General features: G+C 37.2%; 2 protein-coding genes and 1 long non-coding RNA gene across 10 annotated transcripts in view; all 3 read left to right on the top strand.

The window, feature by feature from the left end:
* Positions 1-11,441: 11,441 nt before the first annotated feature.
* mtss1lb (MTSS I-BAR domain containing 2b) lies at positions 11,442-79,278 on the top strand. Of its 6 annotated transcripts, none has more exons than XM_026267916.1 (16): positions 11,442-11,970; positions 24,053-24,114; positions 24,217-24,290; positions 59,893-59,977; positions 61,483-61,574; positions 61,797-61,871; positions 62,639-62,647; positions 63,375-63,532; positions 64,659-64,766; positions 64,865-64,962; positions 68,159-68,378; positions 70,742-70,816; positions 71,088-71,237; positions 71,653-71,829; positions 72,780-72,945; positions 73,833-79,278. In XM_026267916.1, exons 1-16 carry the CDS (start codon positions 11,887-11,889, stop codon positions 74,609-74,611), a joined length of 2,412 nt encoding a protein of 803 aa, XP_026123701.1. In that variant the 5' UTR covers positions 11,442-11,886; the 3' UTR covers positions 74,612-79,278. The 6 variants fall into 6 exon arrangements, with proteins under 6 accessions (XP_026123701.1, XP_026123702.1, XP_026123703.1 ...); XM_026267918.1 differs by having other exon boundaries at positions 11,443-11,970; positions 68,246-68,378; XM_026267917.1 differs by lacking the exon at positions 62,639-62,647.
* Positions 79,279-79,557: 279 nt separating this feature from the next.
* Positions 79,558-98,374, top strand: LOC113105308 (uncharacterized). 2 transcript variants are annotated; one of them, XR_003292343.1, is made up of 3 exons: positions 79,558-80,524; positions 96,218-96,267; positions 97,643-98,374. It is a non-coding gene; the product is annotated as an uncharacterized LOC113105308 (long non-coding RNA). The 2 variants fall into 2 exon arrangements; XR_003292342.1 differs by having other exon boundaries at positions 97,590-98,374.
* Positions 98,375-110,371: 11,997 nt separating this feature from the next.
* The window catches only part of LOC113106222 (neural-cadherin), a 300,806-nt gene continuing 283,759 nt past the window's right edge, over positions 110,372-127,418 (top strand). The window contains exons 1-2 of one of the 2 annotated variants that reach the window (XM_026267913.1): positions 110,372-110,519; positions 111,056-111,219. The gene's annotated coding sequence lies outside the window, so the exon portion shown is untranslated. Of the gene's footprint in view, positions 110,520-111,039; positions 111,220-127,418 lie in introns of those variants that run through there. The other variant, XM_026267914.1, reaches the window with a different exon arrangement.

Below are 127,418 nucleotides of genomic sequence, written 5' to 3'. Positions count from 1 at the left end.
CCAGTAGGATTTGTGTGAAATATATTCAGCAGTGCAGTAGAGTAAATGATGAAATAATTGTTCCCAACGTGCACATATGAAATAAAATGATTTTTAATAAAATTATGCCGCGGTAGTCGGTATGAAAATCCACCAGGGCATCAACAATCAGGTGAACTACTGAACAAGTACTAATATATAAGAGGAGCTGTTTCTGTAATGCACAAGTTAAAAGGGCACGCACTATTGTATATATTGTATCACACTTTTATGAGGTCATAAGATAGTATTGTGCATGGAACAGCACAAAAATCTTTAGTCTGTATTAATGGTCATCTGCCCCTTAAATAGTAATTAGTGTGTAAAGGAATAATTGACCTCTGTAATTATTAAATGGAAAGTTTGAAGTTTGAAAGTTTGAAGTAACCAAGACTCTTCCTACAGTTGGCCGACTGGCCAAACTGGGCAAATGGTGGAGAAGGGCTTTAATAATAGAAGTGAGGAACACGATGCTCACTCTGGCTAAGCTCCAGAGATCATGTGTGGGATGGACAACCAGCACTGCAACTCCAACAGTCTGACTTCTATTGACAGATTGGCCAGAAGGAAGTCTCTACTTAATGCATGACATGAAAATACATCTAAACAACATTCTGGTCTGATAAACCTCAGTTCCAAGCATTAAGTGAAGTGAAGTGACATACAGCCAAGTATGGTGACCCATACTCAGAATTCATGCTCTGCATTTAACCCACCCAGAGTACACACACACAGCAGTGAACACACACACACTGTGAACACACACCCAGAGCAGTGGGCAGCCATTTATGCTGCGGCGCCCAGGGAGCAGTTGGGAGATTCGGTGCCTTGCTCAAGGACACCTCAGCCCGAGACTCGAACCGACTAGGAGTCAACCTCCTTAACCATTAGACTTCCCCAAAAAAATTCAGTCTGAAGCATCTTCTGCACAATACCATCCCAACAGTGAAGCATGGTGATGGTAGCATCATGATCTCGGGGGGTTTTGAGGGTGTACATTCATGCCGACAAATATTGGCACCTTGGCAAATATGATCAAAAAAGGCTGTGTAAATTCATCTGCATTGTTAATCCTTTTGATTTTTTATAAAAAAAAATTCACAAGAATGTATCCTTTCATTGGATAATAAGAATTTAAGACGGAGGGGAAATATCATTATGAAATTAATGTTTTTCTCAAATACTCGGACACAATTATTGGCACCCCTAGAAATTCTTATGAGTAAAATATCTCTGAAGTATATTCCCATTCATATTCACAATTTTGAGCACTCCAGCATGATTATGAACATGAAATTATCCAGCCATTGCTTCCTGTTTCACAGAAATATAAAGTGGAGGGAAAACAAAACCCAAATGCCCTCAATCATCCATCACAATCAGAAAAAACAAAGAATATATTTCTGATGTGCAGCAAAAGATGATTGAGCTTCACAAATGAGTGAAGTGGCTTTAAGAAAAGAGCTAGAGCAGTGACAATTCCCATTTCCACCAGCAGGACAATAATTTAGAATTTCCAATCAACAGAAAATGTTAGAAAACTGCCTGGAAGAGGTCGTGTGTCTATATCGTCCTAATGCATGGTGAGGAGGTCAGTTTGAGTGGCTAAAGACTCTCCAAGGATCACAGCAGGAGAATTGCAGAAAATAGTTGAGTTTCTGGTTCAGAAAACCTTTTAAAAAAAATTGTCAAACAGAACCTACATCAACACATGTTGTTTGGGAGGGTTTCAAGAAATATTCTCCTAGCTCATCCAAAATCAAACTAAAGCATATTCAGTTATCAGACACGACTGGAACTTCAAATGGGACTGGCTTCTATGATCAGATGAAACTAAAAATGAGCTTTTCAGCAGTAAACACTCAAGATGGGTTTGGTGGAAACAGGGATAAAAAGTACCCCATGTGTACAATGAAATAATCAGCTGTATTTTTGATGTTGTGGGCCTATATTTCTGCTGGAGGTCCTGGACATCTTGTTTCGACACATGGCATCATGGATTCTATCAAATACCAACAGATAAAAAATCAAAAAGTGACTGACTCTGTTAGAAATCTTATAATGGGCCATGTTTGGATCATTCAACCGTACAATAATCCAATCACAAACCTCAAAAACAACACCGAAATGGGTCACTGAGCTCAAAACCAAGCTTCTGCTATAGCCATTCCAGTCCTCTGACCTGAACCCTACAGAAAATGAGAGGAGTGAACTGAAGAGGAGAAGCTGGGAATCTGAAGGGTCTGGAGTGATTCTGGATGAAGGAATGGTCTCTGATCTCTTGTCAGGTGTTCTCTAACCTCATCAGGCATTATAGGAGACAGTTTTGAGCTGTTAAACTGGCAAATGGAAGTTTAAAAAATAATTCAATAAAAGGGTGTCCTTAATTGTGGCCAATGTGTATTAGAGAAAAACATTTATTTCATAATGATATTTCCCCCCATTTTACATTCTTATCATCCAATGAAAGGATACATTTTTCAAATAAAACATCAAAAGGATTAACAATGCAGATTAATTTTCACAGCCTTATTTGATCATATTTGCCAAGGGTGCCAATATTTGTGGGCATGACTGTAGGTGAATGCAACAAAATACCCTTAAGATACCCTTAGTAAAAACAACAAAAAACCTGATCCAGAGCACTCAGACTGGGAGGAAGGTTTAACTGATTAACCATCGGGACAATCCTCCTATGTACACACCCAAGACAATACAAGAGTGGCTTGAAGCCTCTGTAAGTGACCTTTAGCAGCATGCCAGACCCAGACTTCAACCACCAACTTCAACCAACTACTTGACAGAGCTTGAAAAGATCTACAGAGTAGAACAGCAGGAAACACTGAATACAGGAGTGCAACACTACCCATAATACCCTAAAAGACACTTGAGGCTGTAATTGCTGCCAAGGGTACAGAGTTAAGGCTCTGAATACTTATGCAATGTGGGATTCAGTTTTTTTCTTTTTCAGAGAAAGTCTTATTTGAAAAAGGCACTCGTTATATAAATATGCATCTCAATTTAACTCAAAATATCAAAATGTTGAACCTCCTGCCAAACTAGTGCCTGAACCCATTCCTTCAGACCTCATAGTGAAATATTACAGTCCTCAAAATGAAGACAAATATCTACATATACACTGCATGATCTTGCAGCACATGAGGACATAAGAAAAAATGTTTCATTTTGGCAATGCATGCATTTTCAAGGTCTGAAAATGATCAAGGAAACATTACATAATGCAAACATTCAGTTTCATAGCTCTTCTAAGTAGGATTAACACTCTATAATCCCCACACTCTGCCTTCTGCAGAGGAGACCAATAATTAAGCATGACACCAGGATACAGCACCATTTCCAGCATCATAGCAGCATCATTCAATGCATGTGTGGCAGAATTATACAGATTTTCATAGATAATCACCTACCCAAAATAACTCAACAATTTTCTAAACATGACTCATTTCCACACAAACTTAACCACTGGAGCGTAATACATATCCCCTCAGTGAGCCAGTTTTGAGTCACACTAATCCTGCAGAGGATACCAGCATAACTCATTTTCAGATCTAATTAAACATAGGAACCAACTGAATCATTCCCCAAACAAACTAAATGATAAATTGGATGCTGAAATCCAAACTTGCAACAAAACGGAGTCACATGGAAAACATGGTGTCAGAAAGACAGGAGAGGGTGAATCTAAACTGTACATTCAGCATTCATTAAACATGTCTAGCAATAAAATAGCCACACAGATATCAAAATGTTTTAACATCTATCATTTGATTAATATGCATTGATCTATGAGAATGAAGATTAGTTCATTATTTCCTCATTAGAAGCACATATGGATGTCATGCAAATGAGATGTTCAAGGATGTGTGTTGTATGCACACTGAGGGGATCCCTGTCCATGATTTATTTAACAGAGGGGGACGATGGTTATAGATGGATACACATGTGATGTGATAGATGTGTCCCTCACATGATGCCTGTGTAATGAGCATGTGTGTGAGAGAGAAAGAGAGAGACCCTGCCATCTCCTTTAATTTGTCCCGTGGGAGATGGTTAAGGACCAGGCTGAGCGAGAGGGCAAACTCCCGAGGTTCCCCTTCTCCATCCTTACATTGATCCCTCACCTCCGGGGTTCACTCTCTCCATCTCTGACACCCCTCAGAGGGAGTAAAGATAAGGTCATGTCATCAAAAGGTGGAAAGCTCTTGTACCGAAAACACAAGCCATGGAAAGAGAGAAAGTCTGTCTCTTAGCTATTTGGCATAGATATGTAGCCTACATATATTTCCCAAGATACAAATTATCCTATTTAAAACTTGATGTACTCTTGGTTCTTAACCTTTTGTTGTGCAAAACTTATTTGACAAAAAGCATCTAGGTCATATTAGTTCTTCAGCTTCCCAGCATGGTCTGCACATTTACATTTTTCCCACATGGCTATACACAGTTTTGCCACTCAAGGACACTTGAGGGATTCATACACGTCCCAAAGGCATAAACAGACATTGATGCTCAAGGAGAAAACACACAAAATTAAGAACCAAGTCTACATATTTTTTTTTAATGCAATTTATTGTAATTTTATTGTAATTTTATTGTAATTTTATTTTATTTTATTTTATTTATAAGCACAATATATAAGAATACAGCTCCTAAAATGCATTTTCACAATAGACAAAAATAATTTAATTAATTTCTATGTAACATAGGTGAACTCAAACAAGCAAATTTAGTTGGAAGATGTTTTGGATGGATGGTGCAGTTGTCTGTGTGGATTCATGAGTGTGCATGAATCTATGTTCTGCATGTAGATGCTGTATGTTGTGAATGTGTGCTTATGTGACGCCTCAGTAACTGGGGCAGAACTGATTGCTGCTGATGGCTGTAGGCACGTGGAGACCTACATTCAGAACACAGACACAGGAAGGAGTCAGAGAGAAAGAGGAAGGCGGGAATGCTGGAGACGGAGTGTCTGCTGTCTTGGTTTCATTCGGTTTCATTCTTCTCCACTAGATGTCCACCGAACAGTTGACTAATAATAGTATTAAATAGTAAATAAATAAGAAAAATAAGCAAGATAAAACAATTATTTAAAAAAACCTGTGCGAAAACCACTCCAGAGAGAAGTGAAATGACGAATGAATAACAGATGAAAGAGAAGGAGTGTTAGAAAAAAAACTCAACGCTTAGATAGGTCAATCAACAGGGACAGGATCTGGCCCATCTGCTCAGCTGATATAACAGGGAATTATGCATGCAGATTGGCACTGCATCTCCACACTCACCCCCAAACACGCTTCATGACGCATTTATGCCATCTCAAAGATGTAAGGATGTGAGAAGATGAAAAGAGGAATGTGTTACTGGGGTTAACAGAAGTGAAAGGAGGGTGGGTGCATTGGCGAGCTTATGAGGAAAAAGATCATTTCAAAAGGAAAGGAAAATGCTGCTGCTGTACTCCGAGGGAGTATAAAGGATGAAGGTGACTTTTCTTCCTGTTTCCTTGTGTCCTTTCACAGGTGTGTGTGTGTGTGTGTGTCTGTGTGTGTGTGAGAGAGAGAGAGAACCCCTGTGTGGAGGAAATCTGTTCTTCCTTCTAAGAATCATAATGCATGAGCTGACGTCAACTTTGACATCATTTCCTTATTAAACAGTGTAACCAATGAAAATGAAGGCAACTGAATTATGATCAGTTAATCATACATTTTATATAATCCACTGTATTACACTACTGTTCAAAAGTTTTATATCTGTACATAAAAAATAATAATAAAAAAATAAATGTGTGTGTATGTATATATATCTATATATATATATATATATATATATATATATATGTATATATATATATATATACACATATACATATATATACATATATATACATATATATATATATACATATATATATATATATATATATATATATATATATATATATATATATATATATATATATATATATACACATATATATATATATATATATATATATATATATATATATATATATATATATAATTTGATTGAAAATGCAGTTAAACAATCATTTTGTGAAATATAATATTACAATTTAAAATAAATAATTTTGTATTTAAAAAATGTTGTTGATTCCTGTGATGGCAAAGCTGAATTTTCAGCATTAATTTTCCAAGTCACATAATAATTATTTTTACAGGATTGTTTTATAAATGGAAAGTTCAAAAGAACAGCATTCATTTGAAATATAATTTTTTTATTGTCACTTATGATTGATGTTATGTCTTCTTGCTGAATAAAAGTATTTATTAGCAAAAGTAAAAGTATAATTTCTTTAAAAACTAATCTTACTGACCCCAAACTTTTGAACATTAGTGCATATTTGCAGAATATATGCAGAATAACTGATCCTAAATTTAATTCCAAGCTGATTTTAACTCCAAAGTAACACAAACTACATGAACTATAAATAGAAGCCAGAATACTGTAGGCTGCTCAGATTTACAAATGTGCAGAATTATTAAATGAGAAATGGGATATGAGCTCCATGACCTCTGTGATGAGGTTTGTGAAATTTTACTGAAATGTGAAATGATATAAGAAAGTCTTCTAATGCCAGAGGGCAGAGGACATTTCTCAGGACAGCGATGAGGCCAGTGGATGGACCTCAGAGTACAGATTTCATTCTAAATGTAATGCAGTGTGCCTACTGCTTTGGTATCTGCAATTCAATATTTTCTCATTTTAAGCATCGTAATTGTTGCAAAATTTACTGTACTTATAAATAAGCAGTTTGCAGAATGAACATTCACATAAATAAGTCATACAAGCTTACCTGGCTATTTCCACTGGTGTTGTTGCGTCTGATGATGTGGATGTATGTGAGCTGTGACTGTTGTCAGTATTTACTCAGTGGTTTTTATTGGGTTGACCACCTGTCAATCAATCAAGCCCCTCATTCTACCTTTTTCCTGGTTTGACACTTAAAAAAAAAAAAATTAATTGAATAAAAATACAGCACATGCAACAACGGCCAAAATGCACTACAGCATTATATCTACATTCTGCTTTTCAGTTATTCCACAAAAATGTATAATAAGGGTTTCGTGTTTTTGTTAGGAAAGTATAACGTGCTTACTCCTGCAAAAACGCTGTTTCTTGAGTAAATTAGCCAAGTATAAAGGCCCTCTATGTTTTCAGAAAAACTGTTGCCAGATTATTTTTATTTTGTTCTTATGAGGTTTGCAGTGAATCCAGAGGGTGAGAAACCGATTCAAAAACCCTTTGATTTGTTCTTGAGGACTGGCGTGCTAGATTTGTTACCAGAAACCCAAGGGTCTAATGATCCTTATTCAAGAGACCTCTCAGTTACCAACAACACCACACTTTATTGAAATCTCCATCTGCCGCTGTGCTGAGATGTGGCCTTTTAGAAAGATCATATAAACCAAAATAGATTAAATGTATAGGGAGAGATGGATGATGGAAAACACAACTATGCTGCGTTTAGTGGTCTGCACAGTGAAATGAAAGAAGTCTTTATGTCTGTATATAGATTGATGTGTCCATATTATGATTCACATGGATATTAACGTTTGCCAACAGAGATGCTGAAGAATTAGAAGATTGACGTCAAACTGCCCAGAGGGGCATCGCTGGTTTACTGTTGGCTGTTGGCCAGATCCCCTCTGGAAAATCATCCATTTAGTCAAAGGAGTGTGATAGACTTTAAACATGAGAAAGAGAACTATAGGCGGTTCTGTACTGTCTAGCAAGAGCTAAAGAGAGGATGGAGATAGAGAAGGGGGTTATGCAGAGTGAGAGTGGGATGTATGACTCATTCTGACCTAGTTTATGGGCTAAGATGGGATAATGCAGAAACATGCTAATAAATTATTATTATTATTTTTGTCTCCGGCATTTAAATCAAAGTATATTCTAAAAGAACCACAAAACATATTAAATCAGGAGGGGAATCTGATTATAGGTGTGCAGTCAAAGAACTTTTGAAATGAAAATATGATAGTAATTCTGTGAATTTAATTCGAAAAGTACCATTCCAAGAGCACTGATATACAGTCAACAGCACTGGAGCTCTTGCTGTATCACTCCGCTGGCCTGTGCTTGTTATTTGTCTTTAAGAGTGAATACTTAAAGGTTTCAGTCAACTGATTTGTTCTACAAACAAATCCTCAACTGTGTCTGAAGTAAATAATAATAATAATAATAATAATAATAACAATAATAATCATCATCATCATAATAATAATAACAATATATGACCCTGGAGCACAAAACCAATCTTAAGTCACTGGGGTATATTTCCAGCAATAGCCAAAAAAACATTGTATGGGTAAAAAAATTTTCTTTTATGCCAAAAATCATTATGGTATTAAGTAAGATCATGTTCACTGAAGATATTTAGTAAATTTCCTACCTTAAATATATCAAACCTACATTTTTGATTAGTAACAGCATTAGTAAGAATTCATTTGGACAAATTCAAAGGCTATTTTCTCAGTATTTACATTTTTTTTGCACCCTCAGATTTCAGATTTTAAAAAAGTTATCCAAAAGTATCCAAATATTGTCCTTTCCTTATAAACCATACATCAGTGGAAAGCTTATTTATTCAGCTCTCAGATGATGCCTTGCACACTTCAGCCATGTCACACCCACAGTCTGTCATCAGATGCTTTCTTTATATATGGCTCTAGTATCCACACATACTGGTTTATTTTTGGAAAAAGTATCTCTGGCCCAGTTCCATCTTGCCCTAAAACTTGATAACTTTAATAGAGCCTCTGTGAACTGCCATAAACCAAAAATTCAAATGTAAAACACAGCTCATCGTGAGTGGAAAAGAGAGGAAAAACATTATTTGCCACAATGCCCTGTGGTCATGCCCAAGATGTTTGTGGTAATGCCTGGCTAGTGCACAAAATAACAATGGTGCTGTGAGGTTGACGTTTCCCTAAATATGGGATATTGCTTACATATTATTGTGTTCCGTGGCTCTGAAGAAGTGATTAACCTGTATTCGGATGACTAGACTGCATAAAAGACCCCAAAAATGAGACAGCGGTTTTCTTTGGCTTTGAAAATTTGAACGTTTTCCCAGAAATAGTTTGACGAATTGAATTATTATTTTTTTTCTTGTTATTCTCTCTCTCCATTTTAAGTAGTAATAGCGTAAAAACCCAAAGGGTTTATGTTCCACTTGAAATGAATCTGATGTAATGTACTTGGAATTCGGTTAAGGCTATATTAAAGCTTTGTGTTACTGGAAGAAAAAGAACAGTTGCATCTGAATGTGTGTCTGGATGTGCTACATGCAGCAGAAGGTTAAACAATATCCATTAAAGTAGTGCTCTTTTTTTTCTGAACAACACAAACCATACAAGCATGTAAAATCAAGCAAGCATAAAAAAGCTTTTGAGATTTCAGTAGATTATATAACTATTTACAGTTATAAATGACATTATTTGTTCTGAGGAACACAAAAGATGTACTTTAATGAATTAGGAATAAAAACTTAATACACGTTGATAGGTATCTGAAAAAAAAAAAAACATTTACATGACTAATTACATAACACAAGTAACACATTTCGAGAAGAATCTCCTCTAGAGGAAAAAACTAATTTTCACCAACTGTAATTTACTTTTGATTAAATTTCTGTACCTACTTATTACTTTTTCCTCTCCCAGGTAAAGTTTTAATTCACACTCTGTAGATCTCTGGAGATTTGCGTCATCACTAGCTCACATGTAAAACAAGTTCCAACAACCACAGCAGCAGCAGCACTGCTGAGTCCCTGAGAGTCAGACTCTGAGCTCATTTGGTGCCAAGTATATTTCAGTTTCTATGGACGTTAGATCACTGTCAGATATATGAGAAACTGAATCCTATAAACTTCTATACACGGCTTTCTAAAAAATAAAGAAAGAAAATGTTCAAGATCGATGATAATATATGTATTTTAATAAGAGTGGAGATGAAGGATGGGTGAAGCAGGTGTCTCGGCTCAGTGGTGGTTGGCAGGACAATTTGATGCTGATGCAGGCAGTCTAGCTGTCTTGCTGAGCAATGTATGAAATGGAGGGGAACCTTGTTAGGCGCAGACAGTGAAGATCAGCAAAGACAGGGAGCAAGAGAGGGCAAAAGAGAAAAGTTTTAGAGTGTGGGAAATTTATGATCCAGATAGATCTTTTCTCACCAAAGTGACTTACAGTAATGCAAAGTTGAAATATAAAGGCAACAAATACAAAACAGTTTACATCTCTCCGTCCACTATACACTGGCAGCATAGTGTTTTGGCTTTAATTCTTGCAAAAAATCAGAGCAGAGCAGAGATACAATGTGAGACAATTCCCAAGAGAGTTATAAGGGAGAGACCTTGAAACTATTTCTGTAAATATGACACATGGTTTTGGAGACAAAGGCCATTCAGACACTGTGACCTTGGACTTGGAACTTTGCGAGATGGCATCATTCTCTCCGTTCCACTGTGACAGGAGAACAAGACTGGGTCTTTATCACAGCAGTAAGACATAATTATGAAATCTCATTTCAGCTTCATTATCATTTATCACAGAATAACTTTGGCATTAATGAAGTCTCTGAATATGCAGATTGAATTCCACCCTTTACAGCCAAACTGATATGGGTTTCTTTAAAGGGATGGTTCACTCAAAAATGAAACTTCTGTCATCATTTACTCACCCTCATGTCGTTCCAAACCTCTACTGGTTTTTGGCATTTCGGGAACATAAAAGAAGGTATTTAGAGATTATTATTATTATTATTATTATTATTATTATTATTAAACCAATGGTCACCCAAATGGTTTGGTTACCAACATTCATTAAGATAAAAAATAGTATCAGTCTTTGATACCCAGCAGGATACACACAACAATAATAATACAAATAATAACAATAATAATCATAATTTTGGTAATGCTTTATTTTAAGGTAACCTTCTTGCGTGTACTTCCTGTTGTAATAATTAATTTAGCAAAATTACATGCATGTAACCCTTAAGCCAAACCATAATCCTAACCCTAACCATCTAGTAACTACATGTATGTTAATTATTATTATTCAGTATATATGTGCTGTGGACTTGACATTTATACCAGATGTCGGCAACAACCCAAGTAATCCATACATACAAAGAAAACAAAGCAAAATAAGTTCAATGGAATGAATATATATATATATATATATATATATATATATATATATATATATATATATATATATATATATATATATATATATATATTATTATTATTATTATTATTATTATTATGTCAGATTCAGACAGTATACAGACTAAATAACTCCCACCGGTCTGTGTGTTTGTGTCTCATCTCTCCTCCCTCTGGCCTCCATGTGACAAGAGAAAGTGTTCTGCATGGCTCGAGTTACTGGCGTCTCGCGCGCCGCTGCTGCTCACTTCACTCACTCAGCAGTCTCTGCCGCGCGAGTGGCGCACCGACCCACCGCTCCACGCACACACTCCGCTCCTCACATCCATTCAGCTCGATTCCGCATCGTTGTCCGAAGATGACCGTGAATATTACCACGAGCCTAACCTCGTATATCTCCACCAACCGCGGAGAGTAGAACCGGAGCCGAGGAGAGAGAGAGAGAAACCCACCTACCTCTCTCTCGTCTCTCCCCATCATCTGCTTCAATCCTCTGGGCAGCAAACCGACAGCTGAAGACACAGCGATATCTGCTGAAACCTAGCCCTCACCCACAAACACTCTTCTGCTTTTAGCTCTCAAGCCGCGTCTCGTCGGGGTATTGTGGAAGAAATTACACACAAGGATTTTTTTTTCCTGATCTGTATTCACATAAGATGGATAATATAAACGTGGAGTCGGTGGAGAAGGAGTGCGGGGCGCTCGGTGGATTATTCCAGGCGATTGTCAATGATATGAAGGTAAGAGGTTTGACACGACGCTTTAAACACATGTAACCGTATATTCTGCACGCGCGTGACCAGCATGCAGATGACGAAGCTCTCAAACCCGTTATCACTGAAGTGGCTTTGAGCAAATAACCATAATGCAAATATGCAATCCGCAATTCATGTTAGACTTAAATGACGAGAGAGAGCTGTATGACGTTCACTATCCTCCAGAAGATAAGAGATAGATAGATAGATAGATAGATAGATAGATAGATAGATAGATAGATAGATAGATAGATAGATAGATATATAAATAGATAGATAGATATATGCATGCATACATGCATACTGTACAAACAGGCCTATATAGGCTACATCCAAAGATGAAGGCATGTTGTGGATCATTGAACTCGATAAGGTTCGCCCTAATGCTGGTGCGACTAAATACACTATATTCTCACGAGAATGTTTTGCATGTAGAGAGGAAATGGAGGGGGATTCACTCTCACAATGGGAAACAGACTGAACTGCTGCTGATTAAGCAGATGCGGCCGCGCGCCATTCCGTGTCACACACCGTGAGATTTGTTGCGTCTGTCTGACGGATTGCAGTATTCCGTCATATCATTGGGTCTATGAGCGTACAAGAGCGGCCGTGCTCGTGTGAAAACACAATATTGATCTTCTGTCGGGTTTAATATTTCAACCACATCGTGAAAAGGACGCACAGTCGTTCTGAATGTCTGTTGACCGGGTTTCGGGACTCGTTTCCATGCATTAGTTTCTGACGCTCTGGCAAACATTCAGCCAGTGAAACCCAATAGCGCGAGCACATGACTCCTCTCCCAGACGCCTCCAAGCAGCTTGTTATTATCACAGTGATTTTACTAGATTGACAGAAAGAGTGATTTCCATAAGGTGTAACAGCTCTGTTCCCTCTGCTCTGCTTACACAGATATTATCTTCTCATTCAAAATGTAACTCTTACTTCTCCAGTTCCGCTCATGGTCCCATTTGCTTCCATGCTGTTAAATGGGGATTGCAAAATATGGGTCAGCTATTATGCCAACTTGTCTGTGGGAGGATATTGAGCAGACAGTGGCACATGGTGTTGATGATGTTTGCCTCAGACCTCTTTATTTTTGTGTCTGGCACAGTTCAGTCATGAACGAGCGCTGCCTGAGAGACCTAGATCCAGGCTTCACCTTTAAGATGTAGGTTGTTCCAGGTGCTGCGCTGTTCCTGGTCACATTCAACCTCGCTCTGTGATTGGATTCTATTGCCACGTGGATTCAATGCAGACATGCGGTTTCCCCTCTTCATCCTCTAATGTTGCTATACTGAGATAGGAAGATTCCTCAAAAGGATTTATTCCTCAAAAAAAAAAAAAAAAATGCAATCATTTCATTCATTAATGAATCAAAAAATGAAGTTTTTGTTCAAAAGCCAAGATTTGAGAAGCTTCCACTGTTTTCTCTCTGCTTCTGCCTTTGCGTGTCTTTGTTTGTGGGATGTGGGTAGCCTGTGGGTATTGCCAGCTCACTTGTCATATGCCTCTCATCACTAGAATGTCAGCTGGATCTGCTTTGTTCCTTCTCTGAGATCCGAACAGTACTGGAATAAACAACCAAATTCCCCACCGGAATCAATAAAGTATAGATTCAGCTTACGGTTCTTCTAGCGCTCTTCATCACCCAGCAGATCTGAAGGATGCTGTTTGGAAATTACCCTGTGGGAAAAATTGAACTGTATGTGATTGATAACTTGTTTCCTGCCAAATAGGAACAGGAAGGAATAATACGCCATATATGACTCTATTTAACTCCACAGGGGAATGTGAACATCAATTCGATTTCAAAATATATGTGGCTATGATTTTGCTATACAACTGTACTGTCTGTGTGTTTTTGGGTCCTGCTCTTGGGAGGGCATTGTTGTAAAAGGGATGTTATGAGTATGACTCTGGATCATGGGGGGAGGATGATCGGATTTAAAGGGAGGGGGAAGGAGAAATGAAATGAGGAGTGGGGCGGGCTGTCATATTTAGGCCCACATTCTTACCCCCATTCTTTAGGTGAAAGGGCCCGAGCAAGCGAGAGAGGGACACCAGCATTAGACGTGATGATGACACAAGCACACAGTTGTCTGTTTGCCAGCTGGACCTGTTGTATATCACTGCTGTTTACATTCTCATGCCTCACGCTGAGTTGTGCATACTAGCTTGTAGAGCAGAGTCACTCACAAACACTCACACACTCAGTCTAGATCTCATTGTGCCTGGCTGCTGAATCTCAGCTATGCCTTTAGTAATCCTTTGAATGTTTGTCAGGAGAGTTTTTCTTTGGCTTTAGGTGCTTTTGTGTTGCTAGGGTTGATTTTTATTAAAATTACATTTAAATGAAAAAAAAAAAAAACAATTTGATTTCAACCTTGTCTTTTGGTTATATTTATATCACATTAATTTTTAAACAAAAATACAAATCATTGTTTTATTTGAATTGTCATGAATTGTAGCATATAATGCATGCTTGAGAATATAAAGGTAAATGTTACACAGTAATAATGAGCCTTATTCTATTCTGTCAATCCAGGCAAAGTATGATCATTTTATTTATAATTTAATACAAATATAAATTAATGTGTGCATTTAAAATACATAAAATGTTATAGCAAATTGGCTGATATTTTAATGTAAATGTTTAAAATGTCAATCCCACCATAGAATGGTATTAAACAGTATCATTTGACATGTGGCAGACAATGGGAGAGCAGTTTGAATCTTCATTATTTTCTTTCAGAAAAAAATAATAATAATTCCTGGTATGCATATATGTCCACTGCTGGCCATTATTAGTGGATACATAACAAACTAGAAGAATCCACACAGATGGAATTGCCTATAATTAAAGAAACAGCTTTAAATGTTTCTTGCTAGTAACCACATTTAGGATAACAAAAATCATTTTCCTGTCCTGTCCTAAGGCTTATTCACACCAAGTACAAAAACTTTAACTGTAAAGTTTTTCTAAATTATTTTTCTGATTTTTTGAGAGTAGGAAAGTCCTCACCACAACTATGACAGTAACGGCAACGAGGAACAAAATTGAAACCACATTAAAAATGACTTTTCTAGGTAATGAATGATAAAATAATTGACTGCCGTTTAGAACCCACCCCATTTAAAGAGCTTGATCGTTTAAAATGGAAGATGACATTTTATTGTGCGTTGGTGTGGATGCTAATGTAGTTATAGTAATTGTGCTTGGTGTGAATGGGGATTTACTGTTTTGGTCAAGCAGTGAAGCTGAGAATCCTCATGACCACTCAACTCATGTCAACTCATTATTTACCTCTTTATTCCTTAATTTGGGAAAGCCCTGAGATGAGCATGTGTTTTCAGCAGCCTCTTGTTAAGCTTGTTAAAGATAAGTCAAGTTGCTTTGGTGGAGGAATTTTCTTGGCAATGTTCCAGGAATACTCAGTGCGTCTTTGTTTGGCCTGTCAAACTCATCTCTTCTCTCATGTCTGCTGACTTGAGAAACATCTCCCAAAGCTTGATGATGGGTAAGCACTGAAATATGTGTCAAATGAACATTTTACTGCTCAGGTTCAAAGCGGGGAGCTTTGATGTTGGGAATACTGTCATATGAGCCCAGTGGCCTCTTGGTAGGGCATCAGATTTGGAGCTGAGGATTGTGGGGTTGAGCCCCATCTGGGTTGCCTTATAAGCTCAGCTGATCCTGCAGCTGAATGTGTATCAATCTAAACTGCATTTCATTTTTAAAGCCCCTTCTTTCACACATGGCGCTGCCTAATGGATAAGGATCAGGGGTGTTAACAGAAATGTTTAAATGCAGTGTCAATTAAGGGACAGGAGAGGCACATGTTGATCTTGAGACTGTTCTTGACATCAAAAATACATTTAAATTGCTCTGAACAGAGAGTGGCCATTAAAACAATGTGTTCAAGGATCCTCACAGATGGTTCTCTGTAAGTATTTAGCATGGATGCATTAAATGATCAAAAGTGAAAGTAAAAACATTTATAATGTAACAGAAATATTATTATTATTTTTTTGAAAGGACCAAAGGAGCATAGCATAATGATTTCAGTGGCACTGAATTTGTACATGAACGAGAACTGTACATGAACTCCCCCCACCCACAACTCCTGCTGGCCCGGGACTCGAACTCACAACCTTTCAATTGGGAGTCCGACCCTCTAACCATTAGGCCACGACTTCTCAATAGTGGAGTAATGGCTGCTGCTGCAAATATTCTACTTTGCCATCACAAGAACACATTACATTTAAAATATATGAAAATAGAAGACAATCTTTGTGATCAAAGAAATGCAGCTTTGCTCATAAGAAATTTCTTTCAAATATATTATAAATGCAATAAATTCTGGATTCCTTGGTCCTTGATGTTTAAAAGTTTGAAAACCATTGTTTTTAAATGAAAGTTAGTACATTTGCTTGAAAGAATCTAGATACACTTCATTGTGTTTCTCACTAGATCTAACCCGAGCTAGAGACAGATATTGTTGCACACAAAGACACCTGTTCCTTTCAGCTTGATGACACCCCTGTCATTAAAGTAGCACCATTTCTCTTGCAGTAACCTCCCTTCCTTTTAAATTACACACAGCTTCAGGATATACAACATCTAGTATCTAGAGTGGTTTCTGTTATATAGCTTTCAATCAGACTAAGTACCCTTACTGGCTGTGAGGAAGGAAAACAACAAACAGATTTGAGTTGGGCTGGTTAAACTAGTTGTATGCATTGCTCAGATGTGATTTTACTATAAACTATACTGTACACTCAAAATATGATATACTGTACACTCAAATCAGTCTCTGTCAGTGCCTAACAGCTTTCAACCTTATGTTCTGTTATTATCAGGAAACAAAAAAAGAATGGAAATTACAGATGGTTGCACATTAGAAAAGAATTTGTGGAACCAAATGGAAGGAAAGGGAAATGAAAATGAGCAGTTCAAGGAAAGACACATTTATTTTAGAGAATAGATGAGAAAGGGAGATAGAGAGAGAAAATAAGAGCTTGCATAGAGCTCATGTTAAGCGATTCCCATTATTCATTAGCGCATGGCTTCAGGCTGCTGTGGTAAATGTCAGAAATAGAGATGATTTGCCTCAATCTTTCATTCATTCGTTCATTCGCACCAAAGACTCATGTGTACTGTAGTGAGGGTCTGACAGCTTTGAACACACTGGCAGTTTCTGTCCTCTGCCCACAAAGGCACAAAGCCAATCAGTGCCGCTTCAAAGGAGCCCAGCGGAAGCAGGACAGCCAATCACGTTTCACAGCTTCCACTAGCCCCTTGATGTCCGTTCTCCAAATACGTGCATTCCTCCATTCCCCCATTCATCCCTTTATCTGCTGGTTGTAGAGGTGACAGCGGAGCAGAGATTGTCTTATCAAGAGCATATCAAGGTCTCCGAGGTTCTGTCACAGACCCTTCATTAGTTATAGCTGAAGAAAAAAACCTAGTTCAAATAGAGCATATCCCGTTCAGCTGAAAAGCCGTTCAAGTGTTATAATATGTTTGTATTAGTATGTTAGCAGAAGTAAGCTGCTTTGCTCATAAATTATGAAGCATACAATCTCACTGTTCAATCTGACAACAATTTACTGCCTGTCTGCCAGTGTATTTCAACCTTGGTGATTTGCCAGAGAGTCAGAGACATGATGCTCAACAGACAATTTGTTAGCAATATCATTTCATTTTGGGCAACTCTTTAACCCCATCTTTGTTATTATTAACTTTGCAGTGCTTCGTGAATCTGTGAGAAACTCAACATCCACATCGAGAGTGGGGAATATTAATATAGAAAAAATTAAATATTCATCGCCTACATTTAACCTTCACAACTCACATTGTGATAATGAAAATAGTAACAACGAGGCCCTCTTAAGAACTTCTTAATGAGCTACTGATCCTCATTGTTCACTTATTACAGTCATGTGACTCTTCCCGGTATGAATCTCTGATTTAATTAAAGTTATATGGCTCTTATCTTTTAGACTCTGTAGCTCTCAACAAAAGTCTTTAGTTTTTCCCTGTTGTAAGAAGTGAGCTACTCCTCTAGAGTAATGTTTGTGTTAAAACACAGTTCTAGTAATAAAATCTTAAGAACAAATTAAGCTGCAAGAGAAATTAATCATACAGTACCAAACACATGAGCTTGGACATAGCAGAGAAATGAAAAGGCTGACAACAGACTTCAGATGCAAAAGTGATACTCTAGATAAGTATATGAATTATAATCCATTATTGTTTAATGGCTGGAGCTATTGTCCGCCATTTGAAGTGATTCGCTTGTAGAAATGGAATTAGTCTAATGCAGCGCTGCTTTTGTCTTCCGCAATCACCAGTGAAAGCAGTGGGGAAGAAAAGAGGAATTAAACCAGCAGTGAGCTATTCATTTTCAGAGCAAAAATGAAAACGAGTCAGTTGAACTTTGACAGAATTTGTCTTTAAGCTCTGAAGCAGTGGCTCCTCGTGGGATTTCATTAACAAGAACGATGCCAGAGAGGGCTTCTGTTGTTAAGCCAGATCAATAGCAGGGAAATCAGTCTTCTCTGGTGATTTCATAGACATGCATTGGTCTCTAGATCTAAACTCTTTTTTAGTTTCATGTGTCACTTCTGTAGTCTGGTTTAGAGATACTGCATAGCAGACATATAATGCAGTTTTGAAGTTGAGGAGTCAGTGGATTTGCTTAAGGACCACTGACAATGATGGAGCTCAAATTGAGCAAGGAGTATTTCTCTGAACACGTTGAGCTGACCTTTGAAAGGGCCATCATCATAATCAACTGAATTTAATCCTCACCTCATTATCAAGGCTCGGGGTTGTTTGCCTTGTACAGCTCTACAACAGACTCAGGGATAATGGCTGAGACAGTGTATTGAAGGCCAGCAAGGGTAAACAATGCAGTGGCTGAGCAATACAGATGTTCATCCTACTCTACATCTGCAGCTGATTTATCTGCCATGAGAAATATGATTCTCTAGAATCATAATTTGATTTCATTGAATCAAAGCATCCAAGGACCTGTTCTACCCTAGTGAAAAAATACATATACTAAAATGTATTTGAAATACATTTATTTTTATATTATATGTATATATTACAAACACATTTACAATTTATGTACTTAATAAGAATGCCCTGCAATTGTGCTTATGGTATACTAAACTGGTATACTTAAAGGGGGGGTAAAATGCTCTTTTCACTCAATATCCTGTTAATCTTGAGTACCTATAGAGTAGTACTGCATCCTTCATAACTCCAAAAAGTCTTTAGTTTTATTATATTCAAAAGAGAAAGATAGTCTGTACCGATTTTTCCTGGAAAAACACGACCGACTGGAGGCGTGACGTGTGGGCGGAGCTAAAGAATCACGAGCGAGAGTAGGCTTTTGCGTTGAGAGCGTTTGGAAGCTGTGACATTACCATGAGAAAAAAAAACATCCAAAACAAACCATGGCTAACAGTCAGATTCAGCGTATATTTATGATCCAGAATCAGATCCAGAAGATGAAATTTAACAAGAGCAGCATCAGCAACGATGTCTCTATGTGGTATGTACTGAAACTGTATATATTTGCTTAGCGGTTTTGGAAATTGACAAAGTTCCACTTTATGTCGTCTTTTTTTTTTTTAAGCTGTACATGTGGAAAGTGCAGTTTGATGACAACATCATATGTTGTTTATTTGATGTGCTTAAATGCCGATAGCTAATTTAACAACACAGAGATATTTGAAGCAGTTTTACTCACCGCATGCGGTTCCAGCACACGATCGTGACCCTTTTTCGTTGGGACTGCATTATCCTTAAGAAATAAACGATGTGCAAATCCGGCGTCAAACTGGGCCTTGTTTGTAAAACAAGCATCTTCGAAATGCAGGGAACAAACAAAAACACTTGCACAACACTTTCACAACTCCATCCACTGGTCCCTTAATTCAGTTTTTTTTTTGGTAATCTGTGCAGGGTTGTCTTGCCCTGGCAACTAAAAACACACTTCTTTTGTGACATTTCACGACGCTCTCGCTCTGATCAGTGAAGTCTGTTGTGCTCTCAGTGCTCTGCTATACGGGAGCGCGCGCTCTTCCGGCAGACGTGCCTTAGGACCCATATAAGGAAATTCCGCTCCATCTAACGTCACACAGAGCCATACTCGAAAAAAACTTTCCGAAACTTGTGACAAACCAACCAGAAGTTTTTTTGTTCCAAAAATACTCCTTCAAACATACAACTTAACTTTTGAAACTTTGTCCATGTTTAGCATGGGAATCCAACTCTTTAACAGTGTAAAAAACTCAGTATGCATGAAAATAGCATTTCACCCCCCTTTAAAGCCTGCTGAATTGGAACAACACATACTTGACTTAAGATATACTGACGAATATTTGATTGTGCTAAAGTGGAACTATTGCAAGTATACTACAGATAGACTCTTGCATTTATAAACTGATATTTTTCAAAGATCATACAGTCCTCAACAATAGTGACGTTAAAACACATTTTAGGCGTAATGTTAAGAAATCTTCATTGCACACAAGTAGCACTACAAAAAAAGTTTAATTTAAATTTTTGTATCAGTAAGTCTCGAGCGATATGTTGGTAAATATGTTCACTTATTTGAACTACTGGTATGTAATGCATTTTTTTGTTTTGTTCTTGAGTACATGCACAGCCATGGTGTTTTGGAAAGTGTGCTACAGTACTTTTTGTGTTGTCAAACTGTGAAATTTTGTTTTTGAACATGTATTAATCACGTTTATTAACCTTTATGAATTAACAATTCACGATAAATCTGTTATGCTTAAAAATATATCTAAAAAATATGAATACTTTTTTTTAAGGTTACTGGATGCTTTACTTTGTATATATATATATATATATATATATATATTGTTAAACTTTTTTGCTGAAAATAATGTTGTAAAGGTTTTTAAAAACTATACAGTGTAGTATGTATCCGAAACGAATATTACCTAATAACCTAATACTTGGCACATGCATTAGATTTTTCTTCTTGACTTTATCTCAGATTCTCTTGTATAATTGTCATTGACCCAAATGCTAAATCCTTCAGCAGCTGCCAGCTGTGGTGATGTTGGCAGATTTTGTAGTATCACTATATTGCACTGGTACTTATGGAATGCATAAAATGGCTTAAGCTTTTATCATCTGCCAGGATTCTGGCTGCTTTTTTGGCCTTATTAAAATTCACCTTTAATGCAGTTTTTCCACTTGGTTTGGCAAAACCGAAAATAGCCTGCTTCCTTTCCAGGGCCCATCTGAGCATGTTTCATCTCAAATGGTGGGGAGAGGTACTTATCCAATTGTTTGTGGATCACTTGGCAAGTCAAGAAAGAGATTGAATAAAGAAAGGGATAGAAAGATGGGAAATAACTTCAGTGGAAATGAGCCAGCCAACAATATTTGCATAACTGGAATCGTTGCTGCACTGCTATTGGATTAGCCTAGTGAATATGCTAATGTCCACGGATGGAGGATGTAGGCGGGTCTTGTGGCTTATCACTCTCCTACATGCCCCCCGAAGATGATGAACCTCGGTCCCGTGAAGCAGATTAGGGCACTTCAAACAGTGCAGGGGTCCCCAGGGAGTAACGTGTTCAGATTTCAGAGCAAATTAGCAGACATCAAACATCAGGACGAGATGCTGGATCAAAGGAGAGACGCTCACCATCTTTGTCAGCGTAGCAGCTTTTGTAGTGTCACCAGTGACTTTGCCCCTCTGTGCTTGTCCTACACTGTTCTTTCTTTCTTTCTTTCTTTCTTTCTTTCTTTCTTTCCTTCCTTCGCTTCACAGACAGTTTTGTATTTTAATTCTATCTAAAACAAACATATCTGCTTTTTAACACACAACTTTTAATCCAATTGAATTTAAGCTAATTCAAAAAAAGAGTTATTGTGGTTACAGTAGCAACATTTTAGGTTTTATGGATTAAACTTAAATATACAGTAAAGAAATATGAATATTTGGAAGTGCACATAGTGTGATATACACAATTACAAAGCACCATCATAATAACAACTTAACAAAAAAAAATAAAAACATATATAACAAGATATAAAATAAAAAAGTTAGGCAAACACTTTCATTTAGAATTGAGTCATAAACTAATCCAAAACCATCATATAGGGAAATGTCAATTATGTATTTTTTTGGGGGGGTAAATATAATTTACACGTACCATATGAATTTTGCCAAGATCTTTTGGCCAACCTTTTGGGTAAAATAACATCCCATTCTATGAAAAAAAAAAAAAGAAAATCATAATAAAGAGAGGCTGCTTGTTTATTTCAGTGGGGTTTCTACAACCTTGCATTTCTTTATTCCTCATCCAGATAACAGACACTCCCACCTTTGTACAATTTTTGACATCTTGATTCTGTCCAATTGAGTAAGTAAAATAACAGTCATTCTGCATTAAAAACAGTAACTCTGACATCATGGATGAAATGAATCCCATCCAAACAGCACTTTAAGCTACGCATTTTGCGGGTCCCCATGTGTGTGTCAGTCCCTTTTCTCTGTATCTCAGAATCATTCTTGCTTCTATTGACTGTGGGGCAAGGTGAGAGATGGCACAGGGGGGTACTTGGGTAATGTGTGTGTAAGAGGAAAGGGAGGGCTCTTTTTCCAGTTGCTGAGCACAATCCTGACCTCCAGCTATGCTCTGAAGTGTAGACACACAGCAGTCTGGATCTGCCCTGCTCAAAGCTCAACTGAGCTTAGCGGTCTTAAGACGCTAACAAAGACAGCTGTGGCCAGAAGCTGCTTCACCAGCAGTGGCACAGGTACATGGAGATACTGTAAACAGAGCTGGAAGAGCAGATGCCACAGTGATAGTGAGATCGCAATATGACGGTTAAATCAAATTACTACATTTCCGTCTGCAACTGAACAATTTAAGAGGAAAATTGAATGGCAGAAAAAATAAATCTAAAATAAATTTTTGAAGTGAGATTATTACTGAAGTGATTTTGAGAGAGAAAACAGCATTATGGCTTAGGATGACAGTCACAAGATTGTGTGTACTAGTGGTCATGCTTGTTAGTTTCTGCTCGGCTACTGTGATATTGCATTAAGCCCGTGGCCTGTTATAAAGCAGACTTCACACAGAATACTTCGTCTGCTGCGTTTCCGTGGCAACTGGGCAGAAATGTACATGGCTCGCCCTCTTATCACCGGACGACACTCCTATTCCTGCCCCAGGACAAACCACATCCCCCCAAATTATTATATTCATATAGACACACACATTATGCATTTTTTTAAATTAATCTCTAGCTAACATCCTGCTGCATTGACTACACATACTTGATTAAATCAACATTAACCTTTATTTTTATTCTTACTGATGGCAGGTTTTTACATACATTTGCTTTTATTGAGATATTGATATCATCATATATATATATATATATATATATATATATATATATATATATATATATATATATATATATATTAACATTAAAGACATTTATCAAGTTACAAAAGGTCTCTATTTAAAATGCTTTCTGTTCATCAAATAATATATCAAAATGTATCATAGTTTTAACAAAGAAAAAAAAAACCAAGCAGCACTGGTTTCAAAATGGTTTCAATACTAATGATTAAAAAAAAAAATGTTTAGCAAATCATTATATTAAAATGATTTCTGAAGGATCATTAATGTAATGACCCTAGTAAAAAAGTAATGTATTTATTTAAAATTATAATTAAACTTACTTAATTAAACTATTTGGAGAACTACTTTTTTTTTTTCACTAGGGGATTCTGATTTTTTTTCAGCTTTGTCATTACAGAAATTAAATACATTTGAAGATATATTAAAATAGGAAATGGTTATTTTAATTTGCAATGATATTACTGTTTTTCATACCATGAAAAAATCGTACTGCCTCTAAATTTTGGAACATTAGTTGATGAACAATGCACTGAACCTAAAATAAATATCCCATTTAGTGCTTTGTACATTGAATTCATACTTACACAAAGTGCACATTCACAGCTCACCTTGTGTCTTTGTTCTTTTGCAGTGTTCATATCCTGTCTGGGAAGACTTCAGTGCCAAGGCCACCAAGCTGCACTCTCAACTCCGGTAAGTTCAGTCTCCGGCTCACATCCGCACCTGTCATGTGCGGAGGCTTTTATTGAATGCTGAGAAAAGACATCGTCATCAATTTACCTCATTGCTTTTCAGAACCACGGTTTTAGCAGCCGTGGCATTTCTGGATGCCTTTCAGAAGGTGGCAGACATGGCGACCAACACAAGAGGTAGGCATGTGTGAGAGCGTGTGTGTGTGATTGAGTGGGTTCGCTTTCTGTCCAGCATGCAGGGATATGTATATCTCATTATGAAGGACATGCATTGGATAAAACACTACTGGAGAGAGAAAGATTACTGTAGATGCTGAATGTCCGAAACCAATCTCGATTTAATGCTCTCATGTGTGTGAGGATGTCTTTGTGTTAATGCTCTTTTTTGTTATTTTTATGAATGTATAAGTTCTGTTGTATCTGTGTATGTATCTGTTCAGGAAATAATGAAACAGCTATATTATTCCTCTACATCTCTGGTGAGTTTTGAGCAGTCTGTTCACAGTGCAGAAGTAAGCGGATGTTGTAAATCCTTCACAAAAATGGATAAATGAGAGGGAACAAAGACGTGCCTCATAGCTGTCGAGAGGCTTGCTGGGGTTTTTTGGTTATTTATGGCATGGCGCTTTAGTAATGATTTGACAGAGTCAAGATCTTCAAGGAGAATCGACTGACGAAAATAATGTTGTTTGGCAATAAACCAGCAGTCTCATTATGATTATATTACTGTATTGGGCTTTTTCTCTTTGTCTGGGGATTTCAATTTTTTTTCTTCATTTCATCTCATCTTGTGGCCTGCCTGAGGTAAAGAGTGTGTTTGAAGGAGTATGATGATCTGTGTAATTATGGATTCATGTGGGCATGTTGTGTTTTTAATGAGCTGACGGAGCTGGGAGCCTTCCTCTGTGCATTGTAAAAGCAGTGAAGATCTCACCTGACCCCAACTGTGTCTCATAGGGGGCTGTGTTAGATGAAGATTTTCGGGGTATAAAAAAACAGAGAGTGAGAACTATTAAAAAAAGGAACATGAAAAGTCAAGGCTATAAGAAAATTTGACAGCATATTTTATTACTTTTTTTTTTTTTTTTATGTGTACAACCATGACTTGTGTGATACTGTTTTGCAATAATTTATTCATTATATTTCAGTAATCGATATATACAAATGTTATGTATTTATTTTTTATTTATTATTGTTGTTAATGACAATTATTCGACTTAGAATTGAGTCCTTAAAGAACAAACATAGATTAGTTTCTTTTTCTTTGTCTCATACAGTCGTCAAAATTGTCCATTTTTCTCCAGCTTTTAATTTTCTCTTAGTGTGAATTAAATTTATACGCTGAAAAAATTCTTGCAGTTTTCTCTTTTCAATCTATTTTCTTAAAATAAGAGTCATAAATGATTCAAATACCTCTTGAATATAAATTTAATATAAATTTGACACATTTTAAGCATTAATTCCACAAAATGTAAAATTGTATTTCTTAAATATTTATTAAATTATATATCTGGTCAATTCACGACACGTCCCTGTTGTTCACTGTTGTCTCATTGCTCTGACCAGTTAATTTCTCTGTGTATAAATTATAGATGACATGTATTTATGTAGTTCTGAGCTGGCATTTTGGATGTACTGTAGGTCAGATGCTGGAGCACACTCCGTTTTTTTCTTTATTACTGTTTTAGTGATTTGATATGCAAGTCTTTGGGTCAAATTTGATTTCATATGTTGTGATTTAGACATGCATCTGCCATTGCCCACATCCAGCCTTTCAGAATAGACTGAGACTGACTGTAGCTGAAAGAATGACAACAGCTTTCTCAGGTTTACATTTCAGAATGATATGAGCAAAATGTTATGTTTCAGCAGCCAAGACATGGAGTAGATAAAAGTGGAGTAGATAACCTGGGGCTTGAGCTCGTGGCACAGGTCAGGGCTCTGAAGCACAGGTCTCTCTGGGGAAGGAGGGGTCATATACTGCTCAGTGATCATGTGACCTGATTGATCTGAATTTGCTCGATGGCAAAGGGAGAGCGGCCGCCAAGGTTTGACACACCTCACAGACGTGCCCTGGAACAACTTCAAAGAGAGAGAGAGAGAGAGAGAGAAGACATAGTCTATGGATCAAACAGTGTGTGGACTACAGGGCTGCTGGAAGAGAAAAATTGAGAGATGGAGATATTATATAAGACAGAAAAAGAAGCAAAAGGAGTGAATATGAGGGCATGGTTGGGGTGCTGTGTAGCATAATAGAAGTCAACTGAACTCAGATAGGACAATGTATCATAATGTATTCAACGAGCATTTCATTCACAACCAAGGCTGACGTAAGGCTTCTTCTGGCAGAATCTTTGGAATTTGCAGGATCTGAGCTTTACAGAGGATGCAGACAGTGATCGCATCTATTCCACACACAAATCAGTCTTTTTGCCTTGGAAGACTTTGAGTATTAATATTTTTTTTAAATAAATGATGACTGTAGCTGTGTATGCCTGTTATATTTTGTGTTTTTTTTTGACAAATGGTAGGTTTAGGGGCAGGGGTTGGGTTATGTGCTCATAAATATGTAAATAGTTTAATGCCTGATTCAGACTAAACGATTTTAGCCTGATTTTGCCACCATTTTTTTGTCGTGGGGATTTGTAAACGACAATGGGCGTTTGTATGCAAGATTCCATCGTTTCAGCTTGTGTAGAGTGTCATAGTGGAAGATAACCGATTCCGTGTCTGCTATGCTTCACAACATCATGACAGAAAGACTAGCATGTTGAATTTTTTTCCTGTCATTCACGGTGAGTTCCATCTCATTGGTGGCATTGACCAATAGCAGCAAAGAAGCTCTTTCATTCACAGTTTTCAAAAATAGTGAAACGAAAGAGAGATGATGGTGCTGCTAGGTGGAATTATGTGATGGAGGTAAGGTTCGTGGAGCTGCCTGTACGATGTGTCATCGAGGGACTATCACGACAGAACAACAAAAGAAAAATGCTGGCAACCGATAGCAGCAGTGCTTCAGCAATATTTATGCTCTTTTTTCTTTGGAAGTCAGTTGCTAGTTCCACCTTCTTGATGACATCACATGCATCATTAAAGATGGCACGCAACGAATGGTTGGGAAGCAACTTGTAATCTGACATGTTTCTTGTCCACGACACGACAAGATTTTATTAGTCAAAATCTTGTAATCTGACACAGTGACCATCATGAAAAATCACACCCCAACATATGCAATAATGGCAATATTATGACCCAATATATAATTTAATCATGGTGATACAATTTTATAAGCCAAGGGTTTCTTATCGAAAGTGGTGGAGGACCCTGCACGTCGAAAAATGGTGCTAAAGGGGTACCCTGTGTGTCAAAAAGTGACGGCAAATGGTCCTGACCAAGCGTCAATTTGTGACGAGTTGGTAGTAGTGAGAATGTGTTGATTCAACACATACATTTTTTGGAAACTCCCATTTTAGCAGACAACCAGGAACATTGTGAGTGAAGAAAAACAGTAAGGTTCTAATTGGGGCCCTGAAATTAGAGTAGTGAAATTAGTCCTTTAGTTTTTCGTTCCTCTGTCCATTATAAAAATACTAGTTGTGGGTTAGTGTATCTTATATTCAAAAACTAAAGATCCCTCTTGAATAATTAATATAATAATAATAATGATATTAATTATTCATAATAATTAATTAATAACAAAACTTGAATAATGCACCTTTAAATATAATTAACTTCAATTTACAGTTAAAATTAAAACTAGTGGCAGTAAATATAAAATAACTTTTATTCCTTTTTGCACAAATTATGACTACTTTAGTGAATGATTTGTAAACTTTAATATTTTGATGTTTGCTTCACATAACCAGCTCCATATGTATTGGTTTTCTGATGTAAACTTGCTCAGTCGCTTACCTGGTAGTTTCACACTTGTGATGTGGAGTCCTGTGAAACAGAAGTCATGAGAAAATAACTCAAAGACTTCAGCAGATTTCTTCTTGCTTCAGCAGATTGTATTTGTTTAGTCTTATGTTTGTTTTTTTGTTAAGTCTATCTGATAAGTTTCACCGCCTCCTCATCCCAGCAGCACAGACTGCCACGAAGAAAAGAGGAGGGGACGGCACTGCACCGCAATAAAACAGAAGCAAACACAACTGCACACACTCCAGGCCTTCATCTTCTTGATGGGGGTCCACCACTATAGCAAGAGAGGAAACTGATGCTTCCTGCCAGTAACTAACTATAATCTGCTTCTCATTTACTGTCTTTACTGCTCTTCATCCTTAAGTTCATCCTCCTCCTCCTTTTCTAGTCCTGACTGAGTCTAGCTAGCTCTCTTTATCACCAGCATTTTTTTTCTTGTGGTCTTTCATGGCTATAGATTTACATAAAGAGATTCTCTCATAATTTTCTCACACTCATGTCGTTCCAAGCCTGATGTCTTGTGGAACCCAAAAGAAGATGTTACTAGCATCCTGAGTTTTGTTTTGGACTCCTTTTTAGTAACTGTACAGACAAAAAAATCTTCTTTTTTAATCTTCCACAGAAAAAAAAAAAAAGACCATACAGTTTTGGATAACTAAAGTATTATAGTCAAAATCAAAACTAAAAGTACTTTGGCTTGTCTTCTCTACCTCTCACTCTCTCTTTTTCCTCTTGCTGAGTCTCTCACTTTAGATTGTGATAATATTTCACAATATTACTGTTCTGACTATATGTTTCCTTAAATAGAACATACTATAAGAGACGTATTTCAAAAACATTAACAAACACAGCAAAAATCCTACCAAGCCTAAACTTTGAAACAGTAGTGCATCTGGCAGTTCTAGGGTAATGTAAAAACAATCAATTATAATAAAAGATAAAAATATCTTGAATAATTAATGTATAGTCTTATTTTTATGTAATATCTGTATTCTCAATGTAAAAGTGAGTAAATAATGACAGGATTAACATTATGGTCTCCGACTGTCTCCCTCAAGGAAAATCGAGGCTTTAGCCAAGTTTTTGGCTTTTTCACATGTGTACAATAAGTGGCAGGGGAAAAGAACACAGCGTCGGGAGTCCTAGATAATAATCTTGTTCTGTATGGACGGATTCAGTGGAGGGAGTCTGGCTGTGTGTGTGAAAACCCCAATTCATGAGCCAGAATCTAAACAAAAAGTGCTTTGGCTTGTCCTCTCGATCTTCCTCTCGGCCTCTTGCTCTCTCTTTCTCCTCTCGCTCAGTCTCTCACACAGAGACTCTCTTTCCCACTCTGTTTTGGGCTGTGGTGGGAATGAATGTTGATAGATCGCAGTCTGTTCTGGAAGCCTGGCACGGGGGCTCGTAAAAAAGGCAGTCTGCAGATGTGTGCGCGGTGCGGAAGGCTCGTCCGGCGCTTCATAGGGGTGTTTTACTGCCCTGCCTGCATGAGTCGAATAGTATCAACCATAATGAAGATCATAAATCTGATTCATACACCAGGGGGCAAAATGGCTGCCCCTCATATTCAAAGAGAACATGAAAAAAATGTCTGCCAGCTCAGCAGCCGGGGAGCTGTTTGTGTGTCTGAGTGTGTTTGTGTGTGTGATGGGGGTTAGTATTTCCCCAGATGTTTGAAGTAGACTGGTATAGCCAGCAGGGTGTTACCATTCACACAGCCGTGTAAGCAAACACCAGCCAAACCGTCTGAGAGGAACATTCTCAGTCACCTTAACACGTCTATTTCTGATAGGGCCTAGTGTAGACACACTCTGGAACATCAACAAGAGATAGCACATGCTGCTTGAAGTGCTGCACAAATGTAGGGAGTACAAATAATACGTAATGAAATTTTCAGGAGCAGCACAGCTATCGTTTATGTGACAGTATGAAGTTTTGTTGTACATACTGTATGAAGGGTGGGGGGAGTTATAAAATAATAATAATAATTAGTAAAACAGAAAAAAGTGTTACTTTAATATTTAGCCAATCACTTCTGAACTGTAATTGTCTTTAACAATTATAATATAATATTTCACATCAATCCACATCAATCTTCATCCATTTGGTGATAAATTCAGGATGTATTTATTTAGTATGTAAACATGACTTAATAAAGCAAATGTTTTAAGTCATTACATTTTTTGGAAAGAAAATAATACTTTTATGCAACACCACATACATTTGTGAACGTTTCAATTTCAGTTTTAATTCACTATAATTCATTACAGTCCTTTTTGTAAAAAGTAACTACTTTTAGAAATAATAAAGTAACTGTAAGTGCTTTACATTGCTTTGTAACAAGGAAAGAATAGTCTGACACTGCATTTAAATGACAGAGGATCAAGAGAAGTCCATCTGTGTGTCTCGCAGTCAGTCTCTCTTCAGCCAAGTATTTGACAGTCAGTGACCTTGAATGATCCCATTTCTGTACAGTACAGCCGGACATTATTATGTCTTCTCCTTATAGAGCTGCTATTCTTTTCTCATTAAAAGATGCATTAACTAAAGAGAACGAGTGTTTTGATTACTTTGAAAATAAAATATAATGGACATAAGAGGGCTTGTGTGATTACAAAGAAACGTGAAAATACACAACACACTACATAGCCTTGTGACATTTGTAGCAATGGCTGCCAAAATAGTATTAAAAAAAGACAAGAAGAAAGAATCTCTTCTTACAAACCATCACTGGCTAAGTGCTTCCCATCAACACTCTCTTATTACAGGAAAATTACTGCTGCTCTTTAATTCTACAGGGCGGTTCGATGGTGCAGGACCTCCCGCTAAGATGGTGAGCCTGACTCAGCTTTCCCCATATACCTCCCCAAACACACACGCACACTCCTGACCTCCTCTTGGGAACACCTGTTCTCACTGAGAGACTTGTACAGCTCAGCACTCCCAAACTATACTATCATTAAGACCTTATAATCAAGAAACACTTAACTAAAGACAGGATACTTGGAATGAGCTCCGCAACATAAGCCAGAAACAAAGATCTCCATTAACACCTTTTTTGAAGAGAAACATTTTTTACATTGTGCAATAAAGACAAACAAGATAAAAGGACCCACTTTTCCCCTGTTATTATTCACTCATTGAACTAATAATACAAAATTTAAAACAAATCTGATATGAAAAAAAGGCCTCTGCTGGTTTTTGCTGAGTGTCAGAGATGATTCTGCATTGGCTTTGGAACTCAGTTTCATTAGACCTTTTGCAAACCCGCCCACTTAGTTACTGTTGTTATATTCGACAAGCCATGCCAGTGTCACACCACACATCATGTTCTCACACAGCGGATAATACATTGCAGAGCAGAGAGGAAACTGACAACATGCCAACAGACAAGACAGAGCAGGTTACTTTTGATATGAATCAAAGTCTCAGCTTTCAAATTTTGAAATTATTTTGAGAAATGCAAACATTAAATACTGTTTTGTGTCTCTTTAATGTATCGAGAGAGATCACTGTAGTGCCTCAAGTGGCACATGAACAGATCATCATTTCATATTTTCTTAAAGCACGAAATAAACATGAATGAACATCAGAAGGTATTTGATTTCAACCATAGAAAGACATTAAAACACACCATTTTACAAATGTAATCCTCCAAAGTTGATCTATTCTCCTGTCTGATTTATTTGTCTGACACAATGGTGGATTCGATGTTGTGATTGGTCAGATCGCCTGTCAATCAAACTCCCCATAAAAGTAAAACTTGACAGTCATTGAGTAAAATAAGGTGTGTCAAATTAACTGCGACTAAAAAGTTCCTCAGTATTAACTTAATGTTTACTGAACTATTGTGTAAAATCAACACATTTGTGAACTTGATGTTGGCTTTAAAGGGGTCATATGAAGCTTTTTTAAAGATCATTATTTTCCTTATTTGGTGTAACAGAATATGTTGACATGATTTAATGTTAAAAAAACACATTATTTATCAAATACTATACATTATTTCATGTCCTCTATGCCCTGCCTCTCTCAAACGCGTCGTTTTCTCCAAAGTCCCTCCTTTCGACAAGCACAGTCTGCTCTAATTGGTCAATTGACACAGTGCATTGTGATTGGCCGAACAACGCAAACACTCGTTGGAAATTTAACGCCCCTTTCCATAATCGCGAGCTTCATCTTTCAATAAATGTAAAGACAGTTAATAATGTTCTTAGTTTTACAATCAGTTCAAGCATGAAAGGGGAACAGTCACGTGACAGACTCAGTGATGAAGCTTGTATGTGTTTGCAGTTCACAAACCACTGACGCTTAAGACAGCTGACCCCACTGTGTGACCCTGTCTCTCTCTCTTTCTCGCTCTCTCTCTCTCTCACACACACACACACACACACACACACACACGCGTGCGATGTGCAAAACTCTGCATTGAACAGTCAATTGAAAATACTTATACTTATTACAAAACATACTTCCATTAGCTGATTCAGAAGCGCCAGATTGTCGTAGCAAGGTCAGAATTACCTCCTCTCCTAGATTCACGAAACAGTTGTCTATAAAATGCGTTGTTGCTCTGTTGTAAGTAATCGTAAAGATTCTTAAATGTCTAAAAAAATCTACATTCGGAAGGCTGAATAATTTTCATAGCTGATTCAACACTAACTTTGGTTACTGAAACCACGCCTTCTTTCTTTGCGTTAACATTTGGGCGGCATTACATAAATATTTCCACAAGGTGACGTAAACATGTGGGGGCGTGCTTGAATGAGCTATTTTAGGGGAGTGTGGCAGAGTCTTAACTTTGATAAAGAATATATTTTTGGATTTGAGACTTTAGTCTTTGGAACTTTACAGATCTTCTTTTTGCACCAAGAGCTTATAACACTCTACAGAGAAAGGACAAATTTAAATCGCATCATGTGACCCCTTTAAGAACATCCTAATATTCCATATTCCATTATTCTGCATTTGGATCCAGCTCTCCCGTGTTTTTGAGTTCAGAGCGTGATGTTACATTTCCATCAGTATATGAACATGCTCTGAAACAGCATGTACAATATGGAAATTCTGAGGCTCGATTTTGAATTAATGGCAATTAAATATTAACAGTGGTTTGAGTTATAGACCTAATTAAGATAGCATCCTGTGTAGACCCTCCAGCTCAGTCCCCCTGAGATGATTCACAAAGCTGCTCAGAAGCTTAAGGAGATGTCAAAAACTGATTGAAAGACCCTCATTTTTCTTGGAAGACTGCTTTGTGGTGTGTATGGATTATTTTAATCATATTATAAGGTCCTGATGGAATCGTCCTTTTACATTTACATTTACATTATTTTTACACACACACACACACACACAGACACAAATTATATAACCGTCTGAAGGGTCATAGAACATATAACACAGAATGATAAATTAGAAAGTCTACTATAAATTACAGCTTCTAAGGAGATATTTTATGCTCTTTTCCTGCTTGGCCCTAATTCCTATCTTCTGATTGGCTGTGATGGCTCACTATAGCCAGACTCTCATAATAATAGACTAATCTATGCGGGCGAGTGCATGTGTTTCGTGGGGCTCTTGGCATTTGATGTTGACTGTTTTTCCTCAAGGTAATGTGAAGCGCTGGATGCGGCGCAGTGGCACATGACACACAGGTAGACTCTGTACCCTACTGCCAGCCTGCTCATCGCAAGGGGAGGGCAATCGCTGCAGTGTTGCCTAGAAACAGAGACAGAGGTGCCCCTGTTGCTTGTAGTGTTGCTAAGAAACTGGAAAAAAATGTTGCAGTCATTTACGGTGTTTGCGGAGTGGCAAAGAGTAACATGGTAGGCTACAAGCAGAGCTGATGATGTCTGTGTCTTTGTACAGTGTTGAATGAACCAAAGGGTTCAATAGAGGATACAAACTTACAAACCTTGAGGCTGTAGGTGAAAACCATATTCACCGAATCTGAACCAGAACTTAAAGTGTGGGCGAACAGAGGGGAGGATGTATCTCTTGTCATTAGTAACAGAATCTCTGTCTCGCACATAGATACTCCCATGCACGCAAACACACACTCTGCCACTCTCATTAAGAGGATGGGAGACTTGCCTTGGCAGAGGAGTCTGGTTTCTGCTGCTTCCCACGTACATGCTGCTGGCTGCAGGCACAAAGAGAGCCTGTGACACAAGGAAGTGTCCTCACAGAGCGGCTAAAGAGAGGGAGAGGGATGCAGAGGGAAGAAGAGAAGCAAATAGATGAGCATTGTGAGTGCAGCTTAATTAAAGACAATAATGTTGTTTTTGTAGCACATTCTCAAAAACAAATGGCTGACTCAGGGAGGTGGAGATGGCCTAGTTTCCCACTCAAGAGGAACTCGAGCTTTAAAGAGAGTTTAGATAAAGTGGGCTTTAAATGTAGATTATTATTTTTTTAGGTGTAAGAATAAACTGTTTATTTTATATATGCATTCCTATGTTTGATTTGGTGACCTATGACCTGTCCACCAAACAAAGATTGGACAACTGACCATCTTGTGATGTTCCTGACAACCTATCATCACCATAAGCTGTGTGACAATAGGTCACACAAATGGAGATTTCACTAAAAAACAACATTCTGTCATCATTTACTCACCCTCGTGTCACTGCATGACATTATTTCTTCTACGGAACACAAAATAAGATATTTTGAAGAACCAAACCCTTTGAGCTACTATTGACTTCAATTGCATCGACGAATCAGACAGTTCTTTTCTTTTGTGTTTGACAGAACAACACGAAGGCGAGTATGATGGCAAACTTTCAATTTCTGGGTGATCTATCCCTTTAAGCAAGGGTGAGAACTCAGTTCAGGTGTATGGAAACATTGGATCATACTTCATTTACATTTTAAATGGTCATATTTTAAATGGAATTCTCCGTGATCTTTTGAGATAAAAGAGTTCATTGCATTGTAAAATATATTGTAACTTACAGAACTCTAAACTTCCTGCTCTCCAACCTAAAAACAGCTTTTAAATAAAAGCACAGTACTCATGCAGATCACTCACATGGTCAAGACAAGTGAATACATTGAAACACAAACACATACATGTCCACATCAACAGGAAGAGGACCATAAGCACAGTCACACACAGTACTAGATTTAGTTTGGATACGCATCCCACGTTAGGAAGTTTGTATGAGCATGGCCTTGTCTCATGTGTTTGTTTCTCTCTCGGCAAGAACATGCCTAAATTGAATGTTGCCAAGTTATATAAGAAATGCTACTGTACTTGCACTTGTAATGTTCAGTTAAACATTTGTTTTCAAAGACTCAAGATCTGGCAGCAATGAGAAGTGAAAAGAAATTTCATTTATTTTTACCAGTTTGATCCATTCAGGCCCATTTATGGATGTTTGTGAACATTATATACGGCCATAACCATCTCTTACAAGATTGTTTTTTGCCTATATTTTGTCATGCTCTCTTCACATTCACGCTTTTAAACCATTATGAACAACTATTCACACCAAGACAAACGTTTGGTGCAGTAAACACGTTTGTCATTTTTCAGTGACAGTGATATTTGTTTCTGTGCCTTTCGTGGGATGTTGCTTTTGAAAACACAGGGTCAGACTGCCTAGAACAACCAAATGCACAAAGGTCAACACTGTACGAGTCCACTGATAACGACGGATGATGGCGATATGGGTTGTGTTTAAAATGCATGAATGGATGTATGTGTTTTCATCTGTGTGTACGTGGAGTATGAGTGTTGGAGGGAGATCAGTGAGTGAGCCTGGGTCGGACTGAGCATAATCCCTGCTATTAAGAATCAGTAATCAGGCGTGATCTACCTCTACAAGCACTACTGCTGCCTCAGCTGGTGCTATCATCACACATTTCATTAACCCTACACTGGCATTCTCTCTCTGTCTGTCTTGTCTTTGTGTCTCCTTCTCTGCCATTCTCAGACTGAATATGTCAATCAGGGGGCTTTTGATCTACCCGTGTTTTGTCTGCACTGCACCCTTTGTGTTCCCCTCACGTACATGTGCATGTCAGTCCAGCACAATAAGTATGCCATATACTTCAACACCCCAGAACTTTTCGACATGGCCCATAAATGACTTGAAATGATATAAAATATCCAAAGTCTAAACATCAAATTAGCAGTGTTGCACTGTTGGACTGAAAGACGACATAGATCAAGACGACATATCAACATAGATCTGTATGATAAGGTTATTAGAGCATGAATGAAGTTAAAATGAATAGACATTGACAGGTTTATTGATGGAAATGCGAAGTGGCTGTACCCTCATCCCATGTTCTGCTCTTGAAATCTCTAACCTTCCTCATCTTTTACTATTATAGTCTCATTCCTGCCCTCTTTCTCTTGTTCCCAGTGGAAGAAGCACATTTATAGTGCCTCTATCTTCGTCTTTGGGTGACTACTTTCTCTTTTTAATGTGTCTGCTGTTATTTTTTACATTCTTATGTTGTTTTTCCCTCTGATTTTACCTGTATCTCTCTGTCTCTTGCTGTATTTTACTTCTATTACTATTACTTCCTCTACAGTTCCCAATCCTGGTTTAGGCTTTGTTGTTTTATATGCCCTCATATGTTTGTTTTACTTTGCTCCTTTTTCTGCATGTGTCCATGTTTAAAAGTAGATATGTCTAATGCACAGACACTGCTGGGATACTAGAAGCTTCAAGTACAGTACACACATCAGAATCATAAATACTTATTATTCATTTCCTTATCTTGTACAGTGTATGTACAGATTTACATCCTAGATTTTCAATGTGGACTTTTGGAGCCCGCTGTATGTAGGTGGAGGAAATAACTTATGTGTAAATGAAAGCATACCGATTAGGCCCAGAGAGAGTGGGAGAGGTTGGAGTTTGGCAGCTCTTTTTACTTTGTAGGGTTTGTGGGGAATCTTTCAGTCTCCCCTGGAGGTACATGGAGCGCACTAGGGCACAAATTCTGTCCCCCTTAGGTTTTCGGTGAATGGCCATCTTGGCCATTGGTGTGTTTGTCTGGTTTGTTACTATTGTCTTGTCATGGTTGAAACTCTGGACACGGAAAAGGTCAGCAAGGGCTATGGGTTTTCAGTCCTGGTGAAATGATTACAGAGCTCTGCAGTGCTGAACACTTTTTCCCACAGCCTGTAGAATAAGGAGGGCTGGAGCTCGGCCAGATGGGATTGCTTTTAGCAAGGCCATTCTCAGGAAGCCCCTCCACCCAGTGCAAGAGGGAAATCTGGACCCATGACAGAGGGAAAAGTGTTATAATGTTCATGTTATGCTGCATTGATGCTAAATTTAAACAAAACGACAGCATTTGGCAACACATTGGTGTCTTATTATTTTCCCAGACTGAATTCATGATGCATGTCTTGTCTTTGCCAGGCTTCTACTTATTTATCAACTGTTCTGTGATATTTTACATAAAATCTCTCATGCATGTTAGTCACTAACCAATTTTTCTTTTTTCAATATCCAAATTTTACCCCATGTTCTTAGATCCTCAACTCTATTCCCCTTGTAACACAATTGCAAAGATTCCTACAAACTTTCCTTTGCAAACTTCAAGGGTTTTCCAAAATTTTAAGGAGTTGCAAGAATCCCATTAACTCTGAGGAGTGTTTGGAATGTCTGAAATACCCAGAATTCTGTTCTGCTCCTTATAATGAACTCGCTGACAGCTACTTTTTGTTTACTTGAGTAGTTGAGTGTATTTGTTATTTAACATTACTGCCCTAACAGAATCTGATTCCATCCTTCTGAATAATCAAACTCATTCCCAGAATCTTCTTATCTGCATGTATGAAACAACATTCCATCATAATTGGAATATTTTGTGTGCATCTGAGGACAAGAAGTTTGAGAACATTAGGTTGGATAGTCCCTTCTGCTCAGATTTTGCAGCTCTATCTGAAAACATATATTATTCATCTTCATCTGTCACAATACAACACATTTTTATCAGAACAAACTGTATTAAATATAAAATATATTTTTGGGTTGTCCATCTTACAAGGGTTGTTATGTGTTTGTTTTTTACCTTGTAAATTGGATTGTATTAAGTGTTTGTATTTATTCAGTGTTGAATTTTCAGGTGCTGTGATTTGGCAATAAAAGTAATTACAACAACTACAGCTTTATGTGTATGTGTGAGAGACAGAAAATTAATCCGTGTATTTCATTGGCGTATTTATAGTTACACTGTTATGGGGAATTTTCTGAATGGAATACATTTTTCATGAAGACACTGACAATCTGGCTAGTGAAGCTTGCACCAGCATGTTGTTTGCCTGTGTTTAATGTGCCACAGGGTTAGTGGTTATATCATCACAGTCAGTTTCAGTGGGATTATAGCAGGGCTAGTAGTTAGTGGATATTACAGCAACATTGCAAGAGTGTGTGTGTGTGTGTGTGTGTGTGTGTGTAGGCATGTGCTACTGTATGTCTGTGGTCGTATGTAATCCTCTTTGCCAGTGACACACAGGCCGAGTGTTTAGAAGACCTGGCATGCCTCTGCTTATATACGCCTGTGTGTTGGGGCAAAGCTCAGCAGATGGTACGGCAATCATTGCAGCCATCGGGTTTAGAGGTGGATGGCATGTGTGTGGTATGGGGAAGATACACGCATGCATACCCTTTTACACACCGAACAAACAGAGCTGTAAACAGTTGCAGTATTGTCTAGTGTTATATTAGGAGCTCCTCTGTGGGCTTTTATTGATTATTTGATTGTTCTGCACTTGAACTACATATTGTCTAATCTGTCTGAAATCTCCATTGTGGACAGAATAATACATAATAAGAGATTCAGTAGCCTTGCTGAAATGCATGCTGATTTAGGGCTCCGTTTCTGTTTCAGCACATAGAATACGTTTGAGTAAAATGAATGATTATAACCCATACATGTATGAACTGAAACTTATTACTGTTATCTACCATTATCAGGTTTGAATACCTCATGTGTAACTATGCAAAAGATGCTTGCTTTCACCCTCAACCACCTCCAGCCTTTTCTTTTATCTGTCTGTTCATCATGTGTCTTTAGTTAAAGGGGTGGTTCAGTTTTTTTTCTTCTAAGCTTTATTGTGTTTATGGGGTGCAGTCTTTAAAAGTTAAAAAAACATTATTTTTCACATAATTTACCTTTATTCCACACTGCTTTGTCCCTTCTCTGAGAAAAACACTGATCAGTTCCTTATTTTATGAAGCCCATCCTGCAGAAATAGGCAAAGCTCTGATTGGTCAGCTAGCCCAGTGTGTTGAGATTGGCTAAACCGGCTCTAGCATGTGTCTAAATGTCCCGCCCCTCACCTTAGGACATGTGCTCTGGTTGTATTGTAAACAATGGCATCATTAATATCGCTTAACAATTTGAGCCCGATTGAGAAGCAGAGGATATTATTGAAGAGAACCCGGGAAGTAACTTGTTAAAATTTTTGTAGGCATTAAACTGCCAGAATTTAAAAAGACTAGGACTAGAATTTTAAACTTTGCAGATATTGTAACACAGCAACATTACACACTAAGTAAAATTTTTAAATGAGAAATCGCAATGAACCACCCCTTTAAAGGAAGAGTACAACAGTTTTTGACTTGTTTTTCTTGCTGTCCATGTGTGTAGTCTGGAGCTTCTTCCAAGGGAGTTCTAATATATTTTGGGGAAAGCTTTCCATTAGTGTCCCATTCATCCTAATGGCAGTTGCTTGGCTGGTGTTTTCAGCCCCAGAAATATGTGATTTGGATTCTGTTTTTTGGAAACAGCATTTTGAGTCTTTTGAAATGATGTCATGTTCCTGCACGACTACGGACACAAAAAAACAGTCAACATGTCATACTGTAAAAAGCCCTCCATTAAAATGTTTCACTTCGCTAATAAAATGAATGTTATACCTTTTAAAGTTAAGATTTTAATGTTATTTTTCCTATTTATTTATTGTTATTATTATTTATTTTGAATGTACTGTTTCTTTAAATGGAGAAACAAGTTTTTTATTGGAGATTCTGGAGTTGACCATCCAAACCTTGACCCCTGGTTCATCCTCTCTTGGCCTGGAGAGTGTCTGAGGGCCTTCCTCTTTCCATCCCGTCAGCACTTCTCCTGTCCTGACAGATGCAGAAACACACTTCCTCTTCTCTCGTTTGCATGCATACAACATGAACACATTCTCTCAATCACATCTCAGTGCCATTCCCCATTATCTGTGCATCAGGAAGTGAGCTGCCTAACATGAAACATCAATGGGTCACATCCTTTTAAGTGTCCCCAGAGATTGGGTGAGATTTCCAACAAATTCTTTATCTCTAAAGTGCACATCATGAACAGTTGTATGGGGAAGTTTGTCGTTTCTGGAATGAAAATGCTATTAACATACACACAAAAAAAAAAAAAAACTACATCGCATCCAAGAGTGCATTCATGACTGTAGATGTTTCAGGTGGTGTAACCCTACAGAATACATTATAATGGTGAATTCAGTTTATGTCTAAGAGTGCAAGTATATACAAAGATGTTTTGTCTTTACTGCGAACCAGTGTTCACATTTGGTAAACTGTGACCTATGAATTCCTAAAGCAAACATAAATGTTTGACCAGATGTCACTTTTTTGTCACATAGCTTTGTAATTTGCATTGTAAAGGGAAATTAGAGTATGTTTCACATTTAATGTATTGCTATTTCTGTTTTTTATTTATAAAAATCAGAAGCTCCAAAATGTGGCTTTCTTATTTCTCATCATATTCTGTTTCCTATATTAATAGCAGAATCTAACATTACTTACTTTCATTTATACATAATAATACATGGTCAGACACTCCCATTAAAAAGTATCCCCAAATGATGATACCTCTTGTTTGAGACAGATATATGAATATAAATTGCTTTACAAAAATCAACCACGGGTTTATTATAGTAAAATTGTGGTAACCATGTTTTTTTGGCATAAAAACTACCATTTTGTATAACCTCAGTTCTACTACTAATACCATGGTTAAACTTTGCTTAGTGTTGCAAAACCATGGTCAATTTGTGGTTACCATGGTTTAACTATAGTAACCATGTTTTTTGCTTTTATTTGTAGTAAAACCATTGTTAATTTTTTAAGGGGTTGTATTGACCTGCAGAGTCATTTATAAGTCATTGCTGACAATGGAGCGCAAAACCAGTCTTAAGTCCCTGGGGTATATTTGTAGCATTACATTGTAAGGGTCAAAACAATAAATTTTCTTTTATGCCAAAAATAATTAGGATATTAATTAAAAATTATATTCCATGAAGATATTTTGTACATTTCCTACTGTAAATATTTCATACCTTAATTTTTGTGACTAGTAATGTGCATTGCTAAGAACTTCATTGGGACAACTTTAAAGACGATTTTCTCAATTTTTGATTTCTTGCACCCTCTGATTCCTGATCTTCAGATAGCCAAACATTTTTCTATCCTAACAAACCATACATCTATGGAAAGCTTATTAATTAAACTTGAAAAAGTCCATTATGACTGGTTTGGTGGTCCAGAGTCACATATATGTATGTCCTTTTTTCTTTTTTCTTTTTTACTGGGACACACTGATTTTTTACTGGGGCTTGTACAGTAGTAAAAAGGGTCATGTCATCATCTAAGGTATTTCACATTTATCCATATTAACTAAACATTACGCTCCCATATCTCCTAAGAGTGTGGGAAGGGTTGAAGAAAAGAGAAAGTCTGGACTATGCACTATGGCAACAGCTCAAATGAGTGATCATTTGTATTGTTTAGTGCTGGTGAGCTCATGTCCTCCGAGTGCTGTTTTTACCGCCTGCTGTACATGGATCCATCAGCCATGAGGTCATCGTGTTTCCTGAAATACTTTGGCAACTCTCTGTAAGAGCCCGGACGGAAAAAGAAAGAGTGAGCAAGATTGGGTAGATTGATCCAAGAGCAGATTGAAGAAAAGTTCAACTGTGAAAGGGTTACGATGATGCCAAAGTGCGAGAGAAAAACAGAAATAGACAAGGGTGAGGTTGTGCTATATAATGCTTGTTTGGCAAAAACTTCTAGCACATTTTCCCCCACACTTTTTATATTTACTGAAAAAGACATCTGGTGTCTGCAGTGGCGTTGGTGTATTTTTAGCCACAGCACTGTTCCTTTGCCACAAACTTCCTTTTAGAGTAAAAATGTCTTGCCCTCTGTCTGTTTCATTCTCCCTTCAGCCTCAGGAGGGCTGGGTAAGCGCTTGCTAATCAAACCCAGTCCCTGTCATGGCCTGCAGCCCAGCTGATTCCAATCATCCTCCATTATACCGCCATAGTTAACAGCTGCACTGATTGGCCCGCTGGCTTTTGTCTTGCACCTCGGGGCCAATCGTCTGTTTCGGTTCACGTTAAAGCAGGTGATCACTGGCTTTGAAGTGCTCTCCATAAACTAAGCCAACATTCCCGATTATCTGCGCTCATCATAGCATCATAGCTCATAATGCTGCTATCCTCGCTAATGAAAAGGTTCACCCAGCATTCACCTTAAAACCAATCCAATAATGCCTTTAAACTCCCGCTGACTTTGTTCATGGATGCCTTGATCTTTGCATTGAGTTTCCATCTGGAAAGCATCAAATTCATAGACGTGCGATGGTTTAGAGTTTGAAATTCTTTCTGACATTGAAGACAGTGATAAGACGTGACTGGAAGGTTAATGTGTTAATATGAGTTCTCCGTGGAGTGTTAAAACGTAAAATCAATGCTAATGATTCAATCTCACACACTCAACTGAGTAAACTGAGAAGTCTTGTTTGGTTTTGTTCATCTTTCAGGTCACTGGATAACCAGGTTGATTGTTTGAAAGTGTTAAATTAAGGATTTTTGGGGCCTGGGATGATGGTGGCGGTTTGCGTTGAGCTTCTGCAATATAAAGGGATTCTGGGAGAGACAATGAATGATGCTTCTTCATGTCTACAACAGGCCTGGTCAGGGAGATCAGAAGGCTGTGAGACGAGCACATTGACCTAATGTTGTTTGGTAATGAATGACCAGAGGGCCTGGCTGATCTGGATCTATGCTTCTAACTTTGGTGATGGAAAGTTTCATGTCTGGATTAGAATGGCACATGATTGGTGCTTCAGTGTCTCTGAGGGTTTGTTGGCCTCAATCAGAGGGACATTGAGGCCTGCAGACCTAGTTTCTTTTCCTATTAATTAGACTTTTTTAAACTGCTGATGTGTGTTAATGGACAGTATATGGCTTGATGGAAGATTGGAGGCACTTAGCTCCTCTCAGATATGAACTGACCTCACTCTTTAGACTAAGATGTCCTCCTGGGCCCGAAAGAATATAGACTGTTGATATTTTTGGAATCTCACTGACATTTGGGATTTTCAACAGAGTATATCCATGCAAACGATGATTAAGCTCTTTGCATTAAATACACATAAGTTATGTAAATATAAAGATGCTTTATGGACTGTTCAAGGGTTAGTTTAACCCAGCTGTAGCCTAGCTGAAGCATAAATGACACTAAAAAACCATATTCACTTCAAAATGTTTCTGTGTTGCACCATTTAAGATTTCATTTAGGGATTTACCAAGGTTGCAATTACTTGATAAAAAAATACAATACGGTGAAAAATGTTACAATGTAAGATGAATTTTCTCTTTAAATGTATTTTAAAATAGGTTTTATTGAGTTATTGCAATTTAAGTAATTGTAATTTAGTGAGTTTTCAGCCATTACTCCAGTCTTCAGTGTCACATGATTGTCTCAGTGTGACTATGTTGAACTAACTGTTCAAAAGATCAGCTTTTATTTATTTATTTTAAAAATAGAATCTAGAAATATATATTTTTTTTAACATTATAAATATATTTACAATGACTTCTGATTAATTTAAAAAAGTAACAAAGTTAGCAAATTAAATAGTAGTTTGTATGACCCTAGTGTGAACTTAATGCCCCAGTTTAAGTAATATCTTATAAATAGCTGGTGCAACCCTAAACTGGACTGTATCAGTGTTCTGTAAGGATGAGTATGAGCTCTTCCAGATGTCTCAGATGTTGGTCTCAAGCCAATAAAAGATGAGGACAGTGTTCTTGCATGTTAGCATATACTGTATATATATATATATATAAATATATACTTTACTTAACTTTAAGTAGCTAAGCAACTACATGTCAAATAATTGTCATTAATTTGCAACTACATGTCTACTAACTCTCAGAGTGGACTGTAAGGTTAGGGTTAGGGTTAGTTGAATAAGTTGTTATATACTTGCAAAGATACTTATAGTCATTATGTTGTATGTTGTGGGCCCATCAAAGTAAACTGTTAGAAGATATTAAGCAGACAGTCTACTTATACTTTAATGACTGCTAGTTGACATGTAGTTGCAAAATTGCTTACTGTTACTAGAATGTCAAAAAAAAAAAAGAATAATCATTTTGCAAGCCGGAGTTGAATGACTTTACATTTTTCTTTTATGTAATGAAAGTTGAGTCGAAGTTGACTAGTCACTGATGACATCATTAATGAACAAATAAGTCTGAAGTTGTGACCGACACCTTGTGCACAGCTATGGCATATGACGCAGTGCTGCCCACATGGCTATTGCTCCTATAACAGCTCATTTTATCAGTTCTTTTATCTTTGGGTGGTTATATTTCTCACAGATTTCTGCTCGTTCTAAATCAGATACAGATGAAGTAGCACAGTAAAGATTACATTTAAATGAATGTAATAGTAAAAGCAATTGCATGTGTGAATTAATTCTACCTGGCAGCGTTTCTCTACTAGTAGTGAAGCTGTGGGTTTAAGTTATTAAGACATATATGTTTGAACTTTTCAGTTTCTAAGCTATTTTATTGAGAAATCACTGAACAGTGTTGACAGTATATTTCAATGCTGAATGATTCTGTGTGCTCAAGATCTGTGCGTGATCTTCTGTCTATAGCCTATGTGTGTGCGTTACAGTGAAGCAGCGCATTAGATTAGAACAGCGATTAATTTACCTGTACAATAAGCTGTTTAAAACATCCTTTCTTCTTTTCAATTTTGACCGTCCATTAATATATCAAACATGTCTTGTAGAGTGCTTTCAGAGTATGCATTTATTTGTCATTCTAACTGTTTGGAAATGGAAAGTAAATGTGCAAGTCCTTCAAATATTTCTTATCCTGTTGCACCCTCAACACCAGCGATTTGTCAACATCAAGCTTAAAGCATCATGGCAGATCATTGAAGTCGACTAGTCGGTGAAACCCCTAATTGCAAGCGACCATTTCAAATCAATGTGTAAAAGTTGCCATGCATAATCCCAGAATGACATGAGTGGTGAGATCTGAGAGAGTGTAACCTGGTGTTGATTATGACGTCAGGTACGGTTCTCCACTGTAGTCAGCTCTGTTACTGTAATGCAAAGTGACACACATACACTCTGGACCCTATCTTGCACCCAGCGCAATTGACTTTGTACACCGACGCATGTGTCATTCCTATTTTGCACCCGCGCAAAGCGCGCTTTTCCCTCCACAGAAGCACGTCGCTAAACTAGTGAATGAACTTGCGCTCCCTGGGCGGTTCAGCGCAAAAAAGGAGGCGTGTTCCGGCGCAAACAATCCCTGGTGCTATTTTGCTGTTCCATTAAACAATTGCGCCACTGACCAGAAAAAACCTAGTCTAAAGTCAGTGGCGCGTTGCGCGTTGTTCATTATGCTATTTTAAGGGCGCATGCTTGACCATAATGTATAGCGTGCACAACGCGCATACACTTTGCTCATGTAATCTACACAGATGCAACAGTTATTTTTGCAAATCATAAACTGTTACACTAAAAAAAAATATTAACACATGAGATGACGGAAATCATTGTGGTGTGCCACGAAGATGTGAAAAAATAGGCATAAATCTAGCTTACAAATTATTCAGGCTAATTGTAGTAATTAAGGATCAGACCTGTTTGCCCAATAGTGGCAAGACATATAGGCTATGTAAGGACATCTGACAAATATGTTTGTCCGTCAAGAACCAGGAAAAAAATCGATGAAACAATTGTGGCTATTTCCTCCCACGCCTGTTTGACCGACACAATTTTGGGTGGGTTTCTCCCATCCCCATACAACACAACTTCTCTGTCTTTCACTGCTCTTACAAGAACATCAGTCTCCTCGGCTGTGAACCGCTCCTAGCGTGCGCCTGGTAAATACGCCATAATAATAGCAATCCATAATGGAACTTGCGCACCTGCTTTTAAAGGGAATGTTGGATGACGCTCTGATTGGTTTATTTCACGTTACGCCCAAACCACACCTATGAATAATGAAGCTACTTCAGACCAACCCATTTTAGATTTGCGCCGGGCGCAAGAGCCATTTATCCCGCCGGGAAAATAGCAACAGCGCAGAGACCCGCCCACAAAGTTACTTGCGCTTCGCGCTTTGACACTTGCGTTTCAGATCGTTAAAATAGGGCCCTCTGACTCAAAGCAGCACCTCACCTGACCTCACGAGTCACTCTCCAGGAACTGACCTCAGCCAGTGAACAATGTGCTGTCATGCATTATATGAATGCATGCTTTATGTGCAAAAGTAAAATATATAGTATGTCACTAACTTACATATTGATTAGTATTATTAGTAGCATTAGAGTTCCTGTATTCTTAAATGTAAAACTAGGCGGTGGTAATAATAATAATAATAATAATAATAACAAAAGCAATCATCATCACCACTGTATAGCTTATTATGTATTACTAAAATCACAACCTTTTGCATTTGTGAAATGTTTTAATTATCAAGGATTAAGAAGCCAACAGTATAAATTAACCTGTGAATATGTGAGCGAGAAAAGTGCAGAAAAGAAAATCAACCGTTTTAGAGCGTATACAGTTAAATGAAATTGCTTTTTAAAAGTTGAATAACTAGTTATCTCATTTATGAAAATAGTTCCACTGTGGCCAAATTCTCAGGCTTCGAGTGGCGCCAAGAAACACACCGACTAAAAGCCTATAATAAATGCTGAAAGTCAGGAATAAAATGTGTATTATAGCAAATCGACATGATGAAAGTGTTTTTAATCACTCCTCTCAAGAGCCATTTTGTCTTTTTCAGTTCATGCCAGTTCACTAGACACCAGTCACTATACCTGAGTGATTTTGGTGTGAAAGAAAATACTCCAACAAAAAAGAACACACTCCTCGCTGCAGTCAGTTTCAAATTCTATTTTCTCTCTGCTTCAATTAAATGTATTTTATTTTTCACAAATATTCCTTTCATGAGTTCTGCAATCACAGATACAGGAGGTGGCACTCAGAGAATGGTTGGACCTCGCATGATTTGCATCCTATTTTTCATGTCCACATTTTCAGCCCAGCACTGTTGGATTAATGATAATGAATGATTATCAACCTAAGTTGGGTCAGATCAACCCTGATTGCCCAAAAGTCGCAACCCAGAATTTGGGTTAAAAAAATAAAATAAAATAATAATAACTCAGCACTTTTTGCGGTATATTAACATTTATTTTCTGTTCATGTTTTTATTCATGTATTCGCCTTTTTATTTATTTGATGAAATTCACGCAGTGTCAGGTCTGATGCAGATTTCAGTGTTAGAAATTTTCTGTGATTCTTTATGCTGTGCTTTCTGAGCATCTCAGTCTAATCAGAAGCAGTTTTTGGGGGCAGAAGCTCTGAGGTATAGAAGCATGCTGAGAGGGGAATCAAGTCTTGCATGAATTATGCTATTTCATGTGCTGCTGCAGTCAGCGTTTGTTGTCTCAGTCTTTCTCTTTCACCCTGTTAGCTCTGCTTTGCCTCAGCCTGCACATTTAAACAGCAGAGTACTGTTGTAGTATACTACAGTATAGTGAATTTATGCCTTTCACACTTTCACTTTTCACTTTCATCAAGACTATACAGTGATACTGTATGGAAATTATATTTTGTTCCTTCATAGCTTTTCTTGTGTAAGGCATAAATCTAACATGGAGATTTATGCTTAAAGTTGCAATATAACAGAAGTGGCGATGGATCTTTTCTTCTGTATTGTGACATGTATCCAAGTGAAATGGATTATCAAAAAAAGATAAGAAAAAAAGTGGTAAGGGGACATGAGTCTTTTGGTTATTGTTTGCAGGAAGGCTGATCTGAATGCAAGCTTAAGGTCAAGTGTAAGAAAGTTACTGGATTTAAGTGAACTAGATTATTGGAACAACCCAAAAATGACACAACCTAAGAGAAGTCGTTTTCACCAGTTGTGATGTTTAATAAAAAAAAACGAAAACAAAAAAGTGTGACTCAAGACAGGATGAAACCTTGAAACATTAAAATCACTGCATAACTTCATTGTCATCTTGTCAGTTTTGTTTTTTGTTCTGCAAAAGCTATTTATTTAAAGTTGGCATTTAATGAAAATTCACCCTGTTTATCAGTAAAATGCCTTTAGATCATAAATACAGTGTATTTTCGCTTTATGCTTACTTTAGTAAAGTAATTTGAGTAAAAATTTAAACAATCCAATAAATATTTATGACATGCTGCGTCTCATATTGTATTTCCCTGCTTTGAGAATATCAAGATTTAAAAAAAAAAAAAAAGATCACAATGAAGTTTGCAGTGATTTTAATGTTTCATGGTTTCACCCTGTCTTCAGTCTCAGACTAATGTTAACACCCCCATCTGGCGCACTGGATCCTCTGAAATGAATCTTTTGTCATCAGACTGATTTTGGCAGAGCTGTTTAAGGATATTAATTTGCTTCAGTTATGGACTATAAACAGATTTAAGAAAGGTTTTAAAATGAAATTCAGTTGACATTTGTCAGAGTAGTGTGTGAAAATCAGTCCTTAACCACAACCTCTGATCTACGGGACGACCTACACTGAGGCATCAAATCTTTACTTGCCAGTTATGTTATGTTATATTACATTTACTTAAATACATTTTTAAGTATAAGAATCTTTCTCTGTTTTTGTATTGTATTTTTGTAGTGATGTGTAATCATGGCACTCCAGATGTCCATGAATGCCTGATGCTAGGAGACACAGACCATCCTGGTAACTAGGCCACCTTGTGTGGTTTACACTACTGGGACTTAGACATACAGTAAAAACAAACAAACAAGCAACCACTATAACCAGTCTGACCCTTAGGACCCAGTTCTTCATAGTCTCTTGTTCTTAATTGTTGCCTGTATTTGAGCCTTGGTGTCTTTTATGCTGTCTGTAAATGTTCCATTATTGTGACGCTTCTGATCATTGTCTGTGCTCCATGTTAAGTGATAATAGATTTTATTCTTGTGTATGTGCTATGAATACATAAAGTATTACCATGTTCATGCAGTTGTATTACAAGGAAATGTTAAGTATGTGTGTTTGTTTGTGCAAGTGCATGTCTGCTTTATATGAATGGTGCAGTGAGAAATAAGAGGGCGGGCACAAATCCTTCGGTGGATTTCATGTCTTCTGTTGCTATGGCAAAATAAGAGCTGGAAGGGCATAAAGCCATAGGAGCAAAGCAAAGGAAACAATTTTGTGTGATTTAGAGAGAGAGAGGAAATGATGATAACACCATTACCTTACTGAGGTTAACCTATAGCTTAAAAAAAAGGCTCTATAATAATAATCATTTTAAATAGTGGTCATTCTTTCTTACCCGGGTCTGTATGTGTGTGGAAATGTGTGGAGTGTGTGGGTTTATTCATGTGTGGGAAAGACAACTCTTGTTTGACAGCTGCCTCTTTCTCGTCAGTGATTGTTGACCTGTTCTGTCAGTTCTATTCTGTTTATTCAAGAGTGTATGGATGTGGGCTCGATCTTATATGATTGTTGTGGTTTAGGACAACTATACTCCTACAACTCAGACTATGATGTATATTTATACTTCCGTACTTCTGGAGACCATATTATCACATATGCTATTCTAGTAAAGTGTCAATATGAAGTAAACATGGTACAGTGAACAGAAATTTTATGACAGGAACCAATGAGCATAACAGCACTGTTCAGACACAGACAATTAGTATTCATCCATGTTTTCATCTCAGTTAAACAGCCAGAAAGAATAGTGTTTATCAGTTTTTGAATGTATATAAATCTGCATAGACAATGATAACAGATGCCAAACGATCTCAAGAGACTGCCAAGCATTGACAGACATATATTAAAAAGGAACGGGCCCAAGACTGACCCCTGAGATACACCAATTAAAATCTAGGTTAATCTGAGATACACATATCAAAGCACCTGTAACAGTAGTAATTTATTAGTGTATATCAAATGTTAGGTCTGTAAGGTCTGGTGAAATGAGAGCAGGAATGTTGTGGAAAGGTGGAGGCTGGTCTATGTGGGGCTTTGAGGCCCTGCAGGCTGAAGACTCTCTGACAGACTTTCATGTTCAGCAGCTCAACAGGGAGTCATGAGGCAACATGCGCCACACATCATCAGGTCTCGTGATGGAGAAAAAAGGGATGTCTGAATTACTTCTAGGAAAGGGGTGGTGAGGGGTTCGACATGAAGTGAGGAGATATAAAGGAATGGTGGGGGAGGGGAAGAATGATGCAGGTGGAGAAAGATATGATAATATTGAATTTTAATGCATATTATAATATTTGATTTCTTTCTGGAATATTTCCATGTACAGTGATAGCATTTCATTACATGATTTTCATGCTAAGAAACAAAACTTTAAAACAGGTCTAGTTCTTACTATTAACTAACTACTAACTATGACTTTTGCCTCAATAATCTCCTAAATTGCTGCTTATTAATAGTTAGTAAAGTAAACCTAAACCTAAAAGTAAGTAAAGTTGTTAAGTGTGGGGTAGGATTAAGGGATCTTAAATATAGTGTTGTAGAATAAGACATTAATATGTGCTTTATAAGTACTAAAAAAGGCAATAAGATAATGATATGCATGCTAGTTAATAGTGAGAATTAGTCCTTAAAATAAAGTAATAAAGTGTTCATGTGGTTTACATTGGCCAAAATAATATGTATTTGCCAGAATTTTAATATTTTATTTTTTTATCCCTAACTTGATCTCATGAAAAAACACGTTTTGATGAATTGCTGGCAGATCTGTATGATTTGTTACAGAAAAAAGTAATATTTCTGGGTTTGGAAAGTTAAGCATGAAGGCCCACCTCTAAACTCAAACCTGTGTGTAAGCAGATTGTACGACAATCTTCAGCTAAAATGAAAAATAATTAATCATAAGTTGCCTTAAGATTGTGCTCTCTCTTTTGTTTATTATTATAATATATTTTTTATCAATTAAAGTATGTCATTATATCTAGTGAAAATGCTTAAACTTTTAAAAATGTCAAATGATTTCAGCATCATTTAAAAGAAGGCCGCTATAGTAATAGATGATTCCTGGAAAGCAGCGCAGCGTCCTGTCATGGTGGCATCTGTCCCATCATTCTGCACAGACTGATTGATTTTTGCACCACTCACTGGCCTGTCTGTCCTGAGACCTGCACTGCTCTACATGTCTCACCCACCATCTGTTGCCCTGGAAACAGCAGAGAGGCTGGACTGTAGAAACTGCCCATACAGGGAGTGAAAACACTCATAATTCATGTCTTACTTGAACATTGCAGAGTTATTGCATGTTTCTGTTTTCATTTCTTTAATGTATATGCCTTAGTACATCTTCTGACTTATATGACCTATTCTGTACCACTGTTGCTCAACTGCTACTGATGACCTAGAGTTTACATTGAATATCAAGTGATGAACCATTGCAATAATGATACTGTTTATTGTACAGGGGTTGACCCCACGTAGTTGAAAATTTGATGCTTTGATTCGAAGAGCCTGATTCGACTACCGATCTCACAGTCGAATATTCACGGGCTGTTATAATATATATATATATATATATCATGGATATATTATTTACCTGATATAAGATGCGTTTGGTTTTGAGTCAAGCACTTCATTGTAGTACTACGGTGATATCTTTTCAGCGCACAGCATGAGCAGGACAAACAACAAAGAATATGAATAACTATGACTGGACTGTCACATCCATACTATTATAATGAGAACACCATTATACTAAAACGCTGTGACTTTTTTAAGTTTAGCTGCTGTGTTTCTGCACATTGTTTCGTGAGTTCATTCAGAGCCATGCAGACACGTTCATTTGCTTTCGGGCTAGCCTTTAACTCCTAACATTAACGTTATGTTTTATAAATAACAAAGCATATTCTACATGTAATTATGATTTGAATCCCATTGATAAAAATTGTGAATTGTTAGGGTTTCTCTGACGTTTAGTGTTAACTATCTTTTAATCAAAACATAAAAACATTATTTACCCCGTTTGTATCTGCGAGGCATTTGTTCCCTGTGTGTTAACATTAGTAGTTATGGCTGTCGACTGTCTGACTTGACTCAATATATTTTGCGCCGCCCCTAAACATATGATTCGACCATTTGTCGAATATCAGCAAGATTCAAAAATTCCAATTCGACTACGAAAATCCTCAGCCCAATTATTGTACAAAGAAAAAAATGACATGCGCAATTATTAACATGACATAAGTTGAATGTGTTTTTGTGAATTGTTTTATGATTCATGAGGGCAAAGTCTGTGTTGGCCTAATTTTGCTATTTTAGAACTATCAAGTGACAGAATCATCTGGATTGGATTGGAATACTTATTTATATTTAGCATTGTTTCAATTAGGAACTACTGTTCCATGGCTGTCTTAATGCTAAAAGTCGGTTGGTGTTTCTGTCCACCGTCATCATCTTCAGATTTGCTTTGTTTACAATGAGACAGCAAGTCAAGATTAACGATGATGATGAGGTTGAGTAAATGCACCTGTACATCAGCTATTTGTGAAACCTCAGCTAAACATTATAGACCTGCCACTGTCTCTCTCTTGTATACTGTAAGTGCTCTGCATGTCTTTCTGCTGGTCGTCAGCCAAGTAAATGGCCTTGTTTATCCAGTTACTCTATTCAATTAAGTTTTGAAGCCACAGAAGGAATTCCCAACAGACTGATCTCATCCATTTTTGTCTCAGATAGAAAATGATGGAAAATGATCATACAGTACATACTGACAGTGAAACACAAGCAGATATTCTGCTGTGAATATGTATGTAGGTGTATATGGAGCACACAGCTGGTGACTTTGATGGGCAATATGGATTTTGATGCATGATGGAAGGGATGTATTAGCATCAGCCATAAATTGAAGTCAATAATTATTTAAACATTAATGTTATGACTAATAACCAGTAAATGGACAATATTTAAAATCTTTACTATTTTGTCTAAATGAATAAAAAATAAAACACAAAAAAATGAAATTGCTCATGTTATTTAATTTTGAGATTTGTTAAAGAAAAACGCAAACGTTTTACCATATTCCACTACCTTCTTCCCTTAACTTAGATGAGTCGATAAATAGGCTACCTCTCCCGTCTCCCGGATAAAAATGATGACTATAATGTATGGTTGAAGAGCACTTCACTGCACTTCGACCTCGGCACAGTTATATCATCACTCCTGAAAACTCCCCCTCCCCCTCTCCCTCTAATTTAAGTCAATACGAAGTGCTCTTCTGCTATACATTATAGTTATCATTTTTTATCAGCTAAGAAAATCGCCACGTTTTATTTTGTGTCACTATATTTTCTCGTGTAACTACTCATGTAGCCGTCTTTAAATAGGGAAAACATGGAAGTGTTTCCCCTGTTTGGATCCTAAGGATTTATGGTGCTAAGCTAAACTCTAGCACAGTGGCGCCGCAAGCTATGGCAATTGAGTGCACGCACTGAGACGGGAGAGGTACATTAGTGTTTTAAAGGATTAAACAAGATGTAAATCAGAATCAGAAAGAGCTTTATGTAAAAATAAGAAAATGAGCGTGAACACTTAAAGGGGTAATATGATGCAATTTAATTTTTTCCTTTCTCTTTGGAGAGTTACAATCGCTTGGTGCATAAAGAAGATCAGTGTAGTTGAGACTAAAGTCTCAAATCCAAGAGATATTCTTTATAAAAGTTAAAGGGATACTTCACCCCAAAATGAAATTCATTGAAACTTCATCCCAAAATTCAAAATGTCATTAATCACTTACCACCATGTTGTTTCAAACATATAAAATGTTTGTTCATCTTGGGAACATAATTTAAGAGATTTTGGAAAAAAAACCAAGAGGCTTGTGATTGTCCCATTCTGGAGAACATGAGCTGATGAAGTGATGAATGACAACATTTTCATTTCGGGGTTTCATTTTTCATTTCATTTCCCTTTAAGAGTCAACCACGGGAATATAAAATGGCTCGTTCTAACACGCCCCCACATGTTTACATCAAGATGTGTAAAGATTTGCATAACGCCACCCAAAAGTTCATGCAAAGAAAGAAGGCATAACTTTTATTCTCACTGTTTTTGTCTCCATCCCACTGTTAAAATGCAACTAAGTAATTTTTACTCTGAGTAATTTTTAAATGAGCTACTTTTTACTTTTACTTGAGTAGATTTTTAGACTGGTACTTTTACTTGTACTTAAGTAAAATTTCATTAATGTAATGGTACTTTTACTTGAGTAGAATATTTTTGTACTCTTTCCACCTCTGCCTTTTAGGCAAGTCATGCCACTTGGCCGCCATCTTGGCAACCCCTCCGGGCAGCTGTTGCAGACTAACAAGACCAGGCTCCTATCTAAATGAATGGGCAGAGAGTCTGAACTGCACTTTCACTGGTCACAGGGACATAAAAACTGCATGTATAGAAACAGCAGAAAAATCGCTGAAAAAAGATTGATGACTTAGCCCCAAAATAAGGTTTAAAATGCCTTTTTCCCCACAGGTTATACTTTTACTACGCATGCGCAAGGGTTCACGACACAAACTTCATTTACGTCTCTATCCAGAATGCCAGTGTTGTGCCATGCACATAAACAAATGCATATTTGTGGTCGATATAAAAGCTTTAACTACCTTGGTAGTCCGGTGCCTTCGCATTGTTATCACCCTCTTCTATGTGGATTCCATCTGATCTTGCACACACCACAACTCGCTGTTGCCAAATCATCTCCGCTGTCGCAAAACCTCAACTGTGCATATGCGTCAGTGGAACCAGACTATAGGCTCAAATGTTTAACGGTTTGACTGTTAAAAGCAGATGATTGGCTTTCCAGCATGAGGGGTGGGCCATCTTTGCCATTATGGGTTTTCCTTATATAGTTGTATGGAGGATTGAGGAAGTGGCATGTCTTTTATAAATTGTCTCTGGCGATACGCAACAAAACACATAAAAAGACAGTATAAGTCATTATAATCAGTAATTATGTCCCCATTGGATGCAACAAATGCCTCGTTTATAATAAGTTTTATTGTTTTTGTCTCATCGTGCCGGGAGACGGCATTTCATAACATTTCCGTCACATGCTTGAGGCATTCGGCCAATCACAATGCACTTGATAGCTGGCAAATCAGCATTTACTTCACTTTTCAGCCCGATCAGCTTTGTAAAAATTTACGCATCTCAGAAAGTCGGGGCATAGAGGATCAACAATAACGTACAGTATGTGGAAGATAATGTGTTTTTTTAACCTTAATCCACATACGTAAACACATTCCATTACACCAAATACACAAACTAATGGTTTTTTAGCAAACTCATATGACCCCTTTAAGTATACAATACTGGAAAATTATAGTGCTCAAGTTTGGTATCAAAAAACAGTTATGCTGCCTAATATTTTTAGAAACTTAGATTAAGTATTTTAGGATTCTTTTATGTATAGAAAGTAAATAAACTGAACAATATTTATAAAAAAATAAAAATAAAAAAATCAATCAATCAAATCATTAAAATTGTACTGGACCTGAACATTTGAATGGTAATGTGCATCAACATATAATTGTAAAATTATATATAATAATATTGGAGTAGTAATTCTCAAAATTATTAACCGCAGATAACGTATATGTTATATACCCCATATGTTATGCATGCCTAGATATCAGACATTAAACTTTATTTGATATATTCATTGTACTGAAATTTCTTAGACTTTGTTTGGGCATTAAGAAATTGATTAGACAAATACAATCATTTATGAGGAAGGTGGTGAATCTGTTTACTTTTTTTACATCATTCCAAGTGTTGGTCAACTTTTGCTCTTTCTTTCCACTCTTCTTTTCTCAGAATGGTCATTTTCACATGGTGGTGACTAAATTTCGTGAGAAAAATCAATATGTGGGGGCTGGTGTGGCAGTGCGGGTCTTGATGATGAGGCTAACAGTAAACACAGACTGCTGTAACAGATGGAGGTGACAGCACTCTGTGAATACTGCTACTCTGTACAGATTACTGCGGTAACAACAGTACACTGCTTCATAGCACACGCTGATCCGGACATTGTCAAGTGGCCATCAGAGACATTTCAATCTGATATTTTCTCAGAAATGGTTTGCGACAGACACGCAGTGGGAGAACTGAGCATGCGCATGGAGAACATGTAACATTAGCCAGATGTTAGCTGTCTTAATTTACATTAAAGTTGCAATAAAACAGAAGTAGCAAGAGATCATCTCTTGTATATTTTGATGTACATTCAACTGAAATGGATTAATGAAAAAGAAAAAAAAAATGTTGGAGGATCTGGTTTTGTTCATTGGTTGAGAAGCAATTAAAATGTGTGAAGAACACCTCGCTTGCACCTTTTCCATTCTCACACTTTTTTCCTCCCTGTTTTTGTCTGTTGTAATTTTCTCTCACTATCTTAAGGTACGGGGGCACTTTGACATTAGGCACTGTATCATCTCACTCTGTGTGTGTGTTTGTGGGATGGATTAATGAATGGTTGCTGGGTAGAACAAGAGGCATGATGTAGGAATGTGTTAATTGTGAATGGAGCTTCTCTCATGCCTTAACTGGAGTCTCATTGGAGAAACACTCTGTTTGTATGCGTGTCTGCCCTTCTCTCTCTCTGTGTGTGTGTGTGTGTGTGTGTGTGTGTCGACATGCATGCATGTTTAACTCATTGCACTCAGAGCAGCCATGCAGAAAATCTGTTTTAGTGAACACATTACTGTTGTAAAAGGCAAAATGGCAATGGATAATAGACAGTCAATGGCTTGACAATTGTTTGTCCCATGCACTGACTATATGTCTTATACGTGTTTATATTAATGAAGAATTCAGCTGAAAAAGCCATATGACATTTTCATCTAAAACGAGCATTTTTACCAGGCTCTCTCTCTCTCATACACAGCTATCCTTGTGGGGACTCTACATACGCGTAATGGTTTTTGTACTGTACAGACCGTATTTTCTATCGCCCTACACCAACCCTACACCTAAACTTAACCCTCACAGGAAACTTTCTGCATTTTTAGATTTTCAAGAAACTTCATTCTGTGTAATTTATTAGCTTATTTACCCGTGGGGACCTCAATTTAGGTATATGTGACAGGAGTCCCCATGAGTCTGTGTGTATTCAGGTTTAAGTCCCCACCAGAATGGAAAAACAAGTACACACTCACACACACACACACACACACACACATATATGTATATATGAATAGTGTTTGGTATTTTTCTTTGTTCTGATTCTTTAAAAGTTAATTAGCTTTAATGTTATTGCTTCACTGACTTATTTGCTCTCTGAGAGTGATGTGTATGACTTTCAGAATTGATTTGTGTGTGTATACAATATGTGCTTTTTGTTTGTGTGCAAGTCATTCAGTGTTAAAGTAACTATGTTACTAGCAAAGCTAATTTTTAGTAGAGAAAATGTCAAATGAGATCTTTTAAATCTTAGTTGTTTCTTATAGACAGCAATGAGATTACATTTACATTACATTTATTCATTTAGCAGACGCTTTTATCCAAAGCGACTTACAGATGAAGACAGTGGAAGCAATCAAAAACAACAAAAAGAGCAATGATATATAAGTGCTATAACAAGTCTCAGTTAGGTTAACACAGTACACGTAGCATGGGATTTTAACTAATATAATAAATAAAAAGAAAACAGATAGAATAAAAAAAAGAATAGAGCAAGCTAGTTAGAGGTCTTTACACATACACACACACATACATATAAAATTGCATAATAAATGAAAAGAAAATAGAATACAAAAAGATTAGAAAGGTAGTTAGATTTTTTTAAAGAATAAAATTAGAATAGTGAGTGTTAAAGTTAGAGGGTCAAATAAAGATGGAAGAGATTTGTTTTAAGGCGATACTTGAAGATGGCTAAGGACTCAGCTGCTCGGATTGAGTTGGGGAGTTCATTCCACCAGAAGGGAACATTTAATTTAAAAGTCCGTAAAAGTGACTTTGTGCTTCTTTGGGATGGCAATGGAAGCCAGTGCAAATTGATAAACAGAGGTGTGACGTGTATTCTTTTTGGCTCATTAAAAATTAATCTTGCTGCCACGTTCTGAATTAATTGTAAAGGTTTGATAGAATTGGCTGGAAGACCTGCCAAGAGGGCATTTCAATAGTCCAGCCTGGACAGAACAAGAGCTTGAACAAGGAGTTGTGCAGCATGTTCCCAAAGAAAGGGCTTGATCTTCTTGATGTTGAATAAAGCAAATCTGCAGGATCAGACAGTTTTAGCAATGTGGTCTGAGAAAGTCAGCTGATCATCAGTCATAACTCCAAGGCTTCTAGCTGTTTTTGAAGGAGTTATGGTTGATGTACCTAACTTGATGGTGAAATTGTGATGGAACGATGGGTTTGCTGGAATCACAAGCAGTTCTGTCTTGGCAAGGTTGAGTTGAAGGTGATGAGTTGAATGTCTCAAACTATTCTGTTTTTCAAGACACGAACATCTGTAATAAAAGTCAAAACTCAAATGTTTCAGTGTTTCAACATCAAATTCTTCCATTCTGTACTATGGTATTACATTCATATTAAAATCCTTTATTCTCAGTTTTGAACAATTCAATTTAAGCCTTGTTTAGGTCTTTTCCTCTCCTCAGAAAATGTTGGAGAAACATCTATACTGTATAATTTTTCATACATGGTCAAAATTTGGTCTTCAGGCCAATGTTTAAAAATCTTACCTTTTGAGCCTCAGAATTGATTGTTTAGGGTTTGTGCCTCTTTGACAAGGGCCTAGATTACTGGTTTGGAGATCTGAGATCTACTGGAAATCTGAGGTCAGCAAATTGTGTATAAGCTGAAAGTACTAATGCAGAGAAGAGATGGGTAAATCATTCCTTGCAGCCATTTTGGTGATAGAGATGCATACAGCTTTAAGGTTTATTGATGAAATGACTCTTTTATACAGGACATTGAGGTAGTTTGCCAGTCAAATTTTCACATTTTCACAGTCATATGTGAGACAGTGTTTTGACATTGTAAAAAATACTTTGTTTCTTATATTGAATGTCATGGTACAGTTAAATTAAAGGGCTAGTGCAGTTCCAGGCAACACTTTCAGACTTCTCAGTTTAACAATTCAGTTTGACATATAAACACTTAAGGGACATAATGGATGTCCAGGCCACCTTCTTTGGAAGAAAACAAACTCCTTCTTATAAATACTGGGGTCAGGATTTTCCAAAGGTTTTTTTTTTCAACCTGCAACTAAAAATAGCCTAATTTATACTGTGGCTACAGGTTTCACAAACACTTTGGATAGTCTTTCAAATGAAACCACTTTTATTTAGACTGCAGCAAGTGTAAACTACTGATCCATGTTAGTGATAAATATTTGAATTACTGGAAGTTGTACAATTGAAGGTCTTTAAAATGCTAGTGATTAAAGTGAAGCTCATAACATTCTGGACTGCAGCCACTGTTTGTACCATGCTGGTTTTGGTCATTGAACTACAAAGTGTCCTATGTGTAATTTCCGTAATAATCTGACAGTTTTTTGTCTCTTGTGTCTCCTGTAGGTGCCACCAGAGACATCGGATCAGCGCTGACCCGCATGTGTATGAGACATCGCAGCATTGAGGCTAAACTACGCCATTTTACTAAGTGCGAGAACATTTCTCCTGTCATCTGCTTACTGTGTGTCATAGTTTAAAAGTCTATTTACAACACGAGTACATGTATGCATATACGTATCACAAAAAACATATCAGAGCACAAATATGGGCAAAACATTGTTATGAATTTTTAACACAGAGATCATATATGAAATAGGGCTGTGCAAAAAATTGAATGCGATTTTCATGCACATCTCATCAGTAAAGACGCTCCTGTAATTAGAAGTATATCCCCAGCACGTGCGTTCAAGATCATGGTTGCCAGGTTTTCACAACACAATTGCTTCTCAACACTAGTCCAAACTAGCCCAATCGCGTTCCCAGGAGGTTCCCCGAATAAAAAAATTGCTTTCCGGGGTTAAAATTAAAGTTTTATGGCATGGTTGCCTCGGTAAAATTTGCATTTTATGGGCTAAATATCACTTTATTGGTATTGTCGCTTCGACCCACGGACATGAAAAACAACCACAGACTTGGCAACACTGGTTGGCATTTACTACACAGAGCCGTAATTCACTGACAATCTACACAAAATCGATGTTAAAATCGCAGGCAATTCTTTACTGATTTTGAAAGCGATTTTGTGTTAGTTGTCGGTAGACTACGGCTCTGTGGAGTAACTGCCGCACCACCTGAACCAGTGTTGCCAAGTCTGCGGTTGTTTTTCATGTCCGCGGTTCGAGGCAACCCCATACCAATAACGAGACATTTAGCCCCTAAAATGCGAATTTTACCAAGACAACCATGCCAAAAAAACTTATATTTTAACCCCGGGAAGCATTTTTTTTTTTTTTAATCTGGGAACCTCCTGGAATCGCGATTAGCGCATGAAAATAGCATTCGATTTTTTGCACAGCCCTAATATGAAACTTCAAAAGTTGGTCAACAGTTTCTTTTTCTTCTTCTAACAAATCAGCTTAGTATTCTAATCAGTCAATAGTTAATGTTTTGTTTTGTTTTGCTGTGCTTTGTTGTTTTGATAATGAGCAGACTGTTTAGTCAAGTTAAGTTAAGTTAAGTTTAGTTTAGTTTTTTTTTTTTTTTTTTTTTTGACCAGGCTGACTTTTTAAGTCCTTATCAGGAATATTTATCTTCACACACTCGTTTATCGAAATTTCATATGTGTGGGTGCACGTATATTTGTTTGTTCTGAAGTGCAGGACACTGAGCTATTTCACATGCACAAATGTGAACATCCCAACACACTTTATTCACAGACTCATTCTCAAAGTCTGATGACACTGGCAAGACAAGAGAACACAAATACACACACTTTTCACACGTCATTAAAGGACATCTGCTGACAGCTCCCTCTGACAGGCTAATGAATGGATGCCTCAGACTGTAAACCAAAGTCTTCATTTCTCATGCTCTGAACCGCCACAGGGTTGATGAGATTTCCTTGCGAATGTTCATATTGCTCTGTAATTGAATGAGAACCTCTGACTCAGCTGTGAACGGTTGAGAACATGATCCTCTCTTCATTGCTCTCAGTGCTTTGATGGAGAGCCTGATCACTCCGCTACAGGACCGTATTGAAGACTGGAAGAAGACAGCCAACCAACTGGACAAGGACCATGCCAAAGGTGACTTAGCAGCTTTACACTTTTAGCTGGTTACACTTTATTTTACAGTCCATGTACTTACCCAAGAATGCACTGGATAGTATACAATAACCACATGGATTAATGTTAAGTTTAAAGATAGGTTTAGGGTTAGTATAATTATCACCCAGTTACCAGTTATTGTAATTGCTATAATAAGAAGCATAAAATAAAGTGCATAATATATATATATTTTTTTTTCAGAGTATAAACGGTCTCGTCATGAAATAAAGAAGAAATCGTCAGACACCATGAAATTACAGAAAAAAGCCAGGAAAGGTAATACATCTTTTTTTTCTATCTATTACAAAGCAGAAATGTGTTGGGAATAAGCCAAGGACATTTCCCCAAGGTCAAAACTGGCTGTTTTATTTGATGTTCAGAACAACCTGCTGTTCATATGCCATTAGTGTTGAACGCGTTTAGTGGCTCCTATGGTTGGTGATGGGCAGTTGAATCTCGGAAGTGTTGTTAAAGCCTCATAGAGACTGTGTAGAGTGCTTTTCAGAGAAGTGTTTTTCAATGAAATGACTGACCCTTCATATCTGGGAATCAATCCTCTGCAATGTAAGCACCCCCCTCTGCTGGCTGAAGCGCAGAAGTGCAACTCTCACCTCATTTGCTGAGCAGTTGGTGTTTATATCCCAGCAGCCAATAATTTCTCCTTTTGAAGATAGGATGACAACCCTGTGTGTTACTAGGAAGACTCCAGTGTTAAAGGAAAAGCTCCCTATTTATGTTGTTTAGTCAGGCATCTCATTCCTTCTAAGACCATTCAGTATGATATGATTATGTATTTGATTTGATTTTTTGCATCATGCATTTTGGCTGATTTTTGAATTTGGTTTTGGTTTAATCTGCTTTGGTGGTTTGGCTTTTCTGAAACAATTTGGCCTTGAAATGAGTTGAATTGCTTCCTAATACTAACCCTAACACAGTGCTCTCCCTCCTCTCTCTCTCTCTCTCTCTCTCTGTATCTCTTTCTCTCTGTTCCTTACCCTCTCTTGGATTCTTCTCTCTCTCTTTCATCTACTCTCTCTCTATAGAGCTACAGGGTAAGTATGTTTTTCTACACCAAGCTGTGGCTCACTTAGATTCTTCTCACTCGTCACTCTGCATGGCCCTTTAACCTGGCCTCAACTCGAAAAAGACCCAAACACGTCTTTAGACAGATCTTTGCCCATCGGGTTTAACCCCCACCTTACATTTCGGCTTGCCAGCTGATTTAAGATCACAGCCTTTCTCTTTTCTCCATTATAACACCTGAGGGTTTGCTTTGTGCATGATTTTGCTGATGCCCTCCTACCATGCATGCCACTTGTGTTCCTGGAAGCAGTTCTACTGCAGATAGCTGACTTTGCTTCTTCAGCAAATGTCACGACCATCTCTAACAATATAGTCTGCATGAGTTAACCTTTTAACTTCCTCTGGGAGGTTCCATGTGTTTCATTAAGAGTAGAAGATGTTCGACCGCTGAGTTCAGAAGCGTCTGTCTACATTGGTTGTGTAGGTGCTAGTCGGAGTAGTTCATTTTGTTCTGTGTTCACATTGCGTTCGTGTTGCTGGAGACTGAAGAGAGAATGATTCTCATCTAATGCTGTGTATTCTTTTGTGTTCTGACTCCTTTTCACTTTTTTCTTTTGATTGTCCTTTACATTCTTTCATTCGTCCTGCCTTTCTGTCCGATTCTCTGGCCATTTTTTCATTCCGTCTCTTCTTCACTGTTTCATCTTCCTCCCTTTCCCCCTTCTTTTCTGTTATGCTCTCTGTCACCCCCTTTAGGCCGGGGGGACCTTCAGCCACAGCTGGACAGTGCAATGCAGGATGTGAATGACATGTACCTGCTGATGGAGGAGACGGAGAAACAGGCGGTGCGGCGTGCTCTAGTGGAGGAGAGAGGACGCTTTTGTACCTTCATCAGCTTCCTGCAGCCAGTAGTGGTACTGCCCACCTCATTTAAGGATCTTATTTTTTGTTCTTAATATTGAATGAGGCACTGTTTTTTAAAAAGCCTTAACAGTCGTTCCCAAGTACATAGCTGTTCAAAAACTTGGGGTTGGTAAAATCTTTTTTTTAAAAAAAAGAAACCTCTTGAAGAACATTTATTTTACAGTGTCCAATGTGTTACATATACTTACTATAGTAATAACAGTAAACGGTACATACTTACAGGCAAATAACCCTAAACCAAACCCTAATTCTAATCTATAGTATTGTTAATTAATATTACTCAAACGCAAATGCACATGAATAATACTGTAAAATAAAGTGTAACTCTCTTATGCCCATCTAGGCTGAATTATTTGATAAAAATACAAGAATAAAACAGTAATATTGTGAAATATTATTAAAATATAAAATAACTGTGTATTTAATATATTTGATTTAATAATAATAATTTATTCAAACCATTACTCCAGTCTCCAGTCACATATTTTTTAAGATATCCTGATTTGATGCTCAAGAAAAATTTCTTATTATGGTCACACTTTATTTTAAGGTCCAACTCTTGCTATTAACAAACCATTAACTATGACTTTTGTCTCAATAAACTCCCAATTTGCTGCATATAAGTATATAGTATTAGGGATGTAGAAGTTGGTCATGCAAAATATGTGCTTTATAAGCACTAATAAACAGCCAATTTGTTAATAATATGCATGCTAATAAACAACTAGTTAATAATGAGAACTGCTCCATATAGTAATGTTAATAATAATAATAATTTGTTCTGTGAAATAATTGCTATGCACTACTTACTAGTTATTATTTTTAGTATTATATTTATCTACACATTTCTTTTAACATTAAATCATTAAAAAAACATTTTTGTTTTGAAATTAAAAGAGGAAATGCCTCATCAAAGTTATACTGTATATGATTATTATAATGAAGAGCCTGTCTTAAGACTTCATTTAAGCACAGTAAATAAACAAACAAAATAAATGGGACATAAATACATAAAGCTCTTAGAATGTGTTACTGTCTGTCGTTTGAATGGCATTATGTGATGTTCAATTAGGTTTTGATCTATGAACTTGTGGTTGTGTCCTTGTGTGATGTTAGAATGGAGAGATTGCAATGTTGGGAGAGATCACTCATCTTCAGGCCATTATTGATGACCTCACTGTGTTAACCTCAGAGCCCCACAAACTGCCCCCGGCCAGTGAACAGGTGCACATGCTTAGATACACCAGTCACCATGTAGCGTGTACTGTACAGTGCTTTACAGTAAGACCATTAATACGACTGTCTCTCTCCCTTTCCTGCAGGTAATAAAAGACCTTAAGGGTTCTGATTACTCTTGGTCCTACCAGACTCCCCCCTCTTCTCCCAGCAGCTCCGGCTCCAGGAAAAGCAGCATGTGCAGGTGAGATAGTGATAAAGAAATAGAGACATTATGCTGCCAGTAATGTTAGCACACTTATTAAATCTTTATTTCTGGCTATTAGCCTTTTTCTGCTAGAAAGACTTGTTGCTTGCGCTGTGTGTACTATGTTCCTTGACTTTTCGTTGTTGGAATTGCTTTGTTGCAAAACGACGGTACAATTTACTTAATATATATATATATATATATATATATATATATATATATATATATATATATATATATATATATATATTGCCAAATGGTAGCTTGTGCTTGTTCTGTAACTAACTGCCCTGCTGGGGAAACAAGCTTATGCTGTGTCTCGGGAATGGTATCTGGTATTTCATTGGTTTAAGCTGGTCCAAGCCTGTAGACCATCCTAGATAATAATTAAAAAACAAAAAGATGCCAACTGTTCATTCAGTGTTAAAGGGATAGTTCACCAAAAGATGAAAATCTCTGTTATCATTTACTCACCCTTTTAAACCTTTCCAAAAGTATTTTGTTCATCATCAAAACAGTACAACCTGAGTGATTTCTGTCCCTCCACTGAAAGTCCATTTCACTCAAACAATAAATGCTAAAAGAAAATCTTCATATAAGTAATCCATATGAACCAAGCACTTTAATCCAAGTTATCTGAAAAGACAGAATCACTTTATGTGATGGACAGATTTAATCTAGGCTTTTATTGTCATGTTAACATTGATCAACACAAATCAGATTTGGTCAACAGACGTAAAATCTCTTAATGCGTCACAATTCACTGGAGCGAGGGAACGAGGAGACGTAGAATAAGCTTCAACAATCTTTAATGATAATCTAAAATAAGAACAACTTCAGGAGCACTGGAGAACAGACAAGGAATAGTGTTTAACAGTGGACGAAAAAACTCTGAACAGAACTATCCTTTCAAATACACAACTCAAACAGGGAAAAACAAGAAGCACCTGGGGTGCTTATTACTTCTGAGATGATATCATCACTCTAATCAGGATCTGGCTGTTGTTGATGATAAGTATGGGTGGATTGAGTTATCTGAAATAATTGCTCATTCATGGGTTGGTTTAAAGGGGGCTATGTATCGATACTCAAAACCATGATCAGCAATGCAGTGATTGGCTTGCGGCAAGGCAGCAACAAAATGACATCATATAATTAAAAAAAGACACCTGACGAAAAACTTGACAAATATCTGTCCTTTTAAAGGAAACAGCCAAGCGAACAAAACTACATAAATGGCATAATCGCTAAATGAAATGTGCCCTGTTTTTATTTTATTTATATTTTTTACATGATTCTCAATTATTTAGATTTGCAATGTATAATATTTGTAGTCTTTACAGTTTTATTCAATGTAGCAATTAGCTATTCATTTAATTTTATATTTGGACAAGTTTGTTACATGACAGCATTAATGAAAATGTCTTAAAGGAAAACTCCACCATTTTTCTATATTCCACTATGTTCTTCCCTCAGCTTAGTCAAGTTGATACGTACCTCTCCCGACTCAATCACTGTAGCTCGCGGCGTCACTATGCTAACATTTAGATTAGCACCATACAATCCTTAGGATCCAAACAGGGATGAATTTAGAAGCCACCAAACACTTCCATGTTTTCCCTATTTAAAGACAGTTACATGAGTAGTTACACAAGTAAGTATGTTAACACAAAATAAAATGTTTATTTTCTAAGATGATAAAAAATGATAACTATAATGTACAGTATGGTGGAAGGAGAAATTCGCAGCACTTCAATCTCGCTGCAGTAATAACATCACTCCTGAAAACTCCTCACTCTGTTGGAAGTCAGAGGGAGATTTGGAGGGAGAGTTTTCATGGGGGGAACAGCTGGAACAGGAAAACCAAATATGGGCATAGGAAAACATGAGGGAAACTAGATCAGTAGGTACATGGGACACGAGGGAAGCAAAACAAAACACAAGTGACGTGACATTATGCACTTTTTAAAGAGTTTTAGTGGAATGGACTAGAAATCTTAATGGGTTTGGAATGACATGAGAGTGAGTAAATGAGACAGAATCAAAATGAGTAATTTTTTGGTAAACTATGCTTTTAAAGAGAAGGCTAATTCCAGCAACCATCTCGAATGGACTAAATGACTAGCTAGAACCTAGATACTATCCTGAGTTGTTTTTCCAGCCAGGTTATATTTTATGAGTGTGTGTATATTTTGAATGCAAGTGTGTGTGTATGTGTGTGTGTGCTGAGAAAGAGGGGGCTGCTGATGCTACTGCTGCTGTGCTACACAATCTCACTGTATGCTGACATCACATGTAACCCCAACAACATATTAGAGACAGAGCACTGCGGTCATGAAAATGTTGCTTTGTATATCACTGTAAGAGCTTTGCTTTCAACAGGCACAGTTTAACGTTTATTGATTCATGTCATTCATCCATTGATTCCTCTTGATGAAGTCAAGGATGAAGCATAGCAGTCAGCGACAATTATCACAATTATACTAAAGTACCCTGTTTAATGAGGTCATTACTTTTATAATTTGCTAGTAATAAGTGTGTCTGATTTATGTAACTTAAATGAATATTTCAGGTTAAAACCCATTTAAAGAACCTCAACACCAGAATCTGTCTAATATTCCAGGGCTGTTTTTAACCTGGAATATGCAATAATTACTTCAAAACAAATCAAAAGCATTTCGAGATCACTGTTACATAACCAGTCCCTGTAGAGTTTTTGATTAGACCATTAGTGTTTTGCTTTGGCTCCAGGGCCAATTAAGGCTTCCTTTTTAACAGTGTCATTTAGTACCTGTCTGTGTGTGTGCCGCCTCGCATGGAGTCCTGGGGGTTGATTCAAGTGCGTTGGCTGCACAAGGCCGACACAACTGAACACAACCTTCAATCTCCATACTAGGCCCCCTGTGTCACACCTGTCAAACTTTGTCTTACATATGTTCTCCCTTTGCCCCCCACCCTGACCTCCATCCTTACCCATCAACCCCATCACTGCTTGAGACCCTTGTTTGTCCATCTTTTTTCCCCCTCCTTTAATATTTGTGAATCATTATCATGTAATTGTTTTCTTAACTTCATCTGTCAATCATGTTCCTTTCATCTTGTAAAACCCTCTCCTGGTGGTATAACCTGCCCTCTGTACCCCACCCTTGCACCCTGGTCCTCTGCCCTGTCGCACTTCCCCTTGCCCCTGCAGCAGTGTAAACAGCGCCCATAGTAGCGCCTCTCGATCCTCTGGTGGCTCTCAGACTCACTCACCCAGTTCGTCCTGTCGCTACCGCAGCCTGGCCCAACCGCTAACCACCGCTGCACACCGCCTCAGCAGCGTCTCCTCCCACGACTCCGGCTTCATCTCACAGGACGCCAACGTCTACTCCAAACCTCCATCACCCATGCCCTCCGATATAACCAGCCAGGTATTTATGTCAAAGTATTTGTTTCATGCTGGCTAAATGGTACCGTAGAAATGTTGGTAACCTGGAAAGTAGAGACCTTTTTTTTGACAGGAATGAAAACAAGGCTGTGAGGGATAGAAGCACTGTGTTCAGTGTATTATTGTTGAAAAACATAGCGAAGGTTCAGCTGACAAAACATCTTTCTGAGAAAAAACAAAAACCCAAAAACCAGATATGAGACTTAAATAAAAGTGATTTTCTCTGGAGTGAATTGTGAGTCTTAAGTGTCAGTTTGTCGAAATTGAGATTTACAGATCATCTGAAATCATCATCTGAAATCATTCCAAGATCTGGAATCTGACAGTGCAAAAAAAAAAAATAAAAAAAAAAATAATAATAATAATCAAAATATTGAGAAAATTACTTTTTAAAGCTGTCCAAATGAAGTTCTTAGCAATGCATATCCTCAGTGTCCTCATTAGTAAGTTGCTTTAGATAAAAGCATCTGCTAAATGACTAAATGTAAATCCAAATGCATAATATTAATAAAAAAATAAGTTTTGATATAATTACGGTAGGAAATTTACTAAATATCTTTTATAAAATATCTTTTTTTTTTTTTTTTTTTTGGCCTAAAAGGAAAATCTATAATTTCGACCCATACAGTGTTTTTTTGGCTAATGCTAAAAGTACACCCCAGCGACTAAAGACTGGTTTTGTGCTCCAGGGTCACAATTGATTTGTCAGTCAAACTAGCCAATGTAAAATAATAGCGCTATAATATTTATTATTGAAATAGACGGTAAACATTTATTTTTTATATTTATTTACAGTACTGCTGGAATATTTTTTGAAAGAATCTCTTATACTCAACAAGCCTGCATTTCTTTTATCATAAATACAGGAAAACAGGAATATTGTGAACAGTGATTCCAATTTAAAATAGCTGTTTCATATTTTAATATATTTGAAGAATAAATATAATCCTGTGATGGAAAAACTTCAAAATATCACTGCAAAAGTGTCACATGATCCTTTAGAAATCATTTTAAACCCCAAAAGATAATGAAGTTGTAATTGTGAGCCCCACCAAATTATAGAGCTAATTATTTTCCTGCTGGCATTGCAATAACTCCCCCAAAGAATGTCATTTCCTTAGCAAACCACAGTGTTCAAACATGCAACAACATTCCCTGTCTGCAAGGTAAGAGTGACCTCTTGTGGACAAGGCTATGAACCACCGTATATCAAACATTTTTTTTACTAATGGTCAGAGAGTGAGTGAAGCAGAATTTTACACTCTCTGGAAAACTGTGACAGATAACAGTTCAGAGCTTGAAATGTGCTTGTAAAGCATTGTATATGGAACATATGCTTTACAGTATGCACAGAAAAAGTGAATTCTTATGTGAGTAAAGCAAGAGAAATGCACTCGTCTCGGGGCTCACATGCTACTTTCTCTCACTGTGGAAAGAAAAGGGGATTTTGCCTGGCTGTGAATCTACCAAACCTCTGGCTGAGGTGTGACACGTGAAGGATAAGCATATTGAGGGTTAGATAGCATAAATAATTCACGCCAGGCGATGTTCATGAGTCATGCATATCATTTTTAAATGGTGATGTGCACACAGGAAAGAATGAACCTTTAAATCTTTTTAGTTTGGCTTTTAACTTATATGCGTTGGAAATGACAATATCACTGCCAGAATGAGGGAAAATGTTCAAACATAAAGTAAAAAAATAAATACAAATAAAACAAAAAAGATCAAATACAGAAATACATATAAAACTAAATTTAATAAAGTCAAGAATTTTGGGCTGAATTAGTTACAGTATTATTATTATTATTATTATTATTATTATTATTATTATTAAATCACTAACCAAAAAAAGCATACTTTTTCAATTATATAGTATTAGTAATAGTTATGAAAACAACCAGCAGATGGCAACAACAGAAAAGAAAAGAAAAGAACTTAACCGTCTTTAATATTTTTTTCTTTCTTTCTGTCTTTTTTTTCTTTCCCCTATTTTGTGCTTGATTGTGTTTCAAGATTTGTATGGTCACACAAGCTGCATTTAATTAAATTACAGTTAAAACTGTTATATTATTAAATATTTTAACAATTTAAACTGTAATTTATCAATCAATCAATATCAATTACTTTTAGTGAGCCCAAACTCTTCTCTGAACCTTCTCTCTCATGGTCATTTACTTGGCGTTTAAGTTGAAGGACTTGAAGTCCTTTGTTTAAAAACTGTTAGTAATTTAAAATGTGATTTTTCTGTCAACGAAGTGTCCATTGATTGCAAGCAGTACCATAAAATATCCAAAGAATTCAAACAAAGCCCTTCTAAATGTTTCCCTGTTTCTCTCTCTTCAGAAGTCCTCAAGCTCAGCGTCCTCAGAAGCATCTGAGACCTGCCAGTCAGTTAGTGAGTGTGGCTCTCCGACCACAGTAAGTATCAAGTACTCTGTCCAGAAGTCATACGTGTGCTGAAGCTCTCAGTGATATTTTGGATTGTCTGTGGGACCCGTGAGGTTCGTGCTGCTGATTGGCAGGTTGGGGTCTGCTCTTGCCGGTTTCGTCTTTGTGCTGTCATCAGATCTGATCTTTCCTGCCACTGTATCTGCAAAGCCACACACACAAAGGCTCCCATGCCCATGAGTAAAGGGAAGGGGGTCTCTTGCTACTCTGACGGTCTCGCTCTTATCTCTCCATTCCGCAGTTTGGCTCGTCCTTCGCTACCTTCCGCCCTGCTCTTTCTCACACTGGCTCCATCAGGCCTTTCTCTGTCATACTTCCTGCGTCCCCACCCTATAACCGCTCCCCCGGATCCAACACACCCTCTCCCACATCCAAGGTTCCTTGCTGGAAGGTTTGTCTCCATTGGCAATTCTCATTGCAGTGTTGTTCATCTCCTCTTCTTTTTGTGTGCGTTAAATATGTGGCTCCTGAATAGCGCTTACTGACAGTGTTTTGGTTTTGATTTCCTTCTGCTTCACTTCATTCATTACCTCATTTTGCTTTTTAACACGCACCTTTTCTGTTGGCTGTTTGATCCTGGTTTCAAATCTCCGGCTGTGAGATTTGCTAAACCGAGCAGACCACGGAAGGTACCTATCAAACAGTAAAGCAAACACTGAGATTGGGCTTTTTCGAAAACAAATAAGACCGTATCTGTTGAAAGGACACTCAAACTGCTGGATCGTGGGCCAGTGTTCTCTCTCGCCCCGAGACCGTTGCATTTGTTGCTATACACTGACCTGAATTAATCGCGTCTGCTTCCTCAGGACTGGTCCAAGGTAGGTTCCAGTGAGCTGCCGCTGGCCAGCACACTTCAGAGGAGGAAGGAGCCTCTGGATAGGCTGAGGGAGGCAGAAACCTCTCCTCAGTCACAGGGGTATTCTGGGATGCATTCAGAAGACCACCAGAGGCCAAGGATGAACCCAGCCACTACAACTGCCAAGGTAACTTTCACCATATATGAAACATTCATCATTTGGTGTGGCGAAGACAAAATGTACCCGTTTGCTAAAGGCTGGTTTCTTTAAATATGGGCTGCTGTGGCCTAGGGTACTTAATAATGCAATGGTTCTCCACCTGGAGCATCTGCAGATGGCTTAAAAATACTAAAAATAAGCTAAAATAATCTAAAACTTCACTTGTTTTCCATAGCAACTTTTGAACGTAAGAACCAGATTTCTATACTTGGACAAGATTTGATAACTGATAAATTATTTTAAAAAAAAGTAATATTTTTGTTTAGGTAGGTTGTTTAGGTAAATGGCTCTTTCTACATATAATCTCTGCAATCACAAACAACTAGGAAAGTCAACCAGAACTAGAAAAGTCATAGAAATGTAATGGAAATACATAGTGTAAGCCCTCAATAACACTTCTGGAATGATTCAGTTATTGTTATACACTGCAACTGCTATTTATTTTAAAATAAAAACTTTGGAAAATAAGCAGCTATGTCAATACAGTACAAAAATTTGTTTTATCTTGCTGGGCCTTGAAACATTATCTTTGACAATAGGGGACCATGAAGTCAAAACAGCAGAAAACACAATAATAATGAATTTTTGAAAAAGTCTCTAAAAATGCACACTCTTTTCAACCCCCAGTGTAATTTGCACTGTATCTTAACTGATGTATTGATGTGCATTTTAAGCATTTTTTGGATAAAAATGTCTGACTCCTTGACACACAGTTAACAGTTTATATATCATAAATATATACATTTTAATAATATTTTTAATAATGGATTGGAAATTATATTTATTTTTAGAAAGTGTTTCTTTGAATTAATATTCATACAATTTCCATAGTTTAAGATTCAAAGTTGAGGTCTACATATGCACACATTGAGTCTGTGCTTGATGTAACCGTATGCATGTATTGTGTCATGGTGCAGCACAGTGAGGAGGTTTCCCCGGCTGCTAGTGATCTAGCTATGGTCCTGACACGAGGCCTCAGCATGGAGCAGCAGAAGAGCAGCCGAGACTCTCTTCAGTACTCTAGTGGATACAGCACTCAGACAACCACCCCATCCTGCTCTGAAGATACCATCCCCTCACAGGGTAATACACAGTCAAAAATATTCATGTGCTCTTAGCAAAAGTCTGTTCACACCAAGAATGATAACTATAACTACAGCACTTACTATGTTTGTGTCAACGCCAAATTTGTTTATTACAAGCAAGCACTGGTGCTTGAGCGTCTGCCAAACTAAATGCTCAAGCTCTTTAAAATCAAGTGGATTCTTATTGTCTGTCAATATACTTTTTGTTCATCAGCTAGAAAAGAGAAAAAAAAATCTTGAAAGTGATTTTATCAATTTTGTTCCACTGTGTCAATTATTAGTATAGCTGTGGTGTGGACCTAATTTTTAAAAGTTATTAATTTAAGTTATCATTAATGTCATCAGCCTTGGTGTGAATGGCCCTTAAAGGGACAGTTCACCCAGAAATGAAAATTCTGTCATTAATTACCTACCATCATGTCATTCCAAACCTATAAGACCAGAAAACAAATTAAAATATTTTTTATGAAATCTGAGAGCTTTCTGGCCCTGCATAGATGGCAAGAGAACTACCACGTTCAAGGCCCAGAAAGGCAGTAAGGACATTGCTAAAACGGTCCATGTGACATCAGTGGTTCAGTTGTCATTTTATAAAGCTACGAGAATAGCTTTTATTGATATTCTTACTGAGTATCTGGACCTTGAGTGTGGCAGTTCTCTTGCTGTCTATGGAGGATCAAAAACTACAGACTTCATCAAAAAGATCTTAATTTGTGTTCAAAAGATGAACAAAGGTCTTAGGGGTTTGGAACGACACGAGGGTGAGTAATTAATGACAGAATTTACATTTTTGGGTGAATTTCCCCAGATGTTTACTTCTTATTATTTTAATTCAAAACTAGTTATAAGACTTGATAAGTTACAAGTTGGATTTTTTTTTGTCAGGCTCTGACTACGATGTTTACTCAGTAAACGGAGATACTGAGGCCGATGGTCAGGCTGAATTCGATAAATCCTCCACAATTCCCCGTCACAGTAATATCGCCCAGAACTACCGGCGCATGATACAGACTAAGCGTCCCGCCAGCACAGCAGGCCTGCCCAGCGGAGTGGGTGCCCTGGGCGGACCACCCGGCGGAGGGGGCGGTATTCCTGGTACAGCCACCATTCGGCGAACGCCGTCTACAAAGCCGGGGGTGAGGCGCACCCTCTCCAGCGCTGGCCCTATACCTATACGCCCACCCATTGTGCCAGTCAAGACCCCCACTGTGCCTGACTCACCCGGCGGGTACACTGGCCCTCCCGCCCGTGTGGGCAGTGAAGAATGTGTCTTTTATGTGCCGGATGACCCCTCCCCAGGAGCGCTGGAGTATGTGAAGGCCTCTCCGAAGCGGCTGAGCCTGCCCAACACAGCCTGGGGCTCAGGAGGCGCTGGAGGCTTAGAGATGAGCGTCTACGCCCAACCGGGTGAAGAAGACCACCTGCTGGCTGCCAATCGCCACAGTCTGGTGGAGAAGATCGGGGAGCTGGTGGCCAGCGCTCAAGCATTAGGTGAGGGCCAGTTCCCTTTCCCATCGCTTCCAAACCAGCCCCCGCCAGGTCCCGAGTCCCAAACCGATCCTGAAGCGCCCCAGGAGGGTGAGGACATGCTGAGGTCTATTCGTCGAGGGGTGCGACTGCGCAAAACCGTCTCTAACGATCGCTCAGCGCCCCGGATTTTGTGATGCCTCCTGGAGAGATGGGAGAATATGAGCGAAGTAACCCAGAAAAAAAAAAAAAAAACTTCACAATGACTCTTTAGAAAATGAGCTATGAAAAAGAGGATAAAAAAAAATTAAATGTTTAAAATCATTAGAGAAAATAATGAATAACAGTAATGAAAAAAGTAAATGATATGTAACAGCAGGCTCAGGCCACTATAACTCTTAGCGTGTCCGAACGCATGTTTGTCTTATTAACACGCCCATCACCGCGGCATAGTTGAACTTTAGTGAGACAATTAACTACTGACAGAAAAAAGGGACCAGGATGTCCGCATGGTCCCTGTAGAGTAACGGCCCTCCCCAAATTATGGACACCAGGAATCAGTGCTTGAGAAGCTCACGGGGCACGCAGGGGCTTGTCGCAAATCCTTGCCCCTCCACAAGGCTCTCTCTAACCCCGCCCTCACCTCCAGTAAAACTGCCATCAGATCCTGAAAGTCTTGTGGTATCGCTGTTGTGTGTTGGTCTGCAGTCTGGAGGTGAGCAGGGCTCTGCTGCAGGTCAGCTCGTGGTTGTGTAGAGGGACAGGATTTATCTTTTGTTTGTACGCTTCTGTTGTCTTGTTTGTTTTATTTACGAGCAGTTAATCACCTCCTAGCTCCGAAGCGTAGGAAACGTTCATGTCAGGTATGTGGATTTGTGTAGATTTAGGGTGAAAAACCGCCATGATAAAGTGGAGCAATAACGCTTTTTCCTTTTTTTTTTTCTTTGATGGGGGAAGGTTTCGAAGATCAGCTTTGAATAAAGTTGTGCATTTTTGATGTTCAGGTGTCTTTGGGGAAGCAGATGCTTTCGAAGACTTCTTGTTGAGTCTAATTATGGCTTATTTAAAAAGAAAATAGAAAGGATGCAGAGCACTTTTAAGGCCTAGTTTTGACCACTAGTTGTCACTGTGGCCACACTGTGTGTGGTGAATGCTGTGAGACGCCGCGGTCACGTGCCCTGGTACATAGGGAGACGAATGCGTGTAGCAATGTTATGCTATAGGAAAAAAGAGAGAGATGGGATGTGAAGCAGAGATGGACCTAAGAAGAATGATTTGGCAACAATTTGCAGTAGGATCAATTTGTTTACAGTATTAGTGAATGTATTAGGTATCACAAACTAACAAACAGAATTTATCTAAATTAATGTTCATTTCTACTTATTCTTGTGCAGTTTTTTTATATTTCAGAATCAGCAAATTTATTATGAAAACAAACAATAGTACACTGCCATTCAAAGGTTCAGTGTCAATTAAATGAGAATACATTTATTCAACAAGTGTGTTTTGATCAAAAGTTACAGTAAAGACATTTATAATGCAACAAAATATATCTGTTTCAAATAAATACTTTTGTTTGAACTTTCTAGTCATAAAATAATCCTGCAAAAAATAAAATGAATCACGGTTTCCACAAAAGCAGCAAAATATAATTTCAGCCCTGATAAAAAAAAAAAAAAAAAATACTTGCCTCGCCATCTTATCGCCCCCAAAACTTTAAATAGTATATATTTTATAAATTAGCACTAGATAAATAAAGGTTTTTCTTGTTTTTTTGTGTGTGTGTTGTTCATTGTCCATGCACACTTTGTGATGCCTATTGCATTAACTGTAAACCAGCTGAATCTGACTGCAGATTGTGACCAATGATCTTGAAAAGGAATCGGTTGACACATTATATTTAGTTTCCAATGTGAGCCTCTAAAATACATTCAACTCAATTTTGCAGGAAATGTTCTTTTACTTGTCAAGCCTCAAACCACAGTCCCTTGCTAGATATTTAAGAGGGGTGGAGAGAACGAGCTAAGATGAAGGCACACACCTGGCTGCCATTTTTTGGGACATCAGAATGAACTTTGCATCTGCAGAGGGAAGAAGGGATGAACAAAGGAGGTGGAGAGAATGAACTCTGAGAAGAAAACTCATCCAGTTGTTTATGATAAAAGCATTCCACTGCCTGTTTCTGATGACATAGGAGTCAATCACTATGAGACATAAGGTCACCTGACGTGAAGAAAAACAATGCTCTGTGATGATACTGGATGTGGAAGTGATGCGTAGGAGGTCAAAACATAGTTTTAGTCATGTAGTGTCTGTTTGTGAGTGACTTTCTGTTCTCCCAAGACTCCCTATAACCCCTGCGGTCATACATACTGCTGTTGTGCCAGACGCTCGCTCCTTAATCTGACTTTTGGGTTGTTTATTATTTATGTTGCATAGAGCACTCTGTTTTAGGAATGCCTGTAGCGCGTTCAAAAGGAAAAAGTATGTCTGCTTTGTGACCGTATGTACGACTGTGCTGATCTCAAACTGAAAATAGTGCCGTTCTGGAACGCCGAGGCCATATTGAGAACAGGCTGGAATGAAAGAACAAGGCTATGGCAATTCAAAGCCCACACTGCCGGCCGATCAGCAGGTCAGAACTTTATCTTACAGTAGGGGGTCAAGGGGTGGGTGAGGAATCAGTCGACAAGTGAATTGAGCAGTAATATAGTAAAGTTTGCTGAACAAAGAGAGGGGAAAAAATATCATTTCTGTTACATATCTACACATTTCATGTGAAGCTTCATGGCCTGCTTTATGTAGCAACATGACAAGGAAGTTCCATTCACAGCATTACATACACAGACAAGTAAAAGCAGGAGGATACAACAGGAAAGAAGATGGAGAGTTGATGAGAAGTGAAAGAGAAAGAAGAACGGAATGAGCAAGAGTGAGAAAGACAAGGCCAGTGGAGAATAATTGATGAAAGAAACGGATAGGAAGCGAAGTGGAGAAGAAGCAAAAGGGGAGGAAAAAAAAGACACAAAAGCCTGATTGCAGGTAGTTGGCTTACTGTTGTCTCTTTATTGTAACGTCAGTCTCTGAGGGTTTTCTGCTCCTGAGGTCATGAAGCAAGATGACAGTTAAAAGCCCCTCTGGAGTAAAATGGGGGATGGAAAAACTACCACTGTCACGTATGAGCTCAATACTCACATACTCACACACAGCGGATAGACTCTTTTGGTTCTCAGGTGGTTATATACACACTTTCTCTTTGTTTTGCAGTGTTTAACATTACTCACGTCATGCTCATTTGTCTCCCGCTGAACGGCATGATATGCTCACTATAAGGCAGCCATCACAATTCAGCTGTGAAAATGTAATTTCATTGGCTAGTTATCTTACACTTGAAGTCTGCGAAGCTCTGGAGTCAAAATTTGTCCAACGAACTCTCATGCCAATTCGTAACCATTTTACGCTCTGGTGAATTCATACAGTGAGTGCGCACTCGACATTTGCACGTTTCCGTAGCCTATTATCTCTTCAGCCTTTGTGTTATGTTTTTGTAAAAGTCACACTGTACAAATTCATACAAAATCACCGCCTCGTAAAATAATTACGATTTCTCATGAGATCGGGTTGGTTTGTCCCTGGAGCACCCCTAGTTATATTACGAATTATCAGGGAAGAGGTGGTTTAGAAATATATGTGCTTTGATGATGTGTAAATGTGATTTTGGAGGGCAATATTTTGATTAGTAATATTCTATCTTAAGCTATTTTGACCATCTCCCACGCTCCCCTAAAAAGAAATAATTCAAACCTTTAAATGCGTGTCTTATAGATAATCTCTGTCATTTGAGGGGATTTGCCTGGAGAAACATTAGTAATTAGCACATTGTGCATTTTTGGTTAATATTTACAAAACAAACAAACCAGTGTCTTCAGTTTCGCCCTTTCATTTGTTGGTGAACCAAACGAATGCCAAAAACAAACAAACAAGTGAATTGGCTATCCTTTGTATTTGCTTTTAAGTTATAACTGACCAAATCCTATAGTGTTAGCGCACAATCACTGAGTATAATGTTAGCCTTATGCAACTTTATGCCTTTTTGATATTCACTCACGCCAGCTGCACTCTAGTCTTTCCTCTGTCATTCCATTTCCCTTGTCATTGTGTTTCACATCTTTAAAATGGCTACAGACAATGAACGATCTTGTGGTGCGTGTGACAGAGAGATGAAACGCTCATTTGCAGCCTCCCTCTTCTTCAGCCAATCACGCGCTGTTCCTCGAAGATGCGCCGATTCAAAGACACACGTCTCCCATGCTCGGTTCAGCCCCAACGCCACGGTTTTCCCTCGCTGTCGTCTCCACGGCGAGCTCGTGTAGGGAGGGCTTGGCAACCGGGTGTCATGGAAACTGAGCCGTGTTAGTCTGAGTTGCGAGCCTTTTCTTATCTTAGCTGCTCGCATACAAGGAGCATCATGCACATGCAGCAACAGAGCCCAAACATCAGGGTCTACAGCTCAAAACTTAACCTGTGTACTGATTATGTCTCTTAATTTCATTCTCGTGTAAAAGATATGAGGTGTGCATTTTTTTTTGTCCCACCCCATGCCCTCCTCTTTCCTCTGACTGAAGTTGAGTAACGCTACAGGTGCTGTTGTCTCTGTTTTCCTTCTTTCTGCTTTTCTCTCTTTACTCTTCTGCTTTAATTTATTGTGCTGTTTTCCTAAGGCTAACGTGCCACTGTTGCTGATAACATCGTTTCCTTTTTGGTAATATTTATCCTTCTAATTTTTGTTAAGTTTAGTCACAGCTAATGTAACAAAACACACTGTGATGATTCCAGTATTAATAAAAGTTGTACTTAAACTGTGTGTGAGGTGAAGAATATTCATTATGACCTATTTATTATACAATATGTGTTATTTCTAATGCTTAGGCAAGCCATAATTAAGATACGTTGAAAAATTAGCAAAAATGTGAAATTATGAGATCTAAGGTTAAAATTTCCTGTTGAAAAACAAATGCATATGTTGGTTAGGTATGTTTAGAAGCATGATTGCTGGTTTGAGCTGGTTTAAGATGGTCATATGCTGGTCCTAAGCTTGTCCTGAGCAGGAGCTAGTTGCTTAGGACCAGCATATGACCATCTTAAACCAGCAGTCATGCTTCAAAATTTACCTAACCATCATATGGATTTTTTTTTTTCAATTAAAAAGCAGGTTCTAATGTATTGAGCAGATGTATTGTCTAGAATGGTATAAAAACAAGCTTGAATTATTATGCATACAATTAAATGTTTAAATGCTATATATAGCATACTTCATGCCCAGAAAATACAAAACAGAAAAGGGGTGACTGAAGTTCAGTTGAAAGTGCAAGAGGCTTGACTGAAGGTGCACAGCAAGGAAAGATCAACTCTAATAAATAATCCCATTTAGATTGCACGCATTGTATTTTTGACGCCAGGGGGCGCCAACGTGTTTGGCTAAATCTGCGACTGCATTGCAACATCCAGATAAAGAAAGTTTGTTCTAATTCCTCAAGCTGTTTAAAATCTAAAGTTGAAACACGGATAAATCTTGTCTTTCACGCCGAAAATAAATAACTAGCAAAACCCTGTAATTAAAATCACAAGTCAGTCTCTAAGCACCTATTTTGCGCTCATCAGCTTTACAACGTCTTTCAACAGTGAGGAGAAAGACCGAGATTAGCAATTCAGCCTCCAGTGTTATTTGCTGAGAAAGCCCCGGAAGGTGTATTAGACAGTCCCAGCTGCACTCTGGACTGCTCAGAGCTCAAGTGTGTATCTTCAATGATAGTCAGGTCGCTTCATCTATATAAAACACGTGCGCAACTTAATTAGAACGTCTTCTGAGCTCGTCATCTCTCTGGTGTGTTCTTAAACCACACGAATGCAACTTTAATTAAAAATAAGTAGGCCACGATTAATTTAAGAAATCTTAACAATGATATTGTATGGGACCATAAAGGGATTAGAGAGTGTAGAACGAGAAAAGAGTTTATACTATGTGCTAATTAAGTTTACCATCCCACTAATGGCATATTCACGGAAGCATACCCACGCTGGATGCTATTTGGCTGTCTCCTGAACCCTAGGTGAGTAACATGATCTCGGTTTCTCATTTGAGTAAACTGTGCCCTGTGTTGGAGGAACTAGAACGTGTCTAACAATACCCAAATCATAATGTTAAGTAGGTCATCAACTACAGTAGCTACCCATCCGTTCTCCAAAAGACTTGTGTATTATGTGTCATAATTAGGGTACCATTCAATAATAATTTGCTACCCTTCACATTAAGTTTGAAAAAACTTTTTGTCATTTTGCAAACATTATAAGAATGTTGGGTTTGAATGTTCTGAAATAAATTGTAACATATATATATATATATATATATATATATATATATATATATATATATATATATATACAAGAGGTGGCCAAAAGTTTAACTATGAAAAACAAAAAATAACATGGAATTGAGAGCCATGGGCCAAAATCTAATAATTATATAATTAATTAATAATAATAAATACAAATGATTTATATTCTACATTTCAATGCAAAATTAAAACAAAACAAAAAGATGCATTAGAAATGAAAAATGCTTCAATGACATGTTTTTTTTTGGCATGATGGGCCAAGTCAAAGGTCATCCTGCCAACTGTGACTCACAGGTTCAGGTTTGGGCATCTCTGCGCTAGACGGATGGGCAGTTCATCCCATGGTTAACACACACTGACATACACACTCTCTCACACCTACAAGCAATTTAGTGCCTTGTGTCTTTAGATAGTCAGCGAAACCAAAGCAACCAGCGGAAACCCACACTTAACACAGAGAACTGGCACAAACGACAACAAGGAGTTTAAAATAAATGAACACTTGTTTGGGCTGAAAAAGAAAGTAAAAAACACACCCTAACTTACAAAAACCAGTACACACAGGGGCTGCTTATTTACATGAACCATCCGAACGAACTGAATGAATCAGACTTTCCAATGCAGAAAGAGAGAAAGAGAGAGGATCCGAGAATGCAATTTACTTGTTTCCTCAGCTAAGGCTGATTATGCTACTGCTAGCTTACTCATTTAAAAAATAGCTTAGTTAGCATTATATTGCTACTATTTTAGTTAATTCCTCCCCAGTGCCGCTGTTACCAAACTTTCCTATTGGCATTACTGAGACCTCGTTCATTTGAAGAATCCTTCATAGCAAACCTGGTGATGCGGATCACATGAGAGGGGCCCTTCCATGCTTGACCCCCTCACCTCAGATAACTGAGGGTTTTCGAAAGGTACGAGGTCACTCACCATGACAAGAGGAGCCACTAATCTGCACCTCACACCCCCGACTGCTCTTATTGCCCGTAATAAATTTATATCTATCGTCTTCCACCTTTCTCCCACATGTGTGGATGTGTGCAATAAAATGTGAAATGAAATTCATGTCCACTCGGTGCCTTTTTATCCCGCCACTTATCAAGGAAACACAGAGAGCTGGCACAGGACTCAAGGGGGGATTCTTCACGCCTCTCTTCCACCTACTCATTTCAGAACGGTTTGGAAGGAAAGGAGAGGAAGAATGTATTTTTGAAACTATTGGCTTTGCTCAAAATCTATTGAATCTAGGTATTCAGTTGCAACATATTTTATATTTTCTTCACATTTTAATAAAAAAAAAAAACAAGATCTCGCTCTCTCTCTCGCTCTCGTTCTTTTAATTTATCAAGGTTTATTTTATTAATAGCTGTTTCAGTGTTGTGGTATTTTTCAATCAAAATTCCCATATAGAAGACTAAATGGTGAACATTTCAATCAAGGATTTCATTCACTTAAATAATTGCAGGTTCCTGACTTGTTAAGTGAGAATAAATAAACTGCATTGTCACATGCTAGGCTTTTTCTTGATTGTTCAGGAAATTGGACATTGTAAGGGACATTGCTTGCGACTCTAAAGAGTTTGAAAGAATAATGGCTTGGCCAGCTAGATCTGCAGCCACATTTGCTGACCTGTTCTTATATTGTTCACACTGGCCTTGACCATGGATATCGCAAGCAGTGTTGGGGAAAGTTACTTTTAAAAGTAATGCATTACAATATTGCATTACTCCCTAAAAATGTAACTAATTACATTACTTAGAATTTACGGAAAGTAACTTTTGCTATACTTTTTAAATAAACTTATAGTAAATGTAAAAGCCCTTTCACACCGAAAAGTGTAATGAATAAACCTCAAGCTGAGGTACCTATATGAATCTTTTTTATGTCTCCATCAACAGTGTCTTTTGCATTGGCTTCAGCTGTCATTGTTATCTCTTTTTCTGTGCCCTTTGTATCTCTGGAATCTCTCACTTTTGTTTTTACAGTTCCATTATTTTTTAGTATGGTTAAACTGGATCATCAAAGATCAGCAGCAAAGTCATTGGTTAAAAAAATGGGATTAGATACATTTGTGTTCTTTAACATATTTAATTATTGCAGGTTTGCATCATATTCTGAGTTTGCATTTTACTGTTTTAATTCATTAAATCAGTGATTTTTTGTTTTTGCGAGTGGGATAAATGAATGCACATTCACATTTAGTCTAGAACTACAGTAACATCATATTCACTCAGCGCACACAATGACTCTGTTCTTCTGATTTCTTTGAACATTGGGATGGGAGAACTGTCAGTCAATAAATGGGGGAAAAAAGTTACTGCCATTACTTTTTTGAAAAAGTAACTCAGATATTTTCATGAAAATTAAAAAGTAATGTGTTACTTTACTAGTTACTTGAAAAATCTGATTACGTAACTTGTGTTGTTTGTAATTTGTTACCCCCAACATTGATCGCAAGACATAATTTTTGTACAGTAAGGGTTATCACATTAAGCAATGGTAAACTGTATGGCTCCCATCAATGGAAAAAGTGTTTTAAAGGGGTCATATGATGTTGCTAAAAAGAATATTATTTTGTGTATTTGGTGTAATGTAATGTGTTTATGCGGTTTAAGGTAAAAAGAACACTTTATTTTCCATATAATGTGTATTATTGTTGCTCCTCTATTCCCAGCCTTTCTGAAATGCATCGATTTTTACAAAGCTCATTGTTTTAAAAAAGCGAGGTATAAGCTGATTGACCAGCAATTCAGTGTTTTGTGATTGGCCGAATGCCTCAAGCGTGTGACGGAAATGTTAAGCCCCTCACCATACTGTGTTTCCCAGCACAAGAAGACAAAACCAATAAAACCCATTACAAATTAGATATTTGTTATAATAATATAGATATTTTTCCATAAAATACGTTGCACACACACATATTTGAGTTGAACTGTTCTGGAACAGTGTTGTAAATACAACTTAACCACTGATTTCTAGTTGTGTCCTCTTTTGGAAGACCAAACAGAGTAGTTTTGCTTTCACAATAAAACTCTGCATCTTAACAACATTGCGCAGGCGGTAACAGCAAGAACCAAAGTTACACCTTCTGGGCGCCATTATGAAAACCTTCCCACAGCATGACATAGACATGGGTGGTGTTAAAACAAGGTGTTTAAGGAGGCAGTGGTTGACTCTTAACTTTTATGAAGAATATCTCTTTGGATTTGAGACTATCTGTCACGCTCGTCAGCTGATCAGCTGATCTGTGCGGATCATGCAAGCACTGATGCAAGTGCTGTTGAACTAACCCTGGAACATAAACTGCTTCGGAGCAGGCTATCTTCATAGAACAAGTTTCTATGGTTACTATTGCAGTGGTGTCAAAAGTACTGACATTCATTACTCAAGTAGAAGTATAGATACCAGGGTTTAAAAAGACTTTTGTAGAAGTTGAAGTATCAACTCAAGCTTTTTACTCAAGTAAAAGTGTAAAAGTACTGGTTTAAAAAACTACTTAAAGTATAAAAGTAAAAGTAATGTAAGGGGGAAAAAATGCCATTAAGAACAAAAGCTTAGGCCGCACCACAGGGGCCTATTGTGCACTACCCCACCTACTCAAAAAACATTTTTCTAAAGGCCATAATGACTATAATGTTATATTAAAATGTTCATGTTGAAAAATTTGGGATGCACTAGGCTAGCTTTTTCAGCCGCATATATGAAAATACAAAAATGGTGTGCACATCCCAAACATCCAATTAGGACGCAGGTGCAAGACAACTGAATGATATAGACAAATAAAGAACAAGTCTGAACACTGAAAACTACTGCTCCAGAGGAATTTAATCAAGCAACGTTTAGACCTTCAGGTCTACATCAGCCGCATATATGCCCATTTAAAATGAACGCACTTTAGTACAATGCAAATACATTAAAGGACTAGAGATATGATGACTAGTTACCAATAACTATTGTTATGGTCCAAAAAGTCAAACTTTAGAGGCATGTCATCAATAACTTTTAATGGAATGTAAATTTACTGTACATCCAAGCTTAGCTGCAGGAATCTGTGAGGACAATGGACAAGAACATTGGTGCAGGCTTAGTAACAATTACACTTGTATGGTTGTCTATTTACAATAAACATTATCGTGCTGTCAAAATGAATGATTAATCCAAGTGATTAATCAAAAACTAAAACTGAAAAATAAGTCATAATCCTGATACCTTCTTGATTGATAGCTTCTTGTATTCGGTACATCTGCTATGCACCTAAACTGTGCCTGAACCAATACTTAAAAAAAAAAAGAACCACAAAAAAACTATGGATAACTTTAAAGAACATTACAAATATTTAAAATAAATCCATAGCTTTCACCTTGGATGCTCTCATTTCTCAAGTTATGCTTCCCTTAATCTAAGGCTAATAAATGTATTTCACAATCTGGGTCATTATTTAATACAAAACCACACATAATGTTTCTACTGTATCTCTGTCAATCTCTCTGATATTTAGTTAAGATGAGTGCTGTCTGTTACAGTCTTTAATCCGTTCTGTGAATTACTGTATGCTCATTCTTTATAAAGTAGCAACAATCTCGTTTTTAAAATACAGTACTGTGCAAAAGTCTTATGGAAAAATTAGTATTTTCACCCCAAAAAAGGGTTTTAAGCCAGTTATTTATATCTTTTGTTGTAGTGTGTCAGTAGGAAATATCAGTTTGCCATTAATTTTAATAATAATCTAGTGCGATTTTGAATGCACAAGCAGTTTGACAACGGCAAAATTAATGTTTGGAAATGTAAACTGATATTTTATACTGACACACTACAGCAAAATATATAAATAACTGGCCGAACACCATTCTTTTAAGTGAAAATACTAACGTGTCTAAGACTTTTGAACAGTAGTGTATGTATAAAGTACGTATGATTAAATTAAGTATATTAAAAATAAGTGTAATTAAAGCATGTGGTCGTTCATATGTGTTAAGGGCTAGATTTTCGCTGGAGGAAACGGCTGTGGTGTGATGAGCGAAAACTTTACAGATGAGAAACCGACTGCTCCCTCGTGACCTTTTGTAAACTGTATTTATGACAAAGAACTGCACAGATATGGATATTCTAACAAACTATCGATAAACACATACCTTGTGTCCTCTGTTTGTTTAAGGGCGCATGCGCTGCGCCGCCGCGGTCTGCGTATTGAAGAGCGCGCTGAAAGACGGGAGACCTGACGCGGGTTTCAAATGAAATTTAAGGGGACTGACTCTGAGGCGATCGGATACCGGTTCCATACCCAACCCTACTTTAAAGAAATATATTTTTTGATAAACGAACCCAAAACTGGCTATGTCCTTGCTGGAGTGTGATGTGATTTGTGTCATGTGCAGGTGCGATGGATCGCGTACAAACCAATAAGGTGTCGGAATGGTATATGTTTATACTTATCATCCAACCACAATCAAATTCACTCCATCCGGATGGCTCGATTTATCTGGATAGGTTTTTTTTTTTTTTTTAATGATGACAAGCCGGAATGAAAACAAGCCGAAGTGAAATAGCAGTAACGAAGCTATTTTTAAAATGTAAGGAGTAGAAAGTACAGATACTTGCCTGAAAATGTAAGGAGTAGAAGTAAAAAGTCGGCTGAAAAATAATTACTTAAGTAAAGTATAGATACCCCAAATTTCTACTTAAGTACAGTAACGAAGTATTTGTACTTCGTTACTTGACACCTCTAATAACCAGAAAGTAACCTCTGATTTTGGAACTGAAAGCGCTCGCTTATCCTCAAACATACCTGAGTATGTCACATAACCTGCTTTTTGGAATACCACCCAGTAATGTTTGTTGTATTTACAGTACAATTCTAAAAAACAATTTTCACAGTTTACTAGAATCAACATTAATATTTATGTGTAGATCACAAATTATAAAACTGATTCAATTGGACAATCAGTTTAATTTTTATATATCTGCCCCTCAAACACACAAACACACACACACACATATGTGTATATACATATATATATAGTATATATATAGTAAACCTTTTTATATAGTGAAATTTTACATTTTAACTTGTAGGAATGATGCATCACCCTCCATGCCCTTTTATTCTATTAAGATTTGCAAATGTTTTTAACTTATTCTATCACAACGTGCCCTTACCAGCATTATTTATTCTTTCAAAGCGATTCATCCCGTTGCTGGCATTACAAAGTTATTAAACTAGATAAGAGGTTAAGATGTGCTCCTGATAAAGCCCACACACTGAATGTCCCTCTGAGTGTGGAGATAAGAAAGCAAATGAATGCTGTGCAGGAAGGATGTGAAAAAACTAATAAAAGCAGAGAAGTGAATCTCTTCAGTATGTGACTCAACTGCATGTCAATGCTCTTTACAAAGAACATCCACCAGTCAAGAGTAAACAGATACATTTTTATGAGTGATTTGTATTTTATGTGGCCTTTCAGACAGTGGGAATTATTATACAGATCTGAACATTTTTGTCAGTTATATGGATGTAGGGGTGTAGATGGCAGGGTCTGATTATCACTGTGATAGGCGGAGGGTTGAGATGCTCAAGTGTGACGAAGATATGTATAAATGTAGACATTTTGTACAGAGACAAATGGAGATGAAAACTTTAGGAAGAATGTCCACATAAATATGCCAAGTTATTATCAATCTTTTTGCCGGCGAAATAAAGCTACACCAAGGAGAGACTGTGAAAGCACGTTGTAAAGAGGTGTGACAATGTGAGGAATGAGAAGAGAAAATAACTGCAAGAATTTGAGAGCAGTGTGGAGAAGATAAAGGGTGGGGGGAGGGGGGGCGCACACGTGTTGAGACAGACGGTGGAGGAAGCCCTTGGGGTGTGGCTGCCAGTCTGCAGTCATGGGATTTGTTGCTCTGACAGCCTCCACCATCATTATCATCATCACCTGCATCTTCTGCTCTGAGATCAGCCTCATGACTCATTCATCCTCTATACAGGACAGCTATGGGATCCCCACTTTAGGATAGGCCTATATATGAAACTGATTATCTCTATTTATCTCTATACACATACAGGTTCATCTAAAAAAAATATCAAATATAATGGAAAAGTTCTATCTTTTTTGTAATTTCAAAAAATGAAATTCCAATTATTAATAACTCCAATCTTAATCCAGACCTTGATTTGCAAATGAAAGGCAAAATTTACTTTTATCTGAAAAGGGGACTTTTCAGACTGGAGCAACAGTCCAGTTCTTTTTCTCTTAGGTAAGATGCTTCTGATGTTGTTTCTGTTTCAGAAGCATCTTGGTAGTCCTTTTCCTGAAGACGTCTGAGCACGGTGACTCTTGATGCACTGACTCCAGCTTCAGTCTGCTCCTTGTGTAACTCTCCCAAGTGTTTGAATCAGCTTTGGTTGACAGTATTATCAAACTTTTGGTCATCCCTGCTGCTTGTGCACCTTTTCCTACCCAATTTCTTCTTCCCAGTCAACTTTGCATTTAATATGCTTTGATACAGCACTCTGTGAATAGCCTCTGCTTTCAGTAATGACCTTCTGTGACTTATCTTCTTTGTGTAGGGTGTCAGTGATTGCCAATGAATTGCCAAGTCAGCAGTCTTCCTCAATATTGTGGTTTCAAAGAGCAAGAGATACCCGGTATTTATACTGTAGGGATGGTAATTTAATGGAACTCAGACGTAAGTATTCTAATATTTTTAGATACTGTTTTTTTATCATCAAAAAAAAAAAGAAAAAAGAAAGAAAGTATAATATACCTGTATATTATCCATTCAGGTAGATCAGTGTCAGTTAAGATGCAAGTGTGATACACAAGCACCTCAAGGAAGTCTCTCTTCTTTCTCAATCATTAATGTATACAGAAAATGAATGCACCAAAATTCATAATGATAGATGGAAATAGTGGCGTAAGGGCATACCAAGAATGCAGAAATGCACAAAAATGCAAGAATTTAACAAAATATCATCTGTGACATAAAAGAATTATAAATATTTTATTGCTCTGTCGAGGAAAATTGCTTCCGTTGGGTTGTGGCCTAATTCTGTTATGTTTTGGGTTAATTATATTGTGTTGTCAACTTTTGTTTGCTTGGTAAATGATGTTGTGTTGTGCACCGCAGGGCCATGGATCCAATTGTTTTATACAGACAAAGAAGACAATACAAAAGAAGAGGGAACAGAAAGGTTTTTTCCTACATGTACACGGGGGCAGTTCACCAACAAATAAAAAATATATTGTCTACTCCTCCTACTTTTTCCTTTTTCCCGTGGTCCACAAAATATATTTACGTATATTCAAAATATATTTTGTAATTGTCTTCTTTTTTTTTTTTTTTTTTGTCTTTCCATACAATAAAAGTCAAAGAGGGGTCAATTATTGTTTACTCCATTCTTCCAAACTTATTTTGTGTTCCACAGAAGAAATAAACAAAATTGGTTTGGAACAACATGCAAGTTAATAATTGATCAAATAATTTTTACTTTTAGGTTAACAATCTCTTTAAATCATTCTAAGGGTCTCGTAATTGTATTGCGTCCTGGAGTCTAAACATATTTGTACAAAAATGATAGATTGTGATAAAAGTCAAAACAATGATCATCTTCCCATTCCTTCTCTCTCTGTCTTGTGACATAAGCTCTTTCTGTTTCTTAATGGTGTCATGATGTGACTCCTCATCAAAGTCTGGTGCCTTGGCATTTCTCTCTCTCACATCATCATCTCTTCTGTCATTCAGTCAGTCTTTTGTGCATCACGGTGCAGTGCCTCTTATTTCCAGATAAACAGCATGGCTCGCCGGCACACTAACACTGCAGTGCCCAGTCGGCCAGTTCTAATTAATTGCAGCTAATGAGGAGCAACATTAGCATATCAATACTCCCTTCGCTCTATCCAAGCATGGACGACACAGACTCATCTCTAGCAGCAGAAAAAGCATATGGTTGATACATCACAAAAACACCATTAATTAAATAAGCTCCCCTCATGAAACAACTGTTGTTTCTCTGTCTTTCTTTCTTTCTTTCTTTCTTTCTTTCTTTCTTTCTTTCTTTCTTTCTTTAATAACACTCATTTGGTCTGCTATTTTTTGTAGCATGCTTCACATATGGGAGAAAGAATGTGCATAGCTGCGTTTTTCTACCCTATTCTCTCTGTCGTTGAATGGAAAATGGAAATCAATGTAGTTTTTGTATTGTAGAATCTCCCCATCAATACTATGCAGCTGAAAATGATACACTGCTTTCAGAAGGAGCACAGGGCCATTTATTTCAGTGCCACAATGTTTAGGAGCATTGCCAAATTTGAGTTTTGTTGACGGCAGTGGTTCTGGAGTTTACTGTAGGCAACTGGCTCTTAGTAAGGTAGAGTTGTTGTATATTTTGCAACATTTAGTTCTAGTATACAGTTCTAACAGTAATGGGAACTGTTGGTATGATTCCAGACGGTCCAGTGAGGATTTTCAGTGTTACTGCCTTTATAAGTGAGTCACAAAATCATTCGTTCAGCTGATTCAATCAAAATACCACTCCATTCAGTAAGGAATGACACTACAATTAAACCTGAGTAGAATTATAGGTCAATCAATTTTACCCTTTCAAATCACTCATATGAAAGGCCCTTTGAAGTTATCAGTTTTGAGCACCTCGAATTGGAACAATCTTTTAAAATAGCGGCCGTGATTGTTCTTATTTCTCACATTTGGAACATAGTGCACATGTTTTATGAGTGAATGAGTAACTGAATCATTCACTTTGCTCAAAAACAGTGATTCATTCAGGAACAAAACATGAGACCATCTTTATGAGTGAATGATTAAATCTTTCACTCAACCTATTCATTCCAACTACTGAACTATTCAAGAAAAAAGTGAAATGTCCAACTTACCAAAGTATGAAAAAAAAAATAATATACATACATACATATAAAGAGAGATTGATTAAAGTAGTTAAGAATGTTAAATTAAATGTTATAAAATAGAAAGTTTAATTATTATTATTATTATTATTATTATTATTATTGAGGCACTTGAGGCATTCTGCCAATCACAATGCATTGGATAGCTGGCCAATCAACTCACTTTTTCAAACCGATGAGCTTTGTAAAAATCAATGGGTTTCAGAAAGGTGGGGAATACAGAAGCAACAATAATGTACAGTATATGGAAAAAATGTTATTTTTTTTTTGAACCTTAAACTGCATTTGCACATTGCTATTACAGAGAATTCACAAAATAATGTTATTTTTTAGCAACGTCATGTTGTACATATACATTTTTCATGCTGTACATTTATAATGCTGTAACTAGTAAAGAGGAAGCGATGATCGGTTTATGTTCCACTTGAACTTAGGTTCTACAATGATCTGTCACAACACATTAAAGAGCCACAAAATTTTTATTTACTGTTAGAATTTCTTAAAAATAAATTGACAACATGTGAAAGTAACCTGCTCTTCCTTGTCTGTTGGTGCATTGTCAGTGTCCTCTTTGCTCCGCATTGTATTTTTTACTGCGTGAGAGCTTGATGTGTGGCGTGAGAGCAGCGTGGCTTGTCAGACATAGCAACAGTAACTAAGTGGGTTGGTCTTCGTGAAGGGTCAGTTGTTATTCATATGCAATTGACATTATTTATGCAATGTTTTGGCATGCTTATAGCTAAAAGAAGAATTTAAGGCATCTTGGATTTCTGAAGTAGAGCTGAATGGAAGAGGGAAATCAATAACTTCTGATATTGGTGCATCTCTCCCTTATTCTTGTCGGAGACAGATCTCAGCAGAATGAGACTTGCATGCACCTTCCTAAAGGATGTTATTCTAAAATGATCGAACAGAAAAAAATAAAAAAAGAGTCAGTGATAGCAGGTTAGCAGTAGGAAAAACAAGGGCAAGAAATCTCATGACACTTAACCGGGGCTGCTTGGGTATGACATGACCTTTTCTTCATCTGTGTATTTATTCATCAAAGACTCACTCTCACTTTTAAGCAAGCTTAGGGTGGCATGCTAACACAGAGCTTATTAAGTAGACATCTTAAAAGACTGACTCCCTGTCATGTTTTAATGGATGGCATTTTTGATGCATCTGGCCGGGTGTCTCATTCAGGTTTTCCACTACACTTTAAAGGCGAAGGAATGGGGACAAAAAGCTGAATTAATTAGCTTCTTTAATAACATGTTATCCAAAACATATTCTCCATGGGCGTAATTAACAACAATTTATTTGGACACAGTTTCCTCTTGAAGGAGGTAATGTTGCAAATTGGAATTATTTTTAAGTTGTGTGTTCAGCAATTATGTGCACCTTTCCTTCTCCAAGAGAAGCCGTGAGAAATGTACTGTTTCCAATTGCAGCCTTAATGGATACATTTATGAAGTGTTTACTGGTTTTGTAAATGCAGTAATACTTGAAAGACCTCTGAAAAGGCAAAATACAGAGATGAGCCCACAGGGTAATCCGACTCAATTGCCTGTTCTTAGTTCAAGGAATTGTTCATGAATATTCACATTGATGACAGAAACAATAAAGGCAGAAACAACAAACTGCTTCTTTGTAACAGTGTTTCGGATTTTGAAAGACACATTTATGATGGTCTCTGATGAACATTCTGGTAATGCAGCCGTTTTCATCAGATTGTTTGGCTGTTGGTAGATTAGCTCTTTGCTTCACACATATTTTTTTGTTTGATTAAAAGCTATATTGACTAATGAAAAGAAGAAGGAGAAGAAAAAAACAATAAGCTTTTTAGATACAGTGGTAACACTTTAGAATAAGGTTCCATTAGTTAATGTTAGTTAATGTATTAATTAACATGAACAAACAATGAATAATACATTTATTACTGTATTTATTCATCTTCGTTAATGTTAGTTAATGAAAATGCAGTTATTCATTGTTAGTTCATGGTAATTCACAGTGCATTAACTAATGTTAACAAGCACAACTTTTGATTTCAATAATGCATTAGTAAATGTTGAAATTAACATGAACTAAGGCTTATAAATGCTGTAGAGGGATTGTTCTTGCTTAGTTCATGTTAACGAAAGTAGTTAACTAACATTAACTAATGGAACCTTATTCTAAAGTGTTACCGATACAGCTTGTGCAAAATATAACCTGGCATGTCAGGTTGGCAAGGTCTTTCAATCCACAGCCTTTTGAACAAGCTGATAACTGTTATTTAAACTGTTTTTTCCCCATAGGCCACAGTGCTTCATCTGATCTGTTTTGAGTACTCTTGGATTCATCATGCCGAACAACTCCTGACCTTCAACAGAAACACAGATTTAAAACAATTGCTTTGAATATGCTTTACCTTCATGTGAAGCCTACCAGAAGAGCAAAACACTAATTATGTTTAATTAAACACTAACCACTATTTGTGAGTACAGAAAATTGTCGTTTTTGCCGGAATTATGGTGAAAACTAAATTCATTTATATTCAAAGAAGCCATTTGAAAAGCAGAAAATATAATGAGTGACTTGTCAAACTCCCCTGAGTCTGAGAATCTCACTTTGATCAACCCACAGGCCATGACCTGTAGTGTGCGGCACAACGCTGTAGTCAATAATGTATTACCATGGAGAGTAATATAGCTGGAATACGAAATACACTCTGACTAAAGAGCCACCACATCTGCATCATGTTTGATATACTGTGGCGGAGACAAACGGTAGTGTATGCTGTCACAGTAAAGCTGCAGGTTCTCAAAACAGCAGTGTAGAAGAACATCTTATTTCAGACACAGTCTAGCCGTCCCAGGTGTGCACATCATGAAATCAAAGATTCTTCCTTTTTGATTCCCATAGATCGCTGCTTCATTCAAGGCTGCAGCTGGGGTGAACAAGATGCTCTTTATCCACACAGACTCCATAAACATCTTGGTTAGTTTGGCTGGGTAAACAACACCAAAGGGTAAACAACACCACAATGTCATTCCAAAATCTGAAGAAAATAACTAATGAATATAATAAAGTAATGAGAATCGTCCTGTATTTATGCAAAGTCTTTGTTAATTAGCATACATTAAAAAGGAGTACAAAAAATATAGTGTAAAACAGCTTCATTTATTTACTATTTTACAGTAATAAACCGTAAAGATCAGTTGCATTTAGTAGTTAAAATACTTTTTTTCCAGTTAGATTTTGGTGTGAAATAGAAGGAGGCTTTATGAGGTTCACCATAATGCTGTCTGCAACCTGATACGCTCCCATGACTCGTTTTATTTATTTACAGAACATAGAGCTGTACCGAGACAGATATGATTTGTTTGGACATTTATTTTAATGATATATCAGTCGTGTAGCTGGTACATATTATATAAAGTATTAAAAATGGCTAGCATCTTTGATTAGAGCTAAAAATGGGAATATCTCAGACTGTACTTGATAGTTAGTGCTGCTGATCCTCAATAAACATATTTTTTTATCCATTCTAGACACATTTTTTAGAGACTTTGCCTTGCAGATTATCCTCTGTTCTTCTTTGTTTCCACACCACACTTCTTTGAACTGTTATCGTCTCATCTGATCTGTTACACTGATAAGTCAGAGGCATAGCCATGGTAAAACTTTTTGCCTAAATGAGATGCTGTGCTCCGATAATATAACTGCTTCAATAAGACATCGCCTCCCAAACTGCTGTTTATTTCTTCACAAACACAAACAAAAGAAGAAACAGATGGTTTCATAAAATGAGATGAAGCTGAAACAGTAAAGTTCAAAAGCTGAATGACAAATATACTCGGAAAGAGACCCTGGATTTCATGTAAGAGATTTCATAAAGTTTAACACCGGCTGTTTGACAACGTGATTAATTGTAGTTAGCTAGGAATATTTGAAGAGGATTTATTGGATTTCCAAACCGTTCCAGGGATCTGCAGATATGAGGATCCCCTGCTGAGTTGCTAATATATTAAATAATACAGAACCATTTATTTTGCCTGTGAAGCAGTAATTTTAAGTGATAGTATTAATATAAAAACATGTTGTTTGTAAAATCAAAAGTGACTTTTATAGTCATTCCACTAAAGTCAAAGAAACATTTATTCATTTGTGATTTGATTTGTGTAACACTTTTCTCAACAACAAAAACAACAACAACAACAACAAAAAGTACCATGCTGACCCAAATATAAGATGATGTTTTATTTATTTTTTAAAACCATCTAAAAAAATAAAAATGCGATCATCTATATTTAGGGTCTAGGCTTTGACATGTCAATACTACACCCATGACAATAGGTGAAGCCAAAAACGCATATAACGAGTGTGCCATGAAATAAGTAATGTAATATATGTGTTGTAAAGATAAAAAGAAAAGAAAATGCTTACAGCGGCATACAACTTGATGGGACCAAACCCTCTCTGTAAGTGATTTTAAAACATAAGACGGTACCAAGATTTTAAAACTACAATAAGATTTCACTTCTACTGTTAATAAAATGGTGGTAGGCTACAATGAGATGGATGGACTAAATGTTATATAATTCAAATGGGCTACCTGATATTTTTATGGTATATCAAAACGTGTATATTTTTAAATGATTATTGTTGGTACATTTTACCAGTATTTACCATACTTTTTTATGTGAAAATAATTTAGGAAAAAATATGTTTGACAGAGAGAGAGAGATTTGGTTTTCAAAAAGCCTTTTTCCAAAAGGTACATCTGAAAAAGGTTGGTCGTCTTATATTCGGGTCAATACGGATGTACACAGTGTGTTAACCAGTTTGAACTAAATGGGTGCTGTCAGAATGAGAGCACAAACAGCTGTTAAAAGCATCACAATAATCTACAGTCTATCAATTAATGTATTTTGAAGAGAAGAAGAAGGGCGGCAGTGGCTCAGTGGTTCATGTAGGTTGTCTGCAAACCAGAAGGTTGGTGGTTCAATCCCCGGCTCCACCTGACCAAGTGTCGAGGTGTCCTTGAGCAAGACACCTAACCCCAGCTGCTCCCGACGAGCTGGATGGCGCCTTGAATGGCAGACACTGCAGTCGGTGTGTGAATGGGTGAATGTCAGGCAAATTGTAAAGCGCTTTGGATGGCCATGTGGTCTGTTGAAAGCGCTATATATAAATGCAGTCTATTTACCATAAATTAATTCATCATTAAGGATTTGAAAACTTCAAACAGTAGCTTCTTGAAATATGAGTACTCCATCCACATCCATCCAGAGAAAAAGTAAATCATGAGTGAAATATGCTCAGATCAACACTGTTTAAAGGCATAAACAGTCCAAACCAGTGCTAAATAAATATGTTGGTGGATTTTGAGGACAACAGGGGATGGACCCTTTCACTGGACGAAGCGTAATCGCTTGTTTCTTGACTCTTATCCTGACGGCACACATTCACTGCAGATAATACATTGGTAAACAAATGAAGTAATGTTTAATTTCTCCAGATCTGGTCCAATGAAGAACCAATCCCATCTACATCTTGGATGAAATGAAGGTCAGTATAGCTAATGTTAATTTCCAAGAAAAAATGTATAGTGGACAAGAAGAAGAAATATTCTTCCTTATTCGCTTTTCGCCCTAGCAACTTCTCAATCCTACTATAGCATGTGACTTTGTATGGCTTTGTCTTCCCCATAACCGTTATCTGTGCACTTTTTGTTTTCTTTATTCAGTCGCTCTTTGTATTCAGTTCATTTTCATTTTTTGCTCTCAGCGTCCCATCCAATCGCACCTTCTTCCAAATCTCTCTCTTCTCCCACAGTCTTTCTGATCTTCTCCTGCATCATCCCTCCCTCCTCTCGTCATAAGCCCCCTGATCTGTGTGCACCAGCCCCTGCTCATCTTCTTAATCTTCTTACACAATTTGCATATTTTCTCTGTAATTTTATTCGCTCACAGTCTTTTTTCCCTTCTCCCAGGTTGCATTTAAATAATACAAATCTGTTCTATATTTGTCAACTGTGTGATGATCTTACATTTATGAATATAATTGAATATGTTCCAGCCTTTGGAAGCTGGTGCCAAAGGGCCCGAAAATAACAGAGAGGCATCTGGAGCCCCACTTTATAGATCTAGATTCCAATCATAATGAAAGCCGTTTGCCATGTTCTTTGCTCTGGGGGCTCCTGTCCTCCAGCGGTCTGACCAATAGACATTGTAGTGTATAAGTGTGTCAGCTTTCAAAGGGTAGATGAGCTTACAGTATTGTATATCATCACCGAATAACACAGTTCAAAGTAGCAAACCATGGATATTCAGATGGCAAAAACATGTTTACTGTATGCTAATGGAATAGACCACACAAACAGTTATGGCAGAAGTCATGGTGTTCCTGCTACCATATTTCGCTTAAAAGTGCTTTTATTTGGAAGGGTTTGTTATTCACAACTACCAATGGTAGCTGGATTTTCCTGAAACTGATAACTGAAAACAGTCTTGACGGTTTTTAAAATGAATGGCTTACAACTTTTCACCAAACACAAAATAGTAAGAAAACAAACATCTAAAAACTTTTTTACAAAATCAATAACAATGATATAGCATGTAAATATAGTTGGAACTATATAGTTTACTGATACAGTTGGACCTAATGACATTTCTGCAGTCTGCCACAATGTAAAGAAACAAACCCCCCTGACCTTCATGGAAACATTGTCTGTAAAATCACTCCAAGTCCTCGAAAAAGATTGCTGAACAATGGCAAGAAAAAAAAAATGCAATTTATGTCTTTCGTCAATTAGCTTGTGTCAATAGCCTTATGTTTTGCTTGTACTTTCATCTTTTCCTCAGATTTTGATGTTTTGCTCTGTTTCACAGTCTGCTGGTCTACATTACTCTTGATGGCTTGTTTTCCTCCTTTGATGTTGCAGCGCTCTTAAAAGTCTGTCCGAAGCCGTAAGGGGAACGAAGCACTTCATATCGATGTACTGCTGTAGTCCTCATACACTCTGCTTGCGATCCATATTCCATTGATTCTCTATGACTCTTCACACTTGTTAGATGCTCGTGAATTGCAGGCCCTCTGCAGTAAAAGACTCTGTTCTGTTCGTCTCTCCAGTGAATCGAAATTCTCTCGGTGTGTAACATGTCTGTATGCTTCATAGGCTTAATATTTAAGGGAGAGTCAGCATCAAAGAATACACAACTGCTGCATTTTACACGGTGTTGGTCGCTGTTGTGCGCAGTTTATTCCATCGTTAGTTTTTATATAAAGGGTTCAGAGATCTTTTTCGTCATGCTTTACTCCCACTGAGGCTTTGGCTTCCAGCTGCCAAGCCGAATGAATGCTCCTGATTGAGAAATGGTTGATCCGGTTATAATAGCAACCTGGGATCCTGGGTGTTTACACTCTGCCTGTGAGACATACCGTAAAGGAATGAGTACAGGATTCCCGACTGGAGCCCGTCAGGACTGGGCTGGGGTGATTGTGATCCATGAAGAGCAAGGGCTGATTGTAGTGAAGTGTTTCATTCCAAACACTTTCTTGGGTCGATGACTCTGGAAGCTTGTTTTTACCAATGGGATAAAACAAGTCAATAAATAAAAAAGTTAACTTTAGTTTACTAAGTCAAAATACAGACTTTTTTTTCTCACAGTTTTTCAGAATTACTTCCATTTTATCTTATTTTATTTTATTTTATTTGACATGTTTCTGCATGTTGGTTGAACCACTTTTTATAAGAGTTTTTTTTTTAACCTATAGTGAAATCCAGAATTTTGATTGACCCTTTTAATATTATAAGATTTTTTTTACTATTTGGTGTTACAAAAGGGCTCTGTGTGATATTAGTGATGCAAATGTATAGTTTATATTTCTTTTTAAATAATCTGTGTGTGCTGTTGTTTTAGTTGGCTTGTTTTGTAAAATGAATTGTGCATATGTAAGTAGGAATTGATTGAATAATGTTGCCGATAACTGAAATAAAGGTGTGTTGACATTCAATTCTCTCTCTCAGTAAGAAATAATAATGCAGTTTCATTCTTTTAATGAGTTTTTGTATTCATTATACTATCAAAACAATTGTATCAACCTGACATTTTTGAGTTCATGCCCCAAAAATATCAAAATGAATTTTAATGCAGAATTCACTCAACATGGAGGTGCATTCAAGCCATTATATGTATAAATTGCATTTTTTATGTATTTTTTTCTCCCAAATAAATAGATCTGTCATTGACCCTGATATCAAAGTTCTCTAAATACTTCTCTATGTCAAATCCAAAGCCTTGTGTGTCTCACACCGATTTAAAAAAAGTGATAGAGAATACAGCATGGAAAAAAAGAGAGTGTAGAAGTAAGGTTTCTGCAGTAAGTGCAGAGATTGGTTTGAGTCATTGGGCTCAGAGCGTGCCTGATTTGGCCTACTGAAAAGTGAGAGCCGTAAAAGGATTGCAGTGGTTTCCTGCTGGCCAGCTTTAATCAGTGCAGAACTGCAAATGTCTACAGCCACAGATTATGTGGGGATAACATGACAAGGACCCAGTACTGCCAGCCTGAGTAGATAACACATGGGGCACTGTACTTACTAATGAGACAGCGAAGAGGAACAGGGAGAGAACAAGAGTCATGTGTGTGTGTGTCCATGTCCATAAGAGGTAAACCGCTGTGCATTGTTTGTGCCCATGAGGATTGTCTTCATAAGCCCTGCAAAATGCGATATGTGAAGTCGAGCGTGCAAGAGCCATATCTTTGTTTTTCTCGGTTTGCCTTTGAACGCAAATCAACATTTGTTTACTTCTCTTTGTACATGTGTGTGCTTGTGTGTGTTTATGTGAGTGTGTGCACATCGCCCGGGGCCAGATAATACAAGAGAATGCCAGTGAACCTTGTAAGAGCTACTGTCGTAATCCGGCCAGTGCAGACGCAACCAAGCTGAAACAATACCGATCTATCGGACTGTTCACGCTGACCTGAGATCAGAGACTGGACTGAACTGGCAAGCAGGCTCTGACTCTTACCTTATGAAACGATGCACATGATTCATCGCCTGAATGACTTCATTTCTTCAGCATGACAGAAAGCTCTGCAACACCGACCGTTTCTGATAAAGACTACCCAACAAACCCAATAAGGTAATTGGGAAATGGTTGGCAAACACAAAAGGACAGACAAAAAGCTTCTATTGTATGGCAGTAATAAAGAGGATTCTGAGATGCACCATTGAAGCTTTTTCATATGTTAAAAACCGTGGTGTAAAGTACAGTTCAGTGTGCAGTCAAAATCAATTACCCACCGTCAATAGAGCACAATTGGAAAGCAACATGGAAATAGAGACAGAGCGGAAATGCTGGGACAGAAAATGAAATCGCTCGGCCTGACCCTCCTCGTTTGAATATACTGACTAAGCAAACTACATGAGACTGCCTCTTATTGATTTATTATTTAAGTGTCTGTTGTGAAAAATTACAGTGCTGCTGCCTATGGACCAATTCCCATTGTTGCCCAAAAAAAAAAAAAAAAAAAAAAAAACAATTTGTGCAATTTACCCCTCATTAATTAAATAAACAAATAAATGAAATGCACAGAACATTGCTTTAGGGGAAAGCGAACTTGGTCCTGGTGCTGTTATCCTCCTATCCAATCAAGGTAATCTGCTGACACAAAACTCTTGTTAAACATGGTAATGCAGACAGATTAATGTGCAGAAAGCTTGATAGCACCCAACAAGGTCTTAATTAAAAGTGGGATGTAGGTATAGATGTGGAATATTTGCTGGAAGTGTTTCGAAGGAGACTAATTGGAGTAATAATTGCTGAGACGCAAATAGTTCAATTAGAAACTGATTGTCTCATTACAGCTGTATACAAGCTGACAAGTAGCTGAATTCCCCAAGGCTCAAAAGGAAGAGAGTGTGACACTAGGAAGCACTGGTGTGCAGATAACCTGCTTGCAGGGTTGCCAGTGCTGCATAACAAAATGCAATGCAATGGCCATTCAAAACTAGCCCATGGACACTATCCCAAATATCAAAACTAAATATTTGACACTCCCGTACCTTAAATAAAAAATTTGCACTCAGTTTTATGCATAATACACAATTTCAGTAGCAGTAATCATAAACACAGTTGCTGCATCCGAAATCTAATAGTATGGGTTGAAATTAAGTTCATTACTTCATTAAAAATGTATGTTCGATATAGTATGAATGGGTAGCTTGAATGAAATTCGAATGTCCATGATGTTGTTGCTGTCATGTGATTAGCATCAGTTTCATGTCTTCACTGCCATTCGTGAATGCTCACCTGGGACCTCATGGGATAGTAATGTGTCCATCAAATGCACACTCCAGAATCAAAAGTAGTAAGTCATCCGCTTACTGTTATTCAAATGATTCAGATTATTTCAGGTATAATACTATGTAGTAGTATACAACTGGTGAAACAATTCAAAGTCATTTTCTTTCATAGGCTGTACTCCTCTTTGGCATATACTGTGTTTTGCCTATTATTTAGTGTAGAAGAAGTAATATTCAGACACAGCAAGCCTGTTTTCATAAAAAAGCTCAAAACCAAAAATCTAGCATCTGTTCTGGAATTATTATCCTTATAATTATCCTTAGTCATCTTCAAAAATTGGCTAATAACACATATATTCCATCTTTGTGACCCTCTAACTCTAGCACTCTCTATTCTAATTCTAAAAAAAAAATGCACCATAGACTTGCACCCTATTCATTTACTAACTAACTAACACTAGTTTCTATAATCTTTTTGTATTCCATCTATTTATTTTATTTTGAATTATCATAACATTAACAAAAGCTAAAAAAGGCATCACTAGATGGGTCTATTCTTCTAATCTGTCTTCTTTTTATTTTTCATATGATTAAAACCTTGAAAACCTTGTACCTGTACTGTGTTAACCTAACTGAGACTTGTTATAGCACTTGCATATCATTGCTCTTTTGTTGATTTTGATTGCTTCCATTGTCCTCATTTGTAAGCCACTTTGAATAAAAGCATCTGCTGAATGACTAAATATACATGTAAATGTGATAAATAATTGTTAGAATAGAATATGTTTCAATTCAAGCATTTCAGTCAAACAGAATTTACTTATGTTAAACCTTTATCCCACAAATGAAAAAAAAAAATCAACAATTAAAGTATACGTCTCTGCAGGAGACCTGATGGGTGATTCCATAGCAGTGGGTTGTTTCTCAGTGATGCTTGTGTTTGAAGGTTAGTGAAAGTGACGTGACAAACAGCCAAGTATGGTGACCCATACTCAGAATTCATGCACGCACGCACGCGCACACACACAGAGGGCAGCCATTTATGCTGCAGCACCCGGGGAGCAGTTGAGGGTTCGGTGCCTTGCTCAAGGGCACCTCAGTCACAATATTGCTGTCATGAGACTCAAACCTACAAACTTAGGGTTAGGAGTCAAACTCTCTAACCATTAGGCCATGACGGATGTAAATTTCCCTACATGATTTAAAAACACCCACCAATTTGGAAATGCTTACAAGTTTTGAAACATCCATTTTTGGCCTGAAGAGACGGTTCTCCGACAGTTTAAAATAATCCCAATTCTGTGGGAAAGCTGCAGACTTGGCAATCCTGCTTGGGTTTCCTATAGTTTGGTGAAGGAGTTGCTTCATGTTTGTGAATGCATCTTAATGGCCATCATAGTGTTTGAAGTAATTATCTGGCTGGACACCTTGGAGGCTGAGTGTGTGTTTTCGTGCATCAGGAAAAGTTTGCATATAACCACTCATGAAGTGTGTTCACCATTGTCTTTGTGCGCAGTCCTTTAAAGAAGTTGTGGGGATTGAGTGTTGTGCCCTGCTTTGATCACACTGGATAGGGACTGCTGGCACAGGCACACTGAGGAGTTTGCTTCAAGCCTGCATGTGTAAAAAAGTGTCTCAGTGCATCTCACTCACAGGCCTTGGAATGACAGTGTAGATTCTACCTCCTGCTTAATGATGAGCTGTGCCGCTAATGGTGACTGAGCTCCGAAATAGTTTTCCGGTGCATGCAAATCACACCTCTTTTTATCTCATATAAATTATGTTATTCCAAGCAGCGAGCAGGGCCAAGCTCTGTTGTTTCTCAGTGACTTTGTTTACGTGGACATCAATAATTGAATTATTTACCTTATTCTGCATACTGTAATACAATATTATGGTTAATGTGTTTACATGAATTTCTTTTAGAATATTCCTTTCATGTGGCCACTTTATATGATACCGTACGTATAGTAGATCGATTAATGGCACACATCATTACGTCCCCACACAACGCCATCCGACGTCTCCTCCAGAATTTCATGTATAAACATAAAGTTTGTCTTCGTTATGATGCCATTTACAGTTTTTAATTTACTGAAAGCTTCAAGTGAGGTTAATTATGTGTCATGGTATACGTGCTAACAGAAGACGGCATTAATGAAGCCATGCTCTTTTGTTTGCCGTCAAACGGTTGACCATTGCCATCTGTGTATCCTATCGCAAAATGTGGCAAAAAGTCCTGCACGATGGTAATAGTGTGATTAAGATGTGTATATGTCTATACTACACTTCAGTAATACTCTATGGTTAATACTCCACATCTTAATTCGATTTGTGTTACTTTGAGTATGACTTTAGCCGTATTAAGGTAATCAAAAATCTGTTTACAAGGTAGATTCTTAATCAGAGTATTGTCTTAATCATGTTAAAATCAGAATATTGTTGTCCATGTAAACGTACAGTACTGACAGACGCAGCCTTATAACTTTTTGATCCTCCAGACAGTTTTGTCTTTTAAAAAAACCTATAGACCTACACAAAATAAATACTTAAATCAAGAACAGTTAAATAATTTGCTGTGACACATTTACAATCTGCAGATGAGACATCTCCGTGTGTGCCAGGGATGTTTGCTGAGAAAGTGAAAGAGAATCTATGGAGCCAGTGATGTGACATTTGCTGAAAGGATTTTGTGTTAATGAGAAATATCTGCAGCACTGGGACTTTTCACTGCTTGTATTGCTCCGGTCTAGGCAGACACTGTGTGTATCGTTGGGAGAGGATTCAGTGAAGGTTTATAAACCATCAAGTGGCATAAGTAACCTTATGTGTCTTTATGAGTTGATCATTTAATTCCTTCAATTTACCGATTTGTGAGTAATTCAGTCAACAAGTCCCTATTATGAAAAATACATATAAATATATTTGAAACACATTCATTTCATACTAATTAAACAACAAATAAATTAACATATTTATAAATGTGCACTTAATAAAATATCCTACAACTGTGCTTTTGGTATACTAATCTGGTATACTTAAAGTCTGCTGAATTGGAACAACTAAATTTGTACTTAATGCACTTTAATTGTGCAGAAGTAGTGCTGAAGTCCAACTAAAGATATACTGAAGTATATTGTGCTTCAGGTACACTTTAAATATCTTGCTATTATTCAAAGATCATACAATCCTCATCAATAGTGGTGTTTAAACATTTAATGTTAAGAAATGCAAGCAGTTAGTCCAAATGAAGTTTGAATTTTGAAGTTTTAAGTTTTAAGTTTTAAATTTGAATTTTTATATCAGTGAGTTTCGAGTGATATGTCAGTAAATATGTTAATATTTTTGAACTATATATGAAATAAACATATTTTAAATATATAGCTTTTTTTTACTAGGGTTAATTTCTTCATACTGTATGTTTCTCTGAAACAGTTAATCATGTTAATCAACAGTTAATCGTGCTTTAACATTGGCATTATGTATCATAATATTTTATGTTATTATGTTATGTTATATCATATTATGTATGTAACAAAACTTTATATTTCAAATAAATGTTGTTCTCTTTGAACTTTATCCAAGAATGTAAAAGTAATAACAGTTAAAATAAATAAATAAATAAATAAATAAATAATTAAAATAATAATAATAATAATAATAATAATAATACATTTATTATGTTTCGCGAGAACCAAATTAGCAAATTAGACTAATTTCTGTAGGGTAATGTGACACTGAAGACTGAAGTAATGACTGCTCGAATAAATTGTGTTTAAATAAATAAATTGCATTTTAAAACATGCTAACATAGAAGACATTTTATATTATAATGATAATACTGTTTTGATGTATTTTTGGTCAAATAAATGCATTCTTTTTAAATATTGTATATTTTGAAATGACATTCCTCTTTCGTATATACATATTTATTATTGGATGGGATAAACTGAGAAAGATTGCAATCTTGGTTGGTAATGATGAGATCAGTGAAGAAGCAGTGACTGACTGCAAGTTCTCACGGAGATGAAGGATAGGGACCCTACCATTCAGAATGGAGCAGCCTGTTGACGATAACATGGAACACTGTGGGGGAACGGAAATCCCAGCACCTCAAACAGGCTTGTCAGTGGCTGCTTTGGGGTGGCATGGGTAATGATGGCCTCAGGCTGTGGTTGAGGTTCGGAGCAGCAGGAGGATGGCAGCGAGGAGAGGCTGAGGGAGCTAGGGAATCTGGCAGGGGTGAGGACTCCTGAATGCTAATGCATTTAGTGCATTAGCTAATAACTCACAAAACATATTCACCAGAGAAAGTCACCCTCAGATACTGTGTGTCCAAAACCAGATGAAGCAAAACAATTTACAGTATGTCCTGTCCTAATGCGCCATCTTCTAAATGTGCACCTCAAATGAGTAGCTGACATGTGCTGTAAGGGACTTTCCCTGCACCCCATCATGGTTCAATGTCATTCATGGAATAAATGGGAGCTAATCTGGTCAGTCATCTCCTGTTTATCAATTAGTTCATTAAAGCTTCATTTGTACCCTCTTCCAGCTCTAATCATGTCCCACAGCTCGTCTCTACCCCATACAGATCTCCGTGAACAGAAATGACCTGCACTGTCCTTAGATTAATTATTATTAATTAAGTTCTTAGGTAATTGGGAAGATTTACATCAAAGCTGGTAGGGAAACAACGAATAAGTCTAACCAAACTTTATTAAAAAGATTTTATTTATTTTGCAGCTATAAAGGAATCATTTTTGGGTTCCCCAAAGAACCTTTCGGGGATCAGTTATTAAAATTCAATTTATCTTATGAAGTACATTTAATAAAATCCACTATATTTTTTTTTACCTGTTGGGATTCAATGAATAAACTTCAAATGAATAACTAATGAAGTGCAGGTAATGTTATTTCTAAATCGTTGACTAGAAGCTACAGATTGGTTTGTCAGTCAAACTTGAGACCAGACCTGTGCCACTGATGTGAAAGGCAAGCTGTATTTGTTTTGGCCTAGAATCAGCTGTTTTATGATGAGATTGTAAAGAACCTCATGTTGAATCAATGTAAAGATTCCATAGATGTTAAAGGTTCTTTATGGAATATATGCCAATAAAGAATCTTTATTATTAAGAATGTACTACAGTCTCTCTCCATTGAGGCTAAATGTATGTGTGCAGTACTTTTGAAAAACAAACAAAAGAAAAAAAAACACATTATTAGCTTTCCACTCTGTGTGTGAGTGTGTGTGTGTGTCCATTTCCACTAATGGATTAAAACAGATTTGCTTGCTTTTTACATTTTTTATAAATCATCTTACCCTTACTTAAGGAGTAAAAAAAAAAAAAAACTATTGGACAATCAAGCTAATAGCCTACTGACATGTAAGATCTGTATTCTCCCTCCAAGAACATTATGGGTACATACTGATTAATGTGTTCCCTTCCCCTGAATTACAACCAAATTAAAACTACGTCTTTGTCTTATTGGTCCGTCATATCAGGTTTATCGTATTCTTATCCATTCCTAACCCACTGGCTGAGTCGCACTGTCCTTTTATAGCCACAGTAGCTCAGATGAAACTTTAGACAAAAACAGCAAAGTGTTTCCCTTGACTTTGGTTATTAGTGGAAGTTAAGGAGCTGCTGTTTGAGCATGTGACAGCATTCGCTGCGGGCGATACCCTTGCTGTCCTGAAGACGCTTGTGGAGAGAGTGAAGAGAAACAGGGATAATAGGCCTCTCTGTGCTGCCTTTATTGCCTGACGTGTGTTTAACTCTGTAGTCTTCATCTGTCTGCGCTGTGCGATTGACTGACTGGCCATGGCAGCTACTCTAAAAATGATTGCTTCGAAACAGTGTGATTAAAATCTGTTTAATTAACAGAGCAGAACAACAGAGAATGGATGAAACACTGTGACACCAACACTGGAAATCTGTCCTCACGGAGGCATAAAAATGAGGTGAAAATATAGGAAAACAGGATGATTGAAAATAGTATTTTTGCCTAACGGGGTGAAAATAAAGCTGCAAATGAATAACCGATGGAGTGCAGGTGGTGTCATTTCCAAATGGATTCCTAGAAGCTACAATTTGGTTTGTCAGTCAAACTTGAGACTTGTGTAATTTCTGTTGCTGGTGTGAAAGGCAAATCATGTTTGTTTTGGCATCGAATCAACAGTTTCATAATGACGACACAAATGGAGTCACATAATTCTTTTGTTTTCAAATGTTTGCTGTAATTGCCAGTAAGGTTTTTTTCAGGAAATAAATAAATCAATAACAACACTAAATGTCAAAATATATCACAAAAAGATGCAGTTATGCAGAACAATGTTTTCTTATGTTACGTAAAAATTATGTTTTCTATTATTTGTATAGCATTTTTGTACTGTATTTTGTTAAATGTTCACAGTCCACGTTCATAAGAAATAATTCTCAGTAGTTCTTCAAAGTGAATCTGTCTGTCAGTCTTACAAACCTTCAAAGATGTGTCTGTGAGATGATGTGTTTCCAAGTTTCTTCTTTAAGATGTTTACACATCTGGTGCACTGTGGAAATTAATTTCTTCAGCTTCTTATTTATTTATCAGTCTTTAATTTTAATCGGTGGATCTAGCTTTGGGATGAGCATAGACTTCAAACTATAAGCTGACTGATGTGCATATTCACAATCTCAGCACAAATTGAAGGATCATTTAAGAGAAGGAGAGACTCAGCAGTACATGGTAGATGTTGACTAATGCATAAAGAGATGTGGTACCACACCGTGATGAGGTTAAACCCACAATGATGCCGGCTGAGAGACACCATCTTATTTTCCCTGACATATGGCACATGAAGTGTTAAAGTCAATATGAAATCAACGTCAACCGAATTTACTTACTCATTGCATGTTCTTGGTCGATTCACTAATGCATGTTATAAAAAATAGTCTTAATAAACAGTACTTTTCTCATTGAATATCATGTTTCATCCACACAAGAAACATTGTTTCACTAATTTCTAGTAAATTTCAGTAACTGGTAGCATGGCCTTGCATCTGTCAACAGAGAGAACTATTGTATTACAGTCAGAGCAAGTTAACATTTTAATGAATTACAAGGGCAAAAAATTATAAATCCACATGCACAATAAAGCCAGTATTGTGTATTAAGAAAATAGCATTGACTGATTTAATAATTCATGCAATGTCGAGACCATTTTATTTGTTTATTTTTAATTGTTGATCTGTATCTGGATGCCAACACATTCATGCAGATCTGTGTATTTGTATAATGCGATGCCATGAGATGACAACACCTGTGCTTCCAAGAAGCAGACAGCAAGTTCATTACTACCAATCATTCAGTCATCACTTATTAAATCTAATTAAATCAGTAATGATTGTTGCACTGAACACTGTATTGTCTAAATTGCACCTGTGTTTTTCAGCAGTTCGCTGTCACCGGTTTATGAGGCTGGAATATATTTTAATGTGATCATATTCACTGAGCAGGTCATTTATTATGTGCTAGCTGATACACTATCTACCTTGATCTGTAAATAGCTTTCTCAGTTTTCAAGAGCCGAGAGCCACATTGCTCTCTCTGTGTTTTGAATAAGAGATTACTGTGCCTGGCGCTACATGCTACAGATACCTTCATTATCAACTGTGGCAGGAGACTCTCTCCAGCTCCCCTTGCAAACACATCATGAATCAATCTCCACTGAGCCCACTGGAGGTTGATGATGTGCCGATTGAAGACTGAGTTACCTATAGATGAATCATGATAAAATCATTCTGAGAAATGAATGCAAGTGTCTTCTCAAAGATCAAATTTGGGCATCGCACAGTAAAAATAGATTTTATTTTAAATGGGTGAATTTTAGAATTCAGAGTAGTAAATCTATTTATCTGACATCTGACTCCTAAACAGGTCACCATTTCTTTCTTTCTTTAAAAGATACACCACTTGAAACATTAAAGGGATAGTTCACCCAAAAATCTAAATTATGTCATTAATAACTCATCCTTATGTCGTTCCAAACCCGTGAGACCTCCGTTTATCTTCGGAGCACAGTTTACGATATTTTATATTTAGTCCGAGAGCTCCGGAGATGTCCAGAAAGGTAAGAAAAACATCATCAAAGTAGTCCATGTGACATCAGAGGGTCAGTTTGAATTTTTGGAAGCATCAAAAATAAATTTTGGTCCAAAAATAGCAAAAACTACGACTTTATTCAGAATTGTCTACTCTTCCGTGTCTGTTGTGAGAGAGAGTTCAAAACAAAGCAGTTTGTGATATCCGGTTTGTGAACGAATCATTCGATGTAACCGGATCTTTTGAACCAGTTCACCAAATCGAACTGAATCGTTTTAAACAGTTTGCGTCTCCAATACGCATTAATCCACAAGTGACTTAAGCTGTTAACTTTTTTAATGTGGCTGACACTCCCTCTGAGTTCAAACAAACCAATATCCCGGAGTAATACATTTACTCAAACAGTACACTGACTAAACTGCTGTGAAGAGACAACTGAAGATGAACACAGAGCCGAGCCAGGACTAAATCTAAATCTACTTTCAAGATGTTTTTCTTACCTTTCTGGACATGGACAGTATACCACACACACAGTTTCAATGGAGGGATTGAGCGCTCGGACTAAATCTAAAATATCTTAAACTGTGTTCCAAAGATAAACAGAGGTCTTACGGGTTTGGAACGACTTGAGGGTGAGTCATTCATGACATAATTTAGATTTTTGGGTGAACTATCCCTTTAAGGCAGTTATAGTTATAAACAGAATAAAAAAGAACTAATGTAAAAAGTGTAATAGCCTACATACATCTAACACAAAATATATATAGTTTTCATTGCTTTCGGATTAACATAACTTTAAATAACATATTCGTCTATAGATCAACTTTGAATTAAGAAAAGAGAAATGAGATCGTAAATTAGCCTATAACCGATTCGTTCATCAGTCGAACTGAATCAGTTCGAATTGGATGGGAAGCAAAACCAATCAACTCACTCAGTGGAACGAGAACCGGCTCTTTCGAATACGTCCTTAAAGTTTCAAGCCTATTGTCGGCTAAATGAGCTGTAGTAATGAAACAGAAAGAAGTGGCAATGACAAATCACCAATCTCGCGCATTTACACGCAGATTATGGCAACATGTGCACATGCCGACGGATTATGTAGGGACATAAGGAATTAAAGTAGTTGATTCCTTTTTAAACGAACTGTTCTAAAGAACCGATTCGCGAAGTTAGAATGTCTGCAGAGCCCCTGAAGTCGGGACTTTGGAAGAAGCAGGTCACTTGTATCTCATAATAAAACCGTTTTGAACAAATTCGGCGAAGGAAATATGAAAAAATCGCTCGCAGGGCTTGTTTTTTAAAGTTGCCGGAATCTTTTGTTGAGGCTTCGCAGATCTAGTGAGCAAGTGCATGTCCACGTGCAGGTGTTGAGATGAGAATGACGACGCGGTGGGAATGTAAACGCATTTGTAAAGTTCCACAGGTATCAGCTTTTGTTTTTCATCTGATTGTTCTGTTGTATTCATTTCCCAGACATAGTTTACTTTTTTTTTTATGATGAGTTAACTTGTTGAATGTTGATGCTGTTTTGTTTTTCCTAATTAACTTAATCTGTCTGTCCATCATTTACTTTCAGTATTGACACATATTATAGGCTATTAAATTTACAGGAACTTGATGGGCTGTTATTTATTTATTTCTTTTGTGAATGTTTTCACACGTTCTTTGAATTGTACATACAGGATGAGTTGCTAAAAATGCAGCATTGCTATCTTGTCACTGGCAGTAACTTACATTACTGTGCAGACATATTCAGTCTCTTCTAGCTGCTAACTAAAAGTGTGAACATTTTCTTCATATATCATATTTCTAGATGTATGATGACATTCAATTCAACTATACTACTACAGGTTTATTGTGGACATAGTTTGCTGCTGGTATGTCAGTACTGAACATAATTGAGCCTTGGGCTACCAGGTGTACAGCATTATTATATAACACCTGTTTCTGTAATTGCAGGTCAGGTCTCATAAATGACCCTTTTTGACAAATGCAAGTCCTCAAACATTGGATGTAGTTACTGATGGTTGCCCACCCAGTGCATTCTAGAGTCAAGAACAGAGCGAACATTTCCAGAAGCAGTGGACAGAACCGAACCTTAAAATGACAAAGTCTGCTGTGTGGTAAGACTGAGTTTGGTCATACTGGGAAATATATATATTTCACTCACAGCTATAATAATGTCAGTATTCTGACCTCCCTGACTTCTAGTTTTTACCGCTTGACTTTTTACCCCCCCTTATTTGCAGCTTGTGCTATTTTCATGCACATCACATTTTTTAGGTTCCTTTCATTTGTACATTGTGCATTGCATCGGTCTGAACTCCTACAATTCCAATCAGTTATGTTCTTATCTTTTAAATTGACTCCAGTTTACTATTTGCATGGTTTATGTACTGTAGTTGTTTGGGCAGTGATTGATGCCAAACAAATCAAATATCATATTGCCTTTATTGATCGTCTCCTCCTAAAGAAACTTCCGTTGGAGAACTCCAGTGAGACTGATGAGTTGCACACCCATACCATTATGCTGGCAGGGCGACACGACATGATTTCCCTTGCTTTCTCTGTCAAAGGATTTTTTTCTTTCTGTCTGTACCCACATTTCTCGGCCTTTCATCTCTGAGCATTTGATGGCCCTTGATTATTCCCTCTACTGAGATCCTGCCAGTCTCGCAGTCTCCTGCTCTCTCTCTTGTTGAGATGAAGAACTATAGAGTTACAGAAAGTGGATAAGGGTTTGTATGGATGCATGTAATTTGACTAGTCCTCATCTAACCATGGCAATGCCTTAGATTCATAAAATCAATTTCTTATTTAAAATGCTCATCTTTCCATCTTAAGAAAGATCCGCACTAAGGTTTAGTGAGGTGAAAAAAATACATGTATGATGACTACAAGTCTCCTTTGCAAAATGAGGGCAATTATATATCAATTGCCTGACTTCCATTTTGAGAGAATTTCTATAGTTGCTCTAAAGGCAAAGTGTAAATGGTAAGTAAGAACAATTAGTTTGTGATGAGTCAGCTAGTGCTGAGCAGCAAAGCCATTTGGAATACCTGCGTGTATGTAGTTATTTGCATACGTGACACCAATTTATTTTGTGACGTTTGGTTACACATCACTTAAAAGGAGTACTTCACCCAAAAATGACCAATGTTCCAAACCTGTATACTTTTCTTTCTTTTGTGGAACACAATAGAAGATACTTTGAACAATTTTAGAGAACCAAACAGTTGTTGGTCTCCATTGACTTCCATAGTAGGGAAAGAAGTACAATGCAAATCAGTGGAGACCATCAACGGTTTTATTACCAGCATTCTTTGAAATATCTTCTTTTATGTTCAGCATAATAAAGAAACTCTTATAGGTTTGGAACGACATGAGGATGAGTAAATAATGACAACATTTTCATTATTGGGTGAAGTATCACTTTAATGAAGAAGGTGTGTGAGTCTTCACAGCATGAGAACAATGAAAGAGAGAGAAAAATGTGATTCTTATATTCAAATAAATTGGAAGGAATTCAGTTTACTTGCATTTACTAAATTCTCCAACACTTTATTGAATAACACTTAGCAAAAGCTGCAAATGACTTTATTTTTGTTAAATGTCCCATCTTGTCTTCATAAATAGATATTCCTGAGAGGCTCTTTATCATTTAGTGATGAACTGGAGCTTCTTGAAAACAGACAGTCATTCTTTGATTCCTGCTTTTTCTGACCAGTCTTTAGAAGTTAGGTTAAGGTATTTACGACACACTTATTGAATTCAAATCAAACAGTCCTGAAGCACAACTTTCTGTGATTTTGTCATGTAGAATAGCTTCCAAAGAAGTTAAAAATGTAAAGCATCACAGAATAGGGTTTATTTATAGCTGAGTCTGACATTAGACAGTTTTGCTTCTGTGGTTTTTATGAGTGACAGCTGTATGACTGTCTTCTGCTATTCTAATATTTTCCAGATGAATATTAATTTAGGTTTTGGTGTAAGAGACACCAAATTACCGGTAGTAGTATTAGTATAAAATCGATTATATTACAACAAGATATGCACATACACAACAATGTGTATAGTACAAAAATAATTTTTAAGGAAAAGTCAGCATGAGAGCTGGAGAAAGCCACAGCGATATCACTGGAAATTACTGCCAGTATAACTGTCCTTCCTAAAAATAAAGCTTACAAGTGTGTTTGTAAGACAAATTAACATTTGTATAACATAAAACATAAAAAGATTATACAAATGAATACAAATTATTTCTTCAAATTAGACACATTCAAGTAATTAAGAACTGCATGAGATTGCAATATCAGTTAAATTAGAAACAAGAAAACAACAGAATGTATAGGATAGATAAATGCAAGTGACTTAACTGTATGTAGCTTTTGCAAAGTAATGTGTAGCATTGTAATACAAAGATGACTTGTTTCTTTAGTAAAGTACACTGTTGCTATCACACTTTCATCAAAGTACATTAGATCATCATATTCTCTCAGTACAAAGTAATGCCAAGGTCTCAGGATAGAGGCTTGGTTAGAGATATTTACCTTCCACATGGTTTTGGTGATAAGTTTGATGGGGTCTCCAAGGGGTTTTGCTAGGCAACATCGCAGTTGGAAAGTAGACAATTCTGTTTCAACATCCTTGAACAAAGATTTTTGGGGGGTTATGAGGATGTATGATTCAATTTTATATATTTTTTTTTTTTATTTTGTGCTGGGCGGCAATAACAAACAAAGGATGTAGTGAAACAACTGGGTTTACTAAATACAATACACTGACACCAATACATGTGAGTGTGGACAAACAAACTCTGTACAGTATTTACAGCATATGTAACATTCTGGATGATTTTATTTATTTATTTTTCTGTCAGTGTGTGACGTCATGGATGTTTAAGATTTTAGTAATGTGGAAATGATGTCAATCTGTACAGATTAAAATAAACCATGAAAAATGGATAAAGTCCTGCTGCAGAGGGTCTGGTTTAGTTCACTCTTGAAAATCTATTACTTCTGAATACAGTGCTCTTTTAAAAGGCTGTCAATAGAAAAATACTCTTTTTGGATCCAGATGGTGTAGATGCGGTATCTACCAGTGGCCTAACTAGGGTTGGGAATTGAAAATCGATTCTGATTCTAGAATCGGATACTTACGGAATCGGATACTTGTTGTCAAATAAAAATTTAGATTCTGCCTATTGATTCCTATGTGTTTATTTTTTTTTTCATCTGTGAGGACTGGACCTAGCAATCTTCCAGGACCTTGCTCGCTAATCTAATCACTCCAAAGTTTGCCTACATTTGCGATCAGATGCCAAAAAAGCAAAGTATAATATCTGTGAGAGCTTAACATGTTGCAAAAGAGGTGTCGCCACCAACATGAAATAGCACTTTAATTTAATAGATTGTTAAAGTTCGTGAAGACGATTCAAACACCAAAGTAATTCTATTCCTAAATTATATTGTTTTGTCTGTTTCATTCTTCAACCTTTGACATGTTCAATCAATGTTGTGATCAGTTGCTGGTGATGTTCCTGTAATGAAACAAGTCTCTTGAGTGAGTCTTTAAATAATTTATTCATGTGATAATTCATAATTGTATTATTATTATTATTTTTTTTTTTTGAGAGAACAACTTCCATTGGGGAAAAAAGAAAATCATGGAGTTCTATTAGTTATATATAACTTTTATGTAGCCTGTGATTTTTGTTCATTGTATTCAGCTCCAAGAAATAGTTTGCAAAAAAGAGAGACAGGAAAATTGTTTGATATCATTATTTAATCTCATTGGAATTTAATCTGAATTGATCAAATTCATACGATACCCAACCCTAGGCTTAACCTTGACCCCTTGTTTGGCACTCCCTTTCTCCTGTGTGGAAATCATTTGCATTGTTAATAAGTGGATTTTAGAGTTGTAGGTCTGCATTATTGGCTTTTCATTTTCAGTATAACATAGGCATTATGCCAGTTACAGCCCAAACATGACACCAGATAGTTGAACTTTCAGCCTTGCATTAATTTTTATCTTAATAAGATAGTGCCTCTGAAGGGTAAACAAAGGCTATTGCGTTTATGTAAGAAAAATAATCATATTTACAACCTAATTATCACTTTAATCTATATAGCTTGCGCCAACAGTTGTACACAAAAGCAGCCCCGAGAGGGTGACATATGAGGACGGCTGTGCGCATGTGCCCCTTCGAAGTAACTTACGCGCAAATTAGGATTTGTAAAGAAGAATGTTGTAGGATTTCGATATAAGCCAAGAGGATACTGTTTTTCCTTTGCTTGAGTAAGGAAACCTTGCTTCCTTTGCTCCTGTTAAAAAAGTTTGGTTTTCACGAGACTCAGCAGCCCATGCACAGCGCCGACATCTTATGTCATCCTTCAGGAACTGCTTCCTTGTACAACTGTTGGAGCAAGCTACATTAAAGTGATTGTTTTGTTTTAAATATGGATATTTGTCTTACAAAAATGCATCAATTTGCTCCAGGACACCTTTGTTCAGCCCCCAGAACCGTGTGACATATTTTTGCCATTATTTCACTTCTTTTGGACTGATGAAATAAACATCCGATTATTGTAATTAAATGGCCTGAAAGAATTATTTTATATATATATATATATATATATATATATATATATATATATATATATATATTCTGATTGTATTTGTCTGAAAGAAGAAAATCATATGCCTTCAGGGTGAGTAATTCAACTGCTAATTTTCATTTTTGGGTGAACTAACCATTGTTAAGTTTGAGGAGTAAATTATATGTAGTATTTAAAAAAAAAAATTGTGACATGGCCCGCCAACATTTTGGTAGTCAATGTCACAACCTCACCCTCTTCTATTCCCCTTATTGAATACAAATGGACTAAACCACTTTCTCTCCACTTTCCTACCACATATTGACTGAGAAGTATTCCTCTCTTCAGGGCCTGTTGTTGGTACCCCCATTTATACCCCCAAAGAGGTGGGTGGCAGTTCTCCTATCCATCTTATCTGATGGCAACAGGCATTTGTTTGTGTAAGTCCTCCCAAAACCGATCACACTGAAACAAATTTTCCCATTTCAGTGGTTGAAAGAGGAATTTGGACTATCATTTTGCATGTCGCTAGGTTAATAGAAAAAAAATCCTGTGTACAAATATCTATTCGACTCTAGCTGACCAAGATGACTGTCACAAACAAAGGTTGTTTTTTTTTTTTCTTTTTTAGAGAACAATGTTACAGTGCGATGTCTTTTTTTTTTTTTTGGGGTGTTTTTTTGACATGTAATTCAGGACTTGCTGTGCTTTGAGTGTGTTAGTTGGCTCAAATCAAACATTGGTGATTTTGATTCCCTTTCAACTTCTTCAGATAGAGTTTTGAAGCTTCTCCTCACCTCATCAAATACTTGTTGCTTTTATGATCGCAGGTACATATCAAAGAGAAACCTTGCACCAGTCTGTGTGTAACAGCTCAATGTTTCAGTCAATACATTGGACCAATCAATGAAACAACATACTTTGAAGAGGAAAATCTGTGAAATGAAGGGCTTTACATCATTCCACATGTCACTGCTCTGCATCACACCCTTTATCTCTTATAAGATCTCTTTTTTGTCTCACTCTGTCCTTGTGTTTCTCTTTTTCTGTTCTCCTGTCCTGCTTCTCTCTCTGAACTCTATAGAAATGCTTTATATATTTTGTATGTTCATCCAAGGTTAGCAGAGTAACTGCAAAAGTTCTGTAGCCTTTCATTTCTCTGTGAAGCTTCATTGCAGTTTGATATCGTCATAGCCGTATAAAGGTAATTGACAAGCATTTTTTTTCTGTTAGAAAATAAATTAAAAGTGGAAATTGTACAGCAATTTCAATACACCTTTACTGTGAAGAACGTTTTTGTTAGTTTTCTTTTGTTATTTCTTGAGCGTCGTTAAAAAGCCTCATTAATGTTTGCATGAAATTAAATTTCAGTTTTATAAATGCGTGTTATAGATCTTATTTGAACAATTAATCCTTGCATTTTTAAGTATTATTTTTAAATGTTTTTCTTATTATTTGTTAATTTGTCTTAACTTGATCTTCCAGTGAGCCGACAGACTTCTCTCTGGTGACGTATGCTGAACTGTTTTACAGTCAAGCTGGTATTCAGATAATTTTTCACTGATTTGTCACAAAATTTAAGAAAAGATCTAGCGCTACTTCCCTTAAATCACAACTTTAATCGAATAAAACTTGTTTGGCATAGTCTTTCATTATTATAATTTTTTTTATCCTCAGAACTGTTCAATACTATTTCAAAACCGATGGCTCCTAAGTCATATCACGTGGTGTAACAAACATGCTGAAAGACAACATAGAATGATTCCATTGAATGAACCCCTGCCGACCCCAATGACTTTGCCAAGTCTCTTGAAATAATAATTTGACATTTGATATCTGTGAAAAAAATTGACTCTTGTCATTGACCTGTTACTACAGTATTGAGAACCAAATCGCTATAAAGTTTTTTTACTTGATGTATCTTATGACTTTGCAGAGCATCTTTGAGGTTGTGACCTGCAGCAATTTCTTTCTCTTCTCTAGTTTACTTTGAGATTAGTGAGTGGCAAAAACCTCTCTTTAAATTCCCTTATGGACCTATGTGATTGGCAAATTAAAACAAACTATCAAAATATTGGTTTCTGTGCCGAGTGTCCCTTGACAGCCATCTGCTTTTCCATTTGATGGCTTCCCCTCTACTCTAATCCTCACAGATGTTTGGGAAGTCACTTTGAGAGGGCAGGTAATCGCCTGCCACTAACATCGAAACCCTACAGCACTTCATTGCGCCCGCTTCTAATTACAAACAAAACATGGTTAAGCCATGTTAATTCACTGCCGGCAGCAAGGCACACACAAATAAAAGAAAAAGGCACAATTACAGGGTCTGGTAGGAGGAATTATGCTAAAACTAAATAAATACAGCACTGAGAAGTGGAGGAAAGCGGTTTTGTGTAGTAGCTGGTACTTCTTCTCCAGAACTCACAGAAGAGATAAAAATGGCACTTTTAAAATGTGAACCTTTTAATAAATGGGGTGTTTCTCTAATACTCTTGAAATCTATTTTCTTCTCTCTCTTTCTTTCTACCTTACATTCTCCTGATGCTTCTTTGTAATGCATAATTTTTTTTTTTATTTTTTTTTTTGATTAGCACTCAGTATGCAATAAGCACTTGCAATGAAGAGCAAAAATATGCTCACTTCTTAAAAATGAAGGTACTTTGTTGTGTTTATTATTTCATTAGGAACCTTTAATATTTTCTTTGCACTGAAGGTTCTTTATAGTGGAAATGGGTTCTTTATATTATTATAATGTTCTTCACTAAGAAAATGGTTCTTTTAAGAACAATTTTCTGAAAGGTTCTTCACAAAAAAAAACACCTTTTAGAACCTTTTTCAAGAGCCTAGTCACATCTTCACAAACCCTCATAGCTTGCCATTATTGATCTGCTTGGCTATTATTAATCTGAACCCAGATGGAGTGCTAAGAGGACTGGATCAGGTGCAAAAGGTTGTGTATGCATTTATCATTGGCACTAACCTTGTCAATTGCTAATCCTTGAAAATTGATTAGCGAGAATGTCTGTTTGCCCTTTTCTCAGATGGCTTCTCTGTAAAGTGAAAGCACCTGATCACAACTGAGCCAGCAAAAGGTCCCTCGGGTTTGAGTTCTTCATTCATGACAGGGAGATCGAGGGGAGTCTCAGAATAGTTCATGTCCATATGGTGATGGAAATGTGGACATGCGTTCTGATTACGACTGTGATCGCTAGATTAGTGTGTTATCTTTGCTTGTAGACAAGTGTTTGAGAGAAAGCAAATGGATGGTCCCAATGATTGTAGGTCAGACTCAGGACTTCTGAAATCCCCTTTTGGGCGATCATGTGCAGTAAGCCTCTCTTAGGGTTCATTAAAGTACACAGCTTCCAATGTTTATTTTCAGTTTCCAGATAAGTCTAAAAACCGATTGACCTTATTTTGATTTTTATCTACACTGAAATGATTTGCTTTTATTATTATTTACATGAAGCACAGCATTTTTTTCCCTCTCATTTGAGCAACCAAAAAGAATCTCATGAGAATTTCACATTTAAATTTTTTATTTTTTAAACCATTTGTTTTGTTGGTTTTGTCTTGGTTAAGATATTTTTATTCCAAAACTGTGTTTAAAGCCAGTATTACAAAGATCCAAAATAGTCTTAAAAATCTGTGACATCCTCTGTTGTTTATTACTGACAGAAAGGGATTTTCTGTAATGCAGTCCTTGATATTTATTTATTTAAAATAAATTTTTAAATCCCAGCTTAATATGAAGAGAGAAGTACAAGGAAACCATTCATAAATTCATTGGTAAACAATTTGACTCGTATGTGAAAACACAATTTTAGTTGTCATTTTAGTAATTCTGTTTGCTGACAGTAAGGGTGAAGTAATTGTACTGCTTGTTATTATTAATCTTCCCAAAAAAGTATTAGAACAGTGGTTTTGGATTACTGTATAGATGCCATTTTGTTCATTAACAGAGCTGAAATAATCTCAAGATCATGAAGAATAAAGCACTGCTATGTTTTAATGAATGCATATTATTTATACAAATATTTTCAAACATTATTTGAAAGCGTCTAGGGAATGAGACCCTGCATCCTCTAGGGGTCATTATGGGGGAATGCCTCATTGTGACCCGTGTCTGAAGCATACAATCAAAAACACCAACAACACATTGGTAGCCCATGATGTCTCTACCGATATAAATTGGTGTCGGGAGAACACGTCATCCACTTCTTCGTCTGAAGCTTGTGTCCGAAGCATTGCAGGAAACCTAGAGGATGCAGTGTCTCATTCCATACTCAGGGAACCATGAAAGCTCAAGGCATGGAATCAGAAATAGATTCCTTTAAGGAGATATTACCAAGAGCCTAGCATCATACTAATCTTGGCCTATCACACAGAGACTACTGCTTGCTCTACATGAGCTTGTTGAAGGAACTGTCTCAGCAGACCCCTGGTAGTAACAGTCTGTTAAAGTAGGTATCCAGAGGATACATAGGTGGAGTAGTGCCCAAGGTTGAACTGGGGCTTTAACCAACTTCAGAAAGGGCACGAATTTGCCGTGCAAAGCCCTCAACATACAGGATTTTTTAAAGAACGCAAAGTACTAGCATGCAAACTTACCATGGTGTAGATTTTAGAAAGTGTAAAAAAAGACTTCACGTGCACACTTACCATAACATGGATTTTAAAGCTACCGTTATAAGGGGCCCTCGTGGCACTCTGAAAGAGCAGCCCATAAATGGAAATGGTGCATCCCAAGAACAATATGTTTGAAGTCATCAACCCGATCTATGGTATAACGCTGGAATGGCTAGCAGTAATAACTAGCTGAGGGAGCAAACACCCAGCTCCAATCGAGAGGGGGGCTCAACCTACAGCTTGTTCCAATGCTGGAACGTCTAGCAGTAAGTAATAACCCTCAATATTAAGGAGAGTGTTGTTATAATGCAGAGCTGTAATAACGTGTATGTCTCTGGCTCAGTGCCAGCCAGCGAACACGTATTTGAATTTTAGCAGCTGGTGATACCCAGCAGAGCACTGGCCCCTGGATCAGATGATGTTAATGAAATCACATCATCCTCCAGTGGCTCACTCTCATCCACAGCTGATGAGTGTGAGAGGGAAAGCCCCTCTTTAAACTCATCGGCCAGATCCACCTGAGATCCTCACAAGCTCATTCTCCTCTGTGCCTTAGCAGTGGCGGGTTCTGAACCCGGGGGTTCAGATGGCTGCCCCTGTTTCCTAGAAAAGAGAGACAAACGAGAGTGGAGATTTTCCATTGGAAAGCACTCGCAGTAAACACTACCCCCTTGAGGACATCGCGTGTGTGCTCCTCAACCAATCAAAAGATGTGTGTCATTAGGTGTCATATAACAACAACACGGATGCACACATCCTCTAAATGCATTGTTTGTGCTCGCCGTAATGTTTAAGGAATAAAGATCGCTCTTACCGCAGAAATCCACGCTTCAAACAAAATAGTCAGTGAAGACAAAGAAGAGGATGACGTGTTTTTTTTTCTAGCTCATATTTATACTATATGCACCCGGTAGTGACATCATGGGCTTGTTTTGTTGGTGTTTTTGAATGTATGCTTCAGACACGGGTAATGATAAGGTGTTCCCTCATAGTGACCCCTAGAGGATGCAATTCGAAGTTCCCATGAAAGGGAACTATTTGTTTTATTTTATTAGGGACCAGTGATGTGCGGGTTGATCCAAAATGAGCGGGTGAAGACGCTGTTTTTGGTAAAACATGATTTTGATGACTTCATTAAGTTTTGTTTTATAGAAAACTATTTTTAACCCTCTGGAGTCTATTAACGAGAATAGGCATTATGAGTCATTTTCTCCTGATAACCCCGAAAGATCTTAAATTACATTCTCAGTTTTGATCGTACAGATAAGAGCAATACATCAATCGAATCTGTAAAGGGTCTACATTTTTTGAATACAGACATAATAACCTGTGCTGTTTGCAGCCTTTGTCTGCGCTCATCTTCATTTACAAACACGTCATTAAAATGAACTGTAATTCGTGAATACTCAACGAAGAGACATGAGAGATATATCTATAGAAAGCTTGACATGTCTGCTTTTAAACGAAACAAGTGCCACCGAAAACCAATATTCTGTGATAAAATTAATCCATATGAAAACAACGCGATATCGTTTTTTAAAATCTCCCTTCATTATATCTAATGTGATCACACTCCCCCCCGCTGAACATAGGGCTGTGCAAAAATCGAATGCGATTTTCATGCACATCTCATCAGTAAAGACGCTCCTGTGATTAGAAGTATATCTCCAGCACGTGCGTTCAGATCAGGGTTGCCAGGTTTTCACAACAAATCCTGCCCAGTTGCTTCTCAAAACTAGTCCAATCGCGCTTCCAGAAGGTTCCCTGATAAAAAAAAATTGCTTCCCGGGGTTAAAATATACGTTTTTTTTAACTAGGTTGCCTTGGTAAAATTCACGTTTAGGGGCTAAATATCACATTATTTGTATTGGGGTGCTTTGACCCGTGGACATGAAAAACAACCACAGACTTGGCAACACTGGTTGGCATTTACTACACCGAGCCGTAATTCACTGACAATCTACACAAAATCGATGTTAAAATCGCAGGCGATTCTTTACCGATTTTGAAAGCGATTTTGTGTTAGTTGTCGGTAGACTATGGCTCTGTGTAGTAACTGCCGCTCCACCTGAATCAGTGTTGCCAAGTCTGCGATTGTTTTTCATGTCCGCGGTTAGAAGCAATACCAGTAACATGATATTTAGCCCCTAAAATGCGAATTTTACCAGGGCAACCCTTCCAAAAAATATATATTTTAACCCCAGGAAGCAATTTTTATTGGAGAACCTCCCGGAAAAGCGATTGGGCTAGTTTTCATACAGGTTTGGAACAACTTGAGGTAGAATTTTCATTTTTGGGGGAACTATCCCTTTAAAGACATTGCTATTTCTACATTGCTATGCCATTGCTACACTTTCTATGCTATGACTGCTCCACACTATGACTTCTTGTTGCAAATTTTGCTCACACACACACACACACAAACCTGGCCCTGAAGATGGACACACACACACACACACACACACACACACACACACACACACACACACACACACACACACACACTCAAACTCACAAACTTACTGACGCACTCAAACACAGGCTCACACACTCAAACATTCAAAAAGACTCACTCACACACAGACTCAGACACACACAGGCTCACACACACACAAAACTGGACCTGGAGGTGGACACACACACTCACACAAACCTGAACCTGGAGATAATAATAATATAATGTCTAGCCTGGTTGCTGTGATGGTCAGCGTTGATATTGTGGCGGGCCGCCACAAATTAATGAATGTATGGGAAACCCTGTGGTGGTTGAGGATTTGAGATTTGGATTTCCTCAGAAAAAAGTATGAAGTGCTTTATTCAGCAGAGATCATAAACATGAGTGAGTCTCTTTTTATTTATTTATACTTGTACTATTTTTTACATAACGTCTAAACATTTTCCTAGTTAGACTTTTTACAACATATAATTCCTGACTAAATGTATAATCAAGTGAAACATTATAAATGTTTAAGTAACAATATACAATACTATACCATTCAAAAGCTTGATGTAAATAATATAAATGTAACAAATAAATGTTACTGTAACAAATGTAATAATGCTTCAATTTATCCTTCAATTTATTCTTTCAATTTATCCCCCCTAATAAACCTGAACAAATATTCTCAACTCTTTTCAACATTAATAATAATAATAATAATGATAATAATAACAATATATATTTATTTTTTGTTGTTGTAGAAAATCAGATTAAGATAAAGATTTTTGTTTTCTATGAATTGTATCTCAATTTTGATCAATGTTTTAACAATCACTGCCCATATTTTATAAATTAGAAGCAAATATATAGCAGACAATGTAATGGGGCCCCGGCACGATCACTTGCATGTGAACTGGAGGGCGCCGAAACTCAGCTTGTGCCTCACCAAAATAAATAGGCTACTCTGATTATTAGGAGTGTAACGATACGCGTATTCGTATTGAACCTTTCGGTACGAGGCTTTCGGTTCGGTACGTGGTACGCACTATGTACCGAACGGTTCGTTGGACTAATTAATTATATTTGGAAATTTTTTTTTTTGAAATATAATGATATGCGTTCAACAAGGTAGCCCAATAACCCAAACGACGTAACAGGCAACGCCCCTGACACCCCCGAAGAAGAAAAAAACACCAACTTATATGTTAATGTTAGGCTACTCAGTCAGGCGCTCGCTCACTAAGTACGTGCTGAAGGCTCGTTTCAAAAATGGCCAAAATGCGTTTAACAGACCAGAAATAGAAAATCCTCCAATAACCAACAGGTCTGGTGTTTGGGTGCACTTTACCAATCGATCGGGGCATCCAAACAAACACTGAAATCAAAATGGACTAGTACTGTACTGTGTCGGAATTTCCTGAGCAGTACGATACAATTAACAGGCCTGCACGTTATTAGATAGAAGAACTGTTATAAATAAAACGTATGCACGGGCAGTTTTGAAAACTCCACCTACTTTGCTCTTGGCATAGTGCAGCGCAAATCGCGTTGTATCTGAAGGGCAACGCTGAGCCCAGGGTCCAGCGCCGTGCATACCGCATCCTGTGTGAAAGACCCTTTAGCCATTTTGCAACGAGCCTTCAGCGCGTACTGAGTGAGCGAGCGCGAGGTTTTAAGAACATGCTTAATGTAATTGAGCCCTGTTACAATATTCCTTCACGAGCCCATTTCAGCCAGACCGTAATTCCTGCTTTGTTACAAAAAACATAAGCCCTATAGAGAACCAATTGAGTAAAAACACACTCAATATAAAGAGTTATAGAGTTCCATATAAAAAGTTACATCTTTGTATTTGTTCAGAACTACTACAACAATATAACATTTTCATTTTTTTTTTATAAGGAGCTGTTTTTGTTTATACAGTATGCTGCTAAGAAAACACCATAGAATATGGGTAAAGAATACCTCCATCATTGTTCAATGTATAAAATAAAAAAAAAAACATAAACCTAAAACGTACCGAACCGAACCGTGACACCAGTGAATCGTATCGAACCGAACCGTGAATTTTGTCGGTCGGGTGCGGGTTATTAATACATTGACCCGCACATCACTGTTAGGGACTAGTGTTGGAAATTTAGATTATTTTTCTAAATTCTTTCTAGATTTGTTAATTTTCAGTTCGTTCACCAGAATGATTCATTCAGATTCGTTCAGTGAAGTATTTCTTCATATTACACACATACGCCAGTCAGGTGGCGAAAAAGTGTTATGTCTTAAGTCAACGAACGTATTCACTTGTTACAAAAACGGATTTGGCTTTATTAAAATGTGTGCATAATCCCATTAAATAAATAAAGTCTACATAAGTTGTTCAAATGGACAAAGCACAAGGTTTTCTTGCATAATTAACATTTTAATTGTTTGGTCAGACAGTTCATATAATACATTCACATTAATAAATCAGGGATTAAATGTGGAGTTATGTTCTGTATGCTAAATATGAAAACAAGCGTATGTGCACAGTAACTAGAACTGCGCTTTGTATCCGCTGATTACTGATCGAGATTGACATGTTAAATGGCATGGCATTCATTTCGGTCTCAAACGAGATTTCTTTAATGAACGAGATGTATCAGTTGATTCAACTCGTTCACAAATGACATATGTACCAGTTCAGTCATTTTGTTCACGAATGAGAAGATCTCAATCTCATTCAGACTCAAATGAAACTCATTCAGTGAACTGCACTACATTCAACAAATCACATGCTCCATTACATGTCATACTTGAAGGCTATTGGCTAAAGGTTGAGTAAATGAACTAAACAAACAAAAACAAACGAAACATCGCTATTAGGGACATTTTGTAGTAAGGGTATTATTCGAAAAAACCAAAATGACTATAACAATTCCACAAGCCCACATTTTTAAATCATTTGTCAAGGTACAGAGATATTTTATTTTTATTCACCAAGCTATTCAGCAATAGGAAAAAAAAAAAAAAAAAAACCAACAACAACATGTCCAATTATTTTAATTGGAATTCTGAAAGATATAGTAAAGATACCCTTTTTTGTAAGGAACACTTTTGTGTGGTGGTTGAGGCATGTGCGATGTGTTGTAATTCCAAACATGCTCTGAATTATAAGAATTCATTTCACATGCTACAATCATTAATGTTACAATGCTGTCAGAATCTTCAAGGTAATTTTATCTCAGTTGACAGACAAAATCCTTCCGTTTCTGCTATCTGTGGCTGGAGTTGATTTCAATCAATTTGGCTCAGTCCTCGCACTCAAACTTTGCAGAAACTGTTAAAACAGGCAGCCTAGAAAATATAACCGTAAACAATTATAAATAATAGATAAACTCTTGTCTTTTAAGGAAAATAGCATCCCAGAATGAAGCAAATAATGCCTGGAAAGAGATCAAAGTCAAAGAGTCCAGTGAGTGAAAGAGGGAGAGAAAAAGGTGGGAAAATGGAGTGCAGAGTACGATAAGAGAAGGGAGATGAGCCTTTCATATTAGCCGTGCCTTTGTTCCACAACGTCAGTTGCTAGAGAGGCATGGCTGAAATAGAAGAAAAATCCCTTTAGAAATGAAACTCCTGGAATCTTAGAAATGTATTCTGCATTATAGCCTATTTTTTTGCAGACACTTTAGACATGTATATCCCTCGCTGCCCTTGAAAAACGCACACACTATTTGTGATAAAAAACAAAGTTCTTTTCTCAGTAAAGAGGATGTTAATTAGGAAGCTTCTCTAGCACATTGCATGGGAGCCTCTTGGAGTCCATGACATTACTACACTTGAGAGCAAAATGGATTTCGTATTTCTTAATAATTCATTAAGTTGTATACACATTTATAGACAAAAATACTTTTACATGTACAGGCAGAAATACACAGAGAGATGTTCCTGAAGCTGCTGGAGCTTGTCCGTTGCCTCGGGCTTGTAGTTTTCTTGAGAGAGATTAAGATATGAATAATAATAAAAGGAAGGATAAATAAACATTCATCTCAGTATTCATTGCATACTATTAATCTAAACTGTTTAGTGTCCCTCAGTCCCTCATTTGTGGTGTTTGTTCTGAAGGAGACTGAATTACAATCTGCGAGATGTAGAGTTAAAGAGGGGCATTTAACCTCAGTGAATTATTGTTCTCATACTGTTCAGACCTCTCGCCTTTCTTCTCTTGAGCTCACAAATATTTCATTGCTTTGTTATTGGACTTCTAAATTAGAAGCTTTGGCATTTGCAACAGCTGTCCAATAATGGTATATAGATTAGTCTATAGTTCTTCTCATTTTTCAGTCATAGGAGACATTTGATTTATTTGGATTTAAAGAGCCTCTGTCTTAGCTGAATAGGTGACAGCATTTGGAGTTTTGCTGGCAGACATTTTTTTTTAAAATGAAGTCGATCTTTTCAGTTAATGAATATTAACAGTCACCACTCACAGAGATAATATGTTATCAAATTGAACGATGCCCCATATAAAATTGCAAGGCAGTTTGTAGTATTGAAAAAAGATGGAGGGTTTTATGAAATGGGTATGAAGGGAATTATAACTTTTTATCTGCTGTCCTACATAGTTTTGTAATTTTTAAGGAAGACACAATAACAATATCCTCATTGTCAAGTAGTGCTT

This window comes from Carassius auratus, chromosome 7 (assembly GCF_003368295.1).
Source record: "Carassius auratus strain Wakin chromosome 7, ASM336829v1, whole genome shotgun sequence".
NCBI classification, from domain to species: Eukaryota; Metazoa; Chordata; class Actinopteri; order Cypriniformes; family Cyprinidae; genus Carassius; species Carassius auratus.
This window is presented reverse-complemented; position numbering and strand designations above follow the sequence as displayed.

Bases quoted from the DNA above. Each gene is read 5' to 3' on its own strand.
- mtss1lb (XM_026267916.1), top strand. From the start codon at position 11,887: ATGGATAATATAAACGTGGAGTCGGTGGAGAAGGAGTGCGGGGCGCTC. The intron at 61,575-61,796 runs GTGACTTAGCAG...TTTTTTTTTCAG, and splicing joins GGACAAGGACCATGCCAAAG to AGTATAAACGGTCTCGTCAT. The intron at 68,379-70,741 runs GTATTTATGTCA...CTCTCTCTTCAG, and splicing joins CCTCCGATATAACCAGCCAG to AAGTCCTCAAGCTCAGCGTC.